The 143,869-nt window shown below is 42.4% G+C and overlaps 6 protein-coding genes across 18 annotated transcripts in view; 2 read left to right on the plus strand and 4 right to left on the minus strand.

Annotated features, from left to right (window-relative positions):
• Positions 1-533: 533 nt before the first annotated feature.
• ptpro (protein tyrosine phosphatase receptor type O) lies at positions 534-42,772 on the plus strand. 3 transcript variants are annotated; one of them, XM_063500739.1, is made up of 27 exons: positions 534-890; positions 11,383-11,644; positions 12,209-12,364; positions 13,328-13,480; positions 13,776-14,297; positions 14,376-14,537; positions 14,690-14,886; positions 15,180-15,300; positions 15,406-15,599; positions 15,685-15,796; positions 16,410-16,573; positions 18,035-18,155; positions 19,330-19,466; positions 22,124-22,262; positions 22,854-22,974; positions 24,536-24,604; positions 26,891-26,974; positions 32,460-32,495; positions 33,971-34,052; positions 35,460-35,550; positions 36,011-36,087; positions 36,213-36,347; positions 37,009-37,131; positions 37,219-37,373; positions 38,553-38,688; positions 38,876-38,997; positions 39,549-42,772. In XM_063500739.1, exons 1-26 carry the CDS (start codon positions 669-671, stop codon positions 38,978-38,980), a joined length of 3,876 nt encoding a protein of 1,291 aa, XP_063356809.1. In that variant the 5' UTR covers positions 534-668; the 3' UTR covers positions 38,981-38,997; positions 39,549-42,772. The 3 variants fall into 3 exon arrangements, with proteins under 3 accessions (XP_063356809.1, XP_063356810.1, XP_063356811.1); XM_063500740.1 differs by lacking the exon at positions 26,891-26,974; XM_063500741.1 differs by lacking the exons at positions 26,891-26,974; positions 32,460-32,495.
• Positions 42,773-45,936: 3,164 nt separating this feature from the next.
• Positions 45,937-77,911, minus strand: eps8a (EGFR pathway substrate 8a, signaling adaptor). Of its 9 annotated transcripts, XM_063501309.1 has the most exons (25): positions 77,509-77,907; positions 74,471-76,324; positions 67,404-67,491; positions 65,591-65,658; positions 62,814-62,881; positions 62,445-62,606; positions 62,116-62,265; positions 61,740-61,822; positions 61,523-61,659; positions 60,991-61,061; positions 60,546-60,672; positions 60,122-60,210; positions 59,815-59,889; positions 59,259-59,407; positions 59,006-59,183; positions 58,783-58,913; positions 57,407-57,518; positions 56,872-57,012; positions 56,743-56,778; positions 55,295-55,318; positions 54,347-54,605; positions 53,915-54,098; positions 53,275-53,407; positions 51,427-51,480; positions 48,083-48,191 (listed from the first exon to the last, which is right to left on the minus strand). In XM_063501309.1, the coding sequence occupies exons 3-24, from the start codon at positions 67,466-67,468 to the stop codon at positions 51,469-51,471; spliced, it is 2,454 nt and encodes an 817-aa protein (XP_063357379.1). In that variant the 5' UTR covers positions 67,469-67,491; positions 74,471-76,324; positions 77,509-77,907; the 3' UTR covers positions 48,083-48,191; positions 51,427-51,468. The 9 variants fall into 9 exon arrangements, with proteins under 9 accessions (XP_063357375.1, XP_063357380.1, XP_063357373.1 ...); XM_063501305.1 differs by lacking the exon at positions 51,427-51,480 and having other exon boundaries at positions 45,937-48,191; positions 60,991-61,058; positions 77,509-77,909; XM_063501310.1 differs by lacking the exon at positions 51,427-51,480 and having other exon boundaries at positions 45,937-48,191; positions 58,882-58,913; positions 77,509-77,909.
• Positions 77,912-80,972: 3,061 nt separating this feature from the next.
• On the minus strand, positions 80,973-87,779 carry dusp16 (dual specificity phosphatase 16). The gene is made up of 6 exons (XM_063501244.1): positions 87,490-87,779; positions 86,945-87,083; positions 85,504-85,667; positions 85,201-85,360; positions 84,989-85,112; positions 80,973-83,570 (listed from the first exon to the last, which is right to left on the minus strand). The coding sequence occupies exons 1-6, from the start codon at positions 87,751-87,753 to the stop codon at positions 82,496-82,498; spliced, it is 1,926 nt and encodes a 641-aa protein (XP_063357314.1). The 5' UTR covers positions 87,754-87,779; the 3' UTR covers positions 80,973-82,495.
• Positions 87,780-99,700: 11,921 nt separating this feature from the next.
• On the plus strand, positions 99,701-105,155 carry crebl2 (cAMP responsive element binding protein-like 2). Its single transcript, XM_063501131.1, has 3 exons — positions 99,701-99,906; positions 102,269-102,463; positions 104,290-105,155. The coding sequence occupies exons 1-3, from the start codon at positions 99,892-99,894 to the stop codon at positions 104,446-104,448; spliced, it is 369 nt and encodes a 122-aa protein (XP_063357201.1). The 5' UTR covers positions 99,701-99,891; the 3' UTR covers positions 104,449-105,155.
• gpr19 (G protein-coupled receptor 19) lies at positions 104,771-111,494 on the minus strand. 3 transcript variants are annotated; one of them, XM_063501127.1, is made up of 2 exons: positions 111,386-111,494; positions 104,771-108,378 (listed from the first exon to the last, which is right to left on the minus strand). In XM_063501127.1, exon 2 carries the CDS (start codon positions 108,350-108,352, stop codon positions 107,078-107,080), a length of 1,275 nt encoding a protein of 424 aa, XP_063357197.1. In that variant the 5' UTR covers positions 108,353-108,378; positions 111,386-111,494; the 3' UTR covers positions 104,771-107,077. The 3 variants fall into 3 exon arrangements, with proteins under 3 accessions (XP_063357197.1, XP_063357199.1, XP_063357198.1); XM_063501129.1 differs by having other exon boundaries at positions 111,390-111,480; XM_063501128.1 differs by lacking the exon at positions 111,386-111,494 and adding an exon at positions 111,180-111,284.
• A 31,587-nt stretch (positions 111,495-143,081) lies between these two features.
• LOC134646656 (GTPase IMAP family member 9-like) overlaps positions 143,082-143,869 on the minus strand; it is a 2,090-nt gene continuing 1,302 nt past the window's right edge. The window contains exon 2 of the mRNA XM_063500521.1: positions 143,082-143,869. This exon is cut by the window's right edge and continues 120 nt beyond it. Coding sequence (XP_063356591.1) covers positions 143,082-143,869 — 788 coding nt within the window.

The following is a 143,869-nucleotide window of genomic DNA, read 5'->3' on the forward strand; positions in this document are numbered from 1 at the left end:
ACAGTGGTTTGTGTGAGGACACCTGGCTTCCATGTGGAGACTGCTTCCTGTTCAGGGGCTGTTCATTTCTGTCTCCATTTAAAAACAAAAAAACAAATCTGTTTTGGAATCATTATTTTTACTGAGATCTCATTGTTGAGTACAGAGACAGCCAGACATGCTGGCTCTTTACTTTAAGTTACAGTTACTCTTGAGTTACAGTTGCTTAATCTGAGTTACAGTTACTTACCCTGAGCAATAGTTACTTACTGTGAGTTATTGTTACTCTGAGCTAGTTACTCTGAGTTACAGTTACTCTGAGCTCTGATGCAGTGAAGAGTGATCACTGCGTGAGTGAGCAGCAGAACGATGTGATGTTAATGTGTGATGTGACGTCACGTGACGGTTGTGTTTTCTTCCTTGTGTTTTTTATGTTTGCGGTGAAATAAAGTTTGGAGACAGGATGTCGTGAGTAATTTCAGTCTGAGCGCCTCTCAGAGGGAGCTGATGAAGAGGAGGAGGAGCGGCTCCAGGGCGCAGGGCGGGGCGTCGGCGCGCAGCAGCAGCAGCAGCAGCTCCATCACCGACACCGTCACCGACCTGCTGGCGTCTGCGGGCTGCGGCATGGACCCCGCTGCCCGGCCTGTCTGTAAGTGTGGGCCGGTCCGGTGCTGCTTCCCGCGGTTCTGATGGTGAAGGCGGTGCGCGCTCAGAGAAGCGGAGCGGACACAGACCTGTGCGCGCGGCGCGGCTCGCGCTCCGATGCAGCAGCGGGAGGAGGAGGAGGCGCCATTGTTTGGATGCGCAGCAGATTGAGAGGAAGAAGGCCAGGGATCGCGCGCGCTGACCGGGACACGCGCACCATGCTGCACCCGCTGTTCCTCGCGCTCCACCTGCTCTGCTTCACCCAGGTAAGGAGCCGCACTTCCGGCCGCAGCGGCTTTGTTCGACCGCAGGAACCGGGGAAGGGGAGGAGGGAGGTGTGTGTGTGTGTGTGTGTGTGTGTGTGTGTGTGTGTGTGTGTGTGTGTGTGTGCGCGCGCGCGCGGCGGACACGCGACAGCCAGCAGCTCGATGTGTCTGCGGAAAGTGGGTCAGTCGGCTGCAGCATCACACACACACATAGACTCAGACTCACACACTTAGTCTCACACGCACACCACACAAATACAAACGGACTCACACACAGACACACACAGACTCACACACACCCCCATACACACACAGAGTATCACATTCAGTCTCACACGCACACCACACACACATGCGCAAATACAGACTCACACAACGACACTTACACACACAGTCTCACGCACACATCACACACACACATACACACACACACACACATACAGACTCACTCTTAGCTGGTGTATCTGGGTAAATCTACTTTACACTTACAGGTATTAGGAGCAATGCCTTTATTACTGCACTCCTGCACATGCTCAGTCTGTTCTTTGTAAAGTGACTGAGCGGTCATGTGTGAAGCCAGATGTTCCTGATGTTTCTGCTGAAGCCAGAGGTTACTATAGCACCCCCTGTGGGTGTAGTCCATCAGCTGTTGACATCATCACACAGACACGTCCATTTGTGCTTGCTGTGTGTCGTTTTTGTGGGCACAGTAACACAAGTGAGGTTACAAAAACAGAGAGGTGCCTGACCAGTGATGATGATGTCACTTTTGTCATGCAGCGCTATTCACCGGGGTGAAGATGGCGAGATGATAATGGCCCTGTGACATGCCACCTGTGGACGCTTATAAAGCACCCGTCGGTTTCACGGTTAAAGTCAGCCTGTTGTGAAGGACCAGCGAATGTTGCGCTGATGCTGGATGACTTCCTGTCTGCGAGTTTCTGTTTCCTGTCCCTGTAAAATCATCTGGAAGCTGCAGACTTTTATTTCCTGTTCCGTGTCGAGATAGTTGCGAAGTAACGTGGCGGGTTTACAGTGTAACGGGTTCCCCTCCACCTGTTATCCTCGCTATCCGCATGCGGCGTTAATATCCTGCTCTGAGCGCTATCTGATGCTCCAAGCTTCCAATTTCCTGTCCTCTGACAGCTGCTCTGATTCGAGGCGCTGAATGTAAAGAGTATGAAGAAGAAGAATTTATGAAGCATTTCCTGTTTCACTGACATCAGCATCTTAAGTTTTGGACTTTTATTTGGACATAACGCGACGCACATTTTAACAAATTTAACCGTGTGGGGAACTTTTATTTTGAAGAATAAATGTTTTATCCAAATCCAGATTTGTTTTTACCCAAATCTGTTGTTTTGTCTCTAAAATTTCAGGCTTAACAGCAGCGTACTACATTGCCCACAATCCTGAGGAAGACGCTGAAATCACTGATATGTTGCAGCTGTTAGTAAAAGGGGGTTGGGAAGGTTTTATGTGGCCCTTGATGAACAAAGACTGTTCATCTCTCCACTGCACCCATACACTGTTCATGTTGTACGGTAGAATGAGACAAGCCTGAATCTCCTCAGTGCAGGTGTAATTTCAGGTCTGAACAGGAACTTTAACAGCTAAGTTAGCAAAGCGCCATGAGGTGGCACAATCAGTGTCTCAATGGACTCTAAAGTGCCTCTCGGTGGTCTAAATTATGACCACGTCCTGTGCTATGGTGGAACATTGAAATTCACTGTGCCACTGTGGCCACGCCCCCCAGTGAAATCTATGTCTCAGAGGTCCTTCAGATGAAGCTGACCAAAAATGGAGGCGACCTGATGAAATGTTGAGTTTGGCACCTGAAAACTTCAGAGAACTTCCTGTTTAGCTGTTACTTATGTATTCTGGCTTCCTACCACAGTCCAAAGATATGCAGTTAGGCTACGTCTACACTAGCCCGGATAAAATTGAAAACGGCGTATACGTCTGAAAACACTCCGCGTCCACACTATTGTTTTCATTTGTTTTCACAGAGTTGTTCATCCACATTGAAACGCAATACAGGAAACGCTTACGTTCCTGTATTGCGTATGCGTGAAAAGCAAGACGATTCGACCTGCCTCATTTCTGTCTGCCGTTTATTTACTTTCCGGCTCTTTGAAATGTCGCGGCAAAATGTCGAGGAAAAGCACCGAGTTTTTTAAATGGACTAACAATGAGGTGGAGTTGTTGCTGTGAGTAACACAAAAGTACAAAGTTGCAAAAGCGAGTGAGAGTTAAAGAATTTGAAGAAAAGCTATCTGGAGCATGTACAAACTGATATTAATCTTTAATAGGGCTGTCAAAATTGAGAGCAAACAAAACAACTGCTGTGTAATGCCCTCCGCTCTCTTAGTTTAATTGGTCACATGACTGCATCACATGACTAAAATGTGTCATAGTTTTTGAAAAGGCTCCGGGTTCGCTGTCCACACTGCGACGCGAATACGGCGTTTTCAAATGTATCCGCTTTGTAGAGCATTTTCAAAACGCTCAGTTTTCCTTGACCGTCTCAGTGTGGACAGAAGGCCAAAACGGAGAGAAAAAGATGCGTTTTCAAACGAAAACGTATTAGTGTGGACATGGCCTTAGTGGGGTAAGGTTAATTGGAAACTCTAAATTGCCCATAGGTGTGAAGGCGGGAGTGAATGTGAGTGTGAATGGTTGTCTGTGTCTATGTGTTAGACAGACTGGCGACCTGTCCAGGGTGTACCCTGCCTCTCGCCCTAAGACAGCTGGGATAGGCTCCAGCGCCCCTGCGATCCTGAAAAGGATAAGCGGCAGAGAATGGATGGATGGATGACTTTCGTACATGCGGGTGTAGAGGTGGGAATAGGGGGCGTGCTGTGGGTCCTATTAGTGTTTGGATGAGCTTGGAGTTCAGAGGTCAGATAATAACAGCAGTTTTTTTTGTATTTTTAGGAAATTGTTTAATGTCAATCAGCTGTTCTCATTATTGTGGCTGTGACATCATCAGTGAGATTTATGGGTGATGCGTGAGCCATCACGTCCTCAGATCTGCATCATGGTTCTGGGGTCACTTCTGGACTGTAAGCCCACAGTAACCGTGTGGCGCCGGCTGTGACTCAGAGATCTGTTTAAGTCGGCGCTCCACACGGTCTCTGAATATTCACACATTCGTGACTTTAATGTGCGTCTTGGATTACGTTGGAGGGTTTATCCCTGTATGTGACAGAGGGCGATAACGTGAGGGCATAATCAGAGCGGCGGAGGGTTAACAGAGGCCCGATTAGAATTTAATCAGAGTTAGATCTGCAGAGCAAACACTGAGCTTCTTCTTTGAGCCGCCACGTCGCCCATGTTCGATGGCTAAATGGGCAATTCAGCTGCAGCCGAGTGGAATAACAACGAGAACAACCTCAGACACCCAGAACAGAGGCTGGACGGGCTTCTTTAGGTCAAAGGTTTATAAAGAGCGAGTGCCAGAATGATCCAGAGCCAATCACCACACACGACCAGCCTTCATCCTTCCTCATCCTCTCTGTAGAACATGGAAGGTTCTTCCTGCTTCAGCCTCTCTTTCAGAATAACAGTTATCACAGCTCGACTTTGGTTTTTTATCTCCCTACTGATGGGAGCGTTTATTTTGAAAGGTCTTATAAATAAGATATGCTTCCTGTTGGCTTTGATTGTGTAATCAGCTGATGGACCTTTTACGTGTTGTTAGTCACATGATGATGGTTATGGTGAGGTGATGAAGAGAAGGTGGTTCACCACTTTTCCTGCTGAGCTCTAATGAAACGTTTAGGAAGGTCACTAAAGAAGCTCCTCCACCTCCAGCTCCACCACCGTGATGCATTGGGATCTAATGAAGGACTGAAAATGATCAACTTCACCCTGAAGCTCTGTCTCATTTCAGAATCCAGACGGTGAGAACAGAAAGCCCCCGTGGAGGGACGCATTGTCATTGATTGGTCCACAGTTTCACATGGAGCCATCTGATTGGTTGAATCTAAAATATATATGGAGCTGCAGATCCTTCTGGATCTTTTCTAGTGACAGGCGTTGAAAATGAGGTTCACTGAACCCCTCAGTCCACATTTAAGGTCAAGAAAAACATCACTTACAGTAATGTGTTGAATTTAATTCCAGAAGTTAACTTTTAGTTTCCTTCCTCGTGTTCTTTACCAGAGCGTCTTCACATGAGTTAAGACAAACTTCCCTAATGGACATTAGAGGAACTGCAGCTTTTGGAGTTGATACTTATAAGAAGTTTCTTCTCCATTTTTTGATTACAGCAATGAGCCTCAGCCCTAAATGTTGGACATTTTTGCCTTATTGTGGTCACATTACCTCATTAGGCTTGTTATAGTACTTGAAATAATCAACCAATCAAGTCCCTGTTCCAGCATCTTAAGTGTGGGAAAAACATTTTCAGTCTCTTTCAGTTTTTTCACAGATCTTGAGAGCCGTAAACTTGTTTCCCGGCGTTTGATGCCCGATGTTTGTACCTCTGCGTTCCGCTTCATTCGGTTTGGTTGTTGCAGCAGCTTCTTCTGTGGGAACCTGCTTTGGAGAGCTTGTTGGAAAGGTTCTCATTGTTCTGTGAATGAGGCAGAGAGCTGTCAGCCATCTTTTGTTATTCCGGTGAAAGGAAGCACCGCATGAAAAGACCTCTGAGCCTCACCAGGCTCCATAAAGAAAAGTGGAGATTTTAGTGTAACACTCTTGTAAGAGAGAGGCCAGAAACATGATGGAGGAAAGGCCTCAGATTGGATTTCATCAGAAAAAAACACCAAGCTGAACTTTTCCATGCAGGAAAAATAGAGTCAAGAGGAATCTGCAGAAGTTGTGAGGCTCAGGTTGTTTTTAGAGTTATGAAATTTACCCTCACCAAACTACATTCAAAAAAGGGAAGATTTACTCTGCTCTAATCAAGCCAAAAAAGTCTGAGGTGAGCCATAAAAGTTTGAAAAAAGCCCACCCAGATCTCCCACTGCCCCCCTTCCCCACCTGCCTCCACACAGCTTTGCAGGTTTGCATGATAATGCTGGCAGCTGCCTGAAGGTGAAGCCTCCCGACCCCTGGCTCCACCCCCTGTTGGCTGTCTGTCTGCAGCCATTCACAGGGTCACATTCATTCACTTACTCAGAATCGCTTTCCCCTCATGAAAGGACGAGCTGGTGTCCTGACACAACACTGAGGATTCAGTGTTTTCAGTTTTAGTTTCTACACTGTGTTTGCTTTGTTCAGTTCATTTTTATTATTTACAAATTTTAGTGTTACTTTAATTTTGATCTTTTTTATGATCAGCCTACAGTTGTAAGAAGTTTAGAACAAGTTTTACAATAGAAACACTCATCAGGACCTGATCATTAACACAGTTTAACACAGGGGTGTCCAACTCCAGGCCTCAAGGGCTGGTGTTCTACAGACTTTAGATGTGTCCTTGATGCAACACAGCTGATTTAAATGACTAAATTACCTCCTCAACATGTCTTGAAGTTCTCCACAGGCCTGGTAATGAACTAATCATTTGATTCAGGTGTGCTGACCCAGGGTGATATCTAAAACCTGAAGGACACCGGCCTTTGAGGCCTGGAGTTGAACACCCCTGGTTTAATAGAAGCCAAAACCTGCAGTTCCTCTAGCGCCCAGCAGAGTGAGTCAGTCTCCATAGACTGTAATGTTAAAAACTTTACAGTAGAAATCAACATGTTTACAGCCTGATACAGAAGTGTTGTGGTCTCTATAGATAATTTCCCCCTTCATTACAACTGTACCAAACTTTTGTTAAGGAATAAAGATAAGAGTAAGTAAAAGAGAGGAATGAGAAGAAAAGCGTCTCTATACGCAGATGACACAGTTCTATATACAGGAGAAGAAGGAGACTAACAGTTTATCTGGGGTTTATAACAGGAGTTAGAGACACAAACAACTGTACAAGGGGAGAATATTATTGTAAGTCACCTTTTTAACTTGCATTAGAGCTTAAAGTTTGCATTATTAGAAGCGTGGCCTCTACCTGCAACCTGCCTTATGTCAACTAATTTGAGTCTCTTAACTGGACCTCTGGACCATATTTGTGCTGTTGGAGCGTTTGGGAGCATTTTTAATTACTTTATCAGACCAATAATATGGCTGCTGTGAGATTACTGTACTAACAGGCTATCCAGGAAGTCTGAGCACCAGTTTTAGGAATTTATTTGAATGTTACTGATTAGCAGGCATCAGCGTCTGTATGTTGTTCCCATACAGTGTTTTCTAAGATGAGTCTAAAAACCAGTGACTGCTTCCATCTTTTATTTACAGTGTGTCGTTACAGACATTGATTGAAAGAAAATTGATCAGTGCTGACAGACCATTGATAATGTTTTGTTCCTGTCTGAGTATGTACGGCAGTGCTTGACCCTCAGAAAGTCTGTGATCTGCAGAGAAATCGAAAACCTTTCTCTTTGGAAAAGTGTAAGCGGTGCTGAGTGTGTAGCTCTTGGAGCTGTAGGATCGTTTGGACAGTTAATGAGTGAACAGTGGGTGAAACTAAAGATAACCTGAGGAAATGTGTTGCAGGTTTTGATGTTCAGGCTCTCAGAGGATCTTCTTATTGACCAAACTCGCTGATCAGTGAAACAGCGGGGGTCATGTGATTCTGGCCCGATGTGGGGGCTGGGGGTACATTAGTAGCATTGAGCCCCCATGCTCTGCAGCGTCTCCGTGGTAATCCTGCTGCGTCGCCACCCACCCTAAACGTGGTGCTCCTTTCATCACTGTTGCCATGGCGACAGCAGAGCAGTGGTGCCTTGAATGAGTCAGTGTGGATTTTCTCTTCCACTCTCACTCAGGCTGATGTCGATGGTTGCAATGTGGCGACAGCTCGGGTTGTCACGATACTTGAATTTCTAACTCATCACTGATCCCCAAGAGAGTATTGCATATATGGGAATACTGCAGTACCACAGGAAAAATTAGAGGCTTTGGCGTTTTTCTTTTAAATAAAGACTGGAACAATACAAACAACAACAGAAGTAACAACAGTAACTATGTGACCGGTACTTTAAGGTTGTTTCTGTGCAGCTTCTGGTCAACTTTTCTGCTTCGGTCATAAAGACAAACCGGTCTGTCCACTGACCTCTGAACTTCCTCCTGAAGTTGTGCTTAGTGTTAGTGATGGGAGGGGTTCTTTAAACTCAGAATAACTGTCTGATCTGATTGTAATTTAAGTATTGATTAATATCTGAGTATCAATTTTTGCCATCTAAAATAAGTTTTCAGAACTTGATTGTGTGAAGCTGACATATACATTCAGCTCATTTTGAAACTTATTTTTACTCTTATTTTTACTCTTGGAATTTGAACTGGATATTGGTGCAGCCCCTTAATTGGTCCTCTGAAACAAGCTGTTTTAGCTTCTCCCTGAAAGCACACTATCTTCTGATTGACTAACTTCACAGGCATGCAGAGGGGCAGCACCCACAGGTTATGAGGTGTACTACAGTGAAACAATATATCCATGACAGATAATAAGAAAATAAAGAATAGGTACCCTTTAATTTAGAAAGTAGAAAGCGGCTTGTGGATTGTGATTAAATATGTTCTGGAGGTTCGTGTTCCCATTAGGATCAGCTCATCTACCGCCTCCATCAAGTTATTGATTAAGCTCTAAACAATGAGAGCCATGCTCCACATATGAATCAAATCAAAACAAAATGACATAATAATGAATTAATTAAAAAAAAAAAAGTTTTGTTTTTCAAAATAAGGGCAACCTCCACTAGGTTGTAGATAGCTAAGACTCTCCACCATTTTAAGAACTGAAGAAACCTCTTGAATAAGAGGTGAAATGCCTTCAAGAAATTTAAAGAAGTCCACCTGCCACCTTTCTTTCCAAGCTCCTTAGATTATCATGACCTTAATGACAGAAAACCTAGACAGACAGAAGAACAATTTCATTTTGAGGGATTTTAAAAATAAAAATAATCCTTTTTTTCACCACCGCCAGTGTTAGCTTTGAAGATGCCTACATGTTTTCCTCTTTTGTTTTTCTGGAGCAGATGTATAAACCTGTCAAGCATCATAATTTTTGTAGTTTTTGCCAAATTAAAATAAAAAAAAGATCTTTAACACATGGATGTTCTCTATAAAACAGATTGAATTGAATCAAAAAAAAAAAAAAAGCTAGTTTGGGCTCAGAGCAAGTCAGAAATGATGACAGAAACGATGTTAGCCTTGCAGGATTAACAGACCACAGATTCAGCATGAAAGTCCCAAAGTGTTTAATTTTTGGTTGTTTTTACAGTATATTTCTTTTTAAGGATCCAACATCCACCAAATACCCCGACTTCCAGCTTCAGGAAACTAAAGAGGTACAGTTGAGTATCATCTGCATACAGGAAAAAGCTCAGTTAGATGTACTGTTGATGTAAGTACAGAAAAGAGGAGGACCCAGGATCGAGCCATGAGGTGCACCACACAGTCAGTTTCCTTTCCACAAACAAAGCTATGTTCTTCCTTTTTCTTTATCTAACTCCACAAATAGACCTCAGCACCTCCTCCCCCACCTCCCTTCCCATCTTTATGGACCTGCTCTGTACAAATACCACAGCAGTCATTAAGTCACAGTGCCGGCCTGGCATTTTAAAAGGCCAAACCAGAGTGGGCCGAGCTTTTATGTGCCTCCTTTCTATAGAGAGAGAGAGATATTTATCTTCTACAGTCTAATGTGGAGGCGTGCTGTTAGAGGAGGTGAAGCTTCGTAGGCGGAGGTCGTTCACAGAGAGTTTTAACAGCAGTTGAAGGAAAATACAAAAGTTTTATATCAGGCACAGCAATGACAAAGATGGCTCTTTGATACAACTGATAGTTTTATTTGATTCTGCATACATCATACGGAACATTTCCCTCATCTCTTTAATGGCTTTTTGAGAGAATTTGTGTAAAACACTGAATGATAACAGTTTTATCATTTTTAGATCATATATATTTACACAGTGTGTTTTTATGTTCTTTAAATAGAATTCAATTGATGTTTTCAACCTGAGGGTTTTTTTTTACAGCGATCCAAATGTCTGTAAAGTCTAGATTGAGGTTTCACTGTATTCTTATTAAGCACAGTGCTAAAAAGACAAAAAACCAGAGCCTGTGTCCTGCATGGAGGAGCTGGGATAACGGCTGTTCTCAGCTGACGGGTTCAGAAATGTTTCCTTCCTGGATGTAGGTCAGCTCCTGCTACACTTTACATTTACTAACATTTAACCCAGAAACCTGCTTCGCTTTCTCTGTTTGTCGCTGAATATTTAACGTCCTCACGGCGTCAGGGTAGATTCCATCATGCCTCGGTGCAGCACACGTTCGTGACTGTTTGAAATGTGGGTCAGGTTCTGTGCGGATGGATAATCTGCTGCTCCGCAGTCACAGCAGGTCGCAGTGCTTTCATGAAGCTGCTGTAGGCAATCGTGTCACTGAGCTGCTGCTGATCCACAAACAGGAAACGCTCCAACCGACCGATCCGACCTCAGCCGGAGCGCAGCCGCTCTTAGATAAGATACATGGAAACTGACGGCATAATAAATACACAGAACCAAAACACATGAATCCAAGAATTAGTTTGACACTTCTGTATGGTTTTATCATCAGGAAAAATCTAAAAAAAAAAAAAACCTTTAAGGTGGAATCAGCTGACATCTCCTGTTTCAGACCAGGAACCAATCAGTGACCAGTATCAAATAGTGGGTTGTAACTGAATGAAATGTGTGGTGCTGTGATCATGTGATTCAATCAGCAGCGTGACCTTTATGTACACGGATGGTGCTTGGCGGGGAGTCGACCTCCTGATGTCAGATTTAATGAAGGCAGACCAGCCTGCTCAGCTCAGGACAGGAGAGGCAGGAACACACATCATCTTTGCGCTCAGAAAGAAGAGAACAGAATAAAACAGGCCGAGATTACGGGAACTCCGATGCTCAGTCTGAGGCTTCTCTTCACCCAATCAAACGTGTTTAATATTGGTCATTAATTGATCACCAGCCAATGGGAGCCCTCTCTCCATCCTCAGTGTTGTGTCTTCTCTTTCTCTTTGGCCTGATTCTCAGAGCTCTGGGGCCAAAGCATGATGGGAAATCATATTCATGGACACTGAGACTGCAGGGGGTAAAACTGACGGCTGGCTGTTGGCAAGTGTGAGAGGCTGTGCAGCTTTTCAGCTGTTTTCACTTTTGATTTCTTAACTTTCAGAAATAAATCATGTTCTGTTCCATGTTTCTTCCTGGACTCCACCAGAGCTGCTCTGCATTTCACAGTTAATAATAATCCTTTTTATCTAAACAAAGCTGTCTCTGTAATAACCCCTTTCTTAGAGCCCACTTTCTTCTGATTGGCCTATTCTGGGAAGCCTGTTGAGGGGCAGGATCCAGTGCGTTTGGGCCTCACCGGAGCTCAGCGGATCAGAGTGAAAGGAGCTGCTTCATCTAAGCTGAAATAAACGTTAACCTCTTTGTTTGCTCACATTTTTCTTTTTCAGAGCACGACGGCGTTCCAGGCGACCGTAAACGACGAAGGTTTGATTGTGGCGACTTTGGATAGCTCAGACCTGCAGGAGAACGTCACGGCATATGCGGTGCAGATCTCTGGAGAACCTCGGACCATCCTGATCCAGTTCGTGAACACCAGCGAGCCTCTGCTGTACAACGCTTCCTTCCACGGCCTCTGCTACACGGTGGGGCTGCTGCTCAGACGGGGACAGGCTTGGTCCCGCCCCATGAAGACCATTGCCGTGCTCACGAGTAAGAACCTTTCCAATCACGGGGTTGGGGGGGTGGGGGGTTCAAAATCACTGATTCTGATATTACAGGATTGCACCATGTTTAGCTGCTGGCCTTTACAGGAAATAAACCTGAGAGTCACTGCTTTCCATTTTTAATAACCTGAAACGTCATTTTGGACATTTCCTCTGTTTTTTGATGTTTTTAAAGCCAGTTAAACGATCAACTGAAATAATCAGCAGACTATTTTTACCTTCAAATTCTGTTAGCTTGATCATCATGGGTGACTGCAGAAGTCAACGCTGTAAAAGTCTGATTTATCTGGATTATTCTGTATATTTAAGCTTTAAAAGTGGTTGAGGTTTGTTTAATTGATTATGTGTAATACAGGAGCATATATGAAGGAGAATTATCCTCAACATGAGGATAATTCTCCTTAAAAAAACCTGTTGTTGCAAGGATTAGGAAAATGTTATTATTTTTTAAATTTTGCATATTAGACATGTAGTTCAAATAAAGGGCTTACATCTCTGTTCTGTAGTTCTGTGATTGTGACGTTCGACTCAGTTTCGTTTGTCTCCTCAGAGCCGCTTCCTGTCCGCAGCGCTCAGATATTGGACTATAAGGAGGCTCCAGAGACTGGCGTAGTGTTTGAAATCGATCCTCCGACCAGAAACGTCTTCAGCAGAGTCAACATCAGCTACGCTGAAGGACAGGAGCGCCGATCGATGCTCTATAAAGGTAAAACATTTCATTCTGTTTGTATGAGTGGGTGCTATTTAGTGTAATTTAGTGTGTTTCGTAAACCAATATGAGCCTTCTGCCTGAATGTGAGGACAGTTATTGTAGTTCACAGTCTGACCGGCAGGTGGAGGCACCTGAGTAGCGATAGAGGAATGTGTCTGTCTGAATAAATGCCCGGCCCCTTCCAAACTGAAGATTCTGATTGGGTAGAAATCCTCCGGGGAACTCTGGGGCACCCTTGCCTTTCTCTGATGGAAAGCATTTCTGAAAGCACGTTATTCCACTTAAAGCGGCTTGAGACAACTGATGTTGTGATTTGGTGTTATATATAAATAAAACTAAATTGAGCTGAACCAAGTTATTTCAAGTTTACCTACTCTTGTGCACACACCTCAGTGGAGGCAAATATAAAGGAAAGAGGACCCAGGATCGACCCCCGAGGAACTCCATTTCAATTCAATTCAATTCAGTTCAATTCAATTTTATTTATAAAGCACCGAATCACAACAACAGTCGCCTCACGGCGCTTCATATTGTAAGGCAGACCCTACAATAATACACACAGAGAAAAACCCAGCAATCATATGACCCCCTATGAGCAAGCACTTTGGCGACAGTGGGAAGGGAAAAACTCCCTTTTAACAGGAAGAAACCGCCGACAGGACCAGGGTCAGGGAGGGGCGGCCATCTGCTGCGACCGGTTGGGGAGAGAGAAGGAAGACAGTATAAAAGACATGCTGTGGAAGAGAGCCAGAGATTAATAACAAGTATGATTCAGTGCTGAGGGGTCTATTAACACATAGTGAGTGAGAAAGACCAGACCTGATTTCAGCTGCTCCAGACTCATAGTCGCTCAGTGCTTTGGTGTTCATGTCCTGACTGCTGACAGATGTTAACACAGCTCCAGAAATAAAGAGAGTGTTTTTGTGCTAACAGTTTCTTTCTGCTTGTTGTTTGTAGATTTCTACAGAGGGAAGACAGTGTTTAAGCACTGGTTACCGGGGATGTGTTACCGAAACATCACCTTCCAGCTGATCTCAGAGGCCACCGTGTACCAAACTGCACTGGTGACCCACAGTGACATCACTCACACACCGCTGCATCATCGGACAGGTGAGGCCCCTCCCACTGTGAGAGTCCAGTGCTTGCTCTGTACTGAGTAGATTAGATTGGCTCTGAGGCAGACCTTCCTGCATGAAGCTCTAAGTTCTACTTTCAGGAATCGTTGCCTTAGTAAATACAGTGATCAGGTCTGGAGAACATGGCGGCCCGGTTCAGAGGCCTCCAGCGAGGACCTGCTGCCTCATTTTTTTAAACAGTGATGTATGATGAGACGGGAGGAGCTTCGTCTGACGAGCTGACTAGCCATTTCCTTCTCAGAATAATTCACTCCCCTCTCTCCCCCCAGTGCCCCACCCTCCCCTCAACATCTCCTATAAGATCATCCATTTGAGCCAGAGGGCAGCTCCAGGTCAGCTCCCCGACATGCTCCCACATGATAGTGGGCAGCGATCCCCCCGCCAGGCCCGGGACGTCCCACTGATGGAGGAGCGGGAGGAGGAGGAGACCCAGGCTGAGGAGAACACCTCAGATGAGGTAATAGGAGTCACTTACGCCCCCTTCAACTCCACAAAAGTGTTGACGGTGAGCGCCCCCATTGATGTGAACAACAGCCGCACGGAGGAGGCAGAGCCTTCGAGCTACTGGCTGGATACGACGGAGCCATCTCCCGCCGACAAGGATGAGGAGTTCGTTAATGGCGTGCTGCCCGAGTACGAAGACTCCAACGAGCCGGGCTCGGCCATGGCACTCCCTGCCGAGCCTTCCGTCCTGCCCACCAGGCTTCCTCCAATCCTTTTGGAACTGCGCTGGCTGCCGCCGCGCCCACCCACCAGCTATGACGGTTTCAACGTCTACATCTACAGAGATGGTAAGCAGGAAGCAGCTGAATAAAGAACATCTCAGATGTTCCCGTGTTGGCATCTGAACCTCTCGCTCTGCTCCTCAGGTAACTCGACAGAAACAGCAACGGTGGACGAAAGCACTCACGAGTTCTTTACAGAGTTAACGGAGCCGGGAATATACCGTGTGCAAGTGACCACACTGAGCTCGTCTGGAGACTGCGAGTCCCGAGAGAGCAGTGGCGACACTGCCTTCACCTTCTACCTCAGTAAGTGTACAGGAAGTGATTATGGCGCATGCAGCAGCGTGTGGCAATGAAGGATGGATTCAATCAAATGCATCTTTGTTCTAGTGTTGTCATTGTTAACGTAATCCAATTCCTGTTGACCTGCTCCTTCGCTGGTTTATTAATGGTTACAGGTCCCAGCGGCGAGCTGCTGGAGGACCTGCGAGAGCGTCCTCAAGCCGTCAGCGTCAGGCTGCTGGACTCGAGCACCGCTGCCATCTCCTGGGCGCCATCGTCGCAGAACCACAATGGGAGCCTGGTGTCAGTGGTTTCCACCACCTGCCTGAAGCCCAGTCTGAGCCAGAGGATGGAGAACACCTACTGCAGCGAGGTAAGGCACGGCACTCATCACTGGCCGCGCACCGCAGATTGAAGCTCACACAGAGGGTCTTTTGAATAAATAATAAAAATAAATTTGAATATAAATTATATATATATATATATATATATATATACATTTCTCTTTTAAATGTCTTTATGAAACTTTATAAATGTTTTTGTTTTGAATTATTTTTTGAAAATTCCAGCTTCGACCCTCGATTTGGACCTCGAGCCTCTGACCAAGGCCCCAAAGCCTGGGCAGGAGGCCCAGTACGTTTAACCTTTTATTTTTTTTAATCACAGGAAAACTCGACGAGTGACATCATCACCAACCTGACGCCGGGTGCTCAATACCGGGTGGTCGTCTATCACACCAATGGACCCCTGATCAGCCCGGCGTCGGAGCCCGTCATCATCGATATCGGTGAGCGTCACTTTATGCGTCTTTTTTCAGTCCCAGTTCTTGTTCACTGCTCCTGTTCTTCCTGTTCCACTCTTAAATCCCGCCTGTGTCGGTGTGCTGTGTCAGAGCCCACCGGCGTGCGCGAGCTCACCGTTTACCCCCTGAGTCCAACGGCGGTGATCCTCAGCTGGCAGCGTCCATACCACGTTGCCTTCAGGAAGTATGTGTTGCAGACCTTCTTCTTCAACCCCGTCACGCTTGCCTCTGAGTGGACCACCTACTACGAGATCGCCGCCACCGCCTCCGTCATCGCCTCAGTGGTAACCAGTCTGTCTCCGTCACAGGAAACATGTCATGGCACCATGCCGCGTCCACCTCACCATATTTGTCTCTATTTCCTCTCAGAGGGTGACCGACTTGCTGCCTGCCTGGTATTATAATTTCCGTGTTTCCATGGTGACGTGGGGTGACCCGCCGCTCAGCTGCTGCGACAGCTCCACCGCGAGCTTCGTCACAGGTAATGCCTCACCGCAGCAAGGACGCTGCGAGGGAGGCTGGGCCAGGATCCAATAAACAGACTTAGACTTAAAAATAGAATAAATAGACTTTTAAATTTGTTTTTATCGATTTATTTAGTTTTTATATAAAGAGACATTTAGACACATAATTTCAAGCCATTTTTTTCTTCATGAATATTTTTTATTCTTCTATATTCATCCATCAGCTCTAAAAATAAATCAAAAATAAATTAAGAAATAAAAACATACAAATTTAAAACACATTTTAGTGTTTAACATTTTAAATATTTTGTTTAAATATTACTCAATTTGGTCACTCCCTGAAATAATAAAATAAGTATACAATTTCAAATTTATGCATAAAAATAGAAATAAATAAAATAAATTTATATTTTTAATGATCTAATTCATTTTGTTTTTATTTTATATCTTTTTCTGGGTTTACTGATAATGCAGCTCACAGATGAACAAAACGCATGAATTTTTATTGTTTCTGACGTTTTTTTTATTTTGGTTTTTATTTGCTGATATTTCTTGTGAAGATCCAGACGACACATCTTTAATGTGTCTGCAAACGTATGATGCAGGTCTCCTTCCTCTTCCTCCTCTCAGCTCCCGAGGCGCCTCACATCTCCTCAGTGGATTACTCTCATGGCGTTCTGTACGTCCGCTGGACATACGGCGAGCTCTTCATTGACCTGTCGCACTCAAGGATGCTGCACTGGCAAGTGGTCGCTGTCGGGAAGAAGGGACCGGAGAAGACGTACTCCATTGACGTGAGTCCAGACACATCTGTCTAGGTGTTCACGACACTCTGAGACACGTTCTCGCTGTTTTAGGTGTATTGGTGCGTTTGTGGGGTGATGAGTGTGTCTCCAGCAGCAGCTCATTATTTCAGGGTCGAGCGGAGCTCTTATTGACTCTCTCCTTCAGGTTGGTTCGATGGTCTGATTAGCAGCAGAAGAATGACCTGCAGACGTCGCTGCTCTACGAGTCCAATTACCACCGTAGCCTGAGCCTGAGCTCGCTTCTGTGATCAAGTGTCTGAGGGTCCCAAGCCATGTTGGAGGTTTAATTGAGAGCGTATACAGATGGCGTGTAGATGTCAGCTATATTCAGGATGTTAAGCAGTCTTCATTTCTACTAGATTGCTACTGATAGTTCTGATAAATGTGTAAACAATTAAACCAGCTTACAAAAACACAACAGACAAGAGAAATGTAACTTTATTTTGAAGAATTTATGTGAAATAGAAATTTCAGTAATGAGCATTGACCTCTGGGACTGAAACCAAAAATTACACTTCCTTTTCCAAATGTGGTCAAATCTGTATATAAAAGATGAACATAGCCACCATGACATCATTCATTAATTTTGTTAGCATTCTGGACGCCAGCTCCTTGTTTTCTTGTTTCTTAAAATGTTTGTTTTGTTTGGATAAGAGGGTGGCATGCTAAGTTATCATCTAATGCTAGCTAACTTGGTTAGGATTGTTTAGCAAAGTTTGTCTCTATAATAACCTCACAGCAGCTTTATTATTGGTCAGATAATGTCATTAAAAATGCTCCAAAACACTCCAACAACACAAACACAGTCCAGAGGTCCAGTTCGCTGAATGTAAGCCTAACTGGCAGCTGGCAGCTACAGCCACCTGTCAGTCAAAGAGGCCACACCCCTAATAATGTAACCTGAGAGTTTCTGCGGTCTAAATCACTGCTGGGGCCTCTGCTGGAGGTTAGAGGACATGGCTTTACAAAGCAATGGCTAACGTCACATTGGTTATGTCCATCTTTTATATACAGTCTGTTCAGTCTTTGAGGTTGAATGTAATTTAAAATTATAATTAGATATAAGAGTACAAAGACTGAGGACTTGTTGCGCTTGCGGTCAGCAGGTCTGCAGAAGTTTAATGAAGCTTCCACACTCAGAGCTGATCATTTATATTTAATCGTTAATTCGTGGTGGAAGCAGACGGTCACAGTGACTAAACGGAGACACAGACGGCTGTGAGGATTTACTGCAGGGATATTTTTAGTTTTATTCAGGGCAGATTAAAAAGATATTTTAGGAAAATACCTGCACTGTTAATCTTTCAGCAGCTCCGCGTGGGACAGAGGCAGAGCAGAATATGACCCCATCAGATGGAGGAAGGGGGCACTCAGGACTGACTGTGTGCACGCTGTTCAAGTGTTATTTACGTGTTGTTTACGTGTTGTTTACATGTCGTGCTGTGTCAGGTGACTCGGAACGTGATGCGGGCAAGCCTCCCTCTGCCTCCCGGAGACATCTACAACCTGACGGTGACGGCATGCACAGAGCGCAGCAGGAACACGTCCACGCCAAACATCATCAAACTGGGTCAGCGCCACGTTTCTAGAGTATTCACTGCAATTTAAAGATGCAATAATGATGCAGCTATACAGTGTTAACAAGGTTTCCGCTACATCAGGGTTTCATACGTAAAACTTAAAGAGGCAGCCGGCTGCACAGACTAACTCCCCCGAAAGTTCCCCGAGTGCTTTTTCAAAAAAATCATCCCAGTTTTCTTGAGAAAGCATAAATGATTTATATTAGCACACGATAACTGAACAATATTTTCACTCCACTGAAAGACCGACCTTTAACTCTGTAATTCTCAGAGCTGTAAAATTGAGTTAAAGGGAGGGTTAGCTTCTGGATTACACTCAGTATTAAACTCCAGTAAAAGTTTGAGCTGTTGCTGAGAAAGCATCACGCCTTAAACCAAAGAAATCACTTTAGACCTGAGGAAAAGAATCAGTTATGCTCATAAAGCAGGAGGTGGATTTAGAAAGTTATCAAGTTATAATGTTAAGTAATGAGGCTGCAGACTGAGAACAATTCCACTTCTGCAGAAGAGACGCCTTCGTGTCAGACTGAAGTATGTTGAGGACGACCTGGGGACAGATCTGGAGGAACCTGAGAGGTTCTCGAAAGAAGAACGGGCTGGGATCATTTAGGAGATGAGTGTGAGACACTGCAGGCTGTTATCCAGCATAATGGACTGACAAGCAACTGTTAGCACGAGGGGCTTTAGTTCCTGTGTGCAAATTAAAACAATGCAAGCATCCAAAATAAAACCAGGATGTTTGGAAGAGCTGTGCAGTAGTTGTTTTTCATGGGGGTAAAAATTCTGTCCTTGTGATAGGATGACGTGTAAAACGTGTTTGCTGTTTCTGTCAGTTTGTAGAGAGATAATTGAGAAAATGAAACTCTGGGCTGCAGGAGTTTTAAGACATGAAGGATGTAAGTGGGAAAGACGTCTCGGTGCTGATCGCCGAGCGGCGGCCTCTCTGCTTGTTAATCTGTGCTGTGGGTCTGAAGTCAGACTCACAGAGTGAACATGAAACTTCATTTTCTCCACTTCCCCTTCTGAGCATATCAGACTATTTCAGTCCTCCTCAGAGGAAGTGCAGGGTCTTTAGCAAGCTTCGGCTCGGCTCGGCAGTTCACCACCGCAGTTTCTCCTGCACTGTAAGCTCTCATCAAGGGTTTTCGATGCTGTTTCCTGCAGAGCCGGCTCCTCCCAGATCGCTGTATGCTGTCAACGCCACTCACTCATCCGTGACTCTGCTGTGGACCGAGGAGGGAGTGGTCGACTATTACCAGGTCCTCTGCAGACCCAGCAAAGCCAGCAAGGAGCAGCTCAAGGTAAAAGTGCTTCAGCCATGCTCTATATCAGCTTTCATTGCCTCAGCTGCAGGTCTGAGACGATTAGGAAAGGATTACAAAAGAGCGAGATTACAAGTTAGTTTCAGATCTGCAAGTGTTTTCTGTTTTAACTCATACAAATTCATTCATTTCAAAGATTTTTCTATGTTGTTCAGACATTAAGTCAACCAAACTTTTGTTAATTGTGAAAATAAAAATGTGATGCGCAGATAAATCAATAATAAAGGAACTACTTTTGTGTTTTGCTGATGTGAAAGTTTCTGAGATAATCCCGCAGAAATGTGGAAGTTGTTAAACATGAGATGACATGACATGCTGATGAGAAATAAACCAGACAGATCCAGTGAGGACCGAGGATCGATCCCTGGGGAACTCCAAGCCTCATTTTAGCTGCTACAACCAAAAAGTTAGATTTTTGCAAATCAGATTTTAGCTGCTGTAGAAACAAAGAGGAGGAATGACAGAAGTCGCCGCCGTTTTCTTCGAGCATCAGCGTGAATAAATTAATTGAGGCTCTCTCAGGCTGGTGAATTTGTTTCATATTGGCCACATGGGATCTGTATTAACAGTTTTCTGATCATGTGACCCAAAGAATAATAAAATGCAGTAATCAATAATCCCAAACTGAAGCTCCCTGAACACAGTAATGAACCCGGACACAGACACAGGGGACCAGGTTTGCAGAGATAATGAGCTGCTGATGCTGAACACGTGTTTTTACCTGCAGGCTTGAAATTTAGTTTGTTCCCAAGCTAACGGCTGGATGCCGGCTTTAATTAAAGAACTGAAAGTGTGATCAAAGCTGAAAGCAGAATAGAGTGAGTGCACATCTAAGGGGAGATGATTGATTGTTTTCTTCTTTTATTTTAGCTGTTTAAAACTTGAGAGCAGACTGACTCAAAACAAACTCACACAAAGCCTGAAGTCTGCAGTAAAACATGATGACATGTCATGAAAGGCCTGGGTCTTGTGGTCGGGGTGTCCTGCAGCGAGTTGAAAAGCTTTCATGGCGTCTCGAAATGAATCAGATTAACTATAAAAGGATGAGTCAGCGTCAAATTATAGGAGGTCCAAAAACTCGAGCTCTTCAGCACCATAAACCAGTTGAAACTTTTCACTTTCAGTCTGAGACCAAACTCAGATCTGTGAGGACTCTGATGTGATTGGTCGTATTTGACCCACACCAGCTGAGGTGGAGAGAGCACGATCGGCCTGATATTGTTGGGACAGTAAAACAAGATTATTTTTATACAGCTGGCGTATATCCCTTTAAGGAGTTAAATAATGACAAATGGCAAACGTTTGGGAAATCTGTTGATGTTTCGCATCTGAAAGGAAAAAAATCAGCTGATTTCTGATCAGATTTTGTGAGCGTCTGTCAGCCTTAAAGTCAAAAGGGGAAGAGTTTAGAAAACATGGTTTTCTTCCCGTATCGAGCTTTCATCCCTGACTGCGTTTTGTTGTTTTTTAACGTCCTTTCAGTGTAATGGCTGGTTTACCGTCTGCAGGCTGAAGTTTTTTTTGTCATGAAAGCAAAATGATGTCCCAAAGAGCCGCTCAGCACCTGTGTTTGCTGGTGCGAGTTGATGTTTATGTGGATCAGTTGCAGCTAATCTCATTAGAAAGCTTAAAAGTGAAATAAATCTTTTATTTTGGAAATAAATCCTACTTTACTTTTAAAAAGAGATAATTTTTTTTCTGCCTGTGATGCATTTGGATGATTTGACCCCAACCTCTCTGGTCATCTGCACGTTAGAACCCAAAGCCTCTGACAGCAGGAAACTTACAGCTGTTTCCAGCTGTGCTCCAAAACAGCTGCTTTTGGAGTCATCAGACAGGTTTTTTCTGCAGATGATGAAGAACATGGTGAAGGAGGCGTGTTTTCATTGTGGATGGCTGTGGATCACATATATGTGCTGCGTGGTATCTGTGGGATGCTGTGAGTTTGTACAGCAGCTGACTCACTAAGAGAACATTTTTGATATGAGTCCAGCTTTCAGGTAAAATAAAGATGAATGACTGCTGAGAGGTTAGCAGGAACTGGTGTTGGAGGTCTGGACCTTGAGAACAGAAACTTGGTCACATCCATGGTTCCATATGAAGAGGTAGGCGATAAAAGGAGACTAACAAAAAGGATTTAGTTAGGTCTAGTGCTGCCAAGGGTAATTTGGCAGCATGTGTGCAGAGATGCAGGTCAATAAGATGTCTGATCGTAGAATGGCAAGGAAAGCTTCAAGCAGTTGTTAATGAACCAAACTTGAGTGCACTGCTCGGTGGTTTCTCTCCAGTGAGAAGTCTCTCGTTTGACCAAATTTAAAATTAGAGTTGCAGAAACAGGAAGTACCACGTAACCATGGAAATATTTTGGAAAATTAAGACAGTACAATTTTCTTTAGCTTCTTCTTTTTAAACTTCTTGACAGATTTAGCAGTGAAGCACATACTGGAACCAGGGTTATAGTAGTAACAACAACAAAACACCAAAGAGTTTTGGAAAATGTGAAATATGTGGTCATAAACACAAATACAGTTTTAGTGATTCAGTCTTCCTGCTCAGCACCAGGCTGGGGTCAGCAGCCGCTCAGCCCTTTGTCTTTATCTGGACTACAAATCTGATCTCTTCTTCCTCTTCCTCAGGCCCTTGAGCCGCAGACCTCCACCTCCCACGTGGTGACCATTTCTGGTTTGATACCATCGTCCAGCTACAACTGCACCGTCACCAGCTTCAGCTACAGCACGCCCAGCAAACCCACACACATCAACGTCAGCACCGTTGGTAGGTGGCACCATTTACCTGCACCATAGGAGGGCAGTGACTGTCTTTATTTGAGCCCTGAAACATCTTAAAAGTGAAAAGTGAACTAAGTGCAGCTCTTTAATTTGAAGATTTAAAATGTTTTTAGTCACTCCTGCAGGCAGTAAAGTGAACTGCAGTCACTGAGGGTGAGTATGACATGAAGATTTGTGCTGTGAAGCTGAGCTCAGTGAACTCTTTCCAGCTGCTTGCAGCGACTCAGTGAAACGTTTTGGTGCCGTTAGTCACAGAGGAGCAGCAAGCTCATTGGTTAACACCTTGTCATAACAGGTGTTAACCAGTGAGCATTGATTTACAGGTTGTAAATCAATGAGCGAGGATTGTGACATCCACCCCTCTTTCAACACAACAAGAAGCTCACAATTTCTATGTCGGTCTTTTATAGTCTATGTTTGTAGCAAAGTACAGTTGGAGGCCACCCGCTTGATAAAAGAACTTTAATGTGAAAGTACCATAGAGGAAGGGTTCTGTGTTGGGAAAACTGATGAAATCGGAGAGGACTGTGCTGAGAGGTAACAACGTCTGTCTGTGCGTCTGTCTGTATATCTGCAGCCAAAGAGATGAATCCAAGCGTTGCTGCCATCTCGGCTCTGGCTGTCCTCAGCATCCTGCTCATCAGCCTGCTCGTTCTGTTCCTGCTTGTGCTGCGCAAGAAACACCTGCAGATGACCAGGTAACTCAAAGTCAGCACAGCAGCAGTGCCCTCTGCTGTCACACAGTCATTTGTTGTTCATTTGGCCTTCACAGCTTTACTCTCTGTGACAGTTATAGTGTTTGAGATAGTGTATGAGTTTATTGTGCATGAGTTGTAGTGTATGAGGTTAGTTTCTGTGTGCATTTCTGCAGCAGATCCTGCAGAAAAAAACCAAGCATGTGTCCTGAATGTCTTGTTTTTGAAATGCCCATTGAGATCAGTTTATGGACTTTATTCTAGTTTTAAGAAAAGTAAGGTCCTTCATTTAGAATAGAAATGATGGAATTTGGATCACAGTTATTGGAGTTTATGAGCATGAATAATCTTGGAGCTTCAGAGTGATTCACAGCTGAATTTCTGAGGAAATAACTGAGAGGGTGTCTGCATGCTGTACACTAATCTGTAAAGCAGTCAAGCTGTGGTCTGCTGTGGTCAGCCGTTAATGCCCAGCTAACTGGCGTTCATAATTCACAACACCTTTTATTCTTAGAATCATGACACGCACGAGTTAGGACACAAACTAGTTCCTCTTGTCAGGAGGCTGAGCGGCATGGGCGGTGTTTACGAGGCACTTTATAGACCTACACGTTATTGAGGAAGCAATATTTACACAGTATTACACATACTGTGTGTACTGTAATATGTGTGTTTTACAGATTTATAGAGTAATGGTATTCTTTTTTGTACTAAAATAAAATACAGATTTTTTTTAATGTATTTTAATGCTACATTTCAAATATAATGTGGAAAATAAAAAATACTTACATGTATGACAAAAATACTTTTTTAACATGAAAATTATGAAAAAAATCAATTTAATACAAAAGTTAAAATGATTACATTTTAAATCAGTTTCTACTTTGCACATTCAATTTAGGAGTTTTTGTATCATATTTATGCAGGATATAAATGCTGTGACATTAAAATGGTGCATTTAAAAATGTTGATGTTAATTTCAAATTAAATCCTATAATTTTTACTCAACAGTTTTCGTTACACTTTTAATAATTCAGGTTTTTTAATGTAGGTCATACTACAGAAGCACGAGAACCTTTTTAACATTGAGTAGTGTTTTTTAAATGTGTCAAAATAATTTAATGCAAAAGTTAACATTATAAAATTATAAATTAATAGTTTTACATTTAATTTTATGTAACAGTTACAGTGGCCAAAGTCATTAAAAAATGTAATGGAAAGCATTAATAAACATCAGTAAGCAGAATTATTTCAAATTTTTCACGTGAGCCAATCAGAATGCGGCATGATCATAACTTTACCCTGCATCATCTCTCCAGTTATTCTTTCTTTTTCATTTTTATTTTTCACCTTTTTGAATTATTATTTTTTATAATGTTTCTAAAATGTTTGAGCAAAGAAAGTCATTATTTTCAGATGGCTTAATAAATTCTTTACTTCACTGCAATTTTTCTTTTCATACTCACTTCACAGCTTCCTCCATTTCCTTATAAGTCATCTATTATTTCTGAGTTCCTCAAACTGAGCTGTTCTCACCACATGTGCTTTTTAATTTCTGTTTCAGAGAGTGTGGCGCGGAGACCTTTGTCAACTTCGCCTCGTTTGAGAGAGACGGAAAGCTTCCATATAACTGGTACGAGCTTCGTCATGTGTTTGTTCATCTTCAGATCACAAATTAAGCGTTCACGCACGGGTGGATGTTGTTTTAGCTTGGATTTAGAGTAATCACACAACCTCGGTTTGGATGTGCAAACACCCTCGAAAGACCCAATCAGAGGCAGATTAGCAGCCCAGAAGGGGGATTGAAGAGGCAGATTAGGGATTTGAACATATAGGCACAGATTATAGCTCATCTGTGGTGCTTTATACAGCGTGAGGTGACGATGACCATGATGATGATGATGACAAAGAGCTCAGCACCCTTGCCTGCTTTGTTTGGACCAGCTGAAATGGGGTGTTTGATGATGATGAAAGCTTTGAATTTCCCCTAATCTCAGATTAAAGGGACAAAATGTTGCTTTTTGAGTCAGTCGTGTTAATTTGTTCAAAACAAGAAAAGATAATTCAATTTTATTTCTCCTTTAAAATCAAGCAGAAGAGGCAAAAAGTGCCTGTTTTTAAACTGTGAAGTGGCTGATGGATCAGATTCAGTCTCACATGTTATTTCTGACAAACATTTGGAGATTTGTGATTAATATAACAGCTGAAAGACGGTCAGTTAAGGCAGAACCTTGGCTTCCATCTGCTGTTGTATTTGACCTTCCATCACTAAATGCACATTTCCATCAGAGTGTCTTCTTGATGTGATGGTGCAGTTTGCTTTTAATGTGCATGTGGACAGACTCACTGTGTGATGTCACAGCAGTGTGGATGTGATGAAAACGTGATGCGCCCACTGATGCTCCAAAAGGAAATTCTGTCGAGAGCATTTATCTGAATATATCAAGTTTTAAAGAACTAAATGATCCTTTTTTTATGTTATATAACAATGAAACCACTTAAAGAAAAACAAAAACCACAAACAGCATAAAAAATAGAGCAAAACAATATAAATATGATGTACAGTTAGGTTATTTACAGTTGTAAAATATGAAGGGTATAAGCAAGAAACACATCATGATGAACAATTCTCCATATGTTTTGTACAATGTTATGTTTAATTCTGATTGAACTCTTTATGCCTTGAAAGCCTAATAGGAGTTCTTATATGAACTGAACGGTTTCTGTCATATTTCAGGCTGCTTATAGTGCATCAGAATTTAGCAAGGGTGGTCTCTTCCAATGGACCTACTCTTGGAGAAACCCAAAAATGACTGTAATTGCCATCAAACCACCTCTTCATTAATATACACTGAAGTGTAGAAACTTGCTACACCTCAGGTGAGATCGTCAAATGTCATGTTTGTGGGGGAAAGAGTTAAGGAAGATAAGTCTTGGAATTAATGTAATTTACCTTCTAATTAACCTGATTTTTATCTGAATTCTTTGATTGCTTTCAACAAATCCTGAAAAAAGCCCAAAGCAACCAGTGTAAACCAGTATGGTGTACCTCAAAGCTCACTTCCTGGGATATTCATTTTTTAAACTCACAGTTTTACACTTTTATGACATAGGTTAGATAATATTTGCAAGAAGATGATGCAAATATTTTTCAAAGATAAAAATTGGAATGAAACTAACAGTGTATTATCCAGTGTATCTAGCCGGACAAGAAATTTGTGTAAACAATTTCTTGTCTAAAATGGCTAAATGTTTTCTCATTTTTATGAACAAGTCAGCTAGATAATTCATCCAGTACGTTGTTTTAGTATTAGTTTTAGACTTAGTTTTTATTACTTGATACTACAGAGACATTTAAGTCTGTGGCAATAAAATGTAGAAGTTTGACATGACTTAAATTTTAATGTTTGTGCTCCCGAGCTTCATCAAGAAAACTCAGGAAAACCCAGACGGACAAAGAGGAGTTCATAAATGTATCGCATCAGTGGGGTCATTATCCAGGCACCACAAATGTAAATGAGATCATCAGGTTCATAAAGGTGGCTGTCACTGCCAAGTGACAAACTGAGAACTGTTTATACATGGTGTCGGTCCTGGCTGAGGGTTGCATTGTGGGATGGCGGGGAGGACGCAGTGATGTCACAGACTCAGGCTGGGGGGTTGTGTAAAAGAAACAGAGTGGCCATTGACGTCCAGCAGCATACAGACTCCTGTTGTCCTCCAGAGACACAACAGGACACTCTCTGAGCGGCTGCATGATGCATTAACTCTGTGTTCAGCACTAATGTGAAGCTCTTGACGCTCTGTGCCTCTTTACTAATGGAGCACCATGTTCTGTCCCCAACCTATCACCCCCCTCGTGTCTGTTTTTTTTTTTTTTTTTTTTTTAAATTCTTGTTTTTATTTGAACCCCCTTCAGGCGAAGAAGTCTCTTTGCCTTCCTTACCCTACTGCCATCCTGCCTTTGGACTGACTATCTTTTGGCTTTTTATATTAATCCTTGGTAAGTAAGCACTTGCTGGCCAAAAACACTGCACTTCAGGGGCATGTCTAAGCAGAGCCACAGCCGACAGTATTGATCAGAGACATTGTTTTACTCTCAAAATTAACCAAAGTGAGGAGTCACGGATCACCTCTGGATCCAGAGTTCACAAATAAGTCTGGTGGTGTTTTGTATGGAGTAAAACAACAATCCATTTGTCAATGTGATGTACCTCAGGGTTTACATCTGGCCCTTAGTCTTTTTTCTTTTTGTTGATATAGTTCCTCTTGGTCACAAAATTATTGTTATTTTTTTCATCATTCATATTTTCTATTTTTAGGTCAATAATTTTTTTAATATCAATTACAAAGAAAACCAAACTATTGCCAACAAAAGAGTCCTTTTCATTGGTCAACAATGGTCCACATAAAACAAGAGAAGTGAGAGATTAATGGGTCAAAAGCTTTGATCCTTTTTTGTAGCAATGAAATAACTTCTGATTGGCTATAGGTGTTTTGGTGCATTTCAATCAGGAAAACATTGTGGTTTGGGTTAAAATAACCACTTCATCAAGTTTAAAATAATAACCACAGAGTTAAAGTAGGGCAGTGACTGTTTTGGTGGTTGGTAGAAAACAAATAGCCATGTCCTGTTTAAAAGTACAACATTAATAGACCTATCCAACCACCTTGAGCTCCTCCCTCATTTTTATCCATGCTTCTATAGCCAAAATACACTCATTTATCTTTTAAGAAACTAGTACCTTCATTGCATACCACAACTGCATAGGGATGGTGTGGCTGAAAATGTCCTGTGATGGTTCTCTAATTCTAGCAGATTTACTTAGATTAGATAGTGAATCTAGTTTTTCACAAGGGTTAATTTCAAGGCCTGTGTTGTTTTTCCAGGACAGACTCATTTAATATGACTGAATGAATTAGCCTAATTGCAAAGCCATTGTCTTCTTTTGCACGTTTAAAGTGATCGAGATTAAAACCAAAATGTAACAGGTTTCTTCAATAATCCATGCTCCACGTCGCCACCAAGCTTCAGGATATTAAGTTTGGTACTTTTTGTGTAAGAATCGCTACCTCAATTCAGCACAATACATAGTTTATGTTACAAATGCACCCAAGATCTATTTTTCTGTCACAAGGGATTTACTGTTTTATTTATGCATGGCATTTAGTACTCAAATTTGAATACAATTTTGGGTGTGTGTTTATAGCATTATGTTACACTTAATGCTCACAAAATTCTAACTCATCAATTTATTTGGGACTAAACCAAAAAACAAATGTGATCATTTTTAAGTTATCTAGTATAGTCAGCTGGAATTTCTTACTATTCATGTTTACTAATTCATGTTTACATGTAAATAAACATCAAATAAAACAGTCAAATAAAAGAAAAAAAAAACAAGAACAAAACATTATCTTTTGAGTATAAATAGATTACTTGCAATTCTGCTTCTGTGAATATGAAATCTGGTGTTCCTCAGGGATCCATTTTGGAACCCTTTAGGTTTTTTTGTGTTATAAATTATTTTTATTTGTAATGTTTTCTTTAGTGTTAGTTGCTAGCAGGAGACAAAACGCAGTGTTGGATTGGATATGTGACTGTTTGTTGACAAGAAAAAAAATATATCAAACTTAATATATAAAACATCACCAGACTTTTCTTTAGCATTTTGACACTTCATTTTGAAACTACAGGGAACTCCCGACGTAAACAGGTAGTCAGATGTAATTTCTGACATGTTGAACTTTGTCTTGCAATGCTGTGTCTGTGGTTACACCTTCAAAGTCACATTGAGTGTATTTCTACTAACATGTTGGATGTACTTCAGCATGAAGCGAACTCTCGATGCTAACTCCGGCTTTGGTGTCTGCATGCTCCCTGTCTCTCTCTTTGTGGACTTTCTCTTTAGAAGTCTCTTTGTTACTCAGTTGTGATTTCTGTTCTCTCATAGATTGTAGATGTGATGTGCATGTTGATGGATCAAGATGAACTAGCGGATTGTGTTTTAGCATCTCCAGATTTCCTCCCACTTGATGTTTGAAAACTTGGTTGTAAACCAAGGAACTTTCAGGACATCATGAGTGATTCAGGGGGAAATTTGGCCCAGTTTAACACAATTTGTGTTAAATGGTTGAATGTAGATACAGAAGTATGAAGAGCAAAAATTACAGAAGATGCATGATTGTGGAGAAACTTAATGGCTCAGTCACACTAGGGTGAAAATAGGATGGCAACCTCCTTGACCTCCTGGGTAATCCAGAGGTTAACTGTGTAACACCTTTAACCTCTGGGCAATCACAAGGTGACTGTACAGGTCGCCTGGTAGGAAGCAACCTGTCTTGAAAAGATCGCATTCCAACTTGGACTGAATGCAATCACTCTCAAAACAATTGGAGAAGATTCACAAATAAGATCTTGATAATGTATAAATGCAGACAGATTGCCAATATACTGAAGTCTGAGTCAGTCTGCACTGATAATTGCAATTCGTCTACAATCCATCACTTTGTAATAAGGACCTCAACTCAATTGGTTGCCAACTGATTATACTCTGATTATATTCCTACATAAAAGCAAGCTTGTATGTACAGGTAAACTGCTGTGTTATTTGTGTTATTTTTAAATCTATGAGATGAATGTGTGTTTGTTTTATTTTCTGTGTTGATTGCAACAGATTTGTAATTTAAGCAAATTTATCCCAGTTAATTGCCGTATTATCACAGACAGATTGCATGTTATTGCCAACTTGACCCAATGTAATTGTAAACTGATAGCAGACTGACTCCATCTTTTTGTTGTTTTAATGCTGTGTTGACACTTTGAAGCCAGCAACTGACTGAATGGTTGCAGACCTGGTCCTTTTTTTCCAAAGCAAATTCAAAAATTATTTCAGAGGCAAGGCAAGTTCATTGCACACTTTTTGCAGTAATTAAGGTTGTGCCGTGGTTTGTTTTCCTTAGTGTGACTGTAGCATTAAGCAGGTAGCAGAGCTAGATGAAGACGATACTTGTGAGCATGACATTGTCTTGCTTTGATGGGTCGACTTATTTTGAAGTTCTGCTTTGTTGGGTTGGACCGATGCTTGGGTTCGGTACTGGCGTTATATGCAAAAGTGATTTGTGTGAATCTATCTTACTGAAGATGGACCCTAACCCTAACCCTTTTATTATTGCATAGATATATGAGAGAATAGGAACCTCAATAAGATTTCAGTTAGGCAAAAACGTCTAAAAACTACAACCCATCATTTTATCTGGGACTAAATCCAAAACAAAATGACTTGGTGCTTTTATGCAAGTCAGTAAGTGTCTGGAATAATTAATGTACAGTTTAGTTAGAGATTATGTATTGGAATTTCAGGAGCAGGACCACGCCTCCAAACATGCTCCTTCTGGTTGTCATCTACATAGGTTCCCCCAGTTCTGCAAGCTGTTCATTCTCGTTTACATGCCCACCCTCCTCCCTCCCTTCTCGTTCTCAATTCTTTAACTTCTTCATTTCTATTTAATGCATGGGTATCTGCCAGGCCCGGGAGCCGTCACCAGTCCCCTTCGAGGCCTTCCCCAAACCGCAGCTCAATTCACCTTTACCCACTAAAACGCTGTCAAACCTAAAATGAGGACGTGGGCCCAGCTAGTGAAATATTTTATTGTTGCCACGGTGCATCATAAAAAAAAACTAATACTGAAACAGGCAATTATATTTGCTCATTCATCATAACCTGGAAATTTTGTTCACGTCAAAAAATGAAATGTGAGATCTAGTCTAGAATAAAATAGAATCCAACCTGTGGCCCTTTGCTGCATGTTTTCCCCTCTCTCTCTCCTGCCGCTTTCCTGTCACTCTTCACTGCTTCTATCAAAAAAGGCCCAAAAAAGAAATAATATTTCTAATTTTTGTCAGTAAAAATGAAGTGATTATTGATAACATTTAAATACATTTTAAGAAAGATATTTGGTGTTTTACAGTATCAAATATCTTAATATTTTAAGCATTGTGGCAGTTCACAAATTTGATCTAAAATAGACCATTTATTTCCACTATCCAGTCTAGATATATTTTTTAGTAAAGGCTTTTACTCAGCAGGACTTGACTTAAAACTGAATAACTTCTCATGTTAATTATAACCACAGAACCATAATTCAAGAAATGTATACAGGAAATGCTTTAAATAGAATATTTTACCTGCCCATGACTCTTAACTGTGGAACTAAAGTCTAAACCTTCAGCCTCTGGGGCGCAAATAGGCACAAACACTGAAAACCTGCAATTCCTCTCATTTCTAGCAGAGGCTGCAATCACAGTATTCTAACATGGTGAGCGAAAGCTCCAGGCGATCCAGGAGAGAAGAACAACTGCTGCCTAGGCAAAAACCCTTAGCGATCCCTTATGTGTCAGGAGTATTGGAACAGTCGAGACGCATTTTACTCTAAACACGCTGCGCCAAAAATTAGGTCCCCTGGCACAAACAGTGTAATATAGTGTACCCTGTTAAGTGCCAGGAGGATTGCTGTGATTTATACATGAGGGAAACAAACAACCTCTGGCGAAGCGGATGGCACAACACAGAAGACCTAACTCATCAAGCAGGACTTCACAGTCTGTTTACGCCTACAGGCCAGTGGACACTGTTTCAATGATGAGGATGTACACATCCTGGACAGGGAAGAACGCCGGTGTGAGTGGGGAGTCAAGGAGGCCATTTACATGAAAAGGGAAAGACCATCTCTGAATTGAAGAGGGTGCCTAAGGGTACATCTGTAACCATCTTACAATGCTGTGATTGGTACTCATGGCCATTGATCAGTTGTCATTGATCAAAGGTCTTTGATCAGTGGTTGTTGATCAATGGTCATGACAGTTTGGATATTTATCATCAAGAAACTACGCTACATCCACATGAACAGAATCAACTTTTTAGACTCCCATGTTAAAACTTTACAGCAGAAACAAACATGTTTACAGCCTTATACACAAACTGTTTTCATCTCTATAGGTGATTTCCCCTTCATAACAACTGCATTAAACTTAATCATATATTGAAGAAGATTTTAGCAGCTTAAGTGGGGTACATATCAGGAGTCAGAGACAAATATGAAACTGTTTGGGGTGAAATTTTATATGTTGTTATAACCCACATGTTTAAATTGTAATATGGCTTAAAATTTCTATTATTAGGGGTGTGGCATCTTTGATTGTCAGGTATATGGAAACACAGGAAGGTGTAGCAGCTAGCTGTCTGCTAGGCTTCACCTCAGCTAATTGGAGTCCTTGAACTGAACCTCTGGATCGTGTTTGTTCTGCTGGAGCTTTTTGGGTTTAATGAGCAATTTACAAACGAACTGAAAACAAACCACACAGCAGGGGGAGATGCTACATTAAGGGGTAAAAACCTGCATCGGTCAAAGCCCAACATGAGCTAATGATGTGAGTGAAGGAGGGGTCAGAAATCATCACAAGGACTTGACATGTTTGTATTTTATAGGAGCAAGACTGCTTTAAAGAAACGGAAGCTAACAAGGTAACGACGACTGCATGCAGCTTTCAGCCTGTGGGCTTCATCTTTCTGTGTGTGTGTGTGTGTGTGTGTGTGCGTGTGTTCACCACTAATACCATCCTTCAGCCAGAAAACAGTTTTATCCAGCAGTCTCCTGAGAAATTGAACCAACATTAACTGTGTACTCAGAGGGATTTCTGACTTTTGTGGGTGTTTAAAGGTTTGTTAATAAATTATTTCAGGATAAAATATTTATTAAAGTGCATGAAATTGCTCATGCTTTACCTTAGTGATGAACCCATTAATGCATTGCAAGAACTTCGACCTTTAGGTGGCAACAGATACATTTTTGCTGCATCTTATTATTACTATGGAGTAAGTGTTCCCTGTCCAGTGTAGTGACTATGTGTTAATTACCTGTTTATGCTGGTTACCTGTAACAGTGTTTTAAGAACCAATGCAAAGTTTTTGGTGATCAACAAATGTAAAATAAGTCTGAAGCCTGACGTTTCTGATACTTTCCAACTTTCTTCAAACTGCCATCTATCTACCTATCTTCTTAACCACCTTCCTAGTACCTATCTACCTACCTACCTAATTACCTCCCTACCTGTCTTCCTGCCTTACTATATGCCTACCTTCCTGACTCCCTTCCTACCTTCCTTTCTACCTACCTATGTTACCCCTTTCCCTTATTCCCTTACTGCCTACCTAACTCTCTCCTTAATTACATCTATCTGCCTGCCTACCTACCTTTGTATCTTCATTATCTTTCTACCTTCCCTTCCTACCTACACGTATACCTCTCTACGTTTCTTCTCATCTTCCTATCTACCTACCTGCCTTCTTCCGTCCCATCTTGCCTAACTGTCCTCTTGGCTATGTCCTTCCTACTTTCTACCTGCCAACCTATTTATGTTCCTACCTATTTATCTTTCTTTCTACCTACTTACCTGCCTACCTGTGAGCTGGTGCTGTATAGACATAGGCCCATCTATCTTTCATTCAGGGCAATTGGATTGTATTACAGCAGCTTGTTCTTTATTTTTCTTGACTAATTTATTTAAACTTACTTAATTTCAAATTTTGCAGTTTAAAAAACTGACATTAGAAAGCTAGCTGTAGCTTAGCTACTCTGAATCAGGCGCTGGTTATTCTCTTGTGATAGCTAAAAAGATGACTTGCACAGGGCAAGCTGGCCAATGAGGCGTATGGATAAATGAGCTGACAGCATCAAGGCTTCTACACTGCTGCAGTGTGAGCTAAAGAAATGTTGGTGAGGTGAACTGAATATACAAGCCTGAGGGTTTCATAGAACCAGCTGCAGGTTGTTTGGGGTGAAGAGATCTTCAGGTCCAACATTAGAGCTCATTAAAGGTTTTGTGCAGCAAACGTCTGCCCGTAGGACTTGGAGCTTTCGTTATCGGTGAGATTAAAAGCGAAATGTAAAGACGGTGGTGGGTGTCAGCCATTTGATAGTGTTTTTTTTGTGCTTTCAGCCCTGTGCAGCTGGACGACTTTGAGGCCTTCTTCAAAGACATGAGCAAGGACTCTGCCTACAAGTTCTCCTTGCAGTTCGAGGTACAGCTTTAATCACGTTTTCTGAGACCAACAGGCCTGACGTTTGTCCTGAGAAGCAGAGGGAAGCATCTGAAACCCTCTGTGTTTTTTATATCATTTAACTTTCGTTCTGGTGACGTTTCTGTAGCAAAAACCGAAAGAGGAAGTGAATAAAAGTCCCAAAATGACCTTGAGAAGCTTCTAGGCTAGTGAGTGATGAAATAAAGTCTGCAGGTCGATTTAGATCAGCAGGAGTGAATGCTGCTCTAATACGTCACCTGACGTTAGCAAGTGAGCAGGATCTTACATATTTCATCAGTTCACATATAACATTTAAATGTCTACAATTTAAATGAAATATGTCTTTTAGTTATATATTTATTCAGATGCATGGGTGTGCCTTTCAAGGGCGACACTTCCCCTTACTTGGGAAAACAGCGAGATGCTTAATTATCATGTGGCGCCTGATTTTGTGTTTTTCTTTACATAAATAAATACGGTCTAAACTGAAGCACAAAAAACAAAAACTCAGTAGAAATGAAGGCAATCAAATTTTTAAAAATATTCCTCTAGCGCTCAAACTGCGGTGAGGTTTAAACCTTTTTCTGCACGCGTGTGTCATCTGATTTTAGAGTGCTTTGTTCACAAGTAACAATCAAAACATGTACTGTTAGAGCAGATTTGTGCTGGTAGGTAGCATGGCAACAGTGGTGGCTGCAGACGTGCTCGCAAAAGCATGGGATGGGTTTTCCTGTCATATGGACACGTGCCACTCATTTGGAGGGAGACACATGCAGACATTATATAAGGTTTTCTATGTAAAACTTTATATTCATCCAGGTATTTAAAAATTTAGAATTCCTTAAAAAATACAGCCTTTTAAAATCTGATTAACTTTTGATACACCCAGTATTATACGTTTATTCAAAGTGGATCCATTCCCCTTATTTCCACCTGCATTTTTTACTGTTTTCTGTTCAAGCAGCTATGCATGATTCACACTTCAGAATAATCCTTCTTTATCTGATACCAAGCTTCAGTTCATTCGCTCTTTGAAACAACCCGTTTTAGCTCCTCTTCATTTAAACCAGCTTTCTTCTAACACTCACAAACAGAAAAAAATCAAATCAAAATCAAATCACTTGTTTTGAACTTGAACAGGAGGTGGGTGGGGCTTCTGTCTACCCTCTGTTACATCATACAGTTCCAAGAGTAGAAAAAAACTGTGATAAACGCTTATTAGACACTCTGGTCATTTTTAATATGAACATCCAGCACAGGAACAGGAAATGAGGAGAAGACCACTGGGTCCATTTTACATCTCACATAACCTCAGAGCGTTTTAAGAGGATTTTAATTTAAAAATCTGACTCAGATTTAAATGATCCTCATCCTTAATTTTAGTATTGATTTTTTTTTTTTTTCCAGGATCTAAAGAGCATCGGTTTGGATCTTTCCCATGATGCTGCTGACCTTCCCATCAACAGGCCCAAGAACAGATACACCAACATCCTCCCCTGTGAGTCTGCACTAACATGTATATATCTAGATTTATTAAAAAAAAATACACAAGATCATCAGAACAAAGAGGAAGGCGGGGCCGGACTGAAAGCAACCCGCTGATAATGGGGAAACCATAAAATCAACCGTGAGCCTCCACTTTTACTGATTTATTGCCCAGAAAAAATTTACTTTCATTAGACAGTCTGCAATAAATGTGTAAAATGCAGCCTCGCGGTGCTTTTTCTCTGACTTAAAAATCCAACTCGTCAGAGTTGGATTCTGAAACCAGCGCACACCACTACAGTGAAGATGCCATTATTAAGTGCCTTTATAGAAATGGAGAGCTTTCATTTTTTCTGATTCTAAAGTCACGTGAGCGTTTATGCTCGTGTTCCTCGGAGTACGAGGGGGTGTTTTACTGTTTGGTGACAACCTGTAGTTTATCTTGGGACTAACGAGAGAAAATCTGCTCTAAGATGACTTCAGTCGGGTGAAGCTGATCTCGATGCACAATGACGAAGGTTCAGACTACATCAACGCCAATTACATACCCGTGAGTACATCCACAACACAAACGTGAGGAATTAGCATCCATTTGTTTTTCATCTCTTTTATAGTCCATGTTTTGCATGAATTACTTTTTTCTTCTGTAAAGCTGTGCTTGTGTTTGGATTCCAGGGCTACAGACACAATAAGGAGTACATCGCCACGCAGGGTCCGCTGCCTGAGACCCGCAATGACTTCTGGAAGATGGTTTTGCAGCAAAAATCCCCGATCATCGTCATGCTCACACAGTGCAGCGAACGGCGCCGGGTGAGACTTTAGGTTTAATCAGTTTAACTTTTTGTAGGTGGAAAATCTGGAGGTTTCAAGCCGCTTTAAATTTTATACTTGAATCAAAAAAATAACAGACACGTAAAAATAGACAGACATTCCACAAATTTGCCATTAAAGATGACTCATTAGAATAAGTATTAAAAGATTGATTAATAAATAATGTTTTGAAGTTTTGAAGAAAATTTGTAGTAGCAAATACTTCCTAAAAATGGTTTTCGAAGGATTCTGCTTTTTTTGGTGTTTATTTATTGGTGTTTTATTCAGACTGAGCACAAGTAATGTGATTAACACAATCAACAGACAGTCACATTACACATATCCACCTAAGGCTCAGCACAGAATCACCATCTTCACCTTTCATCAGATCAGAAAATGATTCTTTTTTTAATTAGAAGAATAAAAACAAATAAGATGTTGTGTTTTTTATTTGCATAATGAAGTTATTAATGTCATATTTCTAAATTAGTATAAATAAGGGGAAAATACTTAGACACAAATATTTTGTGTTTGGGGGGGAATCTGAAGATGAAAATTTCTTTTAAAAAAAATAGTGTGGGAGTAAAATGACAGAAGTTGCACAATTCTGCCCCCTGGTGGTCATTGTTAACTGTGGCCGTAATTTTCTTCATGTTTTCAGGTGAAGTGTGATCATTACTGGCCCTTCAATGAGGACCCTGTGATGTACGGTGAGGTCAGCGTAGAGTTGCTATCTGAAAGCGAATCTCCAGAGTGGATCATCAGGAAGTTCAGACTTGGATATGTGAGTTTCTTTGACTTCCAAACGGCTACTGACAAAAGCTTCCAGTTAGTGCATTTATCGAACGTGAACTGTTACTGCCACCTGCAGGCTGATGAGAGTCAGGACGTCCTCCACCTGAACTACACCTCGTGGCCGGATCACGGCGTCCCCACGGTAAATGCCATCGAGAGCATCCTGCAGTTCGTCCATATCGTCCGCCAGCAGGCCAACAGGACCAAAGACCCCATCATCGTCCACTGCAGGTAAGGCCACTCCTTAAAAACATCTGCAGATATTTTATCTTGCTGTGACTCATCTGTTAGCATCCTCTGGTGGATACATGGAAAATCTAAAATACATCACCATTATTGAAACTTTTCGTCATTCCTGCTCATTAAATGAAATCAAATGAAACAGCGTACCCAGTGGTGGTGCAGTCTGATTATTTAAACAGGGAAGCAATGCGCAAATGTCTTCAAAATAAAACATTAGTGCACGATATATGCCACTATTAATGGTTCTACTCAATACGGTTCTACAAACATGGGCTGGATTTTCTGGATGGTTGCAAAGATCCTAGGATCCTCGATGGAATTGGATCAAGTAAAAAACCGAACCCCGGTCCTAGCGCCTGTAACCAGTAAGCGCAAGAATTAGTGATGTGGCAAAAAATTGGGGTTATTTAAAAGGAAGAAAATGGTGGTTTGTGGGAATGTGTGAATCATTGAAGAGGTTCTTTCTGTAGCCCTTCCCTGATCTCAGTGTTTCTAACTTCAGGACCAGTAATCTGTGGAGCTGTGTAGCCATCTTAACACTAGAACCACGGACTGGGTCATTTAGACTCCCTGGTATTTTAAAAATCGTGTAAATGTGTCACATTCAAACCCCATCATCTTGTATTTCATGGCTTTTCCTAAAACCCTCAATCCACCAACTTCCTTAGATGTCACTTAAAACGTTTAGAGCCGTGGAGCGTTTCTTTGGTAGAAATACTTGGAACCATGTAGACTCTGACAGATGGGTATGTGCTCGACAGATGTTTAATGGTTTTCTATTGTAACTGAGACATAAAAAGTCCTCCTCTTGGTATTTTCTAGTAGCCAATGAGGTCCATGTTTTTCCATATTGCTTCTGTATTAGAACCAGAACTGAGTCAGTTCTTGTTAGTGGAAACTGACCCACCTGCCATTAACGTCCCAGTTTGCGTTCAGGTTTTATGAGCGGTTGGGTAGATGTCCTCATTCTTTCTCGGAGTGAATCTATTTATCCGAGTTTGATTTCTGCAGGTTTGATCTTCTCAGAGCAGGAAGGCGACTCGGTTCCTGACAGTCGGAGCCATAAAAATGCAATTAGAGAGATGATGTAATGGCCATTATGATGTCCATTAGTGGACTAGCGACAGCAGCGATTTGGTTTCTAATGATGCCGCCTGTCTGTGTCAGTGCTGGAGTCGGCAGGACTGGGACCTTCATCGCTCTGGATCGCCTGATGCAGCACATCAGAGAGCACGAGTATGTGGACATCCTGGGCATGGTGTCGGAAATGCGATCGCATCGCCTGTCGATGGTCCAGACTGAGGTTAGACACTGGCACATCACACCAACACATACATGTGTAAATAAGACAGTTACTTGAAGAAGTCATTAAGTGTCCACAGTTTAGAAACTGTCAACTGGATTGTGCCAGCATGTCCTCAATGACCTGAATTTGTGATCGTGAGTATCAAAGGGTTGACGATTAGTTCAAATGTGTTTGTTGTCTGCAGGAGCAGTACGTGTTCATCCATCAGTGCGTCATGCTAATGTGGCAGAAGAAAAAGCAGCAGTCCATCACCTCGGACGTCATCTACGAGAATGCCAGCAAGACATAATGAGGACACCTCCAGACGTGAGTCAAACCCGAAGTATCAGGGCTCGTCCCGATTCGTAACGCTTTATGGTTATTCACGGTATAGAAAATGATTTAGAGCATCCATCCATCCTCATCTTTGTCGCGGGGGGCTAGACCCTTTTACAGCTATCCTAGGGCGAGAGGCGGGGTTTACCCTGGACAGGTCGCATGTCTTTGGACTGTGGGTGGAAGCTGGAGTACCCGGACAGAACCCTGCTAATCTTCATTGCTACCAATGATGATTATTAACAACTTTCTAGAGGAAGTGGTTAAATATCTTGGAGTAGTTTCAGTGAACCCTGTCAGGTCTGAGTCAAGCCAACCCTAAACTCTGTTATGAAGAAAAGTTTTTTTTTAAGTGTATAAATATAAATGCCATGGTCTGATAGCTGTCTACCTCAGAAACTAATCTGTGATAAAAAGTTTGACCTTAAATTTAAATTGAATTTACCTCTGCATCCATCATCTTCTTGTTGATCCAAACAAATGTCTTTGTGTTTTAGACTAAATCCTCCCTTTGTGCTTAAACCCTTCTGCTTGTCTTGCAGGCTGTGAACACACCCCAACCTCCTGTGCTTCAGGCATCCATTCTCTGCAGAAGAAGACTCGCTTCATCATCAGTATCAAAAACAAAAAAAAACACAACATAGAACATCTGGGCGAGAGAAAACTATTATCAGTCTCTTTCTTTGAATTGGTGTTAAAGCATGGGATGGAGTTTTGCCTTAAGGAGCCTTCACTGACTGACCAACATGTTCAACCACAGCCCTGCCCTCTGAACTGGACTGACTCACACCAACGTGGGCTCGGAGGAGCGTTGACAAGCTGCGTCTGTTGAGGCAACGAGTCGGTGGAACGGAGTCAGTGGTTTTTCATTTTTATTTATGTTTTTAATCTCAGGAGTCGCTGTAAAACCAGCAAGCACACTGGCCTCTTTCTCCCCTTCAAACCTTCGTTTTAGGTTCAGGTTTTGCTTTGCCCGTCGTCTTGCACGGTGCAGCTTTCCTGGCTTTTTGGGGCGTAGGAGTCGGCGGCGGTAGATTTCATCGTTACGCACTGCCACACCTACCGCACACGTCGATAATTAAAAACCCCAATGGCTCGAGCTCGCTGATTAACTGCCAGGACTGCTGCACAGGAAGAACCCAGCAAACATTCACTAAAGAGCGAACCCAAGATGAGCACAAATCGGATGTTTGGCGACACTTACGTCATCTTTCCATCATGGCTGTATATGCCAAACTTCAGAAGTGAAAAATGAGGAACTTTTCAGATTTCTGCTCCAAATTACAGCAGAAAATATCATCATCATAACACTATCCGAACTTTATCGTGATCAACCCTAGCGGTGTGAATGTTTGCTAGGTCTGTACAACAAGAGGGCACAAACGAGTCGAGGGGAACGCCGTCCCCATGCTGCCATCCCTCGCCGCTCGGCGTGTTTGAGGCCAGTTTAGAAGCTAGAGACTGTGGTTGTAGAGCTGTAGTTTGTATTTGCACTGAGGCCTCTGAGCTGCTGAACAAGAAGGGAAGCATTTTGCTGCTGCTTCCCACCGTGGGCGATCAGCACGCAGTCACCATGCTTGGAGCTGTAGATTACCGTTAGGACTACTGTAGAGCTTTGGACTGTCCGATCGGACTGACAGAGGAAAAGGACCGTATCCGACAGCATGGACATCGGAGACAGAATCTCTCAAGTTTCCCCGTTACTGGCCCGAAGTCACGGAAACATATCTGCTCAGCATATCAGCAGAGATCTTCTGGGTCCCACATAAATTGATTTTTCACCGTCTAGAAGTGCAGTCAGTTATTACACAACTACAAATTATACCTTTGAATCTGGACTAGAAAGTACAAATACGCAAGTTACAAAAATATCTGCATTTCAATGTCCCGATGCAGTCAGTGGTTTTCTTATATATGCCCACAGTGACTTCCGATAAAGAAGCACTACACTGATAAACGTTTAGAGTACATTTCACTGGACGTCACGTGTGATCCAGCGTTTGTAGTGCAACAAAATTGAGTGTACGCATCCTGTAATTATGTTTGACAGTTTATAAGAAACTTCCTTCACAACGGTTTGTTTTCTCGTTCATTTTGAACTCTAAGCTCTTTCTATTTTAACTTTAATTACAGATTTTTGTAGTGTTTTCAGTGAGTAAAACACCCAAAATTTAATCATTAACATTTTATGTAGTATTTCTTACATTTTTACCATGCCACATACTACAGTCTAGTATGTATTAGGCTAAAAGTATTTTAAACATGTGCGTTTCACTAAAATGCATTTTGTTGGGTTTTGTTTTTGCCACAGTTTAACATTTTGAAAGGATCTTTCGGGCATTATAAGAAAACCAGTGAGCACGGACATTTAATAAAAAACATCACAGTTCAGGTTTTTGCTGGTTTTGGGCCCCTGGTGTCGGTTTGTGAATGGCTGAGACCGACTCGTCCAATTCGATATGTACAGAAAAGTATTGAAGCATCAGTGTCTGCTAGTTAGATCAGATTCTATTCAGCGATTTAGTTTTCATTGTTCATCTTTCTACTGAGTATTTCACATGAAGGGCAGAAGAATATTCACATTTCCATCATTCCTCAATGATTGTAGAGAATGTCTACTGAGCAGATGAGTGGTCGACTTCAATGAACCCAAAGTTTTACACTCGATTCAGGACATACAGGGTGTCGTCAAAATAAGAGCTCAACTCTGGGGGACGGGGGAGTATAATAATTTGGGATAGCTATGACTTTGGAATGAATCACAAAAGCTGGTTGAACAATCCAAATAAAAGATTTGGTAAAATGCTAACAATTTCATCAAGCTTATAAAATGTATAACCCAAACTTAGAAAGTGTACTGCAACATACATGGTGGGAAAAGTGGAGCACATTTCAGATGAATGAAATCAAAATTCAATTTGATTTCATACCAAACTGAATTTTAGTTTTTTTTCCCATAATAATTACATTTTGGCACATCGAGCAAAGCTTTTAAATTGCTTTGCTAGTTATTCCCATAATGAATACTAAACCAGGTAACTCTCACTTAATGCTGAAGTACAGATTTTTATTTTGACGACACCTTGCATTAAGTTTGTGCAAATATTTCAGTAATTAATGAATGTTTAAAAAGGCCACTGGCCACTTGTGAAATGATTCATCTTTGTGGCCTTGTGCTTACCACACCTGAAGTCTTTACCTGTCAGCCGTCTCAGATCCTCGACGGTTGGGTACTTCGGTTCAGTCGCCGCTCGATCTGAAATAGTTTCCATGTCACTCTTAGATATCAGATGTACTGTACATACTACTACTGCTTAACTATTCTGTTTCTACTCGTCATTGCAAAGTTATTCTTGTGGAGATGTTGCTTTAGAAGTTTGTTTTTTAAAAGTTGTTGTAAATGTGAATCATCTTTCTCTGAGCTCAGAGCTGAATTCTCGCCGGCGCCGTTTCTTAAGCCTCAGCGTTTAGAAGCGTGACGTGGACGTGGAGGATGCATCTGGGGTCTGAGAAATGCACTTTGGTATGACTGTCAAAAAAATATTTTTAAAAACTGACAGAACTTGCAGACAGTTTTGTGAAGCTCAGCACTGAAACTCTTCTACAGTTCTTTCTTGCTTAGTGTGTGTCCAGTCGAACTCGTACGTCATTGGTGCCATTATTGTGCATTGTGTCACTTACAGTTTGAAGGATGATCCCGAGCTCGGGTCGCCGTCACAGAGTTTTACTGTGTGTGTTGGAACAAAATAAAAATGTTGCAGTAAAACAGTGTGTGATTTACTTTTGTCACTTTTGCGTCTGTCCCAAACTGGACCAAACTGGGTCATCAGCAGGATAAGGATCCAAGCACAGCAGCAAATCTCCAACAGAACGGCTGCCGCAGAGCTCAGAGAGCTGTGCAACCTCAATGATGGGGTGGAATCACACTTTACAATTGTTTAAAAGAAAAATTCATAAAAACAAGACTAACAGTTCAATTCATCTTCAACGTTATCATGCATTTTCAAATTATTTAATCTCACGACACAGAACGAAGTATAACTGTATGATCTTACATAATAATTTAGGATACCATCATGTGTGTTGGCATAATGGCGATATAATTTTTAAATACCATAGTTATGAATACATGGATTTACATAGCACCATGAATATAAAACAGTAGCTCTTTTGAACAACAGAGTCCTGAGTACTACTTGAGGTAAAAATAAAATCAGAAGGTCGCCAACTGAAATGTCAACTTTATGGAGTACACTGTGCCACAATATAAACCCCAAATATGATTCTAGCTTTTCTGACCATCTCACTGTACCGTATTTTCCGCACTATAGGACGCACTTAAAATCCTTTAACTTTCTCAAAAATCGACAGTGCGCCTTATGTATGAATTCTGGTTGTGCTTACTGACCTCGAACCAATTTTATGTGGTACACGGCACTCAAAAATGTTTTAGTACGACTTTGGTAAGCTACGAAACCGGACCGCTTGATGGCTTGTCGAAGCATTACGGCTACCGTAGTCAGGAGCCTCGAGGACTCTGAGTAATCTGGGTCCAAAACTCCGCCTCTTCAGGTCCCAAAATCAAATGAGCACTGTGGCATCACTGAGAGTTAAAAAACTGTCTAAATCTTTAATAAAATGATCAGCATTGTACGGAGCCCCGCAGGGGACATGGGAGAAGAAAAAAAAATTACGATGAACTTTTGTGAGATCTCGCAAAACAAACTCGGGATCTCCAACAATGGCGGCAGCTACTTAGTTGTAATATTACTCTTTCTGGGTCACAAAATAAACTTTTAAGATATTTTGAGGCGTGAATGTAGCTGTGTAAACGTCAAATATCTGCTCCGTTTACAAGACATCACATATTTGCAAAAGTGCTCCGACGTTTTCGGAGATGTCTGACACCCACCATCTCAAAGCTAACGGGAGGTCGAGACCTACTACAGCCGGGGGGAACACCGCTCTCCCGGCACATCATGCCTCGACCTCCCGGTCGGCTTCGAGCTGGCGGCCTCCGAATGCGGCTAAAACTTTAGCGAGATCTCGCAAAAGTTTTGCGAGATCCCGTGTTAGTTTTGCGAAAGTTCATCGGAATTTTTTTTCTCCCATGTCACTTGCGGGGCTCCGTAGCATTGCTGCTTTACCAGGTGTAACAATTAAGTTTAACATCCAGGCATCCATGAAAACAGAATTTATTCAATTTAACAGAGTTAGAAGTTAGCAGGAAGTTAGCTCGCTAGTTTCCACCTAAACATGATATAGCATGTTCTGACTGAGAGATTTCTGAAAAAATTAAAAGGTACAGCTCTGCTATCACTTCCAACGTAAATGAAGACAAAAAACTAAACAGCAGTGACGTTTGTAGGGTTACTGAAGTTGGACTAGCTGGTATATAATGACGTGCTACGTGATGTACCTGGTAGCGACACGGCTATGTTAGCATAAACACAGAGAAGCTGGAGGCAGTGTTGGTCAAGTTACTTGAAAAAAGTAATCAGTAACTAATTACTGATTACTTCCCAAAAAAGTAATCCCGTTACTTTACTGATTACTTATTTTCAAAAGTAATTAGTTACTTAGTTACTTTTTAAAAACATGATTTACAACCTGAATAGGTAATAAAGCAATAGATCTTTCAGCCCAATTCTACTTTTTCTGCATAATCCATCATATAAAATGTAATGTAAAATGAAAAAGTCTCTTTTTAAAACTGGTTTTATTAGTTTTAATCTTTTAACTTTATGCATCAAGCAAAAAGTAAATTATATGCAACATTCTCTGACTGGAAGAAATTTTTGGAACATTTAAACCTATTTTCTGCACATTCCAGCACATAAAATAAAATAGTTTTTGTGTTTACACTCACTCTTATAAATAGATGCAAGTAAAACACAGCAGAAAATAAATAAAGTCAAAGACTCAGCGGTCCTGTTGCTCCATTTTCACCTGTATAGCAGGAGTGAGGCAGGCGGAGGTTTGCCCTGGTGCAGGTGTGTCGCAGCGGTCAGTGGAAGGATCCGGGAGTTTCTCTGTGAATTTCCCATTCTGTGGCAGCGTACTCGGTGCTTGCTCTGAAGTTTAGGGTGTTTTTCGCTGTAAAAAGTTTTCTTCCCACGCAGTGAACAGCGGACGCTAATGTTTTTGTCACTTTTTAAGGAATCAAACTCAAAGTAAGGTCAGTACTTCCACGCTTTAAACGCTGCACGGTCATACTCTCTCCCGCACTTGTTATATTATCCATTGTTGATCTGCACACAGCTGTTGCCACGAACGTCGCACTCGCTTACATCATTGTCATGAGACACTCTCGCAAAAAAATCACGGTTTTAGTAACGCAGTAACGCAGCGTGCTTACAGGAAAGTAACAGTAATCTAATTACCTTTTTTGCAATAGTAATTCCTTACTTTACGCGTTACTTGAAAAAAGTAATCGGATTACAGTAACGTGTTACTTGTAACGCGTTACTGCCCATCTCTGGCTGGAGGATGAATGCTAACTTTTTTCCACTCAATAAAAGTTAATGTGAGGGTTCCCGATGGTTGGGGACAAATGCAATCACATTGGAGGATGCTGTAAATGGACCAAACTTCAGTCAAGAGAAGAACTGAGAAAATCCATCCACAATACGAGGTTAGTCATTAATATACTGCAACAACACGGGAATAGAGCAGCTGCGAGAGAATTCAACAACAAGTGGAGGAAGCAAGAAGCAAGAAGAATGAGTGAGTAAAGTTTGACTTATCTGTTTTGTTTCGCTTAATCCGGTGCGCCTAATTGTCTGAAAAATATGGTATTTAAATAAAGAATGAATTTAAAATGTGAGCTTTGCTGTGAACCAAAATGAAGCTCTGAAAGAAAGATGGCTCCGAAGCAGACGTGAAGATTACAAAAAAAAAAAAAAAAGCTCCGTGATGACATAAAAAAAATGCTTTTAGTAAATGTTTTATTGCAGAATGAGCAGATTTACATGGAAAAGGCACGAAGAAAACTATACACGTACAAATGAACTCTAACCTTTCCTCCTGATTGGCCTCTATACATCTGTTTGGGTAAAACTACACTACATACACTTTTACTGTTCTCTCATTAGCAACAAGCAATTCTCCATAAACTGTAAACTACTCTGCTTTAATCATTATTTGTATTACAGTGCTGTGCTACAGTTCAGACAAAGACAGAAAACTTTCCTTCAGAAGATTAAGTGCATAAGTGGAAACAAAATCAATACAATCAATGCCACAGTGAGTACAGGCTCATTTCTGTACATTTCCTTTTCTATGAGCGTTTACATCTTTCATTTACAGTGTTTTCAGGCTGCTTGTACAAACAGAAACAGTCTGCATGTTTTTACTTGATTTTTTGCTCACTGATCTGAACATCTTCTGTTGCTGATTTTTGGCGGTAAATTCTCAAACAATAGCCAGTGTTCAAATAATGTCTGAGCGTGCTCGTGACCAGCACGAACCAATCCAGTCACAGCGGGAACCATCACACCCGTGACTGTTAGAACACATCATCGCTTCAGTCCCAATGGTCGCCTCACTGATTGGGTTGGGTGGTTTTCAGAGTGATCAAAAAGGACAGATTTTTCACATTAAAAGCCTTTTAAGAAAACAGATTACACCCTTTTCAACCTTTAATGTGAAAGGTCTGGACTCCTTTGTGTGAGTCGTTATTGTGATCCAGTTCAAAATCAAGTCCATGTGAATGTGTGCGCGTAACCTTTAAAATGTGAACTTAAACCTGTGAACTTCCTGTCCCACAGGGGGTGCACTCGAGCTCATCCAGACAGAATGCAACTCTGTGGAGCTGAAGAACGAAAATGCAGATTTTTCTAGGGTAAAATTTTTCTTTTCCATCAGGTTTTCGATGGAATATACAGAGTTCAATTTGTAGATTTCCCCCCCCCCCCCATTTTTTTCACGAGGAGGCTGATAGTAATGGCAATTACTCGACCTGAATATAGTCAGCAATCGCTGGCATCACATCACCTGCAGCTCGAACAGGTAAGATGACCAATGAGACAGAAACATGAGGCTACCTGTTGCTTTGGACGGGGCATGATGAGTTCAACTACATTCATTTTGTGTTTTTACCCTCAGAACAAAGTCAAAGAAAGACTTTCAGATCTGAGCCATTACAAACACCTCAGCTGCTTCGGCTTGTTTCATTGGTTGTTATCTTTGCCTGAAAAACAACAGCATTTTTATTCATGTGCAAAAATGCTGATTACCAAATATCATTTCCTTGTAAGAAATCTGATCACTCACTCTGTGACAGATGTTCTTCATAAGTTATTTTTATAAAGTTATGTGCATTTCATTTTGCTTCTAGTTTTAAAATAATCTGAGAAAATGAAATCCCATCAAATAATTCTCTCAAAAACATCAGTCTGTTAGCGTAGATGATAGAATAATATTCATTTAGTGAATTTCATTTTTGTAACAAGCAGTCAGGCATGTCTAAAGTACCAGGCTCAGTTTTAGCCTCTCCGTGATCTCACTGTGCCCAGGCACAGAGGGAATAATCCACGTGTGCAGGATCAATCCCTCTTTGGAAATAAAAACACAGGATCAGCACTTCCTGTTTGCTTTTAGCCTTTTCCACAATCTTAACTCAAAAGACAATAAATCCTGAATGTCTCGGCTCCACGAGTCTTCTTAGAGTGCAGTGTGTTTATATCATTACATCATGAAACGCTCCTATGTGTGACCTGACCGCAGTGATGAAGCGGAGAGGACCGGGCGCGGCACTGACGTTAATACTGCGAGGCTTTGCTTTGGAAACGGTGATTGAACAGCTTTTCACCAACTAAACAGAGTCCCCAAAGTGTTCATGTGAACTCCAGGCAAACATGGCAGAATATTGAGTGTGTGGGCAGTCCGGTGGGCGGTCGGTTTCTGTTTCTATGGAGATGAGCTGAGGAGTTCCTGTCTACGCCGCATGATCTCCACGAACTCTGCGCGGTCGGCCGCCGCCTGAGGATTGAGAGAGCAGCAGGCTGCGGTTTGAAAAAAGGATAAGGTACAGCAGAGGGAGGGAGGAAGGAAGGGGAGGAGCTGGGTGGAGCTCAGTGGGCGCCGCCTTCATCGAAAGACTCCACCCCTGAATCACAGGTGCTGGCTGCCAGTTTCTCCTGCCGCCTCCTCATGATCTCCTGCAGCTCGGAGCCTGCACTCTTCTGGAGACGCAGACGAAACAGAGACATGAACAAACACTCATCAGGACACAAACACACATTTGATCTCAGGAGACTCTCGAGCGCCGCCTCGTGAGACGAGCCCATTTAGACAGACTGTCTGACTCACGTGTCCGGCACTTCCTCACTGCAGTTTAGTTTTCCACCAATAATCACGCACTAAAACCACTTTGTTTTTGCTGAGCTTTACTGAAACAGAGTGTTCCTCTCCAAAGATTACAGGTGGCCATCCAAGGTTAAAGGGAAATTTAAGAGAACAAAAAAAAAAAGTTTTCTCTTCTGACATTAAAATGCAAATTTGAGGAAATGAAAGGAAAAAAGAAATTACAGTAAAGCAGATCAACAGAAGCATCACGACTTTAAAGACACATTTCCATGAATAGTTTTTTCTTAAAAAAAAAAAAAAAAAAAAATCTCCATGAACTTGAACTGTCAGAAACTACGATATAATTATAAACTTTTTTTTTCAAGCTGATCTTAAGCAAAGTTTGAATTTTGGTAATTATCCACAGCTTTTATCTACATCGGTCTGTTACATTGGACAAACTACAAGCTGCTGCTTTCCCGGAGCACCTTAGCCCGTTAGAGCGCCCCCGAAAGTCTCCCCTCGACCTCTGAGCTTTTCAAGCAATAAATGTAAAATCTACTGAGCGTCAGTGCCGTCGCTTTAGAAGATTTTTTCGGCGCGTCGAGGAGAAATCTTCTGTCGGTCAGAGCCTAGCGGCGCCAGCTGGCTGCAGTTTGGTGTAAACTCAGCCTCGGGAAGCCTTTGGCGACTGCCAAGCTGCAAAGAGCATGTGGATGAATGTGTCTACGGTGTGGTGTCAGGAAGCATGCTGGGTAACGGGATTTTCTGAAACTGGTGGCACAAACACCTGCTACACTAGAGTCTGTGTGTTTCCAGAGATGAGGTGATCTGGAGCAGTTCGTTCACCGCAGGGAGAAAATATAGCGTTTGAGGCCGAAGTGCCGATATTTGTGCAACCAGCTGCAGGTGGAAAGAAGCTTGAAGTGTTCAGGTACGAGAAGTGATCAAAAAGATTACACGAAGCGGCCAATTACAGGAAAAACCCTCATGCCACTGAAATTTGATCAGTTTGCTCTTCAGCGTCGTCTCATGTGCACCTCTGGCCCTCTTCCAGATGTTTCCTGTTGTGACCTGTGAGTCCTCCTCAGAGCTCAAATGTCACATTCACATCTCATGTAACAACAGTTACACGAGGTAAGGCGGGCAATCAGACAGCGAAGAGTTTTAAAACTAATAAAACACAAAATGATTAATTTCATTTTTTCCGTACTTTTCTCTGTCCCCCCCCCATTTTAGTCTTTTTAATTATTGTCCAACAATAATAAATGAAAAATCAGTTCTGGTATTTGAATGAAAACTGTTCATTCACAGTCCTGTAGATATCCAGAGTCTCAATAAACATCCATCAAGGCCGCATCAGGGCAGCTCTAATAAATTATACTAAATTAGCAAAGGAGAAAATTGTATTTTTACATTAGTTTAATGAGTTCAAACTATTTTCATGTTTTGTTATTATTTCAAAAGTCTATTTTCATATTTAGTGAACTAAAATGTTTTTTTCACATTTAGTTTTGCAAGATGAGCTTGCAAAAGGTCCAGAGGTGCAGAAGAAGATCTTACAGGCAGATTGAACAATTTTAGGCAAGTGTTTGGTTGACATCTGAAACTTTTTGGTCACTTTATTTAAAAAACTGTTTTAAAAACTGATCCAGGACCACAGACAGCTAATTTATACTTACCAGACGCTTCAGTATTACAGGTGCTTTCACAGGTATATCGCCACTTTACTTATCTAAGATGGTATTTCAAACCATTCAGCATGGTCCATGTCTAGATTGTGGGTTCAGCAGCTGATCTGAATCTGGATGTTTTCAGTGTTTGTTTCTTTATAAAGTAACAAACAACAGTAGATATTAAATCTAAATTAAATTTGTTTAAAAAATAAAAATATGAGCTAAAACTAACAATTGATGTGTTGGAGAAAGTCCTGAAACCCAGATCCGTACATGGAAAATGTGTTTACACATTTTACCAAAAGAAGGTGAAAATCACTACACATCCAGGTTTCTATGGGAGGGTGGGGCTGTGAGTTAGCAACAGGTCAGGGTCAGAGGTCAACAGGAAGGGCATTGTTCTGGAGCTGCTTCGTTCAGGGAGTTTAAGAAGGACTTTGTGCACAGCCACAGCAGGAAGCCTAATGCTGACTACCTTAAAAATGCTGCTACACATGAAACATCTGGAGCCTCGTTCTGATGGCCAGATTCAGGAATTCTGAGAAAAGAAACTAGTCTGGAGTCCTGTGTCGATACGAACAAATCCCTCGGTGCACCCGGTCAATGTTGGTCTTCATCTGTGGGCTAATTATAGACTATAAATCCAAAAGGGCCAGGTAAAGAGAGCTGATGGGAAATTCTGTTAGATGAAAAACTCCCCAATATCAACAATCCAAATTCAAAAAAGTCTAACGCACTAAGACTCGTTTAAGACTTGTTCCCCCCAAATCAAGACCAACTAGTCCTAAACTTGGGATACTTTGTTGATACTGTTGAAACTGTTACTAAGTTGAGAACAACAAGTCCAAAAGAAGCAGCAGTTGCTGCAGCATCTTGGGCCTTTTTGGCTCCTAAGTCATGTCACTAATTAAGAGAAACAGGAGTCCAACAATCTAAATTCAAAACCTGTCCAAAAACGCCAACAGTCCCAAACCTATGGCCACATCAAGACCAGCAAGGCCAAGTCAAGAAGAAGAGCAAGACACAATAATGGTAAATGTTGATTCAATTTTTGTTGTTGAATTTAAAGTGGTTTATTGACCATGATCCCTAACCCAAAAAAGGGCCAACAATCCAAAAGTAAGACAGGTAAGTCCCAGTTAAGACCCCTCGAACATGCGCCTCACGCCAGGATGAACAAGTCTCACGTTAGCCTGACATCTTCTGACCAAGTTTAAAAAAAAAAAAAAAAAAAAAAAAAAAATAGTACTAACAGATACTGGAACATGTTGGTACCCAAAGAGGACATAAAATTAAGGGTTTACTTGAATCCCATTAAGTATCTTAATTTTGTCATGAGTCATGGAGGACCTCTTGTTGAATACCACAGAATGTAAAACCCCATGAGTCCTCCATCTCATGCAGTTTCCTTAAATCTGGCCAACAGAATGAAGCTGCATTTACATGAACACGATACCTTTAATGAGTGTGGTAACAGAATCAGAAGATCAAAGGAGGCTCAGAAGAAAACCTGCAGGTGGGAAACAGACACCAGAACACCAGACCTCGCCAGTTTGGCGACAGAAAGCTTAAAGACAGAAAAGATCGTGAAGAGGCCTCCAGCTTCCAGACACAAACACATGGCAGCAAACAGATTACAGAGATTACCATCTCTGACCCCTCAGATTATCTGACAGCGTCAAGATCAGGATCATAAGTGCTGCTGTTGTCTACAAATAATACACTTCCCTTCAAAGAAGTTTAGATTTTATTACAGGAAGTGATCCGATTTGTAATCCAGCACGAAACGTTTTAATAATAATAATAATAATAATAATAATAATAATAATACACCTCAGCAAGCCTCATCTGTCTGTTCAGTTTAACACCAACAGCCTGTCGGCTCCCTCTGGTGGTCAAACTCAGCGACTTAACCCTCTTTCATTTTCACTAACTTCAGTAATCAGTTAAATCGGCGCTGACATGTCAGATACTCAGATTTTGTTTTGTCTCTGTTTCCTGCTGCACGCATTTGTCTGATGAACCAATCAGCTGTCAGGAAGCTTGGCCTCAACTAACAACACGATCTGATAAAATGCAGTAATAAAACCACACTGACAGACACTAAAGTGAACAATAACACGATTTCACCATCAAAGATTCATTTGTGAAAACTAATCTGTCCGAATACAGAACGTTTGTGTCAATGATCCTTTAATCTAAGAACATAATCATGATGAGGATGTCCCTAAGGAAGCTGTTTAAACTCAATAAAGGCAGGAAGTACAGGTCAAAATTCATTTTTAGATTATTTGAAACTTAAAGTTGTAGTTAGTCAGTTTTATTCTTTTAATATTCAAACTTTATTCGTTAAATATTGGGGCTCCACCATTAGATTCATGGGATGCATGGGACTGACTCTTCTGTAAAGTATTATGGATGTATAATACAGTTATTATTGTAATGCAGTCTTAAGTTATTTGCAGTTCATCTCCTTTAGTCCTTAAAGAAAAAGTTAAAGCCTTTTAATAAAAATGTGTAAAGTCTAATTATTATCCTTCAAAAAGCTGAAATTAAAAAAAAAAAAAAAAAAAAAAAAAAAAATCACAAAATATTCAGTGAAAAATCCAAAAGGTGTGATGTTTTAAAAAAAAAAAAAAAAAAAAAAAAAAAAAAAAAAAATTACCCAGACTTTTTAAATAGTCAAAAAAAGTCGGTTTTGTTTTTAAAAATCTTGTCCTGAACGTGAAATTAAAATAAATACATCAATTAATAATATTAACAATAATAATAATAATAATAATAATAATAATAATAGTGAGCGTGACTGTATTTTCAGGATATTAAAACAGGCTAACTTTTCATTTTATTGGGTGTAAAATAGTACTGTTCAAATAAGTATGAACTCATTAGTGAAATATAAAGATTATGAAACCTAAGACCATTTTAACTTCAGTGTTTAAATTATGCTTCCTGTTTTATAAGAATATATCCAACATTATGACTGCCTCATTTTCTAAATACACAAACTTTACTCTGAAAATATATTTTAAATACGTTTGTGTTTAATTAAAATGTTTTTGCTGTTCTTGAAGATTTGAAGTATGAGGTGGGATTACTGTAGTTTTATTTCTAAAATATTCCAGCTTTAATCAAACCAAACCTTTATTTTGAAATATTGCACACGTTTCCTCAGAGTGACTTCCTGTCTCTGTTGCTTTCCTGCAGTTACTGACGTTTCTGCTTCCTTCACTTAAAATCAGACTGATTATAATAATTAGGGATAAATCTGATGGTGACGTCGGGTCTGAGCAGCGACACCCACCTCGAGCGCCGCCTTCTGCACGGTGACCTGACTGAAGACTCGGGCGCCGTCGTCAGGACAAACTGTCCTCAGCTCCTCCTTGTTGAGCGAGAAGAGCTGAGCGCCAGTGAGCACACCGAGGCTGGTGATGGTGCTGCACACACACACACACACACACACACACACACACACACACACACACACACACACACACACACACACACACACACACACACACACACACACACACACACACACACACACACACACACACCATTATAGCCTCTCCAAATACGTCCCCATTTCCTTTTACAGTTTGTGGTTTCACACTACAATCATGAGATGGTTAAAATTGATGACGGGTAAAGAAAGTGACATCATTTTATTTATATGACCCGCTTTAAAGCATGAAAGTCACACTGTGGATTATTTTACTTTGAAAAACTGTCATTAAAGCTTCCAGAAGTGGACGTTTCCTGCTCTTGGTCATAAATCCAAACGTTTTAGTCACATGACTGTCAGGATTGGTCACATTCAGACTTGACTCTCAGACTTGAGTCCAGTTTGTGTTTTTCTGGTTTCCTTCCTACTCTAAACACAGGTTTAAACTTTAGGATCAACTGAGCGTGTGGGTCAGTGCGGGTTAAAGCAGCACACTTACACGGGGCTGAAGCCTTTGGCCTCCAACCACGCTTTGACCTCTTCTGGTGTCGAGTCGTACGTGATGCTGACCGACGGCGTGCTGCCACTGCGGGCGGGACCCTGAAACTTCTTCTGGGCGCTGCGACCGAGCGTCAGCCTGTGCATCAGCTCGTCCTGGACCTCCTCCATGTTCGACTTCCTGCCTACGGACAGAAACACAAACAGGGTCACCTGTACCACGTCACCTGCCTCTCACGGTCTGGATTCTTTAAGTAGAAACATTTATTCAGCGAGTCTGAATATTAAAAGTATTCAAACTGATCACGGTTTGATTTCCTGAACTTTATTTAAAAAGGATGGGATTGTTTGTGTTTTTCATAGAGTTTTTAAACAGAGTCTAAAACAGGTGTTGGGGCTGAACAGCTGGATCAGCGGGTGTTTCTGGACTTACGGCTGCCAGCGGCAACAGCAGGTTTCTGGCTGTTTTGCTCCCTCATGGCGACACTACCCATGTCGCTGGACGCGTTGCTGTTCTGTCGGCTGACTGCGCTGCTGCCGGCGGCTGGCTTTGTGGGCTCGGCAGCCGGAGGAGGCAGTGGCGGCGTGGGGACCCTGGCGGGGGCAGGAGCAGGAGGAACCGGTGCGGGGGCTGGGGGCATTGGCGTGGCAACGGGTTTGCTGGGGACAAACTCTGTCCTTGTGGTCTGTTTCTGCAGGATACAGATGAGTTTTTCAGTGTACAGTTGAGTGTACAGGTGAGCATGTCTGTTCACCTCCAGCTCCATGTTTTACTCATGACTCCTCAAGAGCCGCTTTGCATGATTCACAGTTCAAAATAATCCTCATTTATCTTATTCGGTGCCTTAGCTGCAGCTCCTCCCTAAAAGCCTGCTTTCTTCTTATTGGCTGACTCCTGGAAGCCTGCAGAGGGGCAGCACATATCGTTTTCAGCTGTCTGTATAAAATAAAATGGATTTCTATCTCAGGAACTTTAAATTGAGCTCGCAATGAATCATTTTCCACACGCCATCAGGTCAACTTTGGGGGCGGGGCTTGCAGCACTGAATATTCCTGATTGGTCAAGCCCTTCAGGTAATTTTAAGCCACCAGTATCTGCAGCAGCTTTTAAAACCTTTTAAAGCACAGCCTATACTTTCTCATCAGTCAGATTTTTCAGGGTCAGGGTTTAGGCTTCCTGCAGTCAGGGTTTTTCGACCCTCTGCTGGAACTTCAGGTGGTGTAAAAAGGACCTGGACTAATGACGAGACACCTTTGTGAACGAAGAAAGACTGTTTTGATCTTTGAAATATCTAAAGCGGTGGAGTCTGTTCAGAGCTGGAGGCGAGCAGAGTGCTTCCCTCCAAACAGCAACAACAATCAAAGTCTCAGTAGCGTTTACCTCGTTAAGCTCTCCCAGTAATTGCTGCCAACGAGAAATGAGACAGATTATGGCGATGAGACGATGAATCAACATGTGTAACTCACTGCAAACTGACCCAGGGTCTGTGAGGAGCCACTACTGGTCACTAAGACTGACCTGATCCTAGAAAACCTCTTAAAGGGACAGCCCACTGCTTTATTTTAGCCTTGCTCAGACAACAGCGGCACCAACAGTAAATGTTTATTCAGCGATCTACAGCAGCGCCACGAAGAACCGAAGAAAAACGTCACTGAGTTTCTGTCGGCTTTGGCATTTTACACTGAAAACCTCCACAGGAAGTAAAGTATTAAAGATAATCCATCACAATTGCAATCCGTTAAACCACAGAAATTCCACCTTTAAAGATCAGCACGTTTACCCTTTTAGAATATAAGTAAAAATAAACTGAATAAATGTAAGTGTAATTGTTAAGAGTTAAAAATGTATTAGCAACATTTTATATTATACTATAAATAATAATAATAATAATAATAATAATAATAATACTACAGTGGTCCCTTGCTATAATGGGGTTCAAATGCAAAACAGCGGTGAAAACTCGCTGTTTTGCAGATTTTTTTTTTTTTTGTGCAATTTTGCATTCTTTCTTCTTTTTTTAACAGCGCATTGTGTTCTGCGTCCTGATTGACAATGATTGGCTGTAGACCAATCAATCTCGTGCCGTGTCTCCTGTACAGTACAGAATGCGTTCAGCATGTCAAATTTACAAATTACAAATTTTCAAATCTTCGATTGCTAGCAGTGTGATCTGGAGTGCTGTATTGTATGTTTTCTCCCCAACACACACAACAATGTCAACAAAACGTTTTGTACCGTCAAAGGCAACCATGGGTGCCTTTGGTTTCATTCTATAATACTGGACTTATTTGTCTACGAAGCTTTGAACTTTGAGAGTGTTTAAACAAGAGAGAAAAGTGTGAAAATGTTCGTGCCTGTCTGAGAAAAGTGTATAAAGTGTGTAGTGAGGGGTTTTACAGCCTTGAAACATCTATAATAATTGTAAAAAATAAAGTTGGCTACTTCGCGGATTTCACCTATCATGGGTCATTTTTAGAAAGTAATAATAATAATAATAATAATAATAATAATAATAATAATAATAACAACAACAACAACAACAACAACAACAACAACAACAACAACAAGTAGTAGATATTAGAACAATAAGTAAAATGTCCTTGGAGCTATGACGGAGCTCTGGGTCCTCCTGGTCCAGTCCACAGGACTGACTTTTAAGGACTGCGAGGAAAAACAGCTTTAATCTCTCTCTCAGCTGAGAGTCATTTCATAATTTAAAGGTAACCAGATTCGCTCAAACGTGACACTGTCCCTTTAAGATCACAGCAAATCAAACGCAGGAAGTGGAAACTACAGCGAGCTAGAAACACACACCCAGCTCGTCCTACCTTGAACAACTCAAACTCCCTCCTTGGCATCATAAGCTGATGATTGATCATAAAGACAGAACATGAATTGAGGTGACTGAGATGGGACAGGAAGTGAGCCGCTGCGGTGAGCGTCAGAGCGTGCGTTACCTGGACGGTGTGGCTGTAGATGGGCTCTCCTCGGCTGGTCATGTCCACCGCTTTGGTGATCTCCAGGATGTTGTTTGGCACGTAGCCCGTCGCCCCGCAGCCGTTACGAACCTTCCACCACTGCTTCCTGTCGTCCAGCACCTGCCAGGCAAGAGTCAGGGATTACTTCACTCAGTCTCCCCCTCCTCCTCACTTCCTGCTGCGTATTTTTTGTTCCCATAGAGATGGGCATGTTTAATATGACATGAAGTCAGTGTCTACACATTAAAGCTCTGAACACTCAGTTTATCTCAGTTTTTTATACTCTTGGATTGCTTTGATGTCATCTTAGACACAGAAGCCCCACCTACCAGCTGTTAAAACCTTCTCCAGCCAATCAGAAGAGACCTGTTTTTAGGGGAAGGCACTTTCAGAGAGGAGGGGCCACACTAAGGTTTAGTATCAGCTACATGAGGATTATTCTGAACTGTGAATCATGCAAAGCTACTCAGAGTCCAGGAATAAACCACGAGCAGAAGAAAACTAACACGATTACCTCGACCACCTCGTCTTTAAGTACCGACAGCTCTGTGTTGTTCCTCCCCACAAAGTCGTACTTCGATTTGGCAAACATTTTGGGCTGCCCTCTGCCATCAGCGTCGAAGCCTCTGAAACACACCAACAAGGAAGATTTCAGTCCGAAAAAGAAAGAGGACCCGAAGCAGCACAGCAGCTCCACGGGTCCAAACACCGAACTTTAAAGGTAGATCAGTCTCCGAGGAGGAACATCAGGTCAAACAAAAACCTCTTCTCACTTTAAGAGTCTGATCGGTTTGGATCTGACGCCATGACGCTGCTGAACATCGTAAAAATGCGATGACATAAACTAAACGGCTGCAGCCGTGGAGAAATGTCCCACCGACAGATCAGAGGAGCGTCAGCCAGAAGAAGACAAAGATCATAGCGAGCGAAGAAGAAAACCAGCAACACAAAAACCAATCAGCAGCAGGAGGACAAACAGGAAGTGACAGAAGATTTATCAATATTTTAGCTGATTAAAGTTTACTGATCAATGATTATATTTCCTCACCTCTGTTTTATATTCAAATATAAATGAAATGTTCTGACGTTGATAATTAAACTGAGTCACATTCAGTAACACTTCATTAATGCATTTATTATTTTAAAAACATTTACTTAATGTTAACACCATAACTGCATTAATGCAGCAAATCTACGTTAGCCCATTAACGCGGATCGCCCCATGCGAGGGCTGCATAGAATCAATGCGTTAGTGCGGTTAGCTCGTTAACGCGTTAGCGCGGGTGGCTTGTTAACACGTTAGCACGGGTCACTCGTTAACGGATTAGCGCCGTGAAGCCCCTTGCACGGGGCGATCCGCGTTAACTCGCTAACGGAGATTTGCCGCGTTAATGCGGTTATGGCGTTAACGTCACTGTAACGAGATTAACGCCGACAGCGCTAGTATATTTATATTCATTTATTATGAAATCTTTTTATTTATTCTATTTTAGCATGCATAAATATTTGATAATAATTATTATTATTGTTATGATGTTGATGAAGAAGAAAAGGAAAATTTGATTGAATTTTTTCTTAATTCTGGTTTGTTATATTTTCTTTGTTTACATACGTAGTTGTTTAACCTTTTATTAATTTTGAAATATTTTCATTTGAATTTTTATAATGAATTTCTATTTACTGTTTTCTTTATTCGCTCATGTTTGAACTTCCTCTTTTCTTTAGTTAATTTTTTATAAATGTTGTTTTTATTTCATCTAATCATTGTTGATTGTTGTGTGATTTTTCTTTATTCTGCTGTATTGATTTTGCCCCTCCCAGGCCTCCGTAGAGCAGAGCAAGCACAGCAGTGGGATCAGTTCTCCAGGGCGTCATGTGACCTGCAGTTACCGGTCTACACGGCGGCTGGCGGCGTGTTTGAAAGCAGCCACGGCCGTGTCCTGATCCAGGATCTGCATGCGTTTGTAGGAGGTGTTGGTGAAGGCATACCCGTCAGCAGGGGGGAACCTCTGCAGCGCCACCTGCAGCAGAAACAGAAATCACACCACGAGTGAGTACCGCGTCAGCGAGAGACAAGCTTAACTCAGAGCCACTTTCACGTCCTGCCCCTTACCTCCTGAGCCACCCACGGCCTTGGGTCCTCCGGTCTCTGCAGGTTGGCGTTGGCGAGGCTTTCGGCAAGCTGAGCGAGCTCCTGCTCACGACTTGGGGCCGGCAACGCAGGTGGCTCCCAACCATCACGAAACCTCAGAACACACGGCGGGAAGTAGTGGTCCTTCGGCCACTCCAGCCTTTAGGAGACAAAGATGTTGATCAATCAACCAATCAAATCAGTCGACTGATCCATCGGTTACTTCCTGTCTGACCTGCTCTTTGTCCATCCGTCTCCCAGGGCAACCCACAAGTGTCTCTCCTCCGCCGTCCCCGAGGCGTGAAGGAAGTCAATGGCGTCTCTGGTCAGCAGAGGAACGACAACGCTACGAGCCAGATCAACGCTGCCCGAAGCCTGGATCACCTGAGTGGAAGGAGGAGGAGGGTGTGACAATAAAAACTTTTTACTTACATTTACAACACTGTTTGGGGTTGCCTTAGGTGTAGCTGCTCTGGTGTTCCACCTGAAGGTGGAACTGAGACTTTAAACCCTTAGAACCTGAGATTCAAGGTTGGAGCAGCAGTTGTGATATGTGACGGTGTTTGTGGACCAGCCGTCACACTGATCTTGGGTCTCGAGTCCCTTATGCTCCTCCTCCATGTCAGGGGTTTGATGGGAGGAGAGATTCTGCCTCTCAGCTAAAGGATAGATGGATGGATGATAGGTGGAGCCTCTATCTTTCTTTAGCTCTTAAGGGTTTATTCCAGCTCCATGCCTGAAGTCAGAGCACATACAGGAAGTAGCTGTGTGAGGCGCTAACGGTGACTTACCATCTTTAGTGGCGTGAACAGGAAGTGGACCAGCTCCACGGCGCTCGGGTTCTGGATGTGGTCCTTCAGCTTCCCCTGCAGACGGAGCACAGAGAGCTCATGAGGCAAGAAGCAGGTTCATCACCAACAAAACTATTCAGTCAGTCTGACAATAAATAATCAATACAATTAACCTGCGCAAAAGAAAACACTGACAAAAGATTCATTTATGATCAGTGAGTTTTATATCAGCAAATAAACTGTGAGAGGAGGGAGGAAGGAGGAGGGAAGGGGAGGAGGAGGAAGAGAAAGAGGAGGTAGGAGGTACCAGCTGGTTGAAGGCATGCTTGAACTTCTGCAGACAGTCGACAAACTCGTCTTCGCTCGGAGGTTTGGAGCGCAGCGTCAGGACGCCCTCTGGTGGACACAGAACATGACAGAGGTCAGTTTGTTTAACTGAGGTCAGTCACAGGTCACATGACTCAGAGGAGGGAGGAAGGATAGGTGTTCCTGTCACTCACACTAATTTATTAAAACAGTTTGGAAATAAATCAATAAATGTATTGTTGAGGGATGCAGTGATTCAGAAATCTGAAGCAGCCTGATGGGAAACAGCTGCCAGTGAGCTGATCTCTGATCAGCACATCCCTCACTCTGGTTTCAGCAGGATCTGTCTGTGTGGACAGTACTGTATTGTAGTATCAGCACTTTTACTGCATATTTTGATTGGTGAGGCTCTGCTGCCTTCTCACCTCCGGGGCTTTTCTTCTTGCCCTTCTTGTTCTTCTTCCTCTTGGAAAGCTCAGTGAAGGCCTCGGCGGCCTTCTGAAGTTTGGTGACGAAAAACTCAATGTCGTCCAGGATGTGGTTCAGGATTTGCTGCGAAAAGGAGAAGCTGTGCTCAGGATCTTTTAATGTTTGATTCACCTTCACGGCGGCCTGCAGGTTTCCTGTATGCGTTATTTAATGATTAAACCTGAACAACAGCGCAGCGTTCAGCGCTCTCAGCTCCCTTATGTAAGCAGATTTGCTCTCCAAAGCTTCCAAACTCTGATTACGCTTGAATGAAGCAGCCTTCTTCAATCGGCTTAAATCTTCTATTGTGCCACAACCCCGGGCCGACCTCAGATTCAAGTTTAGCTCCTCCAGCTGCTCTCAGATCAGCCTTGAAACCCCACCCACACATGGGACACTCACCACATCGCGATCTACGCGAGCTGCCGTCATCTCCACCGGCCCATTGTCCTGCGACAGCCGTCTATCGTCTGCTGCAGAAGGGAGAACGCACATGTGTGAGGAAAACGTAACACCCGATTCATGAGAAAACATTAAAGTGTGACTGAAAACCAACACAGACATTTTTATTACTACGTCCTATCTCCCATATCAGTCCCACACAGTCACATCACAGTAAATCCTCAAAGAAATAAGAAGCAGAATGATTCATCTGAATAAACTTTACCTGCAGCCTTTGTATTAAAAAAAAAAAAAAAAAAAAGTATCTCAGTATTTGTTGCTTTCACTATCAAAAACAAAACAAAAAAACCAAACAAAAACAAAACCCATGTGAGCTTGAAGCAGCTGGTCAAAGATAATCCCAAATACTCTGCGAAACAAGCCGTTTAAACTCCTCCCACTTTAACCCAAATTTCTTCTGACTGGCTGCCCCTCACAACTAGAAGGTTTGAACCGCAGGTGACTGGGGCTTCTAGCAAGTGACATAACTCACCCTCATACTGCTCATTGGTCCATGCCGACCAGGCTGCTGCACGACTCTTTACGTCCACCAGATCAGGTGACGGTGGCGGCTGGGGGGCAGGAGCGGAAGGGGGAGGGGGGATAATGCCATCGCTCTTCAGGATCATCCTGCAGACAGACAGATCAGCCAATCATCTTCTAGGATGAGAAACTGGGCTTAGTAACCCTAAGAGTGTCTCAGCTCTTACTTCAGGGTCTCCGGCCGTTTTTTCACTTTGCTTCCTTTGGCATCCATCATGGCACTTTCTATGTCAGCTTGGATCAGATTCGCCTATCGGAGAAAGAACACGGATCATTAAGTTGTTCATCAGGATGAAACACATTTATAACATGACATCTGACTCTGTCCGAACAGGCTGGCATTGCTGGAGTCCCACAGGGCTCTGCCCTCGGTCCTTTGCCATTTACATCAAAGCTGAATTTTAATCAATGTTTTCATTTATTAGCAGCAAACAGGTTTCACAGCAAATTCCTTCATCACACAGTAAAGTCAACTTTGAAGTGTTTTAGGACTTTTGGCCCTCAGGGCTATCTTAGTGTCTTGCCCAATCAGAGGCTGTTTACTTTGATTTCGTCGCACTGGAACAGGTGGAGGTCGGGTTTGGCCTGACCCGGCTCTTTGCAGATCAGAGCCAGGATGGAGTCGTAGCTGCAGGCGTTCATCACGGCCTGGCAGTGCTGGATTGAGCCAATCTGGAAGTTCTCCAGCTCGTTCTGAAGGAGAAAAACCCACAAGTCAAAGTCGGAGTGGGTCACACTGAGCTTAAAGCTGAGGACACGCTGAGAATCAGTGTTCTTTTTTTGCCTTTTGTAACAAACAAACAAACAACCCCCCCCCCAAAAAAAACCCAAACAAAACAAAAACAAAAATAAATCCTTGTTTTTAGCCTCACCTTTGTTCCTAAGTCGATGAGGCTCACCATCTTCTCCTCCACCTGCAGCAGCATCTCCTGTGTCCACACCTTCCCTTTAGCATCGAGCAGACGGAGGCGTCTGATGCCGTCATCCACCGTGATCATCCCGTCTTTGCGGTCCAGCACAAACGTGGTCAGGTGCTGAACAGACAGATTTAGAGTCACGGCAGGAAACTGAACATCAGCAGGACATCAGGAGATTCAAGCGATCACAGTCACAAACAAAACAGCTTATGTTTTTTATAATTTAAGTGATGATTTTTGGTCAGTTTGTATGTGAAAACCTTAAATTTGAACACGTTTGGTTTGATAAAATGCAAGGCAAGAGGAGCAGGCGTGAGCACCAACCTCCACATGATACTGCGACGTGTCTGTCAGGCTGTTGATGCTGGTTTTGGTGTAATGTTTCCTTTGTTCTGTTAAAAAGAACAGAAAAAAACCCCTCTTATTCTGGACTATGAATATCATGTTTATGTCTCCCTAAAGTCCCACTGGGAAGCTGCCTGTGTTCATATTTCATGACTGAAGCTGGAAATTAGCTTTGATTTTATGGACTCAGAGAAGGCTTGAGGAAACTGTAATGAGAAGATGGTTTTATGCTGCTCCAATGACCTACAAGTGACACTAAAGCACCACACATGACAATGCTCTGAATTAACCAGAGAAGAAGAGTGAACCTGGACATGTGATGGATTAAAGGTGGTGTTTGCAGGAGGACGTCAGTAATTCAGCTGCTTCAGAGCCCCTCCAGAAGGAGGTGACCGATGTTATCAGCTGTGATGGGAACAAAGAGGCTGCTGAGAGCCGCGGATAAGAGCCAAATCTGCATCGTCACCATTATCTCCACCCGGCAGGAGGACGGGCAAACATCAGCACACAGCTGCTCACAAATCAGCAGCAGAGCGGCAGAACAACAGCCAACAGCGACGTCCTTGCTAGAGTCCATGTGTCGTTTCACAGTTTTTAAACAAACTCATCCACATGTGCACCAACAGGTAACGGGTTCACAGATTACCCATGATGCTCCTCTCCACCAAGCGCCAGGACGTTTGGCTTTTATTTGTGTGAAAACAAAAACAGCATTGAATCCTTCAGCTCTCATCACAGAGGAACGGCCTGCGCTCAGGCTGGAGCTTCTTCTTCACTTGAATAAATTTCCTGTTCACACACGGAGGAGGGATCACATGAAAGTTTTGCCTTAAAGTCCAGCTGTGTGTGTGCGTTTTGGACTTCCTGCAGGTTAGGCGGCGGGGCTAACTGGGTTTGTTGAGACTGTGAGGGACGCCATTCCTTCATTGGTCCCAGGAAATGTTAAAGTGACCTATGTGATCAAAACCGTTGTTTAATCTTGGTTACATGATCAAACACAGTGCTGACGTCTCTTTGGTGACCTGAAGCCTCCTCAGACATGGGCAGCAACTCCAAACAGCCCCTGGGCGACTAACAGGGATCAGTGCGAATTAGCAAAATAAACCTGGCAATGAAATCCTGAGCAGAGCTGAAAGTTCAAAAGTTTGGAGAACAGCAGCTGACTTGGATCCCACGAATGACCCGAGCAGCCAGAGTAACCAGATCCTACCATCACTGAAAACATGTCTCAGAGGAAACACTGAGCCTCTGACGGGGTTAACGCTCAGCCGTCCAAATCCTGTTTGGAGTCTCTGGATGCTGCAGATCTTCCTCCTGCCTCAGACACGGCAGAAAGTTTCTGCAGGAATCGTTCCTGCAGTGAGAACATTCACACACACAGCAGCTCCATAATCCTGCAGCTCCTGATCACATCACATTTACCTCATACTCAGCCTTAACTCAGCGCCTCCAACTGAAGTTTATATCAACAGTAGGCCCACTGGACAGCTGTGATAAATGTCAAGGTGAGCATAAACTTTGATTTCCTGCTGATGAACTGAGGAGGCCTGCGTCAATGGCTGAACAGTCTAAAACTTCAGTTAAAGCCCTAAAATGAAAGCTGGAGGTCTGAACTTCAGTCACATGTTCACTGAGGTAAAGTCCACTGTGACGGAGATCATAGGAGATAGAGACCAGGAGCTACTGCACACGTGTTCACAGTAAGACCTGAGGGCTAGCTCACACGAATCAAACATCTGTCCCATTACAGATGTTTGACAACACGAGTCGTATCCTCGAGTTTGGACTTCAAACTTCTGTCTGAAGATAATCGATGCTTCACAAGAAACATCGACTCTGCAAACACGTAACGCCCAAACGAGGCAAAACACGACACACACACACACACACACACACACACACACACACACACACACACACACACACACACAAAAACACTTGTTTTCATATCTTGGTGGGAACATCTAATTGACATAGTGCTTTCCCTAGCTGCTTACCCTAACCATCAAAAATGAATGCCTAATCCTAACCATAACCTAACTGTAACCCTGACACTAAAACCACATTTTGAGTCTCAAAATGCCTTCAATCTCATGGGGACAGCCATTTTTTCCCATAACGGACTGTTGGTCCCCACAAGAATAGTAAAATTCCAAGTTTTGGTCCTCACAAAGATATGTAAACGTGGTACACACGCAAACAAAAACACACACACGTCTCACTGTGACTTTTCTTTTTGTGTTTGGCAGACGAACGAAGAAAATAGATTTCATCAGATCCTGTGAACGAAGATAAAGCAGATAATGAGGTCGTGATGAGGTCATGGATCATGTCTAATTTCTCTGAAACCCAATAAATCAAACAAACATTCACAGAGGATTTTTACCTGCTCAGGTTCAGTTCACCTGACTCACCTGGAGTCTCAAACTCAACTCCAAGTCTCAGTTTGTTTCAAGAATAAAAGCACCTAAATCTGAAGTAATGAAGACTACAGCATGTGGTGTTCAGAGAAATCTGTGCATGTTGTTTAGTCCTCACTGACGTCATGACCTTAAACCATTTCTAACATCAGCTCCTCTCACAGGTAACATTCACACCTGCAGACACCTTACAGTCAGCTACCCATTGTACCACCCCGATCACGGATGTCATCTCCGAACCAAGCTTTATTATAAATGAGGTCCAGAATGATTCAGGACGGCCTCACCGTTTCCCAGGAGGAGGAGGAGGGAGAAGGGAGGAAGGAGGGTCCTCACCGTAAAGAGCTTTGGCACTGGTCTTGGCTTTGTGCGTCGCAGGCTCTGGAGAGGGAGCATCATGGCCGCTGGGACAGAAAGCAGAACAGAGTTAGGAAGTCAAAGGTCAGATCTGAGATCAGCTGATGATGCAACCAACAGCAGCTTCTGATTGGACGCCAGGTGATTTTACCCGACAGGGATACTGCGTGAGTGTTTGGTTTTATTTCACTTCATCTCTGAGGTGTCCGAGTTTGGCTTCTGTTACAGTTTTATTTATGTCACTTCCTGCGTCCCCTCCTGTGCTGATCTCAGACTGGCATCCCGCCTGTGTCACTCGATACTTTTGCACGTTCACACTTTAATTCGCCGCATGAAGACGTTTATAATGAATGAGCGCGATTACAGACTACATCAGAGCCACGCCGGCACGAAACCTGACACCTTACAGGAAGCGCAGCACAGCAGCTGGTCATGTGACACACCGCTGATGATTGCCACACAAATGAATCTGTGCCAGGAACTCACAGGAAGTTATTCTTATGAAGTTATACGCGAGATCCTCTTTAAATGATTATTGAATTTATAAATCAATAAAATCAATAATCACTGATTTCAGATCAATATCCAGTCTCCATATATGACTCCAAGCCAGAGAAATTAGCTGGTCTACCCCAGATTATCCTCTTATGTGGGCAGGGACACGCTGATGTTTTTAGGGCTGGGGACAGTGAATAAACACATGAACCAGGAAAAACAGAACGGTCCTGCTTCAGAACCAGAACCCATGAGATCCGGTCTCTGCTCCTCCAGAGGTCAAACAGCTGCTTCCTGTCCACATCTCAGTTTATTTCTTAATAACGCCGTCACAGAAGCAGATGCCTCGGTATAGACGTAACGGAGACCAGTAAAGCTCCCGAAGCGTGTCCGGTTTGAGTTTTCATTAATTTTTAATCTGAGGTTTTCTCGGAGAGAAGCTGAGCTGCAGTAATATTTAACTTCTACTGCTGCGAGACGAGAAGCGTCAGCACGGATCAGAAACTCAGAGACGCTTTCAGTTGGCCACAAAATCCTCCAAAAACTGTCATTTTACAAACAAACAACAAAAGTTCTGACTTAGTCATTAAAACTGTTTAATGGGCGCTACTCAGTAATAATTGGAATTATTAACAAAACTGAACATTGTCATGCACACTTCAAATACATTTAAAATTGAAACTGTAAATATTTTTTAAGCTTTACCAAAGACTGTACGAAAGTATGTTTTAAATAATAATTACTATTTTATAATAATTCATAATACAAGACTTACTAATGAAAGATTTCAGTCGTTACAATTAATCTGCAATTACACTTAAATTTACTCAGAGTTCATTTACAACACAAATTTATGGTTGTATTTTATGGGATTTAAAAAAAAATGTTGTAGTTTTGTAATCTTATTTTGAAATCTGTTGAATATTTAAAACTAATACTTACCAAATTGTTTAAACTATTTTAAAAATAGCCACAAAATACACACATAACGAAAATTGAAACTGTTCAAAATAAAATGTTTTATACATTAACCTCAGTTATTTACTTAAAGAATTGATGGACGAAATTTACCAGAGTCCAGTAAAAGCTCAGTATTAAAATAAAACTTTAAAACCTGAAGAGATTCTCTTATTTCAGAAACAATCAGTGTCACACTGATCATAAACAACAGAAACAGCACAGGTTATGCCTCATATCAGAGTAAGCATTATTAACAGTGTTTCACATTCAAAAAGTGACCATGTGAGCTAACGTGGCTAACATGGCTAATAGCAGAAAAGGCTGCTGGGAAACTCACTTGATGGGCGAGCTGTAGGAGCCGAAGACGCCCGAGGCGAGAGCTGGAGGTTCGTATCCGTTCATGCTGCTTCACGGTGGACCATCAGCTGGAAGAGACGCAGACACACCATGAGTCACATGACCACACTGCAGGGTCAAAGGCTAGCTCCAGATAAATGTAATACATTTATCTGCTGTGACCAAACATCTGCACAAAGCTCATACCTCCTGACACTACTGGAATGCACTGGTGCCGTTAAACCACAATTTTATTGATATATGCTGAGGCGTCAAAACTCATCACTTTACTAAAACTAAATTAGTGGAAACGGCACAAAAAAGGCCAAACAGCAGCTCTTCAGAGGCCTGTGGGTCCCCTAAAACTCTGTAACTCCTAAAAGCTGAAAATGAAGCTGCCACGCTGCCGTTCCTCTGACATCCAGCAGAGGCAGCAGTGGTTCAACCTGTAAGGTATGGACGCTACGATGACAGAGCAACCACCTGACCGCCAACATGGCTACTGCAAGTACTGCCAGAGCATCCAGGATGGCTGCTGAAACGCGAGGGTTTAATCTGGATGTTTCTGAGTGCTGAGTGGCGAGTCGCCCTCAGAGAGTTCATCTCATTAATGGCTCGTTGGGCGTTCCCCGCGGAGCGGCAGGGAAATTAAAACTGTGTGGCATACAAAGGGGGCCCGAGCAGATTTATGGCAGTTAATGACACAGTATGTACAGTGCAGCCACGCGTGATTACTTTTCCCACAGTGCCATTCAGCTGGGACTCGTAGCCATGGCAACCAGGCTGCAGCCATACTGTTTGTGCTGCAGAAGAGGAAAACCTGTGAGACCGCGATCAGGGAGAGATGAGTCCACAGCAGGAAGTGATGTAACGACAGCAGAGTGAAAACACCAAAACACCATCTCAAAACACACTGGTTAGCTCCTCCAATCATGAGCCCTCGCAGGTGACAGCAGCAGAAACATGAGGACACAAAGGTGAGGAAGAGTCAAGGTACAGGCATTACAACCCAAACCAACTGAGACCAGGGCCAAGACCGGATCTGTGACCTCATCGAGACCCTGCCTCCAGCGTGACAGGAAGCCATCACGACCCCAAAATCCACAGCTTAAAGGAGCCAAATATACAAGGCGCCGTCAATGTTTTCAAAAGGTACAAAGACAGCAGATACAGAAAGCAATGAAGAAGAACCAACCACATAATCCGCTGTGTGCTTCTCCACTAAACCAATACAATCCAAACGCAGGAACACTGCCACTGATTAATGACGTTCAGGAAATAAAATTTTTTTGAAAATCCAGTTCAGCTCTAAATGTTCACGTCTGAAGGCCGTGATGTCTCTGGTGGGCGGTGACGCTACTGCGGGATCGTTTGAGTGTTTCGAAATTTGAATGATCATTTAAGTTTTACTCCACCATCAGCATCTGGCTTGATTCTACACCGATTCCAAATTTGTCATCCTGACTTTATCCTCCTGACTACACCTGAGCACGTCCACCCACCTGTGCAGCCCCAGTGGCTTTAAATCCTCATCAATACTCCCACAAAGCCCCGCCCACTCTCTGATGGACATGAAGTTAATTTTCCACCAACCTCCTCATGACACCCCAGGAAGCTGAAGGGGTCAAAGATCATACTGGTTAGGCTCAGTTTTGTCATCTCTATTTGCTCTGGGAGGAGATGCGGTCACCACGGCGAGAGCAACTTCTTCTTTTCTCACTTATCTGAGGCGGGGCGTCAATGGCGCTGTGAGGTCAGCAAGCTTTACGATAACGAGGTGTTTACAGCATGACTGTTTAAATAAAGTTTCCTGAACGTTTCCCGGTATCCTTCACTCAGCAGGAGGAAGGTGGGGATTAGGTGTGTGTGTGTCCATGTAGAGTTAAAGCTCCTTACTGATCCTGTGACTCACACACTTTAATCCTTTAAATGCCATGTGGATTTCAAAGTAAAAGCACACAGATTTAAACTGGTTTGTAGTGCTGGGAGATATGACGATATGTATCGTGTGAACGATAGAAAAATGGCCATCGTGCCATTTGTCTTCTATCATTTCTAACCTAATTTTATAAATTATTACATAAAATATATATTAAATAGCCTGTGGCAAATATATTAGTGTTGTCTTCTCACTATACATACTCTATTTTTGCATAAAGTTAAAGTATAAAAAAAATATTTTTCACAAAGAAACTCCGTCTTGTGGTTTTGCGACATGGTGCTGCTTTACGTGCACCCAGATTTGCGACATGCTTTACGGTAACTCAAAACGATGGACGCGCGACAGGTTGCAGTTTCATGCCCGGACACGCAACAGGCAGAGACGGCTACACAGGCAGCCCAAGAAGAAGCACTTTTACCGAAAAGAGGGGGTACATCTGTGATTTGGTTATAATTTTTGAAAAACAAAAAAATAAAAAAATAAAAATAAAAGTGAAGGCCACAGCTGTTTTCATTTGATACATTTATATTTCTGCACTAAAATGTATGTTTCTCATTTGTGACAGTTACGTTAAATGTCTCTTCAAAATAAAGTTGGAGAAAAGTGAGCAATGAAATTTGTCAAACTTTTCAGAGAATAACTGGAAACATTGTGGTATATCGTGATATATATCGTTATCGTGATATAAAATAATTCATATCGTGATAAATATTTTTTCCATATCGCCCAGCACTACTGGTTTGTGTCAGGAAAAGAAAAAGAAGTTCACTTTGATTCTCGCTGTGAGTCACACCTAAAAAGTTCCCTCAGTTACCCACAATCCATTGGTCAGTCTTATCAGGCTACAAACAAAATAAAATGCCATGTTTATTATGAGTGTGCATTATGAATATAGGACGCTGTGATGTCACAAAAATATGGATGTGACGACAGGTTGGCTTTCAAAGGAACTCCAGCTGTGAATAATAAATGTGTTGAGGTGAGCGGCGGGAGGAGAGGAGAGTGACACATTAAAGAAAAGAGATGAAGCGGGGAGTCACCAGGCTGATAAGAACGTCCTTGTCGGTCACTCATTAACTGTGTGTTTGATCTGGGAGGCGTTTCCACGCCGACACTCAGACACTGGAAAAACACTCTGCTCGGGCCGCCACACTCTCTGGGCCTCTAGACCTGGAAAGGTCTGACATGAAGCAAGAAACATGAGACTCCACCAACATAAAAGAGATGACACTGATGTCAGGGTTCAGAAGGTCACCGCAGCACTGTAGGCTTCCCTCCACCTTTACTCCGACAACAAACATCCACCTCACAGCGTTCCCCTGAAACAAATTCAGGATCAAACTCTAATACAAGTGAAGGTGGAGAGGAACACACACCCTCAATCCAGTGCTCCGCTCACACTGCATCCATGTTTCAGAGAGAAGACATTTACTACAACTCCTCCTCCTCCTCCTCTTAGTTTGAATCTCAGAGTTTTTCCCGTTTCCTCGCTGATGTTTCTCAGTGCAGATGGTGAACGAGCTCTGCTCATCTCTCAGATATTAAACTGCTTGTGAAACAGCTCTGTTACCATGGAAACTGCTTCTGGTGTCTGCCACTGCCTCACAAACCATCAGCTGACACAGGAGAGCCATCGCCACGTCTCATCTGCTCAATCACAACTTCATCACCATGCCCCTCCAATTTTCAGTTTTCCAGTCCCTGATCTCTGATGGTGGTCATGAGTCATGTGACCGGCTTCACAGTGAGGAGCCATTGATTAACGTCCTCCGATTGGTCTGTAACCCAAATACTGAGCGTGTTCTGCAGCTTCAGCAGGAGGAACAGTTTGATGCCTCAAAGTTCACTTTCAAACCTTTTATGACACGTTTATTTTCATGTTCTCTAGTTTTATATTTTTATCACGCTTGTTTTCTGTAAATTATTTTGACTTCTTTAACTCTTTTCTTTATTATTTTATTTACATTTGTGAGAATTTTTCCTTAGGTTTTGTATTTTTTTTTTAAATCAGTTTTTATGACTTTCTTGTAACTTCAATTATTTGCAGTGTTTTGTCTCATTTCCAATTTTATTTAATCACGTCTCTTTAGATTTCCCTGGTTTCTTTTTCTTGCAAGTACCTTTAAAAACATAATTTCATTCATTTATTTCTTTCTTCATTTTTTATTTTACAGTGTTATTTTTAATCTGTTTTTAAAGATTGTTGCAGATTTGAATGTGAACTGTATGTTGAAGAAACACTTTATTAAATAAAAATGTAAAACAAAAATTGCCTCAGTGATCGGGTCACTGACACCAATTTGCTCACAGCTCCATCACCTCCGGAAAAGATCCATACTCATCAGCAGTGACCGCGTGGCGCTGACATTGGACGCTGCAGCACGTGTTCGCCAGCTGACCTGCTTTCAGACCCACAGCCGGAGGCACATTTCCACCTGCAGTTTGTTCAAGAGCAGGTCCGCGAGGGCCGGCACAGTAAAGGAGGCTAAAAATAATCCTGAGTAATCCTGAAAGTGCTGAAGTCTTCATTCCTGCTCAGAGGGTCACGGTGCCCATTACAGGAGGCCTCGTTACACCGGCTCACAGCGAGGGAGTAGCGAGGAGCACACTGCCATTTATCATCAGGCCTAAGAGCGAGTGGAGAGTAGCTCGTCTCTGTGAGAGTGAGTTTCAGTGAACCAGTGCATCTACAAACACACCGAGCATCATTGACTGACACAGATTGTGGCAGGCACGGCAGCAGTCACAACCATGACCTGCTGACATCACAGAGGTCACACTGAAGGGCGCTTCAAACAGGTTCAGCAGAAACTTCCTCCAGTCAGAGCCACAGAACTGAACTGATCTCAAAGAAGTTCTGAGCTGTGATTACACCTGCTGCTGAGCACAAACACGCCCCGTGGGCCTCCTGATTGGTTAGTCCACCTCGTCAGCAGGTATTTGAGACAAAAGCGGAAAAGAACAAAGAGGCGTCCACGCTGGCTGGGTCACTGAAGTCTGTCTGACTTTGGCTCTGTGATGTTAACAACGAGGTGGAAGAGAGCTGAGCACACAAACCCAGACTGATGTTATTCCTGAACCAGATTCTCTCTCTCACACACACACCCACGTGCGTGCACACACCTCTGACCTCCACAAACCAACAAAGCTGCTCTGTTTTGCACCAACATGATGATTTAAACCCTGAGGACAGACAGGAAACCTTTGGTACCGTGAGCTAAACCGGCTCAAACTGCCAAACTGCGGCATCAGAGTGACAACTGCAGCGGATCCAAAATCGCAGCATAAAAGCAACTTCCTGTTGTCTCCTCAGAAGCTTGGATACAATGTTTTGTGCCACGTGGATCATTCACAGACATTCAGTCTCCGTTTTTTGGTCCTAAATTTTGTTCAGGTTAGGATAAACCCCGCCCACTCACATCTGCAGTTCTCTTTGCTTCTATTGGAGGGAGTGTCAGTCACTTGTCTGACTGAGGTTTGGGTTAAACAAAGATCTCCTCGGGACTCAAAACTAGAGATGGCACGATACCACTTTTTTATGTCCGATACCGATATCATAAATTTGGATATCTGCCAATACCGATATGAATCCGATATTGTGTGTTTTTTAATCAATAAAACTGTTTTTTTAATATCTTGCTGCATTTTGTATAAGTTCATACTCAAGTTTAAATAAACAACAACACTAAAGCTATTCTGTTATACCTGTGTGTAAAAAATACACTGCACCCAAAATATTTCATAGTTCAGCAACACTGATCAATCTAATAAACTTAAACCTACTCCATCCTCCCTATTCTGGTATTTTAAAGAGTACTTAGCAGAAATATTAAGCAACCTGACTAATAGGGTTGCAAACTCCCAGCAAAAAAAAAAAAATATAGGGAACCACCCCCACCCTCCACCTCATGATGCTTAATAGATGTAACCAACTTTAATTTGATGCAGGGTGAAACAAAATGCACAGAAATAAATTATTTTTCAAGAATAATTAAATAAACTCAACATCTTTCTTCAACAGAATTGCAGAATTCACAGATCATACCTTCCCAAAGGAAAAAGTACTATAGCTTACTAGGGTATATTAGACTTAAGAGTTACTATACACAGTAATGGACTTCTATACATTTTACATCAGATTAAAACTTTGGGTGTAAGATTCAGATAAATATTTATTAAAAGCTAGATATTTTAAATGAGAATAAGAAAGAAAAGTATGTCTTTGTGCCCCCTTTTCCCTGTTCATGCCGTATCGGCCCCCCTGCCTAAACTTTGCTAGATCCGCCCCTGCACAGTTACCAGCCGTCAGCTACGTAGAAAAGGATCCTGGTGTAGAAAGTAATATTAAATACATTCTAACAACAGCTTATCAAGCTTAAACTGTTGTTCAGCTGCTGGTTTCCTCTTTCTTGTGCAAAGTGGGCCAAAAACAAAGAAGAGAGACGGACTCGCGACAGAAAAGCCGATCAGCTGATCATTAAGCAGTTTCACGATTGAAGTAGCGGCAGGAGAGGGAGGGAGAGAGAGGGAGAGGCAGTCGCTCCATATATCGGTTGTTAAGCTTAACATGGGAATGCTTTACAAACATTCAGAGATGAACTTACACACTTGCTTCACTTCTCTCTGGGATCACTTCCTCGGAGATGAAATGCTGGTTTGGTAGCGAGGCTCCAAACACACAGCTGCTCTATCAGGTGACGCATACTGCTCCGACGTGCTACGGTTATGAGCCGAGTTACGCCATGTCGCAAGTTTTGTGAGGTGCTTTTTTGATATTTAATGGATCGGATTACATTTTTTATTTCTCGCCGATATCCGATCCAGTAATTTAGGGTCAGTATCGGCCCGATACCGATACATAATATCGGATCGGTCCATCTCTACTCAAAACATCTGGCTGCAGATGCTGGGATTCATGATAAACTCAGATCATTGTGACCTGAGACCACCAGTTTGTGAGAGACAGCCAATCACAGGAAGCAGCTTTGAAAGGGAGGAGCTAGAACTTGGAGAGCGGATTATTCTGAATCCAGAAATTGAACCGCGGAATCCTTGCAGCAGACAAACCCACAGACGGCGTCCTCTCAGACCACAAAGCCTCGGTAACAAACCAAGCGAGCACCTACCTGTCCAAGTCGTCCACAGGTGAGCGGAGTGTGAGGTCGACGCCGCAGACGGCTCGAATAAAGCTGCTCTGACTCCAAGCATCATGTGGCGGATTAGCGAGGATCCAGGGCTTGGTGCAGCACCGGGATTCGCTGCAGCAGCGAGTTGGCGTCCAGGATCCTCTGCTTTAAGCCTGACTAATCACTAATGACGGACAGGTGGGGGATAGGGAAGGGGCGGGGCTTCCAACTGACAGGTGGCAGTGGAAACACCGAGTGGGCTTAAAACTCCTCACAACTGATTGATTATCCATCAGTCAGTTGATGAGGCCATTTGGAGGAGGAGACTTAAACAACTCAGTTTACTCTGTGCAGAAGAGTCATGCAACACCCAATACTGTTATCAAAACTGGTCGCTAAGGAAACGTGCGGTTTATTTTTGTTTCCTTTTAGAATAAATGACTCATTGTGAGGGAAACGCATCTTATCAGCAGGCCACGCCCACCGCACCCATGGAGATCAATAAAGTTTAATCTAACCTGCAGCGATAATGCGTCCTGATTCATCTGTGGTGCTGACCCGCTTTAAAAATAAAATGTTATTTGTTTCACACAGCTGCTGCCTGATGACATCAGACTTCAGTGTCACGATTACTTATTGATCTTTAGCAGCTGATGAACAGAGCCTCTGATTCAGACTCAAAGCTTCTCCTGAAGCTCAGTGCAGACAGATCTTCAGTTATTGATCAGGTATTGCTCACAGGTCATCTGGACTGGATCAGAAGTTTGATCAGCAGAGAAGAAGAACCTGGGATTTGTTGGTCTGGCGTTTCATGGCTTCATAAACCAAACGTGTCCCCACGACTCCTCTTCAACGATTCAGTAGTGTCATAGAAACTAAACACCAGTCTCCAGGCAGGACTTTAATACCTGATGATATCACCGACTCTGATCAAGTACCTAACACACGTGAGCGTGTTGTTGTGTTTTCTTCTTCTGTTGTTGGATCCTCGAGCAGAGCACAGCAAATGTCCTCGGATTCTTCTCACCGAGCTTTGTACATCGCAGCGCCCCCAACAGATCAAAGTCTCAACTTTCAGATTCAACTTCCTGTTTCTGAGTCCAGTCTCATCTCTGATTGGTCCATGCTGCCCTCCGTGTGGAGGATGGGGCAGGCGGGCCGTGGTGTGCTTCAGTAAATGAAGAGTCAGTCCCTCAGGAGGTCCTGAGCTCCTTTACTTCCTGTCTCTGCTCCTTACGACAGCGTGTGACACCTGGTGTTAGGTGAGACAGGTGAGTCTCAGGTGAAACAGGTGCGCCGACGCCCTTGCCTCCTCTTTGTTCTGCTAAAAATCAGACCGCCGGCTCAGTCCGAAACCCGACTCCCAGCTGCCCCCAGTTTCCCATTTCAAAGCCATAATCCTGTAGCAACACCTGGCAGGTACGGTTACATCACACTGTCGTCACAGCAACCACAACACAGCCAAACAGGGAGAGCTCCAGGGAGACGCCCAGAAGATGGGACAGAAGTTTTTCACTTTGATCTCAGAGTTCATGGGAAAAGTTTATAAGTGATATCATCATAATGCGTGTTTCCACTCCATTTGTACCTGCTGTTGACATCACACACAGATCCTCATGACAACACGTCCACTGACCCTGGAGTCAGTTATGGTGCACAGTACAGCACAGTTAAGACCCGCTCACCATGGACACATCCCTCCAACCACCAAGCTGAACACAGTCAGAGGTGGAGTGGAGCAGCGCAGGCATGGAAACATCCAGAAATATCCTGCGAGGCTCTCAGGAGGATGGCAGGCTGACGATGGTTCCCATGAAGAGCACTGATCCAGGACCAGCTGTGGCCTGCAGCAGCCTGACAGGAAGCCCACATACAAACACTTGATTACACAACCAGCTCAAAGGTCCTCCAACTGTTCATCTTCAGAGCCCGCTGACCTTTGACCTGCAGGAAAAACAACCCCATCCTCCAGCAGTAAACACTCACACACAGCTGGAGCAGGTCTGATCACACCTTCTGTCAGAACCACCTCAGTGAAGTAACAGTGACCTAGACGTGACCTCAGAGAGGCTCATTATGGTGTGTGGGGGAAGGAGCTTTCTGATAAACATCAGGTGACTGTGACCCTGTCAGGTCACTCACCTGAGAGCTGCTCTGCTCTCGGCAGTGATGGCATGAGGCTCAGTGCACCACATGAATCCAGGTGTTAGCCGGTACCACCGGGAGGAGCAGAGAGCTTCCAGGCCGAGCCGAACAAGTGGAGCACCGGGCAGCCCTGTGCATATAGCCGGGGAGGGTTGCCTGCTGCCTGGGCCGCCTCACACACCTGCCCGCTGACTGCTCGGATCCGCCATCACATGCAGGCAGGTGTTTTTATTCCGGAGAGAGCGAGCACCCGGGCGCAGGGAGGAGCTGCCCTTCACCTTCATTTTCTCTTATGAACACACAACGTTCCAAACTCCATTTAAGATTCTGTTGATTTAAGAAGAACTGGACTCCAGCCAGAACAAATGAAGGCGTGGGCTGTAAATGAGAAGCTAGGCGCTGAAATGGTAGCTTCCAGCCATCCCGGCGCACACACTGCTCGCTCCTAGCCCCTCTATCCGGAATAAACTGGCATTAAAGTTGGTCTTTAGCTCCAGTCACCCGTCCACTAAGTCTCTTTGAGACACACCAGCAGCAACAGAGAGAGCGGCCATAAAAGTTTAATTTACACTCACTTGAGCCCTGTCTGTGTTTTTGAGTGAAGCCGAATTGAGGCCGAGACACTGGAGCTTCAGGTAAAGAGGACTCAGGTGTGTGTGTGTGTGCGCGCGCGCGGTCACAGCTTCACTGTGTGTGATTTTTCCGGCGGAATCTGGTGTGGGAGCCCGTGACCGCAGGGCTGCTGCCACAGAGCAGAGGGCAGCTCAGCTGCTCCGGTCCGCAGTTCCACTGAGGTCAGAGGCTCGAAGCCGCTCACAGACCACCACCCACGGCTCAGAGCCGCCGGAGTAACCCGGACCAAAACGCCCCCCGAAGCGGATCAGGAGACTCACCTGCAGGTGCGGCTTCAAAAATCCCGAGGTCACAGAGACATGGCACAGTCCGCGCTGAGAGCTCCGGGCGCTTCACCGGCTCCTGCCTGCACTCTGTGTCTGAATAACTGCACTCCTGTTCGGCTGCGGGAGCTTCCAGCGGAGATTAACCTGCGGCTGACTCTGGATCAGCTTTAAAGCAACGGACCGCAGTAGAGGGCGGTGTGTGCCCTGAGTGCGGACTGACAGGACAGTCTGCCTGCTTGACCACGCCCCCTTCACGCCAATAAATCTGCAGCGATTAGCCTATTAACCAGGGTTAGAAGCATAAAAGAAGATTCTAGCACAGAATAGTATGAACTAATGAAATAGTTATGATATTGGTAATACAGAGAAATAAAAAACAAAAATAACTGGAAACATTTTATTATGAATATTTTTTTATTGAAGTTACAGTGTGTCAGTTTTTCACTAACAGATGTCAGTAGCTGGAGTCTGCTGAGTTTTGTTTTCTTAACCCTCCCAAATCAAGAGCATAATCCTAGCTACGGTGGCTGCTGTAGGACAAAAATGTTTTAATCAGCCAAGAGAGATCAAAAACACTGAATCTAGATTTTACCTCATAACAACTGGCATATTTCTACTACTTTTTAAAAAATACATTATAAACACATTTGAATAATATCAATACTTAGCAATAAATCAGGAATAAAATCTGGAAATGTGTCAATTAGATATTTTGGGTTCACCTCAAAAATGTGGGCTACTGTTCATCTGCAAAGTTGCAGGTTCAGATCTGGCTCGGAGTTTTCCCTCTTGTAAAGGTGTGTGCATGTGTTTACTCTGGAGGAGGCTGCAAAACTTCATGAAAGGACTCAGACATGAGTCGATGACTCAGTTATTAAGCTCAGTTCCCACTGATAAAAACTATACTGAGGTGAGCTGCTGAGGATATGCTGAACTTTTCTGCCGTAACACTGCTGTTTGTTCCACTGCTGGGCTACGTTAGCTACCCTAATTTTAGCTACTGTTAACTGCTATTAGCCTTTATTAGCTGCTACTAACCTCCATTAGCTTCTGTTAGCATCTGTTAGCCCTAACTATGACACAGTGTAAAAACATAATTAACCTGTTTTTACATTAGATGGATTTTACATTATTGTGGATTGAATGTTATTAGTGCACCAGTTCAGTGCTCGCCACTGAAAGCTATAAATATCTTAAAAATATTCCAAAATGAGGGCCATATTGATTTTTGATCGATAAATGTCTCAGTAAACCAGTAATCTTCAATTTATTGAACAGTGCTGATCAGGTCACCTGAAGCTGCCTTCCAGCCTATACTCAGGGAAGAAGGGGGCCCTCGCAGTGATAAGGCAGCGAGGGCCCCCCCTGCTGGGACAGGACACACTCAGCAACAGACGAGGCAGAACCTCTGCCTGCAGTAAAACAACACCATGGTGCTAGTACTCAGTAAAAGTATCCGAGTATAGTCAGGACTCTTCCACATGGACTGAACCCAGAGATCAGTTTGTTACCCAGAATCCTCAGGGAGAAGAGCTGCGAATGATGAAATAATGTAATGAAAATAATCCAAAAATCAGTCAATTGTCATGGTGACGACAATGAAAACAGGAAGTCATGAGACTGGAATTTCTGTGAAACCTTTTGTGAAAAGACTCAGAGTTTGTGACTGTGGCTAGCCTTATGCACACGTGTTTGTAAGAGTTTCACCTTCAGGAGGAGAATATCTTAATGAGTCACACAAATATGGCAAATGTGAATTAAAAGTCTGACACACAATTGCAAACTGCACAAAATCTGAAAAATCCTGCCTGTTTTCACAGAGAAATACTTGTGTGAAACTTTAAAGCGCATTGTCAGATCATCTTCACTTGTGACATCACAATAATTTGCCCCACTTAGTAAATCTGTCCAGTAGTCCGTAAAATAAAACCTGTCTTATTTTCTTATGTTTACCTGCTGTGTATAATTCCTTTTCTCCCCTGATGGGTTGAACAGTGACCACACAGAACCTTAAATACACTCTGATCAGTTGTTATAGATCATAATGTTGAGCTCATACAGCGTTCTGCATGCAGCAGCAGGTCAACAGAAAGTTTTTCTTCCACTGGTGTGACGTTTAAATGTAGCATGTCATTTTAACAGCTGCTGATAAAAACTGAATATGTCAGAAGGTTATCGGTGAAATGGAAAACACTGTTATGTTGAACATTTATATGCTCATTTCTGCTCTGTATTGTCGTTGTCATAAAGGGTGAGATGCTCAGCCACTATGAATTATAGGGTGGTGTTTTCTTCTCCCCTTTCATAAAGGATGGTCCAGCGTCTCCTCTGCTAAAGGAAACAATAAAAGAAGCACTGACGCTCCTTTCCTTAGTGTTTTGGAGAACTGGAACAGCTCAGATTATGGCCATCATGCAGATACTTGGAACGCACCCCGTTCTTAGAGCTTCATAAATAGCTGACCCTGATGACTGGGGTCAGGTTTGGACCAATCACAGTGCACATCTGAATCCTGTTTAAACGAGTCAGTGTGGCCTTCATTTACCAGGTGAGTCATTAACAGCCTGTTCCTGGCTGGCTGGAAACAGGGAAGCCTGCTGAGGACATGCAGGTAATGCAGCCAATGCTGACCCCTGCTGGTGAAAGCTTCAGTGGAGGGTAACCTTTAAACACAGTTTCCTGTTTGTTACTGAAGCGTGTGTCACCACAGCCTCAGCATCCAGAGGAGTGGTCATTGACCGGAGCCTTCTGATTGGTCCATTAGCAACATTACCGGTCGCTTTAAATCTTTAAACTGCTCTGGAATAAAACAGCATCATCGACGTTGTTTACTTAGAAATCTGCAGGAGGAAAATATTTACATGTAAAATACAAGAACTACATTAAACCTGACTTACAGTACGAGGATGATGAAGCAACATTTCATACTGATGAAAACTGCATGAAAAAAACCTGAATCATATATTCTGATTTATTTATACTTTTTCTTTTATGTTTTGTACATTTCAGACTCCCATACAGGAAACACATAAGGAAATAAAACAGGAGTATCTGTTTAATTAATGTATCATTTTTGATAGTGTATAAACTTTTGTTAAAATTTCAAACTGTTTACATTAGATCTATTCATATTTCTCATTTATTGATAAATATGGGAAAAACAATTACAGAAATTACTTCTTTCTTTTTTTTTACACTCAATTCATTTTATTCTATAAGGTGAAATTAGCTGATTATTTTATAATCAATAATTTGTCCACTTTATTTTTATGCTCAATAAATCCAAAGGAAAATGAATATGGGGAAAAAACGTCGTGTTCCGTACTGACAGAAAATTGTGCTAAACATGTTTTTAAAACTTTAAGCATTTATTTCTAAAAATCAAGATTTACAGATAGAGTTACATCTCTGTCAGTGTCTGAGAGCAGGGCTCAGAGGTGTAAATTAGCCTTTGTATGTGTAGTTTCACGTCCACTTTAATGACACGTCAGAGCATGTATTTTGTATTTTTTGGCAGTGTTGGTCTTCCATACAGTGTGAGATTAGAAGTTTAAAGATGAAGCAGACAAACTTACACATCTGAAAAGTCATATTTTTTATTCTTTTTAAACACTCTGAATCAAACCAACCTCTATACCACAGTAGTGCAAGATTACCTGTGAATACGTCTGATCACATGACCTGCTGTCCATCCAGGTGAGGCCAGAGATCCCCTCTGATTGCCTCAGAGGACACCTGAGAGTTAACCTGCCAACAAGCTCCTTTGACCCCCCCCCCCAAGAGAGTCTTGGCAGTCTTTGTTTCACTTCCTGTCGTCAATCAGAAGGTCCAAGCGTGGCAGGAATAGCCACCACGGCAACACACATAGGCGATGTCTGACATCAGTGTATTGATTTAACGTCCCATGAACCAACTATTCCCCATGTACTAACGTCAGAAAACAGAAGAAATCGTCCCAAAGCTGACAGGCTGCAGTGAGTACTGCCTCTGGTGGAGGTACTGATTACTACAGCCACAGTTTTCAATCACGAATTGATTAGAAATGAAAAATAAAGTTTAAAGTGCGAGTCCCTCAGACAGGTCTGCACACGACATGTTAAAGCAGCGGTGAGTGTTCAGTCACAGCAGCTCTCTGATTTGACGCATTTCAGCATTTCCTGTTTTTAAACTGTTGGAGTGACGTTTTGGCTCTTTAACGAGTTACCACAGCAGCACGGACATGTTAACCAGTTCCCAAAGTGCTTCTTCCAGACCTCATATCCTGATACTAGCTCAGTCACGCCAACCTATGGTTCTAACCCGCCCTATGGATATGCCCACGTAAAGCTGCAGTACTCTCTCAAGCCCCTGCCACCAGACAAACACAGATGAGCTTCATCACAAACTCCTTCACCACTCGGCAGCCATCTTGAAACGCGTAAAGGCACTTATTAGGCAGTTACTGTGGAACATGAAGGTCAGGGAACAATCAGACTGGTCAGAGGTAGGGTCAGGTCAGGGGTCAGATTTATTTGACCTGACAGATTACGCTGTATAGATGATGTCAAATATGTGATTGGAGGGCCAATCTCCGATCACACTGAGTGGATCGTTGTGGAAAGCAGAAAGACGATCATTACTGTGGCGAATTAGATTAAAGCCAACCGCTCAGAGGCGTTACCAAGATGGCTGCCGAGCTGTGAGACCACTCAGATGGTCTGACCTTCATGAAAGGTTGTTACCCCAGCAGAAACCTGCCATTAGACCCAGCTGTCATCGATTAAGAGCTGCTACACTTCCTGTACGCCCCTGAATGCCGCTCACACAGGAAGTTCCATCACCGTGAATCTGACCTGATCGAGTCATAGCTGGTTTGATTTATTCGACTTTTACCTGCATTTAAAAACCATTCAACTGCTGGTTCCGTCCCCTCCTTGTCCTCCACTGTCAGGGTCGGCCCTGACACAAAACGGAATCGTTGGTTTGTGTTGCGTGCGTGAACTCACGACACCTCGATGACCTCCATACTGCCCGAGAAGCTTGATTGACTCCCCGCCGTGCCCATTTCCTCACGGGAGCGGCTGTCCGCCATCCCGTCTCCAAACTCCATCTGGCAGCTGCGCCGCTTCAGCTGCTTCTCAAAGCTGCTCTCTTCGTGCCAGCTCCTCCTTGAATCACCGTGGTCATGTGTCCGCTGCCGCCGCCGTACCGCCTCCAAGCCGTGGTTGCAGCTGTACGCCGTGAAGCCGCCGCCGCTCAGGATAGCCGACGTAGAGTAGAAGCGCGTGGACTCTGAGGAGAGGTACCATCCGCTGGCCAAAGAGGAGGTGGAGACTGTGACAGGGCCCAGTAGGATGTCCGAGTGCCAGCCCTTCAGGGCGCTGCCGCCTCCTGGTTTGGCGAGGTGCTGCTGGCTCCGCGAGAGGCCGAACAGGAAGCTGGTGGCGTTCTCCTCCATGCTCCCGCTGCGGTGCAAGTGGTGGGAGCAGTTGGTTGGAGCGGCGGGTGGCTTAGCAAAGCCGCTGGAGGCCGACGACACCGCTGGCTGCGGGCTGCCTGCCTCCTCCTTATCAGGGCTCTGCTCCGGCGTGGACTGCTCTGAAACCTCCTCCACCGGCGAGAACTGGCAGGGTTTACTCGTTGTCTCTTTGAAGGATGGCGGCTTGTAGAAGTCATTGCTGTCCCCCGACCCGCTGTGAGGCGCGAAAACTCGATGGGTGCCGCCCCCGCCAGGCTCGCCATATGACTTGATGTCCAAAGAGAAGGAGCGTTTCAACCGGGCACTGTCTTCTGAGCCGTCGGCGAGCTGCAGGCCACTCAGAGCCTGAGCCAGCAGGCGCTCCTCGGGGGCATTGGCTAAAACGCACGGCAGGGTCAAAGGTTCCAGCAGTGTCACGCCGAGTGTTGGGACCGTATCCTCGGGCTGAGCGCAGGCCTCGCTGCTGGGCTCCGGAGGATGAAGACACTTGGGTTTGGCGTCCGTACCAGGAGGACTTTTTATCTTCTTCTCAAAGTCCAGCAGCTGACCCAGGAAGTTAAAGTTGGGTGAGATGGTCGGCCGCTTTTCCTTCACAAACCTGAATGAGGAAGAGAAACAGTGCGCATGACTATGGACAGGAAGCAACACGACAGGTTAATGAGGAACAAACACTTACAGCTGTCAGCGTCATTCAACACCAAACATGCGCACATTTAAAGTTTGCATTATTAGGGGCGTGGCCTCTGACTGACAGGTGGAGGCTGACACATGTAGCTGTAGCTGCTAACCGTGTTTGTTAGGGATCGTCCTAGTGACTGTTTCTTAGTTGAGAAAAAAAAAGATGAACCGACTCGTCTAAAAGTAAGTATTCAATAAAAACAAATGCCGCTTAATGACAAATTATCATCTGAAAACTAAACTGCGACAGAAAAGTGTGGCACAAAAATCAGCCATTTTCTTCTGCTTATCTGGAGTTGTCAGGGGAGCCCAGACCTCCCTCTCACCACCTCCTCCAGCTTAGACTGAATGAATGACTCCTCACACTATCACAAAGCAGAGTCCATCCACTCCTAGGGGAAAGCTAATTTCTGCCACTTGTGCCTTCAATCTAGTTCTTTCACCTTTAAAAGAACTAACTACAGTGTTAACAAGCATCAGGCCGAGATTAACTGATACATGGTGTTTCTCGGGCGGCACGGTGGCACGGTGGGTAGCACTGTTGCCGCACAGCAAGAAGAACACACACACACACACACACACACACACACACACACACACACACACACACACACAGTCAGCTGACAGTGAAATAATAATAAGTTCAATTCCACCATCAGGCCGGGGTCTTTCTGTGTGGAGTTTGCATGTTCTCCCTGTGTTTGCGTGGGTTCCCTCTGGGTACTCCAGCTTCCTCCCACCGTCCAAAGACATGCAGTTAGTGGGGATAGGTTAACTGGTTAATCCAAATTGCCCATAGGTGTGAATGCGGGAGTGACTGTGAGCGAGAATGGTTGTCTGTCCCTGTGTGTTAGCCCTGTGACAGACTGGCGACCTGTCCAGGGTGTACCCCGCCTCTCGCCCTATGACAGCTGGGATAGGCTCCAGCGCCCCCCGCGATCCTGAAAAAGGATAAGTGGAAGCGAATGGATGGATGGATGGCGTTTCTCACCAACAATGCTCCATCTGGTGGCGTCTGAATAATCTGCCCAATTATATAGCTGCTGTGAGGCTCGTGTACTAACAGAGTGTCTGAGCTCCAGATTCTGTCGTGCAAACATTACGTGGATGTAAAATAAATGTCTATAAACAGATTTATTAAACTTGTCTCTGGTTGCTCGTTGGGGCTTCAGAAACCTTGTCAACGGCTGACTGATGACTATAACCTGGTTATGTTCAGAGTTCAGTGACCTCTGATGACATCACAGGAGGAAGAACTCAGAAAACTGAGTGTTCAAACATTTTAAACTAACAAACAGACTTGGTCCCAGGTCAGATTCAGAAGTCCTGACTTCTCACCTGTACGCCTCGTCCAGTGACATGTCCATCCTCTTCATGATGTAGGCGATGGCGATGGTGGCCGAGCGGGAGATTCCAGCCAGGCAGTGGACCAGGACTCGGGCGTTGGAGGCTTTGGCCTTCTCTGAAACACAACAAAGTTCAGACTGAGCAGAGAGCAGTAGGGTCTGGTTTATTCAGTCACACAAGAGAGGCGGGCAAGTGATGCTGACCTATGAACTCCACCGAGCGATCCAGCCACGGCAGGATCTTCTCACAGAACGAATCGTTGACGGGGACTCGGAGGAAGTGGGAGTCTGGGATGAAGTCCGGTTTGGGGCAGGTGTTGCTGGCGTTCAGGACGTAGGCAATGTCGTTCTGCTGCATCAAGTCCTGGAAAACAAACACAGGTTTGGATCAGAGCCGGACCAGAGAGGCTGGACCCCAAGAAGAGCTGGAATTTAAAAAAATAAAATAATTTTTTTTTAAAAAGCGTTCGGGGGCAGGGCTGTGATGTGGGGGTGGTGCTGTGTCACCTTGTTGAGGACGTCCCTCTGGCAGCCCAGGTACAGGTGAGGCAGAATACGGGTCGGCCCGACGTTGGTGACGGGCAGGCAGGGTTGAGAGATGCAGGAAGGAACCAGGGTGGACTTCCCCTCACAGAGACCAGGAAAAAGGTGAGAGAACTCGGAGAACCCACCTGAGACCACACACACACACACACACGCACACACAGTCAGCTGACAGTGAAATAATAATGAGGTCAACAGCTGTGCTGTCGTGTTCGTTTCCTTCCTGCAGGAATCAGACTGAATCTTTGTCTCTGCTCGACTCAAACATCCTCATCACCTGTTGCCAGGCAACAAGCCAGAGCATAGATGTTCTGCAGCCTCCTTTGGAAACCGCTTTATTTCCAGCAGAGAGTGCCAGGTGAGTCCAGCTATTGATCATGTAAAGAAAACGTTCTGATCTATAACTACACCTGTGATCATGATTGTACGCAATCCAAAGACAGAACCTGAAAGATGTTCACACAGTTTGTAACTGAGGCCCAAACACTCCTGGTTTAAATGTCCTGGTACTTTTTAAAAAATAAATAAATACATTTAATCAATTAAATTCTGTCACAATTTTTTTTAAGTTTACTGACGGATTTTCTTCCATTTTTGACTTTTTTCAATTTTTTATGATTTGTGTAATTCTTTCCCCTTTTTATAAATTTTTATTTTTTCATGTAATGTTTTACAGTTTCATATTTTTTAACTATGTTTTGCAATTTTAAAAATATTTTTTCTTTTATTTTTAAGCATTTCTTTTACATTCTTATTTTAATTTTAAAAAATTAAATATTCTGTGTTTTTGTAGCTAATTTTAACAGCTTATCTGTTTATGGATTTAAACATAACATGTGAGCACTTCCTGCTCACATGCCTGTCTGACTCAGTTCGCTGGCGGGCGTGTTCTGTGATCCTCGGCGCTGATGAAGACTCTGGTCTCCCAGTGGAAGTGGCTGTTGTGTAACTGAAACCTCAGAGCGAGCACTTTGTTTGGTTTTTCTGATGTGAGGGTGGAGCCACCGTGCAGCATTACATCATCGTTACATAACGCCACACTCAGTAGAAATAGCTGCAGGCAGCTGCAGCATGCTCACTCAGAGATAGAGCCGATCAGAAATCAATAATCTGATTGGATCCTTCCCATTAGCTGCTGCCATCTCACTTTAATCACCTTTAACGAGTGTAAATGAGGTTTAATGGCGTCGCAGAGACGTCCAGCAGGAAGCAGCCGCTCGCTTTCAGAGGTTTCCTGTTTAAACTTAGATTGCACGCCAGAGTCAGAGGCTCAGAGGCTCAAGATTCATCGTCGCGACTCGGTGAACCCGGCGAACTGCTCACCCCCCACACAGTTAAACGTTCCCTACAGGCCACATTCTGAACTTTAGTAATGGCAGAGCGACGTGGGTGCAGGGAGGCTCACCTGAGAGCAGGTGTACGGAGGGGAAGCTCCTCTCCAGTTTAACCAGCAGGACACTGATAAAGGACTCGGAGCTCAAAGCGGCTGGGTCGGCAGAGCTCTGATCGTACACCACCACCTCCTGATCGGCCTGCAGTTCCAACTGCAACACAGGTACATCCAGGATCAGGAAAAGAGAAAATAAATCTGTACATAATAAAGGATATTGAGCTTGTAAAAAATAAATAAATAAAAAATTCCCATCAACTTGAAACTAGAAACAATGCCTCAGTGAGCATGTGCAGATGAATGGCAAATCAAGTCAGCATCACCCAACAACTCCACTCACCACATCAGGCACGGTCATGTCTGACTCTGAAAACATCGCAGCAGCACTTAAAGCGACAGCTGTGTCCATCTTTTATATACAGTTTGTGACAGAGTGACCAGTCTTTTGTCCCCTGGCCTGCTCCGTACTTTAACCTAACGCATCGTTCTGAATCTGAGCCATATTCTAACCACACCGGAGCAGCCCCCACCCTCCCACCACCACCGCCACCACTACTCACCTTCTTCTTGGCTGAATGCTGCAGCAGCTCGGCAATCTGCACCTTGTCCTGCTGCAGCCTCCTCTTCATCAGCTTGGAGCAGTTCACGTTTACGGCCTCCAGGATGTGGGAGGTATTGTAGTCAACGAAGGGCCGGCTGTCAATCAGCACCACCCGGTCCAGCGCCCCCTCCAGCAGCGCTACCAGAGCCTCTGGCCCGATAGGGCGCACAGTCCCGGGCCTTGCCATACCCAGTCCAGTCCGCGACCCCGCACGCTCACACATGTGAGCTGCCTCCTCTCACTTCCCTACCACCCCCCCACCCCCCTCCCTGGTAGTAATCCTCCTCCTCCTCTCCCCCTCCTTGTGGGCGTCCCGGCCGGCAGTCCAGCGCAGTGATGCAGTCTGGCCAGGAACCTCAGAGGATGAAGAGCTCCATTGTGTCGGCCGGGTATGATGTCATCCCGATGGCAGCCCCAGAGAGAGAGAGAGAGAGAGGGAGAGAGTGCCAATCCCAACTGTGTGTGAGACGGTGGTTCAGAGTGTGTGTGTGTTCAGTCCATCAGTGTGTGTGTTTGCAGCGAGGGGGAGGGGCTTTCATTCACTCCAACAGCCGTCTTTTCTCCTGATGACATCACTCTGAGTTTTAAAGTCTGAAACACAAACAGAGTCAGAGTGAGTCTGCATCACAGTCGCTTCAGAAACGTTCAACGACGCCACGCCAAATCAGGACAAACTTTATTCACACAGAAAACCATGACCGTGAGACAGGTGGGTCAGGTTGTCCGGCACACCAGGATGACACAAAACGCATCGCGCCCAATTTCACTAAACTTTAGGGTAAGATGGCGCCGCCATTGCGTGCAATAGGTCGGCAGCCTTAACATGAAATTTCCCCTTGTGGGACTAATAAAGGTATCTTATCTTATCTTATCTTATAGAGAGCCTGAAACATGAGCAGAGGAAGGAGCTGGAGAGTTACGGCGCTGTTCTCATTGCTTTCCTGAAAACCGTGAAAAACAGACATGCGTTTTGGAGTGGGCCTTACAGTCAATAATAAAGATTTAAATCAGTTGTTTGTTGGGAGGAGGTACACTACATGCAGGTGATCTCACCTTCCAGCTGAAAATAATTATCAAATAACACCCTCATACTGAGCTGTGTAGGAAATCAGCGATGCACTGGTTTCTGTGCTCAAGCTTGTAAAAGTGTGACGAATGATTGAGCTGCTTCTTTGAGCTCAGGTGTTGAAGCACTTATCTGCACAATCTCACACACACACACACACACGCACACACACCTTCATACATCAAATTACTTTTTGCACAATGCTCAGTTTTTTGCACAACCCACTGTCATTGTTGCACCTTTCAACTGCACTGTCTTGTGTCTGTATCGTTCTGTTCTGTCTGGTGTTGCACTGTCTTTGTTTTGGTTTTTTTTGCAATTTTTGCACACTTGCACTTTATGTAGTCCTGTGTTGATTGTCTGTTATATGTTATATGTAGCACCATGGTCTTGGAGGAACGCTGTCTCGCTTTACTGTGTACTGTACCATTGCACATGGTTGAAGTGACAATAAAGCCACTTGACTTGACTTGATCCAGCTGTGCAGGTATGACAGAAGCTGGTCTCAGGATGACTCACAGCTCTGCACCAGGAAACTCCCTCATGCTGTTAAAGTTAGAGCCGAAAAATCCCCAAACTTGTTACACCTCCTCCTCCTCGTGTCTCCTCAGAGTGGGACTTAGTTGCTTGGCACATCTGTAAAGGGTCCTGCTGCTTCATTTTAGTGATGTCACCGAGGTTCAGCACACAAGTGGTCAACCGTTAAACTCGCGGTCCCAGCCAAAGGAAAGTGAAACCATCCACCTGGGATAGATGGAGTGGTCCCAGGTCTCTACAGCTGCAGATAACACAGCGGAGAGCAGGAATCCCAAATCACCTTCACAGGTAACTGTAAGCAGGACTGACCCGTATACAGCCAGGAGACGCAGAAAAAGTCCCCACATTTTATTTGCTTCTGTCGGCTGCACCACATTTACAACACGTTAATGACACGGAGGCAACGCTGTAGCTCCACAGACTCACTAGCATCTCTGGAGTGGCTTTAACTTTGCTGGACTGTTGATGAATAAACTGATGTGAGATGTAATTAAGACACTTTATCAGAGGGAAAGTGTGACTTTAGACCAGGGGTGTCAAACTCGCAGCCCTGGGTCCCCTTGCAGCCCACGTGTTGTTGAATTTAATGTTAAAATAAGTTCTTTAAAAAGCAAAAAAACATTTTAATATGAAGGCAATATGAGCAGAGAGTACAAACATGTTTAAGGATTGGCTGTGTTAGTGAGAGAGTTATTTGTAAAGAAAACACCAGCAGTCAAAAACTAATGTGTAAAGTGTAAAAACTAATGTCTGTCTTATTTTGTTAAATACGAACAAAATTATAGGAGAAGTGCTGCCATGTGTTTGGCCAGAAAGAGAGTAACAATTTATTTATTTGGTAGTTCACTGTAAGGCTTCAGTTAGTTAAGAGTGAGGGGTAAAACAATTGTGTTCACGTTTGCAGTTTTGTCTTTTTATACAATATTTGAAATCTAAAAAACAAACAAACAAACAAAAGACACTACATTTTTGGAAATATTTGTGGGTGTTTTCCTGTTTGTTTGTTTGTTTTTTAGTACTACTTGAAAACACTAAAGTGAGCTTCAGGTCATTTAAGTTTGAGACCCTTGCTTTAGACACTCGAGCCTGACATCAGCTGCACAATGTTAGCTTATAACCAGCTGCTGCTGTTTAGCCGGCTCGCTGTCAGCTGTGGGGAGACGTGAGGGTCACATGTCTGAGCTGCTGACAACGACGAGAATAAATGAGCACGTTTATCTTTGTTTTCATGTGCTAGACTTCACTCAGGAGAAGCTTGAGGAGAAAGAGGATGAGGTGGAGATGCGACTGATGAAAGTGGTACCTGTGATGGTTAAATGAAACCAATGATTGAAGGAGTGTGGACAGTGGTTGCAGAGCTGTGATGGTGTTTAAAGAGTTAACATGTCCACAGTGAGCTGCACACACAAGACTGCAGCTCCAACATTAACCTTCAGGTGTGTTAGCATCACGTCCACATTGTGTAAACTACAGCCATCCCTCCAAAGAGCACTGACCTACATTCCGCCCCGACAGAACGGATGGTTTATGTGGAGGAATTGAATTAGTGCCTGCAAGGAGGAATGTAAAATCAAGAGGAAACCAGCCTGGAGCCATGAACCACGAAGAAAGAGGACGATTGTGTTTTCTGAAGCCTTTAAACAGCAGCTGGAGCCTCTGGCTGCGTCTCCAACATCAGGTTCCACTTCAGTCCAATAATTCGGATCCCGCTGATGTTTTTCCAAGCCAGGACATTCCTGCTCTGACACCCGATCTGTCAAATTACCAGCTACGAGCCGCGGGAACAGATGGCACCACGGGCACCGGTCTGCAGAAACGCCTCGACCCAAATCACCTGCCAGCCTCCTGCAACATCACACACTAAGCTCAGGCAGCATGCCGGGGTCACGTGACCCACCGTAGCCATGACATTACCATTAATCTTAATTTGAACCCACCTATAAAACTTTCATGTTAAACATGAACCCCTGCGGCAGGAGATCTGTGACAGGAAGTGAGGTGACCAGGCGCCTTGCATAACATCACTACTGCATTTAGATTCAGAGAGACAAACAGGCTGCTTGGTCGTCCTTCTGACTCAAAAACATAAAAATAGCCCTGGAGTGTTATTTGTGTGACAAGCCGATGTCACTGTCACTAAAGCAGAAAAACAAAAATAATCTGAGTGGTGGGCGCTCACTGAGTACTGACCTCCTGTCAGAGTTTGGTTTTCTCCAGAGGATCGAGCTCTGAGTTATGATGATTTTAGTCTGAGGGTGAGCGCCGGCCTCGTCCTCAGCTCTACACCACAGGTAAGAGTCCAGGTAGAGGCTGTTATCAGGTGAAACAGAGCGGTGAAGTCGGGCCTCTGAGACACAGAGAGCCCTCATCTTCAAATACCATCAAATAAAGAGCGCTGCCACTTCCTGCTCCTCTGCGCCTCTACATGTGACAGGTTCGCTCAGAGCTTGAGCTGACAGTGGAGCCCGGTCAAAGGTGAACGACCTGAGGTTAAAAGCAGCCAATCACAGGACTTTAGCCCTGTGCTGACATCACACACAGACAGGTTAGACTCCCACTGTGCTCACCTGAGCCAACACTCTGAAAGTGACGTTGCAGCATCGACCAATCACCTGGAGGCAAGCATTCAAAATAAGAAGCTGGTAAAAAGGTGGGTGGGGCATGCTGCAGCAGATTTTTTTAACTATTAATTATGATAAAAAAAATTTAAAATGAGGCTTCCAAAGCCGCTACAGAGAGGAACTTGTGGTTCAGCCCGAACACATGATCAGCTCACTGTGCTGAAGAGGAAGTAAACCAGCGCTGTGATGGCTATAAACAACGCCATGATTGAGCGTTTAATTGTAATTGGTGGAAACGCTGTCAGCAGCTGGCCGTCACCCTTACATCACTTCCGGTTCCCTCAAGGACACCGATCAGGCTTCACCACCATCCTACTGACCTGCATGACACTTAAATTTCCTCACTGAGCACACTCACTAAACTTAAACGCATAAATAAAAATAATTCACTGCTCTGGTCATGTGACCCACCGGCTCTAAACTGACACCTCTCAGCATCGGTGCAAACGTTTAAAAACAAACCACTGAAAACTGCGAGGTTTTCCTCTCCTGAAGGAAACCCACAGATAATAAGTGAGTTAGCTGGGTTTCATTTACCTGACAGTGCTTATGAAATAATCTAACACAGGTTAGGCTGATAAAGGTCCACCCTCACAGGTGAGTACTGATTACTGACAGATTGATTATTGGCAGCTTAAACCATCAGTTTATGGATTAACTACAAAATCATTTCAGTTCCTTTATGTTCTTTGCTGAGATGCCAAGTTTCGATCATTCAGGTGATCACAGGTGAGCATCCAACACATTCCCTTATTATGGACCCTGCACAGGTGTGTGTCAGCGCAGGTACGAAGCAGTCTGCAGGCGACCATTGCTGTCAGAAAGCTGCAGGACACTGAGGCGGTCCCCCCATAGTTTACACGCTGTGATGAGTCTTCTAAGATCACTGACTTCAGGAGACGCTCTGGCAGACAGGAGGTCACGCCCACTCAGCGTCAGACAGGTGAACGTGCTCAGTCTAATAAACACAGTAGAGCAGTTACAAACTCCAAACCGAGGCTGTGAGTGAAGAGGGACCCGTTTCAGGAGACTGTTATTACCACTGAGATGAACCACAATTGTTTTATTTCATTAACTCTGTTCCGTCACAGTCTGGATATCTGTAAGAACACAGACTCTCAGGGGACTGTCTGGACCGGTATAGCTGTACAGCACACACCTACAGCAGCCGGCTAGGTTGATCTAACCCTGCAGTATTTCAATCCAAAGTTTTATTATTGTACATGCTGTGTGGACCCTCTGATGCTCATATTATCCTTCAGTATGTTGATCATGCTTATTTGCTGCCTGCGTTTGTACTGACGGTGTGCAGAGATGATGCAACAGAGAGACGGTTTTCAAATTTAAATGTCAAACCTTCTTCTGAAGTCTGAAACGTGACTCTGAGGTCAGATCACTCAGAGAAGTGTGAGCTTCATTTACTCAGCTTACCGGATTCACACACCTAATGGTCACCTGTTAACTTTGTAATAACTTATTTACATTTGGAGGTTTATTTCACTTAAAAAAATAATGGAACATTTCCATTACATATATTATTTATATTTAAAATAAAAGTACCTTTAACTTTAAGGACATTTAGTAAGGGAAGTCTAGTGTGTGCTGTTAAAAGCATGCTCAGCAGTTTAAAGGTTATCTGAGAGTCTGAAGGGTGCTTCATTTATCAGACATTAATATAAACAAATAGGCTTTATCTTTTATTTTAGGAGGTTTGGGCAGATTTAAGGAGAGCTTAATGTTTACAGCTCTGTCATCGGTGGTGTTCAGGGTTATCTGAGTGAATCACGAGGAGATTAATGCTCATACTTTACCTTTGAGGAAGTTTCACCATGTTTAAGGAAGACTGGTCAAAATGAAATTGAGATGAGCAGATAAAAAGAGTTTCCGCGGTAATTAATGGATATCTGCCTGCATAGACTGGGTTAGTTATTATTTATAAGGATGTTAATACACATACATAACGCTAGTTTTCATTTTAAGGAAGTCCTGGCATATTTAAGGGAACTTACAGGCACTGGAACTGTAATATGAGCTAATATGAGTGGTGTCAGCAGAGTTTAAGGGTAATTTAAATAAATAAGTAAATTTACTATTATTTAAAAGGACATTACTACCCACAAATATTGTTCTGTCTTTATTTTAAGGCAGTTTCGGTATATTTTAGCGCAGTCACAGACGGTCTAATACGAGCTAACCTGTGCTGTTGTAGTGTGAGTTTGATTTAAGGGAGGCCTGGCTGCTGTTGGAGGCTCCTCGCTGGTCCTGGGAGCTTCGGGCGGTGTGGGCGACATTTCGGATTTTACGTTGGCCGTTTTATAACTCTCTCAGCCCGCTGCTCTCTCACATTTTATCGGTGTGTCTCCGTGTTCAGGACCGTCTGACCGCCACTCCGGCTCACCTAAAAAGAAACCGACGAACAGCGACGTTTTCCCGCTAAGTTCCCCTCAGACGCGGGGTTAGCCCGGGCTGACACACGGAGCGAACTTTAACTTTAGGCCCGGTAACGGAACTTCAGCCGCCGCTCGGTCACTCTTTAACCAGAAATTTTGGTGAACTCACCGTCTGAAAACTCGACGTCAGAGTCCGGACAGCAGCTCCTCCGACCCGGCTGGACAAACCGGGGGAGTCCGCCTGGTGTACCGGAGAGGACGGATCGCAGAGGAGAGCAGAAGCGGCGGAGGGACTCGGTGAAGTCCTGGTGCTGCCATAGAACGATGAGGTCACCGCGATAAAAATAACAGCATGGCGTCATCGTCAGAGCTGCTCGGCTCGGCGCAGCGGGCTCTTAAAGGCACAGGCAGCGATGCAGTGCGCACGCGCAAAATACTGCCTCTGGAAAAGCCCGAGAGTGCTGTGTCCTGCAAAATATAGTGTATATACTGCAAATTATATTGCGAAATATACTGCAAGTTATACTGTAAATTATACTGCCAAATATATTGCAAGATATACTGTACAATATACTGCGAAATATACTGTATATACTGCAAATTATACTGTGAAATAGACAGACAAGTTCACTGTACAATATACTGCAAAGTGTAAGTCACAGCTGAAGATGATCCTGGTTTCAGATGAAAGAAGACCTTCCATCTGCTCTCACCTGTTCTCCGCAGACACCTATACTCACTCATATGAGCCTGAAAGTTTACCCAGAATGCACTTTGTGAGGAACACAGATCAAACACGGACGCAGTTTTGCTCATCTCCGTCACAGAAACAGTTTATTCAGACTTTGATCAATCACACAGGTGCTGCTCACAGAATAAAAGTCCTGCTCTCGTGACGAATGCAGTGTAAACCTGATCCAACGGAGCCTGATAGTGTTTTTCAGGCTTGAGACTTTCATGTGGAGCTCTGCTGCACTCAAAGTGTTGGAAAAACAGTGAAAGCATTAATCTGGAACCTGTGTACTTGGAGCACTGAAAATACTGCCAGCATGCTGGTAAAATGTCAGATTGTGGTGGATGGGATATTTTTGTGTGTTTGTGTAACCTTGCTGATTGTGTAATGTTTCTGAATCAGCTAGTTGTCTTGGGATGGCGAGCACAGAGATGACAATGGAAGCGACACAAGCAGAAGAAAACTGAAAGCTCTCTCATACTGGAGCAATTAGGACGCATGGCTAACTTTCACTGATGAAGGCATCAGACAGACGGTTGTCATCTCATGGCTGCTTTCAGATGCTCTGAGCACACTTGTTTCTTCTCATAGTAAAGACTTTCATCTCTGGTTCATCTCACGCCAGCAGGTTTAAAATATAAATAATTAAAAGAATTTCTGGCTGCTGAAAAAGTAGCTGGAAATGCACAGGAAGAATCAACGGTGTTCAACAGACCAATCAAAGCAGCTGCATCAACCTGACGTGCAGGTACTTTTTTAGAGGTGCAGGTTAGGTTAGAGTGTGGAATTAGGGGAGTTTGTGGCTACGTTGTAGCTATGATACAGACCATAAATCTAAAGTAATGAACGCTAAAACACGCGTGAACAAGCTGTGAGAAGATCGGCAGCTCGGTTCGATTCAGAGAGAAGCTGATCGCTGAGGCAGAGCAGAGATTAGGATCTGATCCACGAGCACAGAGAGTAGTGATGGCCTCACATGTTCTGCCTCGCAGCTGCTCTAAACGGTGAGCCTGAAAAATAAAAGCAGTGTTATGTCTTTTATTCTGACACAGTGTTTCACTACATCACTTTCTCTAATGGTACCGCAGGAGGTACAGAGGTCAGAGGTATAACCATAGCAACCAGTTAGAATCACACTGCATGAAGAGGTTTGATCGTAGCTCTACTGCCGTACAGGTACAGTCAAGATAACAGCCACACCTGAGGAGGAACGGCAGGTAAATGTGACAGTCATGGTGGTATCTGTGACGCAGAGACAAATCCCACTAGTTGAACTGATCACAGCCACAGAAAGAGAAATTTGAAACAACAACATTGCAGACGTAGAAGCAGAGCAGCTGCGGACAAAAGCTTCTGCCTGTCTCAGCAATGCAAAGCCCCCAGCATCCAACATCAGCATGAAGGAGGAAGGCACTTACATCAGTTAGTAATGACAACATTATCATCCTTCTGCCGGACAAGGGTAGGTGCACAGTTTTGCTAAACCATATAGACTATCATGAGAAAATTTGTTCAGTGACAAAAATACTCATGAGCCCAGAAACGAGACCCAGGAAGTGATTACAGGAAGAGGGTGATAGATTTTCTGAAGCAGGTAGAACAAGATAACGCTACTGACTGGACCAACTGGGGAAGCAACACCAATTCTGTATGGTGTACCAAAGATACGTAAATAGGATGTACCTTTAAGATCACTTGTCTGTATGATCAACTTGGTCACCTATAACATCTCAAAGTTTCTGGCTTTGATGCTCAACCTGTTGGTAGGCAGCTCTGAACACCACATCCAGAACACCTTAGATTTTGTTGAGAAGGTGAGAGACGTCATTATGGAGGCAGATGAAACAATGGTCTCGTACGATGTTACATCTCTCTTCACTTGCATCCCAGTCACGGAAGCATTGGAGGTAGTTCGTAAGAGATTACAGGATGACCCCAACCTCAGCAACAGGACCACTCTCAGCATAGACCAAGTGTGTTTGCTTTAGGAACTGTGTCTTCATTCCACCTATTTCACATACAAGGGTCAGTACTACCTAGGGTTCCAGTGCTAACTGAGGTTCCTCAGTTTCACCCATTGTGGCCAACTTGTGCATGGAAGAAGTGGAAAAGATGGCTCTGTTATGCTACCCTGGAACACCCCCAAGTCATTAGTTGAGGTATATGGCTGAAACCTGGGTGAAAATCAAATCTCAGGACATACCACAATTCAGTGGTCACATTAACTCAATGGACCAAGACATCAAATTCACTGGGGAGAATATGAAAAGTAGCAGGTTAGCCTTCTTAGACTGTGAGATTTCCATCAGTAATGGGGGACATTTAAAAGTTGATGTATACCGTAAATCAGATCAGTATTTAAGGTTTGACTCTCATTATCCACTGGAGCACAAACTGGGTGTCATTAGGACACTACAACACAGAGTGAACAACATCCCCACAGACACAGGGGCCAGGGAAGCAGAAGAACATATCAAGAAGGCCCTGAGTAAATGTGGTTATCCCAGCTGGACATTTGAATCTTGGAATCATTTTGACCAGGATATGTCCTTTAATGCACTAATTAAACAAATATGTAAGCCTGTGTCTTCTTGTGTCTTGTTTTGTGTCTTCCATTTCTGCAATATCTCTAAAATTAGAAATATCCTGTCTCAGAGTGACGCTGAAAAAACTAGTTCATGCATTTATTACTTCTAGGATGAACTACTGTAATTCGTTATTATCAGGATGTCCTAAAAATTCGCTGAAAAGCCTTCAGTTAATACAAAATGCCGCAGCAAGAGTACTGACAGGGACTAGAAAGGGAGAGCAGAATTCTCCAATATTGGCTTATCATCAGTCAGTCCTTTTCTACATTAAGTGCTTCGTAGAGAATGTGACAGTGACTAAAACCATCCGGGTTGTTCCTAACGGAAAACCTTGGTTGACAAGTGGAGTACAGGCTCTAATCAGAACTCGTGAGATAGTTCCCTGTACAGCACTGCATGAGCCAACCTAGCAGGGGCATCAAACAGGGCAAGGAGGCCTACAGGAGGAGCATAGAGGGCTGCCTCACCGACAGCAACCCCAGGCATTACTGACAGTTTGCACTTTCTGAAGTGTTATCTGGTACAAACATCATTTCATCAGCATTACAGGTTAGTAGGGCAAGCCACTAAATTAAAGAACCCACGGCCCTGCTCATAGTGCTACAACACCTCTTTGATCTAATTTGAATACTAGCTACATGGGTTGGGTGCTACACTATGATGCACTGAGTGTTTCTTCTTCACTCACTATGTGCTTGTACACCTCTCTGCATTTAATCATTAGTTACTGTTAAGTTATTAATCTCTGGCTCTCTTCACACGTGTTCACACGTATCATGACAGAACTGGGCATGATCTTTAAAATAACATCTACTGTCAGTGATATCAGAGGAATGAATAAAGTGTGTGTAACAGTAGCCTGATGACTTCATACTTCACCTGAACAGTCTCAGCAGGATCCACCATGATTGCTCTCCATGTCTCTTTGTGCTAATCTCACTAAAGCTTGCTGAGGAAGTAAACTCAGAACAGAAGCTCTGATATTTGTATAACCTTCTTCCACAACATCATCTTCATTTCCTCTAAATTTCCAGCAGCTGATGTAACAGGATTAGTCAGCAGCTCATGGGTAGATTAACATACATTTGACCCTTTGACCTGTGAGGAGATGTCATCATAGAATCCACTCTCAGGGACAGCAGGATGTGTTTTCTTAATATGAATAATTGAATTAATGAATGAATTAATTAATTCTAACCCTCTGAATGCGATGATGAGATGATTGTGGAAGAGGAGAGGTGGTTATGGTTATAAGTTATGGCTCTTTAAAGACTTTAAGTAAAATAATAAAATATATGTGCATTCATATCCAACAGTGAATTGGTGTATACTTTAGACTGAGAAGTAAAGATGAGCTCAGACTCTTCATCAGTTTCTGTCCTGCACACACTGACCGTCTGTTCTCTGTGACAACAGCGACCCTTACAAACCTTCTTCATATTATTCTGTTTTCTTTACACCAGATGACAGCAGAATGCAGGTGAACAACTTTATTTAAAACATCAAAGGTTGAAAAATATATCTGTATGTATCAACTTCTTAAAGCATTTGGGTAAACAGTGTGAACTTTCACCTCTTAACTGTGAACTTTCAGCCACAGATTCTAAAGTTTGATATTTAATTTACTGAGGAGACTTTTTAAATTTTAAAGGCAAAACTCATCAGAGAGACAGTAAAGCGTTTTACTTTTAAGATCCAAATTATGAGATTCTAAAAAACAATTTCACTCATTCACATGGCGTGATCTCAGACTGAAACTTTAACTGAGCGTCCAAATTCAGACTGTCATTGTGAAAAGTGAGAATTTCTGGTCAGAGGAGGGTTGGGAAAGGAAAAGGGAACAGGTCGGAGAAAAGCAGAAGTTTTATTGTTCCCTGATTTTGGGAAACCCAGAGTTTTATCGTGTAGTTATAGAACGCAGTTTTCAAGACCTGCTGTGCTCTACTGCAAATCATGAAGATGATATCACAGCAATTCATTTCTTCACCAGAGTAAAATGAACAAGCTTTTTAAAGGCGATATCACGAGGCGTGGTAACTTCTTTGATTACTATTATTACTTTAATTTTCTTGTTAAGAATATAATTAGTTTTTATCTGACTGTTTACTCGGGTTTGACGTTTTTTATTTATTTATTTATTTTACCATCTCACTATTTCCGGTTAAGTGGTAGCTGTCTTTGTTCCATTATTTTATTTAATAAAGTTTTGTTTGTAAAAAAATAAAAAATAAAAAGTGACGTAAACGCGTAGACGTCAGCAGATGTAAACAAAGCAGGGAACCGTCAGACTGATCGGTGATCAGACTGATTGATGAGCTGCTTCTGGAGCCCTCGCTGACGATACCGAGCCGGTTCGTTCCGTCCAGACTTCCGGGAACACAGTGTGATCCCTGAGCGGACCTAACGGCAGCCTGCGCGTTAGCAACATGGAAGACAACAAGGTGAGCTAGCTAAGGACTGCTAACGGCTGCTAACGGCTAAAGGAAACTGCGGGGTACTAATTAGCAGCTTTAACTAGTCAACGTCTGGTCACTTCACCTTTGTCAGTGTCGATAGTGTCGTTAAAGAAGGAATTACTTTAACGGGCTAGATTACAGCTGTGTATCCTGTGTGCTAACCGAGGCTACGTTAGCTCCCCGTGTCGTAAACATGTTTATTTCAGGAAGGATAAGAAATTATTATTTATAGAACAACAAACCTGCTGTAAACTGTCTGCAGCTCACAAGAAGTTTATTTATTTAATGCTGATATTCATCAGCTGTCAGATATTATTTTTAAAAAAAACTTACTGCTGTCCTCACACCGAGATCTGAGGGACTTCAGGACTGCTGACGCTGTTTTTCAGTGTTCTGATTGATGAGTAGAAGTCAGTCGTACTTGTTGGATGATATAGTAACGAAATACTTTGTTACTGTATCTGTAGTTTACTTGAGTAGGTTTTTTTTCCTGACTACTTTTTAACTTTTACTCCCTGCATGTTTAAACAAATATCTTAACTTTCTACTCCTCACTGTTTCAGACAGGCTCGTTACTTTTCCTTTAACTGATTTGAGGGGAGTCATTATTTCAGTCACTGCGAGCCTCCAAACTTAAAACCGATCTGAGCCTAAACAGAAACGCATAAAAGGAAATCCCGTTCGTTTATTAATCACCAGGCGATGTGGCATAAAAAGAGATGTAGTCAGGGGTTACAGAGGGCCGGAGTTCTGATTTATTTATTCATTTATTACGTTTTTAAATTTTTATTTTTTAGCACAACACTAGAACAACTGCAGGTGTCCATAGGTTGTGTTCACGGTTCTAGCTAGCTACTGAAGAGGAGCGAGGATAAAGAGAGTAATGTTTTGTGTTAGGTAATTTGAAATGCAGCACTTCAACAAACATCAGCAAACACACGAACTCTTTGTGTGCAGTTTGTCACACAGTTGCTAGCTAAAGGTTCAGCTTCTGTATTTCACAGGGAGAGAAAAAAAAGAGGGCCAACTACACTCAGAGATGGAGAAAGATAAGAAAGAGGACAGGAAACGAAGAAGAGAGCTTAGATTTAAAAGGACAGCTCATTTAAAGTTTACTTGTAAGTCCTCATCAAGTATGTTATCCAATCAGATATTGGGTCTGTACATGTGCAACTATGTTTTTTCATATTGTGAAACATGCTAAACAAACTGAGGTAGACTTAACTGTGTTATTTAAGGCCTGCATGAAAATCATCTGCAGGTTAGTGCAGGATAAACAGGTTAGTTTGCTGTACTGTGATGGATTTAAAGTAAAGAACAGTATGTGACTGGTGCACAGTGGCTGTGGTTTCATGGTCAGATTTACTTTACATGAAGTGTAGCAGAGATTCATTTGAATTTTAGCTTATGATGCTGAGACTCATTCACTGAATTCCACTTTCATACCAACTTTATAGTGTCTAATATAAAGACAGCATAAACAGTGTACTGTCAGTGTATGGAAATCAGCCAGGACAACTCATGAAACATCTGCTCACATCTGGTTGAATTCAGGTGTGTAAATCCACAAAGAGCAGCAGGTCAGCTGATCACAACCTGTACACTAAGAAAATCTACTGGAGCTCTCAGTAGAAATTATAGTGAGTTATGATTTTTTTTCCCCCAACACTGAGCAATTAAAACTGATTTTAGTGTTCACCCACCTGCTGAATCCACTTTAGCCCCTGACTGTACTCATTTTGCTGTTTAAAAGTAAAGTCACCCTCTACAATGCAGGCACCAGAAAACAGAGTTTTTATTTTCCTTCCTGCTCATGTTCTACTTAACCGATTCAAGCTGAGTACAATTATTGGAAATAAAATTTAGACTGAAATAAAGTTTGTATTCATATCGACTAATATTGTTATGTCATGACATTAATATAACACAAGGTTCAGTCAATGCAGCATAAAAATAGGTGGTGGAAATGTTCTTTGAGGAGCTACTTTTTCTTTCTCTGAGTACATTTCAGAGCCGGTACTTTTTTTTTACTTTTACTTGAATAAAAATTCAACTTTTACTGGAGTATTTTTTAACAGTAGTATTTGTATTTCTACTTAAGTAGAGAATGTGTGTACTTTTGCCAACTCTGCTCGTTCAGGTCTAATCTGGAAGCTAATTTGAGAGCTTTCACTGTAAATGAACTTTAGCACATCCAGGCGTTCTGTGTGTAAGCTGGCTCAACCAATCCAGTCAGAAATAACAGGTATCACCTCTCTGCTCAAAGCACATTAACAGACCTGGTGGTGTCTGCTGGTGGTGTCTCTGTCCTGTGTCTAATTTATCGCTCGTGTCTGCTTGTCATCAGATGGCGGGCAAAGTGAAGAAGCCGGGAAAACGCGGCCGTAAACCTGCCAAAATCGACCTGAAGGCCAAACTGGAGCGAAGCCGGCAGAGCGCCCGCGAGTGCCGAGCCCGGAAGAAGCTAAGGTACCAGTACCTGGAGGAGTTGGTTTCCAGTAAGGAGAGAGCCATCTGCGCCCTGCGGGAGGAGCTTGAGATGGTGAGACACCAGTTAGACATGAACTCAGATTTCAAACACATGATTGAGCTCTGTGTCAGAGAGAAGCTTCATAACGCCGACCACAGAGGTCAGACACACTCCCAGTTTAAACACACAAGTCTCTCTGCGCTCCGTTTCCTGGTATTTAAATAAAGTTTGAAAATCGGATGCACACGAACGTCACAATTAACATTACTTCACCCAGTTTCTGTTGAGAGTAAAAACACGACCGCAGTCACCTGGGACAGGTACAACTGCAGCTCTCTGGGCGATGAGTCAGGAGTTTAACTTCAGCTGTGCTTTTAGTTTCCAGTGGTTATGAGAATACGATGAAGGTCAGGTCAGATGCTCGTCTTCAGTACGAGTAGGGATGGGTACCGGTGTCCGGTGCCATGATGGCACCGGTTCTGACATAAACGGTAGTAACCAGACCGAAAAGCAGCGCACATTTCGGTGCTTTTTTTTTTTTTTTCCTGAGCCAATTCTAGCCAATCATTTTACGTTTCCGAGGATAGTAGGCGGGTCCAGGTACGTACGTTCTTTTAGAGCAGAGCTACAGATTAAAAATGCCCAAGACGAAGCGGTCAAAAGTCTGGCTGTACTTCACAGCAAAAGATGCAAACTCAGCAGCCTGCAACAAGTGCTTTAAGGTGATACTGTGATACTGTCAAAGGAGGTAACACCTCGAATCTGATGAAACACCTGGCGACGCATAGCGTTTTTTTAAAGCCGAGAAATGCGCCGTGTTTGATAGCTTGCTGCGAGACCTCACACCGAGCACATCTACTGCGGGTGTGGTGCCTGTTATCGGACCTGGAGTTAGCAACATCCCCCAAAAACTCGAAGAGTAGAGTCCTGGCCCCTAGCCCTGCCAGTGTAGCAGAAATGATGACGGATGATGATGGCAGCAGCCGCCGTTCTTCTCTGCGTGAGTAGCTTAATGTTGTTCGTGTGTAATTTATGTTGAGTAGGCTAACCATGTTATTACATTAATGCATGTAAGGTGAACTAGCAAACACTGTCTTCTTGTTTGATGGCAGATACTCCCTTCACCCTGGCCAAAAAGGCTAAAATGACCAAAAGAAAAAGTGGAAAACAGTTAAACATGAGAGGTTTTTGGACCAATTTTGTGTTTTTTCCATTGTTTAAGCACTGCTTCCAGCCAAGAGTGATACCATATATGCCCTATAGCTGCAGAAAAGGCTAACATTGTTATCTTTTTACAAAAAACAGCTGAACATGAGAGGTTTTTGGACCAATTTTGTGTTCTCCATTCTTTAAGCACCGGTTTGAGCACCGTTTAAGCACCAGCACCGTTTCAAAAGTACCGGTTTGGCACCGGTATCGGATAAAACCTAAACGATACCCATCCCTAAGTACGAGGCTCTCGTTTTGTCGTGTGTGATAAATCCAGTGCGCCTCGTTTTTAGCGGCGTGTCTGCACAAATACCTGAAACAAACTTTGGTTAATCTGAGTTTTGTGGAGGAAGCAAAAGGTCGGATCTCACCATGGTGACCATCTTCTTCTGTTCTTTAAATTGTTACACAGTCAGAATCAGACATTAGTCTTCCTCTAAACCCCCACTGGTGATCTGTGATGCCCAAACCCCCACCACTTTTTTCTTTTAATAATAATATTAAAAGTACATCTGGCTTTTTGAATTAAGCTGAATATATTAAATACATATATATATATATATATATATATATATATATATATATATATATATATATATATATATATATATATATATATATATATATATAAATAAATAAATAAAGACTGTTAACTTGCTGTTCACCTGTCTCCTGTCGTCCTCCTGCAGTACAAGCAGTGGTGTTCGGCCATGGATCAGGGCAAGATTCCATCAGAGATTAAAGCTCTGCTCACCGGAGACGAGCAGAAAATGCCTCCAAGCGGTGGCAACAAGACATCCAAGAACAGCAAGAACAACAACATCAGTAGCAGCAATGGGCAGAGTTAGACGCTTTTCCTCCTTCTCCTCCTCTTCTCCTGCATTTCATCACTCACACAGGACTCATGAGACCTTTAAACCTCCAGAGAATAAACCTCCCTCTGTTCTCAGCACGGAGGTTCACCTCCTCGTACAGTGCATGTAGTAACCCTCACAGCCAGCAGGGGGGGACAAAAGGTCCTGGCTGCAGGTCAGATCCGACATCTTCACACAGAAGCAGCAGAAAGTTGTTTGTGGAGCTGACGCTTAATCACCATTCCAGTGAATAAAGATGTTAAACTTGAGAACACAAATACATGCTCTGAACTGAGGATCAATGTCTTTCTGTGGTGGTTTGCAGGTCACATGACTTACTCCTGTTTCTAAACTCTTATAGTGACACGTGAGAGTGTGTGTGTGTGTGTGTGTGCAGCTGTTCCTGGGTCAGCTGTTGGACAGCTGCTGTGTTATTGTTGTCTGGTCATCGGGTCAAGCCGGGCTTTCCTCTGGTTTGATCCTGATAACGTCTGTGAGCTGAAGGACTGACTAAACCAGCAGCGAGCAGGTCGGCGCCCCCGGCTTCTTTTCACGCACTAAAATCTGAAATCTTGTTTCTGAACAGCTTGTAAGCTCTTTTTTTTGTGCACCTTTGTAAACATAGCTGAAGCACTTTGTTTTATGATTGTAGAAAATGTCAGTTTAAAATGTCTAAGAGCAAATAAACTGTTTGATCCTTAGTGAAGCTCAGAGTATCTTCTGTTCATGCGTGAATCTGAGGACGGGATAGTCAGATTCATGCATGGATCACAAACATTTGTACTTACAGCAGGTAATGAGTGTCCCGTAAACAATGTGCAGATTAATGCAGACTCGCAGGAAGTGCTGTGACTGTCTGCGGGAAGGAGTATGTATGTTAGTGCAGCAAATGCACAGACGGAGCCACCGTGTTCATTCTGCAGGGACTGTGGAACATTTAAAGTGTAAGTTGGTACACACATTTACCTTCCATGAAAAACAAGGTCCACACAATAAAAACTCAGGTGAAGCTCAGCAAGTCACAGAATCAGGTAAACATAACCTGAGACAAAGAGAAGCATGTGATGTTTCCCATTGTGTCATCATTTATTACACACTGAGCAGTCTGCAGAGGCACTGTGTGAAAACCTCAGTGCGTTGTTACTGCATCCATATCAGTTAATCAATGGACTTGATTATCTGACCATAAGCAAACAAGAGCACCTCTATCAAGCTGCTGCTGTGGCACAGGTGAGCGACACCTGCAGATCACTGTAGGTCACTGCTGCTGAAAGAGATCCGACCAAATCCTAGAGTTTCTCAGTGTTTTTGAGCTTTAGTCAAATACACAATGACGCAGTGTACTATGTGGTGCACTGACCTAATATTAGGACCAACTAATGCTCGTAACTTTGCAGCAATGTTGCAGCTCACCCCTGATCTGTAATGTATATGCGGATTTCAGATATCCACACATTAACGTGCACAAGTCTCAGATTTACCAATGCCTTAAAAACAGAAAGAGGTGATTGTGCAGCAATGACTTTACTGACTTCATTAAATTTCACTCTCTAAAAGCTTGCTTCTGTTTCTCTGTCTTTTGTCTTCTGGAACATTTCCCTGGATATTCCCACAAAAACTCATAAATTTCCTTCATATAACAAATCATCTTTAATCACACTGATCAAACTTCATGAGAACTGATCACAGCTACAAACTCGGTTGCTTCATTCATACAGCTCCTCAAGGATCCTCATTACTGAACATCCATTTGATCTCAAGTCTGGATATTTCAGCACATTGGAAGGAGGACAAATGTTCAGGTTCTATCTTTGTTGAGCGTTTCCACACAGCAGTGCTGAGGATGATGTTGAGGAACTCATCTCAATCAGAAATTACAGGACTTAAGTCCCTCTGCAATCGCACTTTAAGATTTAAGCTACCGATCCACTTTGACACCAAATGAGTTCTGCCTTGATGCTGTTTAAGAACTAAGCACCATTCTGAAACTGAACCGAATCAAACAGTGTCTTCATGTTGTCATGTTTAGCTATGACCACTCAGCTAAGTTTGAACCTGAGTGGGTCTTTCTGACATGGTTGTTAAAGTCATAATTGATCCTGATTGTATTCCAATGATTCAGCCCAGTTTATTTGAACAAGCTTGGATCCCGGGCTTTGGTATCTAACCAGCTCACCGTTACTCAGTCATAGTGACAAAGCAGATAATGTCATTGTTAACATTTTAGCCTTTACTAACATTAGCATCTACCACGTACATTACTGTAGCAAACCAGATGCAGTTACAAGACTTTTATGATCGATGACCACACAGAAAGTTAGCTAGCTAACAAGTTGACATCAAAACACAAAATGGAATTTATCCATGGAGAACGATCCATCAAAACACAGCACGAAAACAAATTCTGATTGAAATCTGAAGTATAAAAATCACCAATATGGCTGCTATAGGGTTTCTCACATCAAAAAAAGCCCTTTATACAATCTGAACACATTCGGTAAACGTTTTACTTAAATACAGTGCTAGCATGTTAGCCTCCAGCTAATTCACCTGCCACCACTGGCACTGCTATGTTAGACAAGTTTATGTTTGTGAGTTCAGTTTCAAAGCTGTCCAAGTTCATTCACACAAAGGTATTTGGAGGGTTCGCATTAGTGGGCCAAGCTACCTTCTTTTCTTTAGCTTCTCGGTCAAATGTATCGTAGACCGAGTCTTTAGTCACCATCTTTGCTTGCACTGGGATGTCCACCACCCCAACATAATTCTTTTTGGCCATGCGGGAGCTCGCGGTGATGGTGTAGGCATTACTGCGGTAGCATTTCATGGATGACATGCAGAATGTCTCCCGCATGCCGCGTCTGAAGTTTGCATTGTAGACAGAATACAGGGTGGGTTTGGATGCTGTGGAGCTGAAGGAGATCCAGGTGATGGCTGTGAAGAAAAGCAGTCCCTGCCTGCTGGGCCCATCAGACTCCCTCGGATGCCACAGTTGGGCAAGATAGAAGGGTGTCCAGGTGAGGAAGAAAACAGAATTAAGCATAAGAAACATTTTGATGGTCTTGACTTTAGTCCGCGGAACAATGTTCATTGTCCGCCGCACAGTGTGGCCATCAGCACTGATCCTCCAGATGTACCTGACCACCCTCTGGTAGAATGAGATGATCAATCCAGCAGGGACCAGAAAACCAATGAGAAGGTGAACCGCTGCGTAGACTATGCTGCCCCAGCTCTCAGGAAGGAAAAAGTCACAATGACTGTCTGTAGATGTAGATCCATAGAAGAAGAGGCAGGGGGAGACGAAGGCTGCATCAAATAACCACGAAGCCAGAATCATCTTCTTTGCCTTTTCTCTGGACACTTTGAAGCTGAGGGGATAGACGATTGTGTAGAAGCGGTCTATTGAGATGGAAAGCAGGACGTAGACCTGCACACCTGGACAAAGGTGCTGTAGATAGCGCACAGCCTTGCAAGCTGCTGTGCTCATTGGCCAACGTCCAGAGGCAACCTGCAAGAGGACGAATGGGGCACAACCTAGGCTCATGAGCAGGTCCGCGCAGGCCATAGACACCACAAAGTAGTTGGTTGTGGACTGAGTCCGTCGGCTTCGGTGGATGACCAGGCATACGAGGGCATTTCCCAAGATGGAGACCAGCCATAGAACCCCAAATACCAAGCCTAGGACGGCAACCTCACCTGAAGTCAGCTCATCAGGGACAGAGGTAGTATTCAACTGGCCGGTGGACGTGCCCTCGAGGATGCAGAGGGGAGTTGTGGGTAAGGTTGCCAGGACAGTTGAGTTTTCTCTCTTGGAGTAGTTAAATGACATCTGATACATGAACGATGGCAAGTAGATGGAGGGATTGACACCGACTGTGTTTGATGTCTGGGCATACACCATTGCTGTACTGCTGGGTCAGAGACCAGCTGTGGAGACAGAGACATTTGGCATTAGAAAAACCACAACCAAATTAATGTTTGGGAAATATTTTTCAACATAAACTGTTTATTTATCCCAACAATACTCCTGAGCAGCACCTTAAGCTATAGTGCTGATTACTAGATACAGTCGACAGCTCCTCACAATCCCTACACCAAGTTATTACTCAACAATAAATAGTTCAGACATGCAAAATAAAAAGGTTTGTTGGTTGTTTGGTGGTTAGATAGACTACTGCTGGTCATTTTTCAGAAAGGTGTGAGGCTCAAGAAGTAATGAGATTTGTTTTATTGGTGAGATACGTAGGTTAATGGCAATGAGGCCCACCTGTCTCAATGTTGTAGCCAACATCAGGTGAAAATTAGTGACAGGCTAGTCATTCTTCATTTAGATTTGAAAATCAAAATTCACTGTGCCTAATATTAGTTAATGCTAACTTGCATGCTAATGTTCATAGATTACTAGCTATCAATGTGTCCTGAATAGATAAGGTCAGCCATACTACCCAAATGCCACAGTTAATCTGGCTGCTAACTTAGCATCATCAACTAATGGGACAAAATAACCTTGTAATATTATTGCTAGTAAAATACAATCTCAGTACCAAATTACTTCCAATTAAATGTTTATTACTGTTTTCTGGAGCACTACCAGGATGCAGGGGTGGATAGCCAGCTAGCTTTAATTTAGCTACACTAGCAGTTTCATTGCATTCAAACTCTGACTGTAGTTCAGTTAAAGGCAAAAGAAGTCATTAATAAGAGTTTGTTGATGTTGCACAGGGAGCTTAAGTAGATTGCAGGGTTAGTCAGAATTAGTGTCATTGATACACAGCTCCAGAAGCTTGTTGGTAGATTGGTATTGAGATAAAGAGTGAGGGATATGGTTGGTTGGTAAGTTGGTAGGAAGTTTGAAAGTTTGGTTTGTTGTTTGGATATCAGATAGTTAGCAGTAAGTAAGTTAGCTGAGAGTCATACTGGTGAGTTTAAATAAGATAAGATAAGACTTTATTGATCCCACAACGAGGAAATTTTTGCGTTACCTCAGCTTAGGTCAGAAGGAAAATACAAAAAATAAAAATAAAATACAAACAAATAAAAAAATACGTGAGATAATACACTATATACAACGGTAGCATACACAGTATGTGATTATGGTTTGTTCATGTCACAGCCATGCTCATCTCTGAGTTCTAATTAAAACATTTACAGAGGGCAATCTTTGCTCAGTAGGAATTCTGCTTGGGATTTGAAGTCATGGACAGGAGCGTTAATGAAGCCGTAGTTCCACTTCAGAAGTCACGTCTGGGGAAATGTAGAATCTCCAGATATTAAAAAAGTGAGGAAGCTGTTTATGTTTTCTTAAAATCCAGGAAATGTCAGAGGCAGCAGTGCTCAGGACTGTTTTATGGAAACACAGCTGCATGTTTTCCTCTCAGGTACAAGACAAACTCCACCACATGGAACTATTCATCATCACCGTCCTCATCTCCACCTCAGGACTTAATTCCCAGTCAGTGCTGCAGCTGATTTGATTAATCCTCCATAGAGAGCCGGCTCTCCTCTGAGGTCGCTCTTTAAGGATGTGAAGAAGCCCTCAGAGGAGATTCTGTTTATGGCTGCCGTTGTGTTTACTCTTCTGGATTTAACCTTAGCAACCACATCCATCTTGACTGATGGTGGGTAGGTAAACGAGGGAAGCAGGACAACGCAGTTTAAACTACAGCGTCACCAAAAGAGAGTAAACATAAATCACTCTGAATTATTTAGGTTTGTGGAGTGTTTAGCTTTCTGACATTTCACGCCCCAAATGATTTAGTATAAGGTGTAACTGATAATTAATGCAGACCTGTGCTTTTCCTTATTAACCATCACACACTAAATATTCCTAAAGAGATTATTTTTAACTCTCAATCATGCAAAGCTACTAAGTCCAGGAATAAGACTATGAAGCTGGAAATGAACAGAATAAGGTTACCTTTAATAATTACTTAAATAAGTCTCCAGCTGTAATTTAACCCTGCTGAAAATCTTTCATATTATAAACATCACATGCAGACATTTGAAAACAGCTTAAGTGTAAATTTAAATGTACATTTAAATTATTGATCTGGATTAATTCCACTCTGATATAAACACAAAGGACTCAAAGCGAACAGTTTACTTCATCCATAACCAGGATACTAACAATTAATAATGAACACAAAGCATTTTTTACTGAATGACTAATTAATTATTGTTATAATGTCATAAAATTACAAATGTTCATCATCATGCTCTCACACTGCCAGAAACTTTCTCAGTTTTTGTTCAAACTGTTCAGCAACTAAAATCTGATATGTTGATTTACATGAGTTTATTAGAGAATTAAAAACTCCAGATTTAATTTACTTTATTTGCTTTTCATACATAATGTAATTTTTAAAAAATCAGTTACGTTTTTATCCAATAACTGATAATCAGCCGGTTAGGTGTCTGTTTGCCCTGAACATTAGAGTAAAAAAAGAAGTGATCGATTAATCGATGCATGGAAATAAATGAGCAGCTGTGTTTTGTTTGTTTTTGTTTTGTTTTGTTTTACATCAAAGTCCTGATTAAAACAGATCTGTGCAGATGCCGATCTGCTGTACATGGCCAAATGTTTGTGGACAGTTCGATGAAGGCTTTCTAGCTGAAATGATTACCTCCTCCATTAAAATACGAATGTGTCTCAGAGGAGGCTGATGATGGTGCTGTAAACCCCGCTGTGACTGATTCCGGCCTGAAGCCCATCATGTCTACCTGCTCACCTCTCACACCAGCACAGTTTGATGAGCTGAGCAGCTGAGAGTCCAGCCTGACCGCTCATGGAAAAACACCGAGCAGGCACACCTGCTACAGCTGTCCGCCGCGTGCAGCACGTCATGTCCTCTGAATAACGAGCTCAGGCTCAGGCCATGTTCTGAATAAATACGGATTAAAAACCAAGATAAGGAAATAAAAGCCTCCATCTTACGTGCCGAGCGTCATTCTAGCCGCTCCTCCGGCTCCTTCCATCCATCAGCAGTCAGCGCGGCGTCACGGATCCTGCCTAAACAACATGTCTGCTGATGAAGAGGAGGATGATGAAGGATGGACGAGGCCGACAAAACCTGCAGGTGATCAAGTGTCCGGGAGTCCGCAGGTGAGGCAGAGGATGGAGAGACGCTTCATGATGGTGTCTGATTCACAGGAGGAGGAGGTCCGAGCAGCCAGCAGACATCACGGCAGCTGGAGGATGAAGCTGCAGCTGAGGAAGAGGAGGGTGGATGTTTTCTTCTCTGTCAGCAGGGGCGGACCGAGGCTACATGAGGGAATGATGAGCCCCCTCAGCTGAAGACTGCTGTACAGAAGACTGCTTATGCCAATTATATAAAAAAAACTAAATTGATAAATTTAAAAAAAATACATGAATTTAACAGAAGTGCAGACTGGTTCCAAGTAGAGCTTCAACATGCAACAAGAAGAAACGGGAGTGAGACAAAACATTTTTTTGAGCATGCAATTTATTAAAAACAACGTTTGAGCTGAAACAGGCTTTTTTTTTTAATTTTTTTTTTTACAGCTGATCAAAAGTTTAAGACTAAACCCAAAAACAAAAACCCTAACCTTACCCCCCCCCCCCCCCCCCCCCCCAAAAAAAAAAGAGAAATCAAAGATGAGTAATGAGTAGCTCCACCGTTGTTGTTGATCACTTCAAAAGTTCGTTGCGGCATGCTTAATGCAAGAATTTGTATGAGGTGAGTGGGACATTTCTCCAAGTGGTAAAGACGGCCGTACAAAGTGTCTGTGCTGTCTGGAACTGTTATCCATTTTTGTAAACTTCCCTTGCCATCCGTCTCCAAAGGTTCTCAAATGGATTTAGATCAGGGGAACACGCAGGATGGTCCAAAAGAGTGATGTTATTCTCCTGGAAGAGGTCCTGTGGGCATTGTGTACTGTAGCATTGTCCTGTTGAAAAACCCCTACACCTCCTGAAGATCCATTATTCCACTGAAGAAAAAAGCACCCCAGACCATTATGGTGCCCCCTCCACTGTGGAGTGTAGAAAACATCTCAGGTGGGATCTGCTTGTCATGCCAGTAAAGGTGGAAACCATCAGGACCATCGAGGTTAAATTTTTTCACATCAGAGAATAAAACTCCTTCCATCTTTCAATGTCCCATGTTTGGTGCTCTCTTGGAAAGTCCAAATGGTCAGTTCTGTGGTGTTCAAGGAGACGAGGCCTTTGAAGACGTATTTTGTTTTTGAAGCTCTTCAGTCTCAGATCCCTGATGTGTGATGGTTATGGGGCTGCAGTCGGCACCAGTAACGGCCTTAATTTGGATCGAGGATTGTCCAGTGTCTTGTCACCAATTGGCTCCTCCGGCTCAGTGCTTGAAAAATTTTGGGGGGTTTTCCACTTGATGTTTTTGTTTCGTAACCCGCAGGATCATTTAAGAAATTCCAAATGACTGTCTTACTGCGTCCAACCTCAGCAGTGATGGTGTGCTGCGAGGGACCCTGCTTATGCAGTTCAACAACACGTTCAAAAAGGGAAGTTTTTTTGCCTTTGCCATCAGAAGGTCATGACAGTGTGAGCACCTGACAGAAAATGACAATGAATCCACATTTTTGCACAGATTTGGCCTTTTAAAGGCATGCGGTCCTAAACTTTTGATCAGCTTTAAAACAGCCTATTTCAGTTTAAGCGTTGTTTTCAATAAATTGCATGCTAAAAAAAACCCGTCTTGTCTCCCTCTCATTTGTTGCATGTTGAAGCTCTACTTGGAACCTTGTTAAGATCCAACCATGCAAAATATGACTTTTTGCCACTTTTCAAGTGGTCTATAAAATTTGAACCGGACTCCTTAATTTCAGATCCCATGAACTACACTGGAGATCTCTGTCCAGAAGAGTGCAGTCCTAGAAACAGCTGTTAGAGTACCCGGGCTAAAAGGAGACATTAATAAAAACAATTTTATGATTGAAATGATATAAATAAAATAATCCAAAGTACGACGTCCCTCTGCCACCCTGGGTGTGGGTTTTTCACTCTTATCCTAATAAAGCCACAGTTTTGTTTTGTAGGGGTTTAAAGCAGTGTGGATGAGAGAGGACGCTGGCTAACAACCTGTCCATCACAGCTCCAGTTTGTGACTGGGTTGCACTACAAAGACATCATATAAGCATCATTTATTAGTTCATGTTCATGGATACAAGCTGATGTATTTCAGTATTTTTCATGTCTGTCCCAAGAAGTTGCAACACTTTTATTTGAATCCAAACCCCCATCGTTATCCATGTCTCACAGATTCATCTTTAGTGCCTGAAAGTGAGACGTTTTTAAAGATCACTAAAACATTTTAAATGAGTAACTAGAGCTTGACCTATTTTTTAAGACAGATATTTAAAAAGTAAGCACTCATTTTTTAAATTTGTTCACGTTCTGCCTGTTTGTTCCAAAAATGTTGACAACAGGTAAGTTGCAGAGTTCCCTCTGGTGGACAAACAATGCAACATTAACTGTCATAACATGATTGGAAGGTGTTGCTCTGACCTCTTCTTTACTTTTGTCATTTTCATATATTGTCTGTTACAGTTGCTGGTAGAGATAGATAGGCCTATTCACTGGTCCTTATTTTGAGAGATGATCAGGCATCACGAAGATGAACTTTTCCTTTCCCATTCATTCATTAACACCCTAACCCCCTCCTTCTGGACCCTTTTACTCAGTCAGTTCACCCAAATTGGCCAATGAATCCCCCCTTCTGGTGGGGTGGGGGCCTGAGCTCACACAGGGCAGCAGAAAGTATAGAACCAGCCCTGGTTCAGTGTTTGCTGTTTGTTGTTGTTTACAGCGTCCTGCAGCCTCGGTGTTTCCCATCGACCGCTCTCACTGTCAGCCTGCTATCTCTGTCTCCCAGGCCTTCAACATGTTGGCTCTATAAAAGGAAATGATGTCGTCCATCTGTGGTTATTGGTCCAATGCTGACGGGGGTTGCTTGCGCAGCATATCACCATGACAACCACTGTACTGAGAAGACCAACAGGCCAGTTGCTATGGGAAACCAACGATGGTGCTAATATGAGAGAGGAGAAGGAATAATCATAACAGACAGTAAAAATGGTAGTAAGAAAATATTTCAGACACTTGTTCATGTAATCAGGTGAAGACGCTTCAAACTGGTGTTTCATGCATTAAAACAGTATCCAATTACTGCCAACAATAGAATTTAAATATTTATTATTTATTTATTTATGTGAGATACTAATAAAAATCCATAAAAGTCATTATTTGTCATTATTGGCATATGAAAAAGCTTTAACTGTTACTGTAATTTAAAATATTTGGAATTAAAGTAACAGATTTGACCTGGTAAGTAACACTTAGATTTAATAATCAAACATATCGATACGCTCTTGCATTTGGCAATATTAATCAGTTGAATAAGTTTTAAAAATATTCAGTTTGAGCTTGGGTCTTATTTGTACTGAAATATGTAGAAGGTTCCTGAATGTACGGAAGAAAAATAATACCAAGAAAATGTATCAGGGGAAATCTCTCAGAATATAAAGTAATGTGTTACTTAGACAAAAATCACAATTTTAATTATTATTTAACAGTTCAAATATTTTTAAATCATTTTTATTTCATTTCTCAAAATGAAAAATGTTCCATGATTTTTACCTTCTACAGATTAACGTTTTATTTCTATAATTTTTGTTTTTGGTGTTTCCCTTTATTCTTACCTTTTATGACCTTTGAGAATTTTCCCCAACTTCCTACATATTGTGATAGAAATAAGACTAAAAATCATTTTACACATAAATAAAAAAACAAAACATTATTAACATTAATATGGCAGTTTTAATACAGTGAATGTATTTTTGATTAGGATAACTGATTTGGGCCTAGTAGTAACTGGATTGTACGAATCAGATAAATTAGTTTTGACACAATAATGGCAATAGCAAACACTGACTTGGATGTGATGAAACTAAAAGTGTCAGATGCATGCAGTAGTGATGTGTCGGTCGCAAACGAAACGGCTCTTAGAGCCGGATCTTTGATGTGAACGACGCGAGCCGGCTCCTTATCGCGACCGTGGGGTTTTTTTCTCTCTCGCACTTTTTTTCCGCTTCACTCCGCATGCGAGCCTTGTGCTTTGCGCTGGGCAGAGGGGGGAGGGACGGTAGTTACACTCGGAGTAGCACAGGAACAGAGCAGGAGGGAGAGACAGAGAAAGAGAGCCAGGGACAACAATGTCACATTAGAAAGGTATAGTGATCATCCACAACTATTTTCAGTTGCAGATGATAAAGGATTCAGAAAGTTTATTCATGCAGGCCCATATGACAGAGAATGTGCATCTTCTTTTTGTTTTCATATTTTAATTTATATTTAATTGTGTTGTGGTTTGCAGTGTTTTGTGTTGTTTCACTTTAAATTTGTTTAAAAGGAAAAAGCTGAAAATTTAAATAGTTAAAAGTTGAAATGTGAATAATTGGATTTTTGTATTATATGATTTATTTATTACATTTTATGTGGAGTGAATAAATAAATGTCTATTTATGATGGCCCCTAGAGACAAAGCACGTACAAACCCTGAAGCACGTAAAACTCCAAAACACGTAAAAACTCAGAAGCACGTACAAAAGACAACAGAAGTGCTCCAGGATGCTAGGCGCAGTGTTGAGTTTTTGTTACCTAGTGGCTACACAAACCAGGAAGTACCAACGACCGGATTTGGTGTGTGGTAGTAACAGGTAAATGAACATTTTTTTAAAATTATTTGAATATATATGAGTGCTTGTGTATAAATACACAAACAATACACATATGCTTTCAATTGTGTAATTTAAGTGATCTAGGTAGCTCTGTTTTGGAAGTTCAGTTAACGCTAGTGTGTTTTGGAGTTTGTACGTGCTTTGTCTCTAGGGGCCACCGTATATATTTATATATAAACATATATAAATAAAACCACTTTTTTTTACATTAGTAATTCCTTTTGTGCATAATTTTATATTATTGTTAATAATAAATTAATTAAAGCAACAAAACAACCTGAAGAGCCGGTTCGGAGCCGAAAGAGCCGGCTCTTTTTAGTGATCCGAGCCGAAAGAGCCGGTTCTCTAAAAAGAGCCGGAAATCCCATCACTAGCATGCAGTGTTACAGCTAGCTGGCTAACCACCTCTATCTTGGCTGCTAACGTTGAAAGAAAATATTTGTTATGTATCTTATTGATGAATAATATCAATCTTCCTTTATATTATACACAAGGTATAATATCACGGAGCTGGAAAAGAAATTTGATGTTATTTTTTGGGTATATATTCTATTTAAAAAATGATAGCGCTGAATCAAAATCATACTAACAGGGAAAATTCTTATCTTTATTTTGAATTCATTCTTCTATATTTCACAGAGTTAACAAATAAAACTTCACATTTCAGTGTTTATGAAGCGCTCCTCTCCACCTCCCAGTAATATGGCCCAGTCAGAGCATCTGTACACACAAGCTACTGCTGCTGCTTCAACCTCTGTGGATCATCAGGACACAGCTCACCCTCTCTCAGCACACACACACCGTCCAGTTTACCATCACCTCCACCTGCAGAGAGAAGAATGAAGAGCAGAGGAGATAAATGAGTGTTTCCACAGACGTGAACAGCTGTCACGCAGCACGTCTAGTATAAAGAACAGCAGGGTAGCGTAGCTTCCGCTTGGCTCTCATGTTAGTGCGCTGGAGTCAACATGGTGAGCTTGAAGCTCACACGCCTGGGAAGGCTTTTAGCAACAAGATTGTTTCCTTTGCAGATTTCACTCAAGTCCACTAACATGGAGGCTGTCGCTGAGCATATCTGTATGAAACCACTGACAAAAGGACTCACATACAGATGTGATTTCTAGACCTCACTCTAGCTTCTGCTAGAGATACAAAAGGAAACATGCTTAATATATATGAGATAGCACTCACATTTGATGTGGAGCTTTTTTTTGTGTGTCAGGGAAATGAATATTGTAATTTTTTTGGTGATTATATTTAGTTTTTTGTTTCTAGCTTCTTATCTGCTTAGATTATTTAAGCAATTCCATAGTGAAACTTTATGATCTTTAGCTTTTTCTGTAAGGTGAGTGCAACGTAAAGCTTTAGGACTACTTTCTTAGACTTTTACAGATCATATAATCAGTATTAGCTTTATCCTCTACCTGACTGTAGAAATCCTTTCTACACTGAAAAACATAAAAAACACAGGCTGCTGGCTGTAAATGACTTATGCTACAGTCATATACAAAGTGTTGAGACCAATGTGTGACAGGGACTGGGACACAAACTTCAGAGCAATACATTTACATAAAAGTGATAAGTAATTACACAAACTCTCTCCTATTACTAGTTTTAATATAAATAAATACATATATTTCTGTAATTATGTCACTGTACATACTTGTAAGTAATTTCAAACTGGATTTCTTTTCTTACTGTGGCCCACCATAGTCCAAAGTCATGCAGTTATTTGGAAACTCTAAATTGCCCATAGTTGTGAATATGGGTGTGAATGGTTGTTTTCTCTATATGTTAACCCTGCGACAGACTGGCGACCTGTCCAGGGTGTATCCTGCCTCTCGCCCTATGGTAGCTGGGGTAGGCTCCAGCTCCCTCATGACCAATGTTCCCTCTAATTTTTCATGTGTCTGAGCAAACGCACAAACTCCCTGAGCGATCCCTTGGACCACTGTGAGCAACAGCAGACGTGAGCACTGTGGTCACACCAGCATCGAATCCATCCAAATAATCAAATTATTAAAATAATCAAATTACAGCATTTACATTTATGTTAGACTAGTTTTAATTAACTGCTTTAGCCCACAACTACAATGAAAATGTAAACAAAATCTTGTTCATGACCTGTGTAGTATGTTAACACTGTTGGAAGTAAAAATAACTTGAACTCCAATTTTGAAAACACAACTTTCTTTTTTTTTTTTTTTTATAAAGCTCTGACTTGTATTATGAGTCTGTGGTCTAGGAGAGAGTCCTGTAACTCTGTCTGCCAAATACAGTATATAAAGACCAATGCAGGGCAATTAATTATATAGTTACTTCTTCAAAAAAGTTACTGAGTTTTGCAAACAACAAAGTTTTTTGCAGCTGTTTACCTAAAAATGCTGCCAAGGCGTTTTGTGCCACTCCAAAAAATAATTTCTGTCCATTATGAGATAAAGGAGAACAACAGCCTGATACCTGCAGGCCTGACAACAGGTGATGTATCACTCCTGTAACACCTGTAACATTCAGCAGTCGCCTCATTGTTCTGACACACACAACAAAACTATTGACTACACTACACACTAACTACACAAGATTTGCGCTAAACGTCGCAAATCTCTCACATCTCAAAACCGCCGTCACTCCTAAAATTTCCCCCCGTTTCTTAACAACTAGATGCCATGTTTTGATTGGTCGACATGGTACATTTTTCAACCAATAGGAAAGGGTGGGGGGTGTTTTGGTTTCATCTTTGCTCACAGGCGGAGAGTGCTTTCGAGCATTTTCATTATAAAACGCCGTTTTTACCGTTTCTTCCCGCAGTAAATATAAACAACGATAGTATTCAGGAAGAAAAACAAACATTGCATATATTTTGTATCACAACTCTGGTTTTACGTGGCCTATCAACACAATTTAAAAACTGGTATAAAGTCCACACTTCTTCCGTCAATTGTTCCGTCTGTCCTGCTCACATCTCCAATGGTTGTACACGTTGTCATTAACGTGGCTTCACTCCACATCAGCCACGCCGCTTTGCTAGCTAAAACACCGGTGTCGGCACATAAGGACGCTGTCATAGCCTGTCAACGACGTTGATTAGCTGCGTATATACAAATGTGAATCGCATCATTGGCTGGACTGTGGGATAAGGTGGCATCGTTCTAATCCCATACTGGAGCAGCCAGTCACTTACTGATTAACACTGCAAAACAGAATTGTTAACGTATTTATTTTAATTTCAATTCAGGTTAGATTTTTTTTTTTGTGCGCAACACAGATTTTCTGTGCGCAGAGACCGTGCCAGCAGTGCGCAATTGCGCGCAGCTTAGAGGGAACATTGGCTGTGGCCCACTTGAAGTACCTCTGTAGCCCCCCATTGTACCATGTCACAAGAGAATGACTGCCTTACAATATAAATACTGGAAGAGCACATGCAAGAAGGATGCAACCCATAACGGCAATGCTCAGTGGCTAGCAGAGATAAGAGCAGACCCCAGCAACCTCTTGAACAGGGACCAGTATCCATCACAGTGGCAGACATCCAAAAAAGGTTCTCCAGTCTGAAGAGTTTGACAGCACCAGGCTCTGACATGATTCACGCTTACTAGCTGAAGAAGCTGACTGCACTCCATGAGCATCTGATAGTACAAATAAACCAGCTGCTAATGCATGAAAAACACTCAGAAAGGCTAACTGAAGGCCGGACACTCCTGATCCCCAAGGAGCCCCAGAAAGGACCAGTACCATTGAACTACTGTTCAATAACCTGTTTCAGTACCCCAGGGAAGCTCCTGTCAGGCATCATAGCATCTAAGACAAGAAGCCCATGTTTCAATACCTGACCAGAGCACAGAAATGAATTGGCAGGAATACCATAGGAGCAAAACACCAGCTACTGGTAGACAAAGCAATTGCCCAAGACTGCAAGACCAGACTGACCAACCTGTGAATTGTCTGGATTGACTACAAGAAAGCCTACGACTCAATGCCCCACACATAGATCCTGGAATGCCTAGAATTGTACAAGATCAACAGGACCTTAGAGCCCTTATCAGGAACTCATTGGGGATGTGGCGAACAACGCTGGAGGCCAACTTCAAGCCAATAGCACAGGTTGCCATCAAGTGTAGGATCTGCCAGGGAGATGCTCAGTCCCCACTGCTGTTCTGGGTGGCCCAAACCCCATTCAGTGATATCTTTGACAAGATTGGCATTGAACTACAGAATGGAGCAGTCATCAGGCACCTCCTTCATATGGATGACATTAAGCTGTATGCCAAGAGTGAACAAGAGATCGACTCACTCATCCACATTACCAGGATCCACAGCAAGAACATCAGAATGTCATTTGGATTGGAGAAGTGTAGTTGGATGGTAACATAGAGAGGGACCTTCCCTCTCTATGTTACCATCCATGTGTTCTGAAAAATCACAATAATGATCAATAATTTATGTAAAAGCAAACTGAAATAAACAGCTCTCAAAGAAACATTCTACTCTACAAAGAGAGGGAAGGTTGTCAGAACTGAGGGGATTGCGCTACCGGAAGGGAATGATGAAAATGCTGCTAGGAAAGCTGCAACTACCAAGTACCTGCAGAAGGTCAGGCAAGTCCTGAGGAGTCAGCTGACTGGCAAGAACAAGATCCGAGTTATCAACACCTACGCCCTGCCGGCGATCAGGTACCCTGCTGGGATAATAAGCTGGTCAAAGGAGGATATAGAAGCCACTGACATCAACACAAGGAAGCAATATGAAGCCAAATATTCACTTGACATGTTTAGTATTACTTGGCTTCAATGTGCGTATCTCAGAACACATTACTTTGACCTGATGGATACAGAGTCTTTTCTTCTGTTCCCTTTGCTCAGCATGCTGGGAACACTACTGCCGTTTTACTGTTTGAAAGTGGGGCAGAATTACTTGGCTGTTTTTAAAGTTTTGATGAATGTGTTGAGTGTGTTAACATAGTGGTGGTATTGCAGAGCTCTGGCTCCTCCATGTGGACAATGACTGAACTGCAGGTTCATTCATGAAACTGAAGGTAAATGGTGCATCAGTTCCATTTTCTGCTGAATCTTTGAAAAAGCTGCGCTTAGTTCAGTCATTGAGTATCCATCACACTGAACTCACTGATCATAAATGAAGTGGAAACTGTTCAGTGTGGTAATCAGCTTACAGGAAACAGATATTTAACCACAGCTCGTTGATCACACAGGATTACTGATTCTGTCTGACTGTTTAAATTTTATCTGAAACATTAATGATAAAAGATCACAGCTCACCTTTACTGATAAAGATTCAGTTCATAGATCTACATTTATGGAATTGTTTTCATGTCATACGTCGCACACAAGAAAATACATAGAGCAAATCATTTCATTTCACGGGGAAAATTAATTCTTCACATTTACATTCAACAACCCACATGAGTCGAACTCAGAAGCCACATGCACGATGTGAGAGTATGGCAAGCCAGGCAGGACATAAGTCACCAAAAAATGATGTGAAAATCACTCGTTAATAAGTCAAGACGTCACAAAACCTGGCAAACCCCCTGCCAGAACATTTATTCTGACTGGCATTTTCAGTTCCTTCTTTTAAGAGGCAAGTAAGTCATTGCATACTGCGTTGTGCCAGACAGCTGTACAATGTCTACGAGCAGAGAAAAAAACCCTGCCTTTTTGGCCGGTCAGTGAACTTGCTTTTTCCAGTGCTCAGTGACGAGGGTTAATGTAAACTGGAGATGTCCTTCTCAAAGTCAACAGAGTATTCTTGTAATCTTAGATGAATTTGGAACATAACACAAGAGAGTGTGACATCGCAGCATTGTAGGTCAGTTAACCAGCAGAGCTGTAAGGAACAAAAGTTATGAAAATAATAATCTGTGTATCCGGGTTATGTTTCAGTACTTATAACTGCAGGTACAAATTGGCAACAGTGTGCATTATCTTAAAAAAGTACAACACAGTGAACCTTCTAATATTATGTGTGGAGGAATACAAGTACCCAGGCACCCATATACACAACAGGCTTAACTGGAAGATTTAGCCAGAGGGTTTATACAAGAGGAGGAGGAGCAGACTGTTTTCCTAGGGAAGCCTGTGTGTGCACCTAAATGCTAAAGATGTTCTGTCAGTCAGTGAAGGTGAGTGCAGGTTTGCTGTGGTCTGCTTCAGGAGCCGTATTGGAGCTGGTGACACAAACACTGGAAAAACTGCTCAGGAGAGCCCCTCTGTGATGAAGTAACTGAACAAACTGTCATTGTCACTGTGTATTTTTAATAGAGATGGACCGATCCGATATTACGTATCGGTATCGGTCCGATACTGACCTAAATTACTGGATCGGATATCGGCGAGAAATAAAAAATGTAATCCGATCCATTAAATATCAAAAAAGCACCTCACAAAACTTGCTACATGGCGTAACTCGGCTCATAACCGTAGCAGTCGGAGCAGTGTGCTCACCTGATAGAGCGGCTGTGTGTATTTGTAGCCTCGCTACCAAACCAGCATTTCATCTCCGAGGAAGTTATCCCAGAGAGAAGTAAAGCAAGTGTGTAAGTTCATCTCTGAATGGTTGTAAAGCATTCCCACGTTAAGCTTAACAACCGATATATGGAGCCTCTTCTCTCTCCCTCTCCTGCTGCTACTTCAATCATGAAACTGCTTAATGATCAGCTGATCGGCTTTTCTGTCGCGAGTCCGTCTCTCTTCTTTGTTTTTGGCCCACTTTGCACCAGAAAGAGGAAACCAGCGGCTGAACAACAGCAGCACGTTTAACCTTGATAAGCTGTTGTTAGAATTTATTTAATATTACTTTCTACACCAGGATCCTTTTCTACGCAGCTGACGGCTGGTAACTGTGCAGGGGCGGATCTAGCAAAGTTTAGCCAGGGGGGCCGAACAGGGAAAAGGTGGCACAAAGACATACTTTTCTTTCCTATTCTCATTTAAAATATCTAGCTTTCAATAAATAATTATCTGAATCTTACACCCAAAGTTTTAATCTGATGTAAAATGTATAGAAGTCCATTACTGTATATAGTAACTGTTAAGTCTAATATACCCTAGTAAGCTATAGTACTTTTTCCTTTTGGGAAGATACCATCTGTGCAGTCTGCAATTCTGTAGAAGAAAGATGTTGAATATATTTAATTATTCTTGAAAAATAATTTATTTCTGTGCATTTTTTTCACCCTGCATCAAATTAAAGTTGATTACATCGATTAAGCATCATCAGGTGGAGGGTGTGGGGTGGTTCCCCCTTTTTTTTTTGCTGGGAGTTTGCAACCCTATTAGTTAGTTTGCTTAATATTTCTGCTAAGTACTCTTTAAAATACCAGAATAGGGAGGATGGAGTAGGTTTAATTTTATTAGATTGATCAGTATTGCTGAACTATGAAATATTTTGGGCGCAGTGTATTTTTTTTTTTTTTTTTTTTTTTTACATACAGGTATAACAGAATAGCTTTAGTGTTGTTGTTTATTTAAACTTGAGTATGAACTTATACAAAATGCAGCAAGATATTTAAAAAACAGTTTTATTGATTAAAAAACACACTATATCGGATTAATGTCGGTATCGGCAGATATCCAAATTTATGATATCGGTATCGGACATAAAAAAATGGTATCGTGCCATCTCTAATTTTTAATGCATGTGAAGTCATGTGAAGGAGCAAGGCTAGGACCCCAAATACAGGACAGACTGAAACAAACTCAAAAACACAGCTTTATTGCTGGATTTACAGAAGACATTAAACTAGGAAATCAGAAGGAACATGAACTGGGAAATACTAAACAGATGGAATACACAGCAGAGGAATGCGGGAGATTGCGACAAGGAACACAAAGAGGCAAGGCTGATATCAGAGGCGGAGGCAGACATTTGATACACCCGGGGCTTAGCCCTAAAGGGTAGTATGCATGTGGGATTTGGGGGTGGGGGGGTTAGAAATGACTGAAAGATTAATAGGCTCTGTTTTGAGTTTTGTTCAAAAAATAATGACTTCATATAGGAAAAAAATATATATCACATATGCCGGACACCTTAAACTAGTTTTTTAATTAAGCAGCAAGGCAGAACAAAGTCGGGGCTGTATCAAGACACAGGGACTAAACCCCAATTCAACCAGACCCAGAACTGATCCGGACAGGACTACTTAGGATTTAACCAAAGATCCAGAACCAGAATCAGAACTAGATGATAGTAGCACTAAAAATCATCATAGACCTGCACTACACTTATTTTTTAATTCTACCAAAGTACACTATTTAGATTCAGAAAAGTTTATATAATTATTTAGCCTTGTTGTGCAAACAAGCCTGCATAACTTAATAAATATAGAATTTGAAAAGTAACAAATGGTATCTAAAAAGTTACACTAGGCACTAGATACATGTTCTGATGAGTTTTGGCAAACAACCATTTGACTAACCTGATCTTGTTCCATCTCTGTTCTGTCCTCGTTCTCCTCTCTCTCTCTCCCTCTCTGCTCCTCTCTCTCCCTCTCTGTTCCTCTCTCTCCCTCTTTGTGCTGACAATCAAGCCAAACACCAACATCATCAAATATACAGTTGAAACCAGATATTTACATATTCTTCAGATCAAAACACAAACACTTTTTTAATTGTAACATCAAATCAGACTAAATGTTTATTTTTTTAGATTGATAAATATAAAAACATATTTGTTAACTTTAAGAGTAAAGAGAGAAACTATCTGTATTTCTTAATTGCAAATGGCACCAAATTGTATTCAAAATTGAGCCACACTTATGGAGCTCCACAATTCTTTTCCTGCTGTTTTGGTTGACATCTCTTGATTTTCCCATTTCAAAGAAACAGGCTCTGTGTTTTGCCTCATATGCATCCACAGGTGTGCCACCAATTGACTCACATGGACTCTACTAACCTATCAGAAGCTTCTTAAGCTCAGAATGGAATCGTCTGGCGTTTTCTTATTAATTAACAATAAACTTAGTGTATATGTACTCCTAAATTTGATGAAAGTGATAAAAAATAGACAGCTCTGTCTCTCTTTATTCTGACATTTAACTAATTCAAAAGATATTTCAATATTTATTTATCTAAAACAAAATAAGTTTACTCTAAATTGATGTTGTACAGTAAAAAAATGTTCTTGTGTTTTCCATAAAGTGTATGTAAATATCTGGTTTAAACTGTGAATATACTGCTGTGTATTGAAATTCCTCTTGTTTTGCATAGAAATATACTGAACAACATACAAAGCATAATATATAAAATAACATCTACCAGAGTTTTTTCTTTGAAAGAAGCCCCTTCCTTTCTTGTATATCAGTACATTACTAAAACCGATGTATTTAGCCGTGGAGGGTAACAACTGGAAATATGAAATAAACATACATGTAAGCTAAGACTCTCTAAAGAAACAGCATTGTTGTTGTTCAGCTTTTCATTTCGCCATTTGTTGATTCACTTGAAGAGCAAGTAACGTAATATGGGTCAAGTGATCAGTTTGACATCAATCTTTCGTGATACACCGTCATATTTACATTATTTGTACAGTATGAATGATTTGCTTTGGTACCTGGTCAAACTTCAGTTCTCCTCTGTCTGCCTGGCTGCGTTTCTCCAACAGCGCACTCGCAGGCAGCAGCTCCCCCCGCCCCCTCGTTCAGTCGCTTAGTGTCTGAGCTCGGATCATACCAATATTAGGGGGGATTTACGCACAGTCGTAAATTCCCACAGTGTGCACTATGTGCTTCGAACATTGTGTGTAGTTCTTGTTTTATACAGTTGTCAGCCAGGCATCTAACTATGAAAAAATTACACTCCAAAAGACCCCGGGCTTCTGAAAAAACAACCCGGGCTTAAGCCCAGTAAGCCACCCCGCTCCGCCACTGCTGGAGACCGTGTCCTAGCTGATCAATGGGCCGATAACAGCGAATATGTTTTTCCTTCATTGATGGTCAGTCCTGCCTTTGAGGAGCAGCCTGAGGGGAGTGGCCTACTTCGCTAGATGTTTTCAGCTCTTGTGGGAAGAAGCAGCTGTATTTTAGCTGTGTTAAGGTGCTGAATTTCCACTCTCTGGTTGGAATCAGGAAGTCAAAATTGACTGAGTTTTTTGGTTCAGATTCTACCCCTAAAGCAGGGCTCTCCGTGCGACCAAATATTTTCGGGTAACAAAAAAAAAAAAAAAATCTCTGCAACTCTCCGTTTGGTCAACAACAGACACACATTATGCCCCTATCGTGGACTAAACCAATCAGAGATAGTCAGGGGCGGGACCTCTCTGATTGGCCGTGGTCCAGTTGAAAGTGCAGGTGGAAGAGAGAGGTGAGTAGCTTGAATAAAGCGATATCAATTCAATCCACACAAAGACGTAAACACAGAGCGGACCCGACGCATCAGAATCAGCTTTGTCTTTCTCGGCTTTCCCACCCCACGGCCCGAACACGGACACGCTATCTGAGCTTAGCGATTCTGATGCGTCGGGTCTGCGCTGTGTTACCGTCTTTTTTGCGCTAGATTCAGAGCTGCAGGTTTTGTCTCTCTCCAACCAAAATTCGCCGAGCCAGCAGCAAAAGAAGCAGCAAACTACGCTTCACATTTGATCAATGTCATGAATTCGCTCTGAGTTATAAACGATAAAAATCACACTTCATGCACAGCTCTCTCTCTCTCTCTCTCTCTGTACTTCAAGAACAGTTTCCCGTCTCAAATCTCTGTTTTCTGCATTATTCAATCGCTTATTACCCACCAGTCTACCGTTGTTTACAGCGCTTTCGGCCGCTGTCTATTTCTTTTCTTTTTTTCACTTAAATGACCTCGGACAAGAAAGCCTAATTTCTGCTGTTCAATACTGAAGAAATTATTAAAATCTTAAAATTATGCAAAATTGCAGAATATTGCAGAATATTTTTAAGGTTATCTGCTATAAAACGCCAGACCAGGAAAATGTCCTTCATGTTTTTCTGTGTTTTATTCTCAGTTACTTTGGCACGAAGGCATCTGCTGTGATGTTCACAATTCTGATGAAGTCTCATGTGTATCAGTACTGATAAATGATCAGAATTATAATATTTCTGACTGTCTGAGGCTAAATTGAATCGAATCAGGACTTTGAGAACTGGAATCGAATGGATTATAGAAATCAGTGATGATACCCAGCCCTAGTGGGCAGCCTAGGCCTGACAGAAGTGGATGTAGCTGTGGGTAATAAGAAAAGATGAAAAGAACTATTGATAACTTTTGTGTTAAGTTAAGGCCTGATCCGTCTGAAATTCATAGCCAGCTCTGACACGGTGCCATCAATCTTTGAATGCTGAAAAAGCACAGTGTATCCCGAAAACACATTATATGCTGCAATAAATGCACTGCCCAAGTGTCCCCTCTCCCCACTGCCTTTCAGCAGCATGCAGCAGCAAACAGGTCGTCAGGCCAAGATGATGATTAAGTTTAACATTTTCTACAATATTGACAAAGCACTTTAAGCACAAGTTTGTTAGTTAATAATTTAGAAATGAATATTGTCTGTATGGACTTCCCCCAAAGAAAGTGCACATGTAAAACTGCGGTGTTAAGCGATGCGGTTGAAAAATTTGAGTGCGCCTAACTTTTGTGCCGGTACGCCTAACTTTTTAAAGTTAGGCGTACCGGTGCGCCCATGTCAAAAAGTTAGTCTAGAGCCCTGCCCTAAAGGCAGGTGGAGGGTCCTGTATAAGCCTCCTGTTGAAACACGGATGGCTGACCTCCAGTGGAGGATTGTACATGGAGCAATAGCCACGAACAGACACAGAGCCCACCTGGACCCAAGCACTGCGGAGGGATGTCCGTTTTGTTCAGAAAGGGAGACGCTGGAGCACCTAGTTGTGAGGGCACGCAAAAAACAGGGAGGTGCGTTGTTGGGGGCGAGCGGGGTGTGCGGTACCTATCTCGCGCGTGCCTTTACAGCAGAAGACACCAGGAAAGCCCCGCGGTCAGAACGAACCCGAACAAAGAGTAACCGGGAGGTTAGTGGGGCAACGGACAGGATCGCAGTGAGTCTATGCGGAGTTTCCCTCCATGTGCGGAATCCGACTCCGGTTGCAGCGGACATCCAGGCGCGGCGCTGGGGTGTAGTGTCAACGGAGATAGCGTGGGCAGGGGAGCTAAGTGAGAGCTAAGGCTAGCTGCCCTTCACTTTTAACTCACCTCCGTTTCCCATCGCTATAGGCAGAGTTTGACTGTAGAACACGTATAGAAAGTGAGGCAGCACGGCCGGTGTTCCAGATCTACTGGCGTTTAGATCAACTGGCGTTGGTCGAACAGATGTGTGGCAGTCTTGCGTTTCAGGAGCTGCTGTCGATCTTACGTGCTGCACAATAATGTTTAATATTAAGTATGTAGTGTTATATTCCCATATATCATTGTGATGTTGTTTATTCTATTACTCTCGTTTTCTTCTGCTTGTTTTCTTTTTTCTTTCTCAACAGGTGATCCAGGTGATCGATATATGTATTTTTTGTCTGCTTATTTTGTTGGTTTTTGTTTTTTGCCCTTTATCCCCGTCCCTCTTCTCCGCTGTTTTTTTTTTGTTTGTTTTGTTTTTTCCCCCCTCTTTCTTTCTCCCTTTTCTTTTCCCCTGTCCCGTATCTAGCAAGTAAAAAAAAAAATAAAATAAAATAAACAATAAAAGGTAAATCAAATGGACCATTACGGCAAGGCTGGGATGGTCCATTTGGTAAAGTAAATCCGTTGGGCATCTTTCTTCGCCTTTAGACAATAATTCTGATGGCAAAAGAACCAAACGGGACAGGTTTAAAAAAAAAAAAAAAAAAAAAAAAAGGAGCTGCTACTCGTTGGTTCCCTCGCCCCTCGTTGCCCCTCGCTCTTTTCTAACCCGTTGGTTCTTCACGTCCCGTTTCTCGGGAGGCAAAGGTACAGTTTCTGTGTTCTTTGTTTTTTTTGTTTTTTGTGAACCCGAGACTAGATATTCTGCCCCGGCTGTGGAATTTCTGGGCAGCTTAGCAGACTGGAACTCTGGTTCACGACAGCTACACCTAGAACTGTTATTTGGTTTCACATACCAGGGACAATTCACTGGATCGGACTCTACTGTAAAGACTGGAACTATTTTTTTGTCTGGACATTGCAAGTAATGTGATGAAGCTGTGTTAACCATTATAGATAAGAGAATTTCTGTGTTAACCTTAATTGTTCTGCTGTATTGTGATCTTTGCGCCCTTTTCTTGTGGCTAGTGTGGTTTGGGAGGGGTCGAGAACTCACAACATTGGGTCACAACCAGTGTTGGGCAAGTTACTTTGAAAAAGTAATTAATTATAGTTACTAGTTACTTCTTCAAAAAAGTAATTGAGTTAGTAACTGAGTTACAATATTCTAAAAGTAATTACTTGAAAAGTAACTATTGCGTTATTTTAAAAAAAACGTTTAACCCTCTGGGGTCCAGGGTATAATTGGCCATTTTTAACTACTTTTGATTTTACCTCTATATTTCACCTTTAAAAACTATTTATTTGCCTTGTTTGGTATCATTCTTTGCAGCACAACCTCACGTGTCTGAATTTACAGTTATGTTTTCATTTTGATATACTGTATTAACACAATTGATCTGAAATCAGACAAAAAACATAAAATCAGAGTAGAAAAAGTTATATTTTTACTGTAACAACCAAAAACATGTTTAATGAATCATATTTCATAACTTTAAATGCAAATATTAATTGTCAATTTTAAAATCATATGCACAAGTTTTGCAAACAACAAAGTTATTTGCATCCATTTACCTTTTAACTTGATTTTTTAAATAACCATTTCAAACTATTTACAGAACAATCAGCTGTTCTGCATTCAATAAGATGCCACACAAATTATTTGTGCCACTCCAAAAAAATAATTTCTGTCCACTATAAAGAAGAACATCACAGCCTGATACCTGCAGGTCTGACAGCAGCAGGTGTATCACTCCTTTTTCTACCTGGAGACAGCAGTCGCCTCATTGTTCTGACATAGAACACAAAACTATCCACAACACTACACACTAACTACACAAGACAGCACATTAACTACACACTCCAAACACGCTAAACATCACAAATCTCTCACATCTCAAAACTCGCTCTCTCTCTTTTTCTGCTGTCTTTCTCTCTCTCTCTCGCCGTCACTCCTAAAACTTCCCGTTTTGTTTTTGGCTCATAAGCAGAGTGCTTGCTACCGCTGTCCTTAGACAGTAAACGTAGAAAAAACGCCATGTATATATTGTTTATCATGACTCTGGTTTTACGTGGCCTATCAACACAATTTAAAAACTGGCATATATCACCTTGTTACTTTGTCTTTAAATGGTCATGTGATTGGCTTACCACGACTACTTTATTCTTCCTCAGTCAGACAGCAGCACTCATGTTTTGCCCCCTTAGCTCCAGGTGTTGTGCTAGTCAGTGATCGTGATTACCGTCCGCGGGAGCGCGCGCAGCTGCTTAAAGCTGTAGCGTCCAGATTACTTACAGCTACTTCCGTGCAACTGATATAAGATGCGGTAAGCTGAACACAGCTTCAACCGTCTGTTTGTTGAAAAATAGTAACGGACCGCATTTTCTTGTTAGTAACTGTAACTGCGTTGTAACGATAGGAATAGTAATTAGTTAGATTACTCGTTACTGAAAAAAGTAACGCCGTTAGTAACGCCGTTACTTGTAACGCCGTTATTCCCATCACTGGTCACAACAGCCTGTTTGATTTATTTTATTTTATTTCTTTTATTTCTTTGGTCTTGGGGAGTTCCCTTACTGTCGCCCTTTGCTCTCCAGGGCCCTGTTAACATTGATAATCAGTCTTGGTTCATGAGGGCCATCCGAACAAATAAAAGGGGCCACGTTGTTTAAAAAGTCATTGTTGTATGCTTCTGTCCAACCCAGGTTGCCTTGGAGTAGGGGCGTCTGAGTTGTCTGGTTAGGTACAGAAAAACGGAGGTAAGCGAGGCTGTGTTAATATTCAACAGTACAGTGCGCGCCAGGCAGTCGTTGTTTTGCAGGTTTGGGCCCCGGAGCCCTTCTTTTGTGCCTGTAGCAGCCAGACAGTTAAAACCATTCTTACAGACCCCCCCCCAGTACAGTTGACCCTGTACTGGGGGGGGTCATGGACTCAGATCCCACCACCCTTTAGTCGTTCAGGGCAGCCTGTGCGCCTCTTCACCCCCTACATAGCGGGGCTAGTAGCCCCTTACATAGTGTTCTGTTGTCCGCGGCTGGTGGGTTTATTTTCTTTGTTGCAGGAGTGGGTGGAATCTCTGGGGGAGACATTCTCTGTACCTTTGTTTGTTTTTGGACCTATGGATCCCATCTGAGAGTAGAGCATGCTTTTTACTCTCTGACTAATAATCTGGACTCCTTTGAAACTATGTGGGGGATTGGACGGGTTTTGTGTTCAGTAGGATCAGGATCAGCACGGTCCCGGGGCACCGGGATGTTGTGATGTTTTCTCATTACAAGAAAACACCACAAAATGATATTGTCCAATCATCTCAAAACACGGCCAAACCGGACACTGAAGTTAGTGTCTTGCTCAGGCCGGAGCTCATTTATTTCTGAGCTGCGCATGTGCTAAGATAAGATAACCTTTATTAGTCCCACACGTGGGAAATTTGTTTTGTCACAGCAGGAAGTGGACAGTGCAAAAGTTATGAAGGACAATTAGAATAAAATAAAATAAGAATAAATACAGTACACAACTGTACAGAATAGAATAAAAATAGAATACTATATACAGTAGAATAAAATAGAATAAAATATACAATAGGATAAAAATAGAATACAAATGCTATATACAACAGAGTGAAAAATACAACGGTGCCAGAAAGATTATTGCACATTGGTGTTATTGCATATTTGTGGATGTGTGTGTATGATCAGTTAAAGTCTTTGTTGTGGAGTCTGACAGCAGTGGGGAGGAAAGACCTGCGAAATCTCTCCGTCCCACACCGTGGGTGCCGCAGTCTCCCACTGAAGGAGCTGCTCAGTGCTGTCACAGTCTCATGCATGGGGTGGGAGATGTTGTCCAGCAGGGATGACAGCTTAGCCACCATTCTCCTGTCACTCACAACCTCCACTGGGTCCAGAGGGCATCCTAGAACAGAGCTGGCCCTTCGGATCAGCCTGTTCAGTCTCTTCCTGTCCCCAGCAGAGATGCTGCCACCCCAGCAGACCACACCATAAAAGATGGCTGAGGCCACCACAGAGTCATAGAAGGTCTTCAGGAGTGGGCCCTCCACTCCAAACGACCTGAGTCTCCGCAGCAGGTACAGCCTGCTCTGCCCTTTCCTGTAGAGGGCGTCTGAGTTATGAGTCCAGTCCAGTTTGTTGTTCAGATGAACACCAAGGTACCTGTAGCTGTCCACAGTCTCAATGTCCATACCTTGGATGTTCAGTGGTTGCAGTGGAGGATGTTTGTGCCTGCGGAAGTCTACCACCAGCTCCTTGGTTTTACTGGCATTGATCTGGAGGTAGTTCAGCTGGCACCAGTCCACAAAGTCCTGAGTCAGTCCTCTGTACTCCTTGTCGTCCCCATCAGTGATGAGGCCGACTATAGCAGAGTCATCAGAGAACTTCTGCAGGAAGCACTGGGTGGAGTTGTGGGAGAAGTCTGCAGTGTAGATGGTGAAGAGGAACGGAGCCAGAACCGTTCCCTGTGGGGCCCCCGTACTGCAGACGACCCTGTCCGACACACAGCCCTGAGTCCTCACATACTGTGGTCGGTCGGTGAGGTAGTCCAAAATCCAGGTAGTGAGGTGATGGTCCACTCCAGAGTTCTCCAGCTTGTCCTTCAGAACCGAGGGAAGAATAGTGTTGAAGGCACTGGAGAAATCAAAGAACATGATTCTCACAGTGCTCCCAGCGGTCTCCAGGTGAGCGAGGGAGCGATGTAGGAGGTGAATGACGGCATCATCCGCTCCAATGCCAGGCTGGTAGGCAAACTGAAGTGGGTCCAGTGATGAGCTCACAAGGCGCCGAAGCTGAGCCAGGACCAGCCGCTCCAGGGTCTTCATCAGGTGGGATGTCAGAGCCACCGGCCTGTAGCTGTTGAGGTCCTTGGGGCGTGAAGTCTTTGGCACTGGTACAACACAGGAGGTTTTCCAGAGCTGTGGGACTCTTCCCAGCCTCAGGCTCAGGTTGAAGAGGTGCTCCATCACACCACACAGTTGGTGCTGAGCCTGTAGCTACTTTCTCCGTTAGTTCAAGACCACCAGCAGTACAAGACCACCATCTACTGACATAATGAGGTATAACCTCAGTATATACACATAACAGTGTAAGAATAGGTCACAATAATAAAGAAAAAATGGGGAGGGAGGGGGGGTTACGAAACTAAACGTAACATTTTCCAACCTGCTACACAGGTATCAAAGCAAAGGATGCAAACATACTAAACAAACTTATCATGAAGGCTAAGTCTGTTATTGACATAAGGCTCCCTATCCTGGAGGAGGTGATCAGTGACAGAATGCTGGCAAGACTGCTGGTGGTCATGGACAATGACTCCCACCACCTTCATAACACACTAAACAATCTGAAGAGCAGTTTCAGCAACAGGTTCCTTCAACCTCACTGTCTGAGGGAACGTTACAGGAGGCTGTTCCTTCCCGCTGCCATTAGACTCTTTAATTCATCCACTTGGGTCAGGTCCACACATGTGGAACAGGATTAATCACACCTCACTGCACCCTGTCACTTTTTGTACACCACAACATATATGTGGACACATACTTGTCCTTTTATGTATATGTATATCTATATGTATATTTATACCTATGTCTCTATATTTATTTATTTATCTTAATATTTATCTATCAAATATCTATGTTTCTACACTCATTTTATATGAGTGCTTGATGTTTGTTGTATATTTGCTGCTATGACAAACCAATTCCCCTCTGGGATTAATAAACTCTTTCTGATTCTAATTCTGAACCCTAGGTTTCTCTTCAGCATTGTCAGGTCAAGTCAGAGCTCTGTTGAGCCAACCATTCATTTAAGATTAACTAATAAATAATAATAAAATAATAAAATTGTATTTATATAGCACCTTTCTAGACAGAGTCACAAAGTGCTGCACAGAAGATAACAAATGATAAAAGGTAAAACAGACAATATAAAACAGTCAAAAATTTATCAAAAGCAGTTTTTAAAAGGCGAGTTTTGAGTTGTTTTTTTAAATAACTACTGAGTCCACAGTTCTTAAGGTTTGGGGGAGAGAGTTCAACAACCTAGGGGCCACAGTGGCAAAAGCTCTCACCATTAGTTCTCATCTTAGTCTGTTTTATAGCAAGTGAGCCCTGATCAGATGACCTCAGGGACCTGCTAGGGACATAGGGCTGTAGCAGACCAGAGATGTAGGCCATCCAATGTTTGATAGAATCTAAGCAATCATTCAGAAGCTGAAACTTAGATAAATCATGGGGTTTAAAAGAGATAACTGAATATTATGAGCATAACAGTGATAAGAAATGTCCTCAAAAGAGCCCATTATATGCTGGAGGGGGAGAAGATATATTAAAAACAATAAAGGCCCCAAAACCAAACCCTGAGGGACACCACAAGTAAGGGAGGTAGAGGATGACCTAAAATCAGAGACCACCACAGAAAAGGATTGGTGATGTAGATATGAGGAGAACCACTCTAAGGCAGTTCCAGATACACCAACCCAATGTTTAAGCCTTTCAAGGAGGATGTGGTGGTCAACAGTGTCAAAAGCCGATGTGACGTCCAACATAAGTAGGACAGAGCATTTTCCTGAATCATTAATCATCAAAATGTCACTTGAGACCCTAAGAAGTGCTGTTTCTGTGGCGTGAGCTCTGCGAAAGCCGGACTGAAACTTATCACAAATGCTATGTTTTTCCAGAGCCGCTATAAGTTGCTTAGCCACAACCTTTTCTAGAAGCTAAGCAATTAATGGTAATTTGGAGATTGGTCTGTAGCTGCTCCAAAGAGAGGGGTCTAGCTAAGGGTTTTTTAAAAGTGGAAGAATAGAAGCATTTTTTAAATAAACCGGAACTATACGCCAGTGAAGAGTTGATTAGAGTGAGCACAGATGCACCAATAGCCTGGAAGACATTTTTGAATAATGATGCAGGTACAATGTCAAGAGGACAAGAGGATGCTTTCACTGAATTCACTAGTTTTACCAGCTCAGGTAGTGAAACAGGAGAGAAAGTATCCAAAATGACGGGCCGAGATGGGGTGGAAATTGACATAACAGGTGCTGAATGTGAAAAATTCTTTTTTATGTTATTAATCTTTGCAAGCAAAAAAGAAAGAAAATTGTCACTGTCCTCATTAGATGAAATAGGGGCCGCGGGTAGAGCAGGAGTAACAGTGTCACTAATGGTGTTGAATAGCACCTTAGGATTACCTCTGCTCTTCGCAACCAAGTGTGAGAAATGGGCAGCCCTCGCATCTCTGATTGCATTATTAAAAGAAGCAAAAAAATCCTTTAGATAGAGGAGATGAACATTTAGATGAGTTTTCCTCCACCTGTGCTCCGCTTTACAACAGTCACGTTTTAGACAGCGAATACTTTCATTTAGCCAAGGAGGTGATTTGCAGGCAGAAACTCTCCTCGTTTGAACGGGACAAATTTCATCTAAAATAGAGAGGCAATAATTATTAAAAAGACTGGTTGAAAAATCAACACCATTATGAGGAGATAGCTGTAAGTTAAAAGCATCCGCAAATTTCTCCGCTGTGGAGGAATCTAAGATACGAGAGCTAACCATCCGTTGAACAGGGGAAGAAAGCTCATTAAAAGACATGTTAAAAACAATAAGATGGTGATCAGAAATAAAAATGTCCTCAGAGCAAATAAAATCCATAGGTAAACCCAAAGTAAAAACAAGGTCCAGTGTGTGACCTTTGCTATTCGTAGGACTGGACACATGCTGAGCAAAATCAAGGGCGTCCACAATATTGATAGTCTCTGGCAAAAGGGTCGGAGTCATCATCAATATGTATATTAAAGTCCCCAACTATGAGCAACCTAGACAGCTTCATCGTAGAGGATAAGAAGTCACTGAACTCTGACAAAAATAACCTATTTTAGTAGGCTCGGCCGGGTGTGTCCCTGGCCTTAGTTGGGCAGTGGGGAAGCTGTGGCGGGGGCGTGGTCTTTGGCCTGCTGCAGAGGAGGGGTGGCGCAGTGAGCACACAGGGCAGCGCGGAGGCAGAGAGGTAACAGGTGTACAGGACTGTTTAATGTTTTTGGCAGTGAGAAGGAGCGATCACCTGCTTCCACACTCATCCACAAACAATATCCTTTATTTCGATACATACGCACAGCACGATCACGCACAGTCATGCGCTCAACGGCAGCACATTTACATCAGTCAGACAGCGCACACAGACCTACAGGATACACACACTTAAGCCAAGCGTACTCATATTAGTAAATATGCAAACACATAGTCAGACTCGGGTAGCATCTCGCCACACATTCTTTCTCTCTCTCCCTCTCTTTATTTATGAACAAGTGATGTATTCTCCCCACCTGTCTAAGCTACACACATACAGCATACACCCCTAGTTATACACACACATCTATGGGTGCACTGAGGTTTGTTACATGGAATGTAAATGGAGCTGGCTCCAGAGAAAAGAGGTTAAAAATATTTAACCAACTCAAAAAACTACAGGCAGATGTTGTGCTTTTACAAGAGACCCACAGACCTCTTAGAGGTTCAAATGAACTTAAAACACCTGAGTTTCCTAATGTGTTCTCAGCTTATTTTAATTCTAGACAAAGGGGAGTAGCAATTTTAATCCATAAAAAAATTAATTTCACAGTACTCGATACAGTTATAGATTCAGAGGGCAGATTCTTAATCATTAAACTATCTATACTTGATAAAAAGCTATGTATTGTAAGTGTGTATGGTCCAAATGTTGATGACCCCTCATTCTTTCACGGTTTTTTCAGTGCACTCTCTGAACACTTAGACGGCACACTTATTCTTGGAGGCGACCTCAACCTTGGACTAAATGAAGAAATGGATAGGCTCAATACAGCAGGAACTCAGCGTAATTGGCAGTCCACAAATATAATCAAACAGTATATGAGCGACTTTGGTCTTTGCGATGCATGGCGCTCCCTTCACCCCACCAGTAAGGAATATACTTTTTTCTCACATGTTCATCACTCCTACTCTCGTCTGGATTATTTTTTGGTCAGCAGCTCACTGCTGAGTGACATTTCAGACACTGAGATCCACCCTATAGCTGTCAGCGATCATGCTCCTGTATCTTTAACACTAATGCACAAGAATAATACTACGCCAAGTAAAAACTGGAGATTTAATACATCACTGCTTAAAGATGAAGACTTTATTAAATATTTTAAAAAAGAGTGGACTTCATATTTAGACTTTAATGACACTCCCGGAACATCAGCTTCTGTTTTATGGGAAGCAGGGAAAGCTGTGATGAGAGGTAAAATAATTTCTTTCTCGTCACATAAAAAGAAAAAAGAAAACAAAAATATTCAGGAATTAGAAAAAAACATCAAATCACTAGAAGAAGCCTACGCGTCCCACCAAGATCAGGAAACATTGAACAAAATACGCAAAACAAAACTAGAATTAAATGAGATAATAGATAAAAAAACAAAATTCTTAGTACAAAGACTACGCTTACAAAATTATGAACATAGTAATAAATCCGGTCAATTTCTAGCAAACCAGCTAAAAATAAAGAAAGAAAAAACAACTATATGTGCTGTTCAAGATTCATCTGGGAACACAATATATGAACCGAAACAAATAAACAACATTTTCAGGGATTTCTATAAAAACGTTGTATTCACCACAAATAAACCCATCTGAAAAGGAAATTGATCAGTTTTTAGACAACATAACTCTCCCAAAATTATTAGACTCTCAAGCAATGGCACTGGATTCGCCACTGACATCAGGTGAACTCCAGGAAGCCCTAATAAGTATTTCCAATAATAAGGCTCCAGGTCCAGACGGCTTTCCTGCAGAATTCTACAAAGAATTCTGGACAATTCTAGCACCAGTTTTTTACAGAACGTTGTTGGAAATCAAAGAAAATGGCAGACTTCCATCAAATATGAATTCTGCAAACATTAATCTCCTGCTAAAACCAGGCAAAGACCCTGTATATCCCTCAAGCTATCGTCCAATATCCCTTATAAATGTAGACCTTAAAATAATCTGCAAAGCTCTCTCAAAGAGACTAGAGAAAATAACCCCCCTCTTAATTCATCCTGACCAAACTGGTTTCATAAAAGGTAGGCACTCATCAACAAATACACGTAGATTACTTAATTTGATAGACTACTCATACAGTAAAAACCTTGAAACTACAATATTTTCTTTAGATGCAGAAAAAGCGTTTGACAGAGTTAACTGGAAATTTCTCTTTGCAACTTTACACAAATTTGGTTTTGGATCTTCTTTCATCAACTGGTTAAAAATATTATATAATTCCCCAACAGCTTGTGTCAGAACAAATGACCAGACATCCTCCAGCTTCTGTCTCCTGAGGGGCACCAGGCAGGGATGCCCACTCTCCCCTTCACTGTTTGCAATTTTTATTGAACCACTAGCAGCAGCAATTAGACAGAATTCAGTAATTAAGGGCATAAAATGCAAAAATGTGGAACATAAAATCAGCCTTTATGCGGATGATGTGTTACTCTTTCTCCAAAATTCACAAACCAATATCTCTGGGGTGATTGAATTGATAAACTCTTTTGCAAGAATATCAGATTACTCAATTAACTGGTCAAAATCTACAGTCCTTCCGATTAATTGCTCCTTCCATAATTCCTCTTCTACTCCACTGCAATCGGGAAATATAAAATATTTAGGTATCAATGTTTCTCCCAAGCTTGCAGATCTAACTAAATTAAACCATATCCCACTTTTAAAGAAAGTAGAAGGTGATCTGGCTAGGTGGAAATGTCTACCCATATCACTCATGGGAAGGGTTGCCGCTATAAAAATGATGGTATTACCAAAAATAAATTATTTATTCTCAATGATCCCAACTAAACCGCCGCAAGATTGGTTCAGATCTCTAGATTCATATATGTCCAAATTCCTTTGGAAAAATAAGCCCCCACATATAAGCTTAAAAACACTACAAAAGACCAAGGATAAAGGAGGATTAGAACTACCTAACTTTCAGCACTACTTCTTAGCCAACAGGCTTCAGTTTATCTCAGGATGGCTAAAACATACCCTCTTAGATGAACCTTGGCTAGATGTAGAACAAGCACTTTGCAATAATCTAGAGATTTCAGATCTACCATTTATCAGCTCAAACATCCAACGACACGAATGCTTCAAAAGCATCAACATTAGCTCTTCTCTGACAGCATGGTGGGAGTTTCTGAAGTTGACAGAGTCTTCATTAATCCCATGCAAACGTACACCTATCTGGAACAACCCTGACATATTACTAAACAATAATATGATAAACTTTTCAGATTAGAGTGGTAAAGGAATCAAATATTTAGAACATATACTAGAAGGAACAGAATTCTCCTCCATACCTGCTTCATGCCCTGGAGGACAGGGCTATGGCTCCCCACACCCTCTAGCAGATCATTACATGAAGGAACCTTTTAAAAACAAGCGCGTTCATGCTCACAGGTGTACACACGGGTGCTCACACACACAAACTACACCCTTTTTGGCTCCTACCTCAAAGCACACTGTGCGCTGTCGATCTTACGTGCTGCACAATAATGTTTAATATTTAGTATTTACTGTCATATTCCCATATATCATTGTGATGTTGTTTATTATGTTGCTCTGCTTTTCTTCTGCTTGTTTTCTTTTTTCTTTCTCAACAGGTGATCCAGGTGATTGATATATGTATTTTTTGTCTGCTTATTTTGTTGGTTTTTGTTTTTTTGCCCATTTTCCCCCTCCCTCTTCTCAGTTGTTTTTCTTTCCCTCTTTCTTTCTCCCCTTTCTTTCCCCCAATCAAGTCTGTCCCGGATTCAGCAAATGAAAATAAAATAAATAATGAAAGGTGAATCAAATGGACCATTACGGCAAGGCTGGGATGGTCAATTTGGTAAAGTAAATCCGTTGGGCATCTTTCTTTGCCTTTAGACAACAATTCTGATGGCAAAAGAGCCAAACGGGACAGGCAAAAAAAAAAAAAAAAAAAAAAAGGCAGTGAGAAGGAGCGGACACACTGGGAGTGACAGAGTGGCTGCGTCCGAGGCTGGTGCCGGAAACCGCAGGAGAAAAAGACATTGTATTTTGAATAAAGCACAATTACAAGCACAACCCAGACGTGTGTGTATGTGGGTCCTGTGTCACAGGCCCCCTCGCCATTTTCTTCATCTCAGTTAGCCATATCAGCATGCATGTCCTCTTGTTCTTCTGAAAAATACTGTTCAGTTGGTTCATGTATCTTCTTGTTCTTTTTCTTTGTCTTTGTCCCCCCGGCATTGTTTTAAACATAGAAGTAGTAAAAAAAAAAAAAAAAAAAGCTCAGCCATTCTGCCTCACTGCCAACCGGAAGTCCAACTTTGTGAATGTTTAATAGATTCTGTGTACTGTAACTAAGATAACAGTTTATCATGTTTCACTTATCATGTTTCACTTTCATTGGCAGCTTGATTCAGATTTTTTAGGCAATAAAATCATTTAGTTAGATTTACCTTAAAGTAGTGGTTTGATTTAAAATATATTCCTCTAAAACATTAACCATCACATGTAATCCTGTATGTTCTGGAGGATTAGAAAATAGTTCTAATGTGTGGCACTTCTAGCTTTATTTTTATTTTATTTTTGGGAAAACAATTCACAAAAGCTCAAATCACATATTCTGATACCACAGCATGAGGGATTAGGTCAGGGGTGTCCAACTCCAGGCCTCAAGGGCCGGTGTGCTGCAGGTTTTAGATGTGTCCTTGATCCAACACAGCTGATTTAAATGGCCAAATTACCTCCTTAACATGTCTTGAAGTTCTCCAGAGGCCTGGTAATGAGCTGATCATTTGATTCCAACCAATAGAGGTCGATTATCTTGTCAATAATTTTACCTCCTCACTACGTATGACACTGGATACTGTAGCTCCTGTGAAAAATAAGGCCTCAAATCAGAAGTATTTGACTCCGTGGTATAATTCTCAAACACATAGCCTAAAGCACATAACTCGTATGCTGGAGAGGAAATGGTGTGTCACAAATTTAGAAGATCATCATTTAGCCTGGAGAAATAGTTTGCTGCTTTATAAGAAAGCCTTCCCCAAAGCCAGAACATCTTACTATTCATCACTGATTGAAGAAAATAAGAACAACCCCAGGTTTCTCTCCAGCACTGTAGCCAGGCTGACAAGAAGTCAGAGCGCTGTTTTAACCAACCATTCCTTTAACGTTAACTAGTAATAACTTCATGAACTTCTTCACAAATAAAATTTTAACCATTAGAGAAAAAAAATTACCCATAATCATCTCACAGATGTAACATTATCTACAGCTACTTTCAGTACCATTGATATTCACTTAGTCTTTTTCTCCAATTGGTCCTTCTGAGTTAACTTCAATAATTACTTCCTCCAGACCATCAATGTGTCTTTTAGACAGGTCCTACAAAACTGCTCAAAGAAGTTGGGCCATTAATTAATGCTTCAGTCTTAAATATGATCAATATATCTATCAACCTATCTCTAATAATCGGCCACAGGCCTTCAAGCTGGCAGTAGTTAAACCGTTACTTAAAAAGCCATCCTTTGACCCAGTTCTCTTACCTAATTATAGGCCAATCTCCAACCTTCCTTTCATCTGAAAAATTCTTGAAAGAGTAGTTGTCAAATGGTTCTCAGAAAATTCCAACTGATTTTTATAAAACTTTGTGAATATTTAATAGATTCTGTGTACTGTAACTCTAAAGAATATGGGATAGCTATAATCAAGACATACCTAATGTTTATTATCCTTGTTTTAAAGAGTACATTAAGGTGTCGCTCAGTGCATGATAAACTCGACAGTTTATCACGTCTCACTTTCATTGGCAGCTTGATTCAGTTGCTTGATTTTTAGGCAATAAAATCATTTAGTTAGATTTACCTTAAAGTAGTGGTTTGATTAACCCTCACATGTTACCCTGTATGTTCTGGAGGATTAGAAAATAATTCTAGCTTTATTTTTATTTTATTTCACAAAAGCACAAATCACATATTCTGTCCTTCAGGTGTCCTGCAGGTTTTAGAGGTGTCCTTGAACCAACAAACCTGATTTAAGTGGCTAAATTACCTCCTCAACATATCTTGAAGTTCTCCAGAGACCTGGCAATTAACTAATCATTTGATTCAGGTGTGTTGACCCAGGGTGATATCTAAAACCTGCTGGACCCCGGTCCTTGAGGACTGGAGTTGGACACCACTGGATTAGGTGTTGCTAATTATCAGTTGAAAATGTAGAGGATGTTACTTGTCTAATTTGGCTTCATACATGCATGTTGGTTGTGCAGCTCTCTGTTATGAGCTTATCCAAATTCCTCAATGAACATAGGTGTAAAATGGGTCTGTGATGACCTGACAGGTGTTTTAGTGCCTAAGTCAAACCAGAAACAGTTAAATCAAATACTTAAACAAAATGAAACTGAACTTATCTTTTTTTTTTTAATGTTTATTTGTGTTTTTCAAACCAACAACTGAATAAAAATAAAAAGCAATGAAAAGTTAGGTACAGGTATGAATATTTGCAGTGTGGTTATGCTGCTCAAAGACAACCATGTAGTTTTCAGTGGCTGAACCTGTTAAGTGTCAATTTTATATCATGAGGCTCAAATACAATGATTAGAGTTTTCTAATGTGTGAATTTAATTGCCATGACACTGACTGACACTATTTCCTCCACTAAGACCACAGAGTGATTTTCACTGAATAAATCACATTATTAAACATTTTCTCCTTTTTTTAGGAGACCTTTCAGCTGCACGTCTGGCCATTTCTTGTTGGGCTTCCCATAGTTTTCGTTGGGCCTCAGCAGCTTCTCTTTGACGCTGTTCCTCTAATATTCTCATCATGTTAAATCTCTCTCTCTCATTCTGGAGTTGTTCAGTGATTTTCTTCATCTCTTTCTCATACTTTTCCTGGAATTTCTTCTCCAGTTCTTCTCTTTCTCTGCGTATTTGCTCCTCTTTCTCTTTCAGGACTCGTTGTTTCTCCTCCTCAATTTCTTTCTCAGCCTCTTGGAACATCTCGTTGGTGTAGTGGCTTCCTCCGTTCTTCTGAACTATACTTTTGATCTTAATGACCAACTCAGTGACCTCAGCTCGGTCCTTCTTCTTGTTATTTAAGACATGGTACTGGCCATTGCATCTGGCCAGGAGTTCCTGCAGCTCTAAGTTTTCCCCCAAGAGCTCATCTATAGACCTGTCCTCAAGTTGATCCCCGCAAGTAAAAAGAACCATGCTGTATTTGTCTGCTGCCTGGCCAAAGGCTTCTTGAATTTTCTGAACTGTCAGCATTTCCTCTGCAGTGTATCTGCCCAATCTGATGACCACCAGAAAGATGTGAGGTCCAGGAGAAGCATAACTGATACACTGGGAAAAATCTTTAGCTGCTTTATCCATGCCGAAGGTGGTGTCAAAGAGGCCTGGGGTGTCAATGACTGCAACCTTCTGCCCATCCACCACAGCTTCAGCTTTAGAACAGTGAACAGTCATCGAGTTAA

This window comes from Pelmatolapia mariae, linkage group LG17 (genome assembly GCF_036321145.2).
Source record: "Pelmatolapia mariae isolate MD_Pm_ZW linkage group LG17, Pm_UMD_F_2, whole genome shotgun sequence".
NCBI lineage: Eukaryota > Metazoa > Chordata > Actinopteri > Cichliformes > Cichlidae > Pelmatolapia > Pelmatolapia mariae.

Excerpts from the sequence above, each read along its gene's own strand:
- ptpro (XM_063500739.1), top strand. The coding sequence starts at position 669 with ATGGTGAAGGCGGTGCGCGCTCAGAGAAGCGGAGCGGACACAGACCTG. Across the intron at positions 11,645-12,208 it reads GACCATTGCCGTGCTCACGA|AGCCGCTTCCTGTCCGCAGC; the intron begins GTAAGAACCTTT and ends TTGTCTCCTCAG. Across the intron at positions 22,975-24,535 it reads AAACACCTGCAGATGACCAG|AGAGTGTGGCGCGGAGACCT; the intron begins GTAACTCAAAGT and ends TTTCTGTTTCAG.
- eps8a (XM_063501304.1), bottom strand. The coding sequence starts at position 67,468 with ATGAACGGATACGAACCTCCAGCTCTCGCCTCGGGCGTCTTCGGCTCC. Across the intron at positions 62,607-62,813 it reads CGTCGCAGTATCATGTGGAG|CACCTGACCACGTTTGTGCT; the intron begins GTTGGTGCTCAC and ends CTGTCTGTTCAG. Across the intron at positions 57,013-57,406 it reads TTAAAGACGAGGTGGTCGAG|GTGCTGGACGACAGGAAGCA; the intron begins GTAATCGTGTTA and ends CTTGCCTGGCAG.
- dusp16 (XM_063501244.1), bottom strand. The coding sequence starts at position 87,753 with ATGTGTGAGCGTGCGGGGTCGCGGACTGGACTGGGTATGGCAAGGCCC. Across the intron at positions 87,084-87,489 it reads AGCATTCAGCCAAGAAGAAG|TTGGAACTGCAGGCCGATCA; the intron begins GTGAGTAGTGGT and ends CCTGTGTTGCAG. Across the intron at positions 83,571-84,988 it reads TCACTGGACGAGGCGTACAG|GTTTGTGAAGGAAAAGCGGC; the intron begins GTGAGAAGTCAG and ends TTCCTCATTCAG.
- crebl2 (XM_063501131.1), top strand. Across the intron at positions 102,464-104,289 it reads TGCGGGAGGAGCTTGAGATG|TACAAGCAGTGGTGTTCGGC; the intron begins GTGAGACACCAG and ends GTCCTCCTGCAG.
- gpr19 (XM_063501127.1), bottom strand. The coding sequence starts at position 108,352 with ATGGTGTATGCCCAGACATCAAACACAGTCGGTGTCAATCCCTCCATC.